The sequence below is a fragment of the Peromyscus eremicus genome, unplaced genomic scaffold (genome assembly GCF_949786415.1).
Source record: "Peromyscus eremicus unplaced genomic scaffold, PerEre_H2_v1 PerEre#2#unplaced_80, whole genome shotgun sequence".
In the NCBI taxonomy this organism is placed as follows: Eukaryota; Metazoa; Chordata; class Mammalia; order Rodentia; family Cricetidae; genus Peromyscus; species Peromyscus eremicus.
Genome location: NW_026734321.1, coordinates 550180 through 694358, shown reverse-complemented (window position 1 = coordinate 694358; position 144179 = coordinate 550180). Strand labels below are relative to the sequence as shown.

The 144179-nt window shown below is 40.4% G+C and overlaps 2 protein-coding genes and 1 pseudogene across 2 annotated transcripts; all 3 read right to left on the bottom strand.

Annotated features, from left to right (window-relative positions):
* Positions 1-67991: 67991 nt before the first annotated feature.
* Positions 67992-93592, bottom strand: LOC131901418 (zinc finger protein 431-like). The gene is made up of 7 exons (XM_059252580.1): positions 93506-93592; positions 77614-77740; positions 77382-77417; positions 71895-71903; positions 71562-71577; positions 69026-69908; positions 67992-68531 (listed from the first exon to the last, which is right to left on the bottom strand). Exons 1-7 carry the CDS (start codon positions 93590-93592, stop codon positions 67992-67994), a joined length of 1698 nt encoding a protein of 565 aa, XP_059108563.1.
* On the bottom strand, positions 68573-69014 carry LOC131901421 (small ribosomal subunit protein uS12-like; annotated as a pseudogene).
* Positions 93593-95737: 2145 nt separating the features above from the next.
* Positions 95738-112572, bottom strand: LOC131901423 (zinc finger protein 120-like). The gene is made up of 3 exons (XM_059252581.1): positions 112563-112572; positions 95998-96117; positions 95738-95802 (listed from the first exon to the last, which is right to left on the bottom strand). The coding sequence occupies exons 1-3, from the start codon at positions 112570-112572 to the stop codon at positions 95738-95740; spliced, it is 195 nt and encodes a 64-aa protein (XP_059108564.1).
* Between the last annotated feature and the right edge of the window lie 31607 nt (positions 112573-144179).

Here is a 144179-nt window from a genome sequence, read left to right as displayed (position 1 = left end):
TTGGACGCCATTTGTAGCTGGAGAATTTCTCTCCAGCTCCCACCACCAAGTCCCGCCAGTCTCAGAGCCCACTTATAAAATAAACACACAGACTCTTACATTATTTAAACTGCTTGGCCATTAGCTCAGGCCTGTCATTGTCTAGCTCTTACTCTTATATTTAGCCCATTTCTATTAATCTTTACTTTGCCACATGGCTCATGGCTTACTGGTACCTTACATCTTCCTTGTCCTGATGGCGGCTGGCAGTGTCTCTCCCTCGGCCTTCCACTTCCCAGAATTCTTTTCCTTGTCCCGCCTATACTTCCTGCCTAGCCAATGGCCAATCAGTGATTTATTTACTGACCAATCAGCAACACACTTGATATACAGACCATCCCACAGCAGGAGCCCCAGAGTGAAATTCAATCAGATGCTTTCTAAGGCAGGGACGGTCTTTGAGGTTTTCTCCTAACATCAAGAGGGGTTTTCTCAGCTGCTTGATGCTCTTGTTTGTAAAGAGGAACTATCCATTGTTTTCACTTGCTACCAGCACTATTGTGACTAATCTTCTCTTGATTGCTTGCCAGCAAGATCTACATTTTAATAGGTCCTTGCATTTGAGTCTTCTCATTCTTGCTTCAGAATAGTTAGTCCCCTTAGAAAGCATTATAGAGCTCTCTGTTCTAACAGCCTAACTCCCAGCATTGGCAGGCATTGTTTATTACTGCTCTATAGATGGAGGCAGAAGTCTATTATTCTCCCACCTGTACCTTTTAGTGTCAGGACAAAGTCATCCCTAGACTCCCTGGCTCCTCTTTACCTCTCAGTATGAAGTCTTTTTCTTATAAACCAGCTTAGGTAAGGTTTAGGAGGACCATCGTTCTTGGCCAGTTTATGGAGAAAGTTGCCCAGTTGCAAAGGGCCAAGCATCCCAACCATCAGCTCCCTTGGACCTCACATTCATTCTCTTCCTGCTCTCTGCAGTTCTTAGAGCCCCCTAACCTCATAGGCCTTCAAGTCCCACCACCATCCCTAAGCACCGCCTTGTGGTTTTTACACAGAAACTCTTCACCAAAATTCCCGTCAACCTTACATGGATCCTAGGAAACGATCTAACGTTCAACTTACACTTAAAATGTGAACTTTTAATGGATAACGATCTTGATCTTTGTATAAATATTTTCTGTATAAACAAAAACGAAAAGAATTTATACTAACTTATGGTGCTTTCTATCATTGGTAACAATTATTCTAAACAATGGAATTTGGGTTTACAAGTCAGGTTTAGCAGTTTTTCTCCTTTAAGAGATGATCAGCCACAATGAAAGTCACAATTATGGTACCCCTCCTCTCATTAAGTGACCTCAGTAACTATCATTCTATAACAATTAGATATCAGTACTTTAATACTGAGTACGTACATGAATCCCTGAAGAATGATGTTCAAATGTAAACTGCTGGGTAGGTCTGCAGTAGAGAATTCTAACTTGTTCCCAGGGGAAACTTTACTTAGAATAACACTGCATAAAAATTAATCTAAAGGAGACTTGATCCTTGACTGAAAATTGGAGTCTTTAGTTCCATTCGTCTACTACACCAAGGATGCTAAGTTATTTACCTTTGGGATGGACTTTTAAAATATTACAAAATTCAAAAATGATCCCTGACCTGTATGTCCCCTCTTGAAAACCCCTGACCCACACAAACCATAACACTGACAAAAATGAAGATACAGAAGGCAACAGAAAGCTTAGCAAGTAAAGGAGTTTGCTGTGCTAGCCCAACAACCATAGTGTAAGCGCCAAGTCCCAGGGTGGAAGGACAGAACTGACTCTTGAAAGTTGTCCTTGAACCTCTACATGAGGTCCTTCACACATGTGCGTGCACACACACAGATACACACACACATACAGACACAGACACAGACACAGACACAGACAGACAGACAGACAGACACACACACACACACACACACACACATACACACACAAATAGCACATTGCAGAAATCCAGCAGCAGTCTACAAGACTCCACCAACCAGGGTGAGCAGTACAGCTGCCAGGATGGCCTTAGGTCTGCTGACCCAAGCTTCCAGGTCAAGGCGGCGAGCAAAGAAGGGCCTCCCAGGTTGACCCCCGACATGCTAGAGCAGTGGGATGGTGGTGTCCCAGAACCAAGAGCACACGGGAAGTTGTGACACCAATGGAGACTATCGCCCAACTCAATGGGAACCTAGTCCCAGCACCGGGTTCCCACCTGGCAGAAGACTGCTCCCGGATGGACACAAGGGAAAGGGACAGGCAGCTGTGTACACTGATCAGGACTCCAGGGTGGGGGGCCAGAGCTTCCTGTCCCATGCTCCGATGGTCTAATATTGAGATGGGAGTGGAGAAGGGCTTCCTTCCAAATCCTTGGCCTCCTTGGTGAAGTGCATTCAAGTGGATGCTGCCCCACATCATCCAAAGCAGGGAACACTGGGGCCAGGGACATCCACAACCTCAACAAGCAGGCCATCCAGGTCCCTGAGGTGGAGACAAGGACACATCAAAAGAAGAAACATTGCACCCACCTGCCCTCTTGCCTACCAAAACTTGGGACCGGTCCCCACCTTAACCGTCTCCTAGGCAGCACCAGGCAACCATTCTGACCTACCTCCAGCTCTGTCACAATCTCTCTCCTCTGCACAGCCATCCACCTCCCACCCCTATGATCCCACCTCCTGACCCTACCCTACACCAACTACCAGGCACCACTCAGGAAACTTCTCTTCCTGTTCTGTAACTTCCCCAAAACCTGTCAGGCAAGGAACTCTCTGTATCCTCTGTGGACAACCACCTACCTGTGGCAGGGCCTAGGAAGACACAGGACTCAGCTCTCTCAAGAGATTCAAGTGGACTGAGGACAGGCAACATAGAAGCTGAGGGACAAGAAGCAATTCTCACTCTTAACACCAGGATGCCTGCAGCACACACCCATCCTGTCTGTACTTATGGACTTCCCACAACATTCCAGGTGTCCTCACACAAAATTCCCTCCAGGGGCACAGACCCATGGAACAGAAAAAATTGTTCATAGACAGAGTGGGTCTGCCCAACAGCCTGCACAAAAATAACACCAACAATCACGAAAACACCCAACACCCCACAAGCAGATTCTCATTTGCTCTCCCACCCTCTCTCGTTGTAGCCCCCCCATCTCATTTATCTAAACTCAACCACCTCCACCTCCACCTCTATATCTGTCTCCCTATATCCCTCGCTCCTATGTACAGTCCCATCCCTGGTATCCACGGTAGCTAGGCCATGTTCAGGTGGTGGAGTGGAGGCCCTGAGTTCCTAGACCTGCCTGGCAGGCCACTCCAAACGACAGTCCTGCCACCTTTCCGATGGTTCCTACACAGTGCACTCATCCACCATGCCCCGGCACGCCCCTGAGCCCCAAGCCACACATGATGAACCACTCCAAACCTTGTGCTCACCTGAACTGGAGCTGAAGGATGGAGCCCTAAAAGGCTCCCCTACATGCAAACCTGTCATTCCCCTACATCCCAGAGCTGACCACCATAACTCTTACATACTGTGCCTCTCAGGCACTGCTATGTCTTCTCTCAGGACTAGGCCACAATAATCCCAGGTACACACACACACACACACACACACACATACACACATACACACACACACACACACACACACACACACACACACACATACACACACAAAAGCGATCCTGCATGCTTAGCAGTTCTAGGACTCCAGAGAGTGCCCTCTGTTAATTTCAGAGCCTTCTCTAAGTATTCTTCCTGCTGAGATGATGTCTGGACATGAGAATGCAGGACAAGGGGCTTTTGGACCTTTGATGGTGGGAGTTCTTCCTGGGTTTAATGCAAATGAAGCTAGGCAGGAGAAGACAGGACTATGTGTGTCCTGAATGACACAGAGGAGGCTTTTCAGGGGAAGCACGGGCTGTGAAACCTGGCCACTATGGTACCTAAGTCCTGCCTGGCCTCTTTGTGAGCACCCCTGAGTCCAAACCCTGTTCTGGATGCTTCTACTGGAATTCACCTTGAGCCACCACACTGCCATTCTGGGTACGAACAATCAGGTTGGATAGGATGACGATTGGGGGGTTGAGGGTTCCAGATCCCTTACAGGGATCTGGGGATGTGGCTCTGGAGCTGGAACCTTTTCTAACAGGTCCCAGTGCCTAAATTCAACCTGTAGCACAACTCAAGAGAAAATCCAGTTGTAAAAGAAACAAAAGGCAAGCCAGAGAGAAGTCCATGCAGCCAGAGAGGAGAGGGGATGGCAGGAGGAGATAAATGGATGACAGACATTTGGCCAAGGTGGCTAGGAACCAGGCCTGAGACCCTGATCACCTCCCAGAGATGCAGGGCAGAGTTTGTGTAGTCTCTGGAAGTAAGCTGTGGATACTGCTAGGGAGGCTCAGACAAAAGCTAGGGGGTCCAGGGGTGGCCTTGTGCACCACCATAAGGACAGGCGGGCTGGCACAGAGGCAGGAAAAGTTCCACACAACCACCCCAATGCAGCCCAGGCTGCACAATGCCCTGCAGAGAGGTCCTCTCCTGCTCCCAGACATGGCGGCCACAGGACCCGGGAGGCTGTGCTTCCGTGAACCCAAAGCCAGCCACGTGTCGCCCGCCCGGAGCCGGTCACATGGACCCTGCTTCCTCCTCCACCTCTCCTGGGTCATGGAGCAGGCCAGAGAACCACTTTGGTCCTGGGGGACCCAGGCGGGAGCCCTTCCCTAGGTGGCATGCCTCCATTTCCTGCTGGCGGAATTGGCAAACTGAATCCACAGGATGGCAGCAGGGCACCGAGAATGCTAATGGCCAAGGGCGAAGGGTGCGATCTCTCTGCCCTTCACAAAGCAAAAAAAAAAAAAAAAAAAAAAAAGGCAAAGCTCCAAGATGGAGGAAAACCATCTAGGCTAGGACTGGACAGACATGCCACTCTAGGGCTGCTGCTAGGGATTCAGTGGTGTGCAGAAGGTGAGGGTGTGGTGTGTAGATGGGGGTAACAGACTTTAACTGGTTCCTCCATTGTAACCTCCATGCACTGCACTTCCCTGACACACTCGGCTTTGTGCCAGCCCCTCAAGGCCCTGCCTGAGGGTATGGTGGGGTGCAGGGAGAGAGGGCAGGTGGTGGAGGGTGTCATGGAGGGGGCCAAGTGGGGAGTGTGTGGATGTGGGGGCAGGCTCACTTGAGAGTCTGAGCCACACCCTAAGGAAGTCCTCCACAAACCACATCTGGACTATAGGGGAGGAGCCAAAGAAACATAATAATGGGGTTGGGGTTCAGGGGCAGAGCATTGCCCCCTAGCAGCCAAACCAGGGTATTCTAACAGCTGCATCCCTGCCCTAGCCCAGCCTTCACTTCAGACACACAGACACACACAGACACACACACACAGACACACACAGACACACACACACACACACAGACACACACACACACACACACACACACACACACACACACACACACAAACAGCAGCTTTCAGAGATCCATTGGCTGTCTACATGACTCCACCCACCAGGGTGACCAGTACAGCTTCCAGCATGGCCTTGGGTCTCCTGACCCAAGCTTCCAGGTCAAGGTGGCCCGGCAAGAGGGGCCTCAAAGGCTCTACCCGATTCTTCTAAGGCAGTGGGATGGAAGGTGTTACACCAAGGGAGACGACCACCCAACTCAATGGGACCCTAGACCCAGCTCGGGCTTCCCACCTTGCAGAAGGCCACTCCAGGATGGACACAAGGCAAAAGGGCAGGCAGCTGTGTATGCTTGTAAGGGATGCAGAGTCAGCGGCCTTAGTCCCGTGTCCCAAATCCGATGGTCTAATACTAAGATGGGAGAAGAAGGACTTCCTTCCAATACCTTGGCCTTGGTAGTGATGAGCGTTCAGATGGATGCTGCCCCACATCATGCGAAGCAGGGACCATAAGGCCCGGGACATCCACAACCTTGCCTCAACAGGCAGGGCGTCCAGGTCCCTGAGGTGAAGACAAGAACACCTCAAAAGAAGAAACATTGCACACACCTGCCCTCTTGCCCTACCAAACCCTGGGCCCAGGCCCCCACCTTAACCGTCTCCTAGAGCACCAGGCAACCATTCTGACCTACGTCCACCTCTGTCACAATCTCTCTCCTCTGCACAGCCCTCCACCTCCCACCCCTAACCTCCCACCTCCCGACCATATCCTACACCAAATACCAGGCACCACTCAGGAAACTTCTCTTTCTGTTCTCTAACTTCCCCAAGATCCTGTCAGGCATGGAACTCTCTGTATCCTCTGTGGACACCCACCTACCTGTGGCAGGGCCTAGGAACACACAGGACTCGGCTCTCTCAAGAGATTCCAAGTGGACCGAGGACAGGTAACATAGAATCTGAGGGACAAGAAGCAGTTCTCACTCTTAACACCAGGATGCCTACAGCACACACACACCCTGTGTGTCCTTATGGATTTCCCTAAACATTCCAGGTGTCCTCACACAATATTCTCTCCACGGGCCCAGACCCATGGAACAGAAAAAAGTGTCCACAAACAGAGTGGGTCTGCCCACCAGCCTGCATGGAAAAAAAAAAAAAAAAACACCAACAAACTAGAGAACACCCAACACCCCACAGGCAGATTTTCATTTGCTCTCGCCTTAATTTCTCTCTCTCTCATTTATCTATCCTCCTCTACCTCCACCTCCACCTCTATCTCTGTCTTTCTCTGTCCCTCGCTCCTATGTACAGTCCCATCCCTGGTATCCAGGTTAGCTAGGCCATGTTCAGTAGGGAAATGCTTTTCACTCCTCAACAGGAAGCCTTCCTTCAATGAGCACTGAAAGTCTCCAGAGGCTCTCCTCCACACTGCTGACATCTTCCATGATGAAGCCTAGAAGAAAATCACTCTCCCTGCCACTTGGAGACAAGCCTGTCTATGCTCTTCCAAATCTCCCTCTCTACAAAGCTTCCTGGAGACTTTTGCTGTGGCTAAAAAGGGAGCTTCCTGGGGATGGGGGTGGGTGTGGAAGACCTGACTTCATGGACCTGCCTGTCAGGCCACTTTAAAGGACGGTACTGCCACCTTCCCAATGGTTCCTACACAATGCTCTTACCAACCACGCTCTGGCATGCCCCTGAGCCCTAATCCACACACACGAAGCACCACTCCAAACCTTGTACTCACCTGAGCTGGATCTGAAGGATGGAGCCCTAAAAGGCTTCCCTACATGCAAACCTGTCCTTCCTCTACATCCCAGAGCTGACGACCATAACTCGTACATACTGTGCCTCTCAGGCACTGCTATGACTTCTCACAGTACTGGGCCACAATAATCCCAGGTATACACACACACACACACACACACACACACACACACACACACACACACACACATACACAAAAGCGCTCCTGCATGCTTAGCAGTTGTAGGACTCCAGATAGTGCCCTCTGTTAATTTCAGAGCCTTCTCTAAGTATTCTTCCTGCTGAGATGATGTCTGGACATGAGAATGCAGGACAAGGGGGTTTTGGACCTTTGATGGTGGGATTTCTTCCTGGGTTTAATGCAAATGAAGCTAGGCAGGAGAAGACAGGACTATGTGTGTCCTGAATGACACAGAGGAGGCTTTTCAGGGGAAGCACGGGCTGTGAAACCTGGCCACTATGGTACCTAAGTCCTGCCTGGCCTCTTTGTGAGCACCCCTGAGTCCAAACCCTGTTCTGGATGCTTCTACTGGAATTCACCTTGAGCCACCACACTGCCATTCTGGGTACGAACAATCAGGTTGGATAGGATGATGATTGGGGGGTTGAGGGTTACAGATCCCTTACAGGGATCTGGGGATGTGGCTCTGGAGCTGGAACCTTTTCTAACAGGTCCCAGTGCCTAAATTCAACCTGTAGCACAACTCAAGAGAAAATCCAGTTGTAAAAGAAACAAAAGGCAAGCCAGAGAGAAGTCCAGGCAGCCAGAGAGGAGAGGGGATGGCAGGAGGAGATAAATGGATGACAGACATTTGGCCAAGGTGGCTAGCAACCAGGCCTGAGACCCTGATCACCTCCCAGAGATGCAGGGCAGAGTTTGTGTAGTCTCTGGAAGTAAGCTGTGGATACTGCTAGGGAGGCTCAGACAAAAGCTAGGGGGTCCAGGGGTGGCCTTGTACACCACCATAAGGACAGGCGGGCTGGCACAGAGGCAGGAAAAGTTCCACACAACCACCCCAATGCAGCCCAGGCTGCACAATGCCCTGCGGAGAGGTCCTCTCCTGCTCCCAGACATGGCGGCCACAGGACCCGGGAGGCTGTGCTTCCGTGAACCCAAAGCCAGCCACGTGTCGCCCGCCCGGAGCCGGTCACATGGACCCTGCTTCCTCCTCCACCTCTCCTGGGTCATGGAGCAGGCCAGAGAACCACTTTGGTCCTGGGGCACCCAGGCGGGAGCCCTTCCCTAGGCGGCACGCCTCCATTTCCAGGGTAGCACAGGGACCTGCTGGCGGAATTGGCAAACTGAATCCGCGGGATGGCAGCAGGGCACCGAGAATGCCAAGGGCCAAGGGCGAAGGGTGCGATCTCTCTGCCCTTCACAAAGCAAAAAAAAAAAAAAAAAAAAAAAAAAAAAAAAAAAAAAGGCAAAGCTCCAAGATGGAGGACAACCATCTAGGCTAGGACTGGACAGACATGCCACTCTAGGGCTGCTGCTAGGGATTCAGTGGTGTGCAGAAGGTGAGGGTGTGGTGTGTAGATGGGGGTAACAGACTTTAACTGGTTCCTCCATTATAACCTCCATGCACTGCACTTCCCTGACACACTCGGCTTTGTTCCAGCCCCTCAAGGCCCTGCCTGAGGGTATGGTGGGGTGCAGGGAGAGAGGGCAGGTGGTGGATGGTGTCATGGAGGGGGCCAAGTGGGGAGTGTGTGGATGTGGGGGCAGGCTCACTTGAGAGTCTGAGCCACACCCTAAGGAAGTCCTCCACAAACCACATCTGGACTATAGGGGAGGAGCCAAAGGAACATAATAATGGGGTTGGGGTTAAGGGGCAGAGCATCGCCCCCTAGCTGCCAAACCAGGGTATTCTAACAGCTGCATCCCTGCCCTAGCCCAGCCTTCACTTCAGACACACAGACACACACAGACACACACACAGACACACAGACACACACACACACACACACACACACACACACAAACAGCAGCTTTCAGAGATCCAGTGGCTGTCTACATGACTCCACCCACCAGGGTGACCAGTACAGCTTCCAGCATGGCCTTGGGTCTGTTGACCCAAGCTTCCAGGTCAAGGTGGCCCGGCAAGAGGGGCCTCCAAGGCTGTACCCGATTCTTCTAAGGCAGTGGGATGGAAGGTGTTACACCAAGGGAGACGACCTCCCAACTCAATGGGACCCTAGACCCAGCTCGGGCTTCCCACCTTGCAGAAGGCCGCTCCAGGATGGACACAAGGCTAAAGGGCAGGCAGCTGTGTATGCTTGTAAGGGATGCAGAGTCAGCGGCCTTAGTCCCGTGTCCCAAATCCGATGGTCTAATACTAAGATGGGAGAAGAAGGACTTCCTTCCAATACCTTGGCCTTGGTAGTGATGAGCGTTCAGATGGATGCTGCCCCACATCATGCGAAGCAGGGACCATAAGGCCCGGGACATCCACAACCTTGCCTCAACAGGCAGGGCGTCCAGGTCCCTGAGGTGAAGACAAGAACACCTCAAAAGAAGAAACATTGCACCCACCTGCCCTCTTGCCCTACCAAACACTGGGCCCAGGCCCCCACCTTAACCGTCTCCTAGGCATCACCAGGCAACCATTTTGACCTACGTCCACCTCTGTCACAATCTCTCTCCTCTGCACAGCCCTCCACCTCCCACCCCTAACCTCCCACCTCCCGACCATACCCTACACCAAATACCAGGCACCACTCAGGAAACTTCTCTTTCTGTTCTCTAACTGCCCCAAGACCCTGTCAGGCATGGAACTCTCTGTATCCTCTGTGGACACCCGCCTACCTGTGGCAGGGCCTAGGAACACACAGGACTCGGCTCTCTCAAGAGATTCCAAGTGGACCGAGGACAGGTAACATAGAATCTGAGGGACAAGAAGCAGTTCTCACTCTTAACACCAGGATGCCTACAGCACACACCCACCCTGTGTGTCCTTATGGATTTCCCTAAACATTCCAGGTGTCCTCACACAATATTCTCTCCACGGGCCCAGACCCATGGAACAGAAAAAAGTGTCCACAAACAGAGTGGGTCTGCCCACCAGCCTGCATGGAAAAAAAAAAAAAAACACCAACAAACTAGAGAACACCCAACACCCCACAGGCAGATTTTCATTTGCTCTCGCCTTAATTTCTCTCTCTCTCATTTATCTATCCTCCTCTACCTCCACCTCCACCTCTATCTCTGTCTTTCTCTGTCCCTCGCTCCTATGTACAGTCCCATCCCTGGTATCCAGGTTAGCTAGGCCATGTTCAGTAGGGAAATGCTTTCCACTCCTCAACAGGAAGCCTTCCTTCAATGAGCACTGAAAGTCTCCAGAGGCTCTCCTCCACACTGCTGACATCTTCCATGATGAAGCCTAGAAGAAAATCACTCTCCCTGCCACCTGGAGACAAGCCTGTCTATGCTCTTCCAAATCTCCCTCTCTACAAAGCTTCCTGGAGACTTTTGCTGTGGCTAAAAAGGGAGCTTCCTGGGGATGGGGGTGGGTGTGGAAGACCTGACTTCATGGACCTGCCTGTCAGGCCACTTTAAAGGACGGTACTGCCACCTTCCCAATGGTTCCTACACAATGCTCTTACCAACCACGCTCTGGCATGCCCCTGAGCCCTAATCCACACACACGAAGCACCACTCCAAACCTTGTACTCACCTGAGCTGGATCTGAAGGATGGAGCCCTAAAAGGCTTCCCTACATGCAAACCTGTCCTTCCTCTACATCCCAGAGCTGACGACCATAACTCGTACATACTGTGCCTCTCAGGCACTGCTATGACTTCTCACAGTACTGGGCCACAATAATCCCAGGTATACACACACACACACACACACATACACAAAAGCGCTCCTGCATGCTTAGCAGTTGTAGGACTCCAGATAGTGCCCTCTGTTAATTTCAGAGCCTTCTCTAAGTATTCTTCCTGCTGAGATGATGTCTGGACATGAGAATGCAGGACAAGGGGGTTTTGGACCTTTGATGGTGGGATTTCTTCCTGGGTTTAATGCAAATGAAGCTAGGCAGGAGAAGACAGGACTATGTGTGTCCTGAATGACACAGAGGAGGCTTGTCAGGGGAAGCACGGGCTGTGAAACCCGGCCACTATGGTACTTAAGTCCTTCCTGGCCTCTTTGTGAGCATCCCTGAGTCCAAACCCTGTTCTGGATGCTTCTACTGGAATTCACCTTGAGCCACCACACTGCCATACTGGGTACGAACAATCAGGTTGGATAGGATGATGATTGGGGAGTTGAGGGTTCCAGATCCCTTACAGGGATCTGGGGATGTGGCTCTGGAGCTGGAACCTTTTCTAACAGGTCCCAGTGCCTAAATTCAACCTGTAGCACAACTCAAGAGAAAATCCAGTTGTAAAAGAAACAAAAGGCAAGCCAGAGAGAAGTCCAGGCAGCCAGAGAGGAGAGGGGATGGCAGGAGGAGATAAATGGATGACAGACATTTGGCCAAGGTGGCTAGCAACCAGGCCTGAGACCCTGAGCACCTCCCAGAGATGCAGGGCAGAGTTTGTGTGGTCTCCGGAAGTGAGCTGTGGATACAGCTAGGGAGGCTCAGACAAATGCTAGGGGGTCCCGGGGTGGCCTTGTGCACCAAGGTACGGGTAGGCGAGCTGGCACACAGGCAGGAAAAGTTCCACACAACCACCCCAATGCAGCCCAGGCTGCACAATCCCCTGTGGAGAGGTCCTTTTCTGCTCCCAGACATGGCTGGTCACCTGGACCCTACTTCCTCCTCTAGCTGTCCTGGGTCACGGAGCAGGCAAGAGAACCTCTTTGGTCCTAGGGGACCCAGGTTGGAGCCTTTCCATAGTCAGACAGCCTCCATTTCCAGGGAAGCTCAGGGACTTGCTGGGGGAATCGGCAAACTGAAAATTCGTGATGGCAGCAGTGCACCGAGAATGCCAAGGGCGTGCACCAAAGGGTGCTCTCCCTCCGCCCTACGGAAAGCAAAAAAAAGCCAAAGCTCCAAGATGGAAGCCATTTATCTCGGCTAGGACTGTCCAGACATTGTGCTCTAGGGCTGCTGCTAGTGATCTGAGGGTGTGCAGAATGTGAGGGTGTGGTGTGTAGATGGGGGTCACAGACCTTAACTGGTTCCTCCATTTTAACCTTTAAGCACTGCACTTTCCCTGACATACTTGGCTTTGTGCGAGCCCCTAAAGACCCTGCCTGTGGGTTTGATGGGGTGCGGGGAGAAGGGACTGTTGGTGTAGGTTGTCATGGAGGGGGCCAAGGGGAGAGTGTTTGGATGTGGGAGCAGGCGCATTTGAGAGCCTGAGCCAGACCCTAAGGGAGTCCTCCACAAACCACATCTGGATTCTAGGGGAGGAGCCTCACAAACATACTCATGGGGTTGGGGTTCAGGATCGTAGCCCCCTAGCAGCCAAACCAAGGTATTCTCACAGCTGCATCTCTGCCCTTTTCCAGCCATCACCCAAGAAACACACACACACACACACACACACACACACACACACACACACACACACATACACACACACACACACACAAACACAAACACATACACACACACACAGCTGCTTTTAGAGATTCAGCAGCTGTCTACATGACTCCACCCACCAGAGTGACCCTTACAACTCCTTGGGTCTACTGACCCAAGCTTCCAGGTCAAGGGTCCAGCAAAGAAGGGGCATCCCAGGCTGACCCCGGACTTTCTAGAGCAGTGGGGTGGTGGTGTCCCAGAACCAAGAGCACACGGGAAATTGTGTCACCAGGGGAGACTACCACCCAACTCAATGGGACCCTAGGCCCAGCACCAGGTTCCCACCTGGCAGAAAGCCGCTCCCGGATGGACACAAGGGAAAAGGGCAGGCAGCTGTGTACACTGGTCACGACTCCAGGGTGGGGGGCCTGAGCTTCGTGTCCCATGGTCCGATGGTCTAATATTGAGATAGGAGAGGAGAAGGGCTTCCTTCCAAAACCTTGGCCTCCAAGGTGTAGTGCATGCAGGTAGATGCTGCCCCACATCACCAGGAGCAGGGACCACTGGAGGTCGGGGACATCCACAACCTCGCTTCAACAGGCAGGCCAGCCAGGGCCCTGAGGTGGAGACAAGGACACATCAAAAGAAGAAACATTGCACCCACCTGCCCTCTTGCCTACCAAACCATGGGCTCAGGCCCCCACCTTAACTGTTTCCTGGGCAGCACCAGGCAACCATTCTGACCTACCTCCACCTCTGTCACAATCCCTCTCCTCTGCACAGCCCTCCACCTCCCACCCCTAACCTCCCACCTCCCGACCCTACCCTACACCAACTACCAGGCACCACTCAGGAAACTTCTCTTTCCGTTCTCTACCTTCCTCAAGACCCTGTCAGGCATGGAACTCTCTGTTTCCTCTGTGGACACCCACCCACACACAGGATTCAGCTCTCTCAAGAGATTCAACAGACCAAGGACAGGCAACATAAAAGCTGAGGGACAAGAAGCAATTCCCACTCTTAACACCAATATACCTGCAGCACCCACCCACCCTGTCTGTCCTTATGGATTTCCCTAAACATTCCAGGTGTCATCACCAAAATTCCCTCCAGGGGCCCAGACCCATGGAACAGAAAAAAGTGTTCATAGACAGAGTGGGTTTGCCCACCAGCCTGCATGAAAAAAAAACACCAACAATCATGAAAACACTCAACATCTCACAGGCAGATTCTCATTTGCTCTCGCCTTACTTTCCTTCTCTCATTTAGCTATCCTCCTCTACCTCCAACTCCACCTCTATCTCTGTCTTTCTCTGTCCCTCTCCTATGTACAGTCCCATCCCTGGTATCCAGGGTAGCTAGGCCATGTTCAGTTGGGAAATGCTTTGCACTCACAACAGGAAGTCTTCCTTCAATGAGCAGTGAAAGTCTCCAGAGGTCCTCCTCCAAACTGCTGACGTCTTCCATGATGGAGCCTAGAAGAAAATCACTCTCCCTGCCACCTGAAGACAAGCCTGTCTATGCTCTTCCAAATCTCCCTCTCCACAAAACCTCCTGGAGACATTTGATGAGGCTAAAAAGGGAGCTTCATACTGCTGGGGGTGGAGGCCCTGACTTCCTAGACCTGCCTGGCAGGCCACTCTAAAGGATGGTCCTGTCACCTTTCCGATGGTTCCTACACAATGCTCTCATCCACCATTCCCTGGCACGTCCATGAGACCCAAACAACAGACACGATGCACCAGTCTAAACCTTGTGCTCACCTGAGCTGGAGCTGAAGGATGGAGCCCTAAAAGGCTTCCCTACATGCCAACCTGTCCTTCACCTTCAACCCTGGCCTGACTATCATAACTCTTAAATACTGTGCCTGTCAGGCACTGCTTATGGACGCTCACAGGATTAGGCCACAACAAACGCAGGCACACACAAACAACCAATATACATACACACACACACACACACACACACACACACACACACACACACACACAGAGCAGTTCTAGGACTGCAGATAGTGTCCTCTGTTAAATTCAGAACCTTCTTTAAGTGTTCTTCCTGCTGAGATAATGTCTGGACAGGGCAGTGTAGGACAAGTGGCTTTGTTAACTTTATCCTGGGAGTTCTCCTTGGGTTTAAGGCAAAGGGAGCTAGGCAGGAGAACACAGGAAGGAGTATTTGGACTGCATGTGTCTTGCATCCCAGAAGGGAGGCTTGTCAGGGGAGGTAGGCGCTGTGAAACCTGGCCTCCATGGTACCTAAGTCCTGCCTGGCCTGTTTGTGAGCACCCCTGAGACCAAACCCTGCTCTGGATGCTTCTACTGGGATTCACCCTGAGCCACCACACTGCCTTGAGCTCTGGATCACTGGGTACACACAGCCAGCTTGCATACGATGATGATGGGGGGGTCCCAGACCAATTGTTGGATTCTGGGGATGTGGCTCTGGATCAGGAACCTTTTCTGACAGGTCCCAGTCCCTGAATTCCACCTGTAGCACACCTCAAGTGGAAGGCCATTTGTAAAAGGAACAAAAGGCAAGCCAGAGAGAAGGCCTGGCAGCCAGAGAGGAGAGGGGATGGCAGAAGGAGTTAAATGGATGACAGACGTTTGGCCACAGTGGCTACCAGCAACCAGGCCTGAGACCCTGAAAACCTCCCAAAGAGGCAGGGCAGAGTTTGTGTGGTCTCCGGAAGTGAGCTGTGGATACTGCTAGGGAGGCTAAAAAAAGTTAGGGGCTCCCTGGGTGACCTTGTGCACCAAGATAAGGGCAGGTGGGTTGGCACTCTGGGGCGAAATTTCCCCACAAGGACACCAATGCAGCCCAGGCTGCACAATCCCCTGCGGAGATGTCCTCTGCTGCTGCCACACATGGAGGCGGTAGGATCCGGGAGGCTGTGCTTCCCTGACCTGCAAGCCAAGCCTCGTGTCGCCTGCCTGGAGCTGGTCACCTGGACCCTGCTTCCTCCTCCAGCTCTCCTGGGTCATGGAGTGGGCCAGAGAACCGCTTTGGTCCTGGGAGACCCAGGCGGGAGCCCTTCTTTAGCCAGCCTGACTCCCATTTCCTGGGAGGCACAGGGACTTGCTGGCAGAATTGGCAAACTTAATCCGCGTGATGGCAGCAGTGCACCGAGAATGCCAAAGGCCAAGGGCGAAGGGTTTTCTCCCTCTGCCCTTCGCAAAGCAAAAAAAAATTAAAAAATTAAAAAAAAAAAGTCAGCATTCTCCTGCCAAGCTCCAAGATAGAGGCCAACCATGTAGATCAGGACTGGACAGACATGAGGCTCTAGGGCTGCTGCTAGGGATCCCAGGGTGTTCAGTGAGTGGGGGTGTGGTGGGCAATGGAGGTTACCGATCTTAACAGGTTCCTCCATGCCCTGCACTGCCCTGAGACATTGTGCTTTGGGCACATGGCAGCCCATGAAGGCCCCCCCTGAGGGTATCACGTGGTACCTGGAGAGGGGGCCGGTGGTGGACGGTGTGATGGAGGGGGCCAAGTGGGGAGTGTGTTGATGTGGGCATAGAAGCTCTTTAGAGCCGGCACCAGATCCTAAGGGAATCCTCCACAAACCACATGCCAATCTGGACTATAGGGGAGGAGCCTCAGAAACATACTCATGGATTTGGGGACCAAGGGCTGAACGTCGCCCCCTAGCTGCCAAACCAGGGTATTCTAACAGCTGCATCCCTGCCCTTCGCCCAGCCTTCACCCCAGACACATAGACACACACACACACAGACACAGACACACACACACACACACACACACACACACACACACACACACAGAAGCTTTCAGAGATCCAGTGGCTATGTACATGACTCCACCCACCAGGGTGACCAGTACAGCTGCCAGGATGGCCTTGGGTCTGCTGACCCAAGCTTCCAGGTCAAGGTGGCCCGGCAAGAGGGGCCTCCAAGGCTGTACCTGGTTCTTCTAGGGCAGTGGGATGAAAGGTGTTACACCAAGGGAGATGACCACCCAACTCAATGGGGCCCTAGACCCAGCTCGGGCTTCCCACCTGGCAGAAGGCCGCTCCAGGATGGACACAAGGCAAAAGGGCAGGCAGCTCTGTGCATTTGTGAGGGATGCAGAGTCAGCGGCCTGAGTCCCGTGTCCCAAGGTCCGATGGTCTAATACTGAGATGGGAGAGGAGAAGGGCTTCCTTCCAAAACCTTGAACTTGGTAATGATATGCGTTCAGATGGATGCTGCCCCACATCATCCGAAGCAGGGACCACAAGGCTTGGGGACATCCACAGTCTCTTCTGAACAGGCAGGGCGTCCAGGGCCCTGAGGTAGAGACAAGGACACATCAAAAGAAGAAACATTGCACCCACCTCCCCCCTTGCCTACCAAACCCTGGGCTCAGGCCCCCACCTTAACCGTCTCCTAGGCAGCACCAGGCAACCATTCTGACCTACCTCCACCTCTGTCACAATCTCTCTCCTCTGCACAGCCATCCACCTCCCACCCCTAACCTCCCACCTCCCGACCCTACCCTACACCAACTACCAGGCACTACTCAGGAAACTTCTCTTTCTGTTCTCTAACTTCCTCAAGACCCTGTCAGGCATGGAACTCTCTGTATCCTCTGTGGACACCCACCTACCTGTGGCAGGGCCTAGGCACACACAGGACTCAGCTCTCTCAAGAGATTCAAGTGGACCGAGGGCAGGCAACATAGAATCTGAGGGACAAGAAGCAATTCTCACTCTTAACACCAGGATGCGTGCAGCACACACCCACCCTGTGTGTCCTTATGGACTTCCCACAACATTCCAGGTGTCATCACACAAAATTCCCTCCAGGGGCACAGATCCATGGAACAGAAAAAAGTGTCCATAGACAGTGGGTCCTCCCAACAGCCTGCATGAAAAAAACACCAACAAACTAGAGAACACCTGTAGATGTAACCAACTGTCTTATTAAATAAGAAACACAGAGCCAATTCAGAGAAGAAAGCCAAGAGGTCAGAACTAAGAGCCTTACCCTTCCTGCTTCAGCTATCCTGCTTCAGCCAAGAGAGCTCTCCGAAAAAAGGGCCTCTTTCTGTGTATATGTCTTTATATAGTCTAGATGTTCTGCCTTCTCATTGGTTGTAAACTAAACACATGACTGCCTTGTCACTGCCTGTATGTACTGCCCTCCAGGTCCTTAAAGGCATGCGCCACCACTGCCATGCACTTGCTATGGCTCTAAAACTCTGACCCCCAGGCAACTTTATTTATTAACATACAATTAAAATCACATTTCAGTACAAGTAAAATACCACCACATTTCCCCTTTTCTATTTTAATAAAAAGGAAAAAAAAGAAAAAGGTTATAACTAACAAAAGAAAAACTATATACAAAAGTACAATAACTATATACAATATATACAAATAATAAATGTCTAAACAATGTCTAGTCCATTTGTATTTGGCAAATTCAGAGATAATAATTTCATTATCCTATTTTGTTAAGTCCAAAATGTATCTAATTCACTTTCTATCCTAATTAATCTTCAACTTTAACTAACTAACCTTCAACTATAACTAACTAATCTTCAACTCCCTCAGAGACCCAAGAAGGAAATAATATTAGCTAACAAAAATAAAAACAGAAAGTGCATGCAAGCAACTTCCAAAAAATTGTGAGTTGACAGAAACAGCCAACTGCCTGGACAGTCACCTGAGGTTTCTCCGCAATGCTGGGGCATCATCTTCAGCCTATATAGGCTTAGCATATCTGACAGACTCATTTGTGAAGTAGGATGTACACAAGGTCAACAGTTCAACCTCACATTGGGTGAGAGCAGTCCATGCACTAGAAACACCTGAATTCCACTAATGTCATGTCATGATTCAGGATTTTAAATTCTGGAAAATGTTGATGGTTTTTTAGTTCAGCTCTCCATTCTTCTTGGCTGTGTACATATGGCTTCATCTCAGCATCCCGTTCTTCTCCACATCTCTCTATCAAATGCCAGCCTACTATTGAGAGGCGTGAGCTTAGTTACTCTTCCAGAATAACTGTTTCAGCTGCTGTTCCATAGCACATCAGAAGCCATCGGCCCACTGCCTGTTCAGCTGCCTTCGAAGAAAAGGGCATTGTACCTTTTCCGAGTTGCGAAGGCCACGTCAGGGATGGTGCCATATTGTCCTGGCCTCAGAAGATGCCTTTTGATAAAGCCATAACCACGCTTGTTTAGGCAAGAATCAGTAGTCCTTTGTTTCATGTCCTGTCTGTCCATTTTGTCATCAGTTGATTCGAGGATACTTTGTTGTCCAGTGGCTAACTTTTGCCACAATGAAAGCTAACTCCATACGCAGTTTCTTCAATGCCCATATTTTCTCTGAAGTAGATTGGTACTGCCAGGAGCCGACATGTCTCATAGTCAATAACAAAAAAGAAAAATTTTCTAAGTTATTAAAACATTTTAAATGTCATATTCTGTAGATCTCTGAAGGGTTTGAAGATGACCTATCTAAAATATATCTGCTCAATTTTTAAAACATATCTAATATGACTACAAGTTCTATTGTAATGTCTAACTACTAACTATCATTTCTTTATATCCTAATGGTAATAATAACATTCAAGGATCAGAAAATTGCATTGTTAAATGAATGATATAAGTACAATTAGAAATATACATATAGCATTTTCTAACAATATCAATTTCAATATATATAATTTGTATACAATATAAAACAATCCAATCCAATGTAAAGTATTTAAAACTAGTAATTGTCTTTTTCTTCTTCTTTCTTTCTCTCTCTCTTTTTTTAAAAATAAGAACCTTAAATCTAATCTGTTTAGTCTTTTTCCTAACCCTTGACAACAACTTGTAACCAACCCCCCTAAACAATGAAAATTATCCCAGACCCAAAACCCATAAAAAGACCAAAAAACCACCCACCCCACACCACCTCTTTGGGAATGTGGGCGTCGTATTCTTAAAATTGCTTCCTGCTGGGTATGGGCGAAGTTATCTTTATCCTGAAAGAAAAATTTTAGATTAATTGTCAAATTCTAGGAAAGGTAACTATATCCTTCATTATCCAGTTTGTGTATAATGCCAAAGTTCAGGGTTTATCTCAAGTCCTTATTCAAGTAGTCTTTGAGACTGGATCATCTCATCTAGTCATCTCAAAATTGCTCTGAGCACCTTGTAGTTCAAAGCTGATCTGTAGATGATGTTTGTCAGCTTAGTGATGTTATTATTGTCCACGTGGAATTGTTGTTGTTGTGGGGCCCCAACTTCTTCCTGGAGACTTCAGTTGATGTTAGGCCTGGCCGTGAATTCCTGCAGAAAACTGATAAGAGACTCAAACACAAAGACATATATATGCAGCTAATTGAAGCCTTTTTTCTAGAATTAATTAGTACTCTATATGACCATTCATATCTTAACAAAGTTTAAAATGTACATATATATATATATATATATATATATATATATATATATATATATATTAATCTTGTAAGTTTTGATATAAAATTTATACTTTAAGAAAAGTTTAAAGAATCAGAATAGAATCAAAGAGTTGAGATTAGTAATAGAATAGTCCCTTAATTAATTTGGCTTTTCTCCTGTCTCATAGCAGAAGATGGCTCTTTTATTCTGGCATGATACAGGGAGTTTGCATTTTCCTTTTAACAACATGCTTGAGTTTAAAGAAGGAGAGAGCCATTCTCCAACTCCAAAGTCAGCTTTAAATTTTAATTGGACTGGGATTATTAGAAGACAAATAGTGTTAAATCTTTAGAGAAAAACAGAAACAAACATTTAGGAAGACATAAAATTTTTTAGATAATATATACCTATACGCCATTTCACTCTGCTTCCTGGGATAGATGATTTGTCCCTTTTCTTCAGTTGTCTTATTTGTCCAGTGTTCTTCAGATTCCTTAACCTTCATTCTCCTAAAAGACAAAAACAAAAGCCTTTCCCCAAGACTAATTTTGGGGATGTTCCTTTTTGGCAAGTTATTATCTGATTAAATGAAAAGACATGTGTTACTGGTATAAGTTAGTTTAAATTGGATGTTCATGTTGATTGATGAGCTATCACCTCCTCTAATTAAGAGGTTTCTCTTGTTCAAATCGAACCTTTATCAATTTTGATGGTACCCACAACATATCTTCTCCTGTAGAAACAAAAGCAAAACCTCGTCCCCAATGTAACTCATACCCTGGTTTCCATTCTGAGGTCAGCACATCCTTAAAGTATATAGGCTGATTTAATTCTGTAGTTTTTTCTATTATCCAATGTCTCTCTGCAGCTGTTGTTCCTTTCTCATTGGCATTAAGAAAATTCAAAGTTAATAGAGCATTATGCAGTCTATTTCTGGGGATTTTTGTTACCCCTTTCTGTTTATTTAGCATATCCTTCAGAGTTCTGTTTGATCTTTCTATAACTGCTTGACCTGCAGGATTATGTGGTATGCCTGTAATATGCTTTATATTGTAATAAGCAAAAAACTGTTTCATTTTAACAGAGACATATGACAGAGCATTGTCAGTTTTGACTTGTGCAGGTATACCCATGATGGCCATAACTTCTAGCAAATGAGTGATTACAGAATCAGCTTTTTCAGAACTCAAAGCAGTTGCCCACTGAAATCCTGAATACGTATCGATAGTGTGGTGTACATATTTCAGTTTTCCAAATTCTGCAAAGTGAAACACGTCCATCTGCCAGATTTCATTCCTCTGAGTACCCTTTGGGTTACATCCTGCTGGTAATGGCGTTTGATTGTAGAAGGAACAAGTAGGACATTTCTTTACTATTTCTTTGGCTTGTTGCCAGGTTATGGAAAAGTCCTTTTTTAAGCCTTTACTATTGACATGATGTTTTTTATGACATTCTAAGGCCTCCAGCACATTTCCTATTAATAACTTATCATTCTCATCATTGCCTTGTGCTAGAGGGCCTGGCAGACCAGTATGGGATCGAATGTGAGTTATATATAAAGGATGACTCCTTTTCCTGATTGTATCTTGTAATTGAATAAATAGTGAAGATAATTCTGAAGCATCAGGAATAAATTCTGCAGTCTCAATATGTAATACTACTCTTTCAGCATACTGAGAGTCAGTTACTATGTTGAGAGGTTCTGAAAAATCCATTAATACCAACAGAATAGCATACAATTCTGATTTTTGAACTGAATTATAAGGACTTTGAACCACTTTACTTAAATTTTCTAATTGTAACCTGCCTTTCCTTGTTTGTTGGCATCTGTATAAAATGTACAAACTCCAGATATGGGCTTTTCCCATACAATTTGAGGCAAGATCCAATCAGCTCTCTTTATAAGATCAATTCTATCACTTTTGGACTATTTGCTGTTAATTTCTCCCAAAAAATTACTGCAAGCTCTTTGCCAAGGTTCACTTTCTGTCCATAATTTTTCAATGTCCTCCTTAGTTAAAGGTACAACAATTTCTGCTGGGTCTATTCCTGCTAATTGACGAAGTCTCAATTTTCCTTTCCAAATCAAGTCAGAGATTTTTTCCACATAAGTTTTTAATTTTTTATTTGGTTTATTTGGTAAAAATATCCATTCTAATATAGTATCTTCCCTCTGCATTAATATTCCTGTAGGAGAATGCCTAGAAGGTAAAATAACCAAAATGCAATCCTGTAGATGTAACCAACCTTCTTATTAAATAAGAAACACAGAACCAATGCAAAGAAGAAAGCCAAGAGGTCAGAGCTAAGAGCTAAAACCTTACCCTTCCTCCTGCAGTGGTCCTACCTCTCCGAACTCACTACCCCTGTGTTAATGTCTTTATATAGTGTTCCTGTTCTGCCTTCTCATTGGTTGTAAACCCAACCACATGACCGCCTCGTCATGGCCTGTCTGTATAGGCCTCCAGGTTTTCCTTGCTTGGTATTGAGATTAAGGACATGTGTGTCCAATAATGGCTGTATCCCTGAACACACAGAGACTTACCCAGTTCTGCATACCAAGTGCTGGGATTACAAGTGTATGCCACCACTGCCCTGCTTTCCTATGGCTTGCTAATAGCTTTGACCCCCGGGCAACTTTATTTATTAACATACAAATAACATTTTAATACAAATAAAATATCACCATATTTCCCCTTTTCTATTTTAATAAAAAGGAAAAAGAAAAACCTTATAACTAACATAAGAAAAACTATATACAAAAGTACAATAACTATATACAATATATACAAGTAATAAATACCTAAACAATGTCTAGTTCATTTGTATTTGACAAATTCAGAGAAAATAATTCCATTATCTATTCTATTGTATCTAATTCACTTTCTATCCTAATTAATCGTCAACTATAACTAACTAATCTTCAACTCCCTCAGAGACCCAAGAAGGAAATAGTATTAGGTAACAAAAAAAATAAAAACAGGAAGTATATGCAAGCAACTTCCAAAAACTTGTGAGTTGACAGAAACAGCCAGCTGTCTGGACAATCATCTGAGGTTTCTCCGCAGTGTTGTGGCATCATCTTCAGCCTATAGGCTTAGCATATCTGACAGACTCATTTGTGAAGTAGAATGTACACAAGGTCAACAGTTCAACCTCACATTGGGTGAGAGCAGTCTATATACCAGAAATACCTGAATTCCACTAGTTTCATGTCATGATTCAGGATTTTAAATTCTGGAAATTGTTGATGTTTTTTGAATTCAGCTGTCCATTCTTCTTGGCTGTGTGTGTATGTGGCTTCATTTCAGCATCCCGTTCTTCTCCACATCCCTCTAATAAATGCCATTCTTCTTTCCCGGATTACGAAGGCCACTTCAGGGATGGTGCCATATTGTCCTGGCCTCAGAAGATGCCTTTTGATAAAGCCATAACCACACTTGTTTTGACAAGAATCAGTAGTCCTTTGTAGTGTCTTGTCTGTCCTGTTCATCAGCAGTTGATTCGAGGATACTTTTGCTACAATGAAAGTTAACTCCAATTACAGTTTTTTCAATGCCTATGTTTTCTCTGAAGTAGATTGGTACTGTCAGGAGCCGACATGTCTCATAGTCATAACAAAAAAGAAAAAATTTTCTAAGTTATTAAAACATTTTAAATGCCATATTCTGTAGATCTCTGAAGGTTTTGAAGATAACCTGTCTATCTTAAATATATCTACTCAATCTTGAAAACATACCTAATATAACTACAAGTTCTATTATAATGTCTAACTACTAACTTTCATTTCTTTATATACTAATAGTTGGTAATAACAACATTCAAGGATTAGAAAATTGCATTACATTGTTAAATGAACGGTACAATTAGAAATATACATATAGCATTTTCTAATAATATCAATTTCAATATATATAATTTGTATACAATATAAAACAATCCAATCCAATGTAAAGTATTTACATTTTTTTTCTTTCTTTCTTTCTCTTTTTTTTAAATAAGAACCTTAAATCTAATCTCCTTTGCTTAGCCCTTTTCCTCACCCTTTACAACAACTTGTAACCAACCCCCCTAATCAATGAAAATTATCCCAGACCCAAAACCCATTAAAAGACCTAAAAGACCAAAAAAAAACAACCACCCCACACCACCTCTTTAGGAATGTGGGAGTCGTATTCTTGAAATTGCTTCCTGCTGGGTATGGGCGAAGTTATCTTTATCCTGAAAGAAAAATTTTAGATTAATTGTCAAATTCTAGGAAAGGTAACTATATCCTTCATTATCCAGTCTGTGTATAATGCCAAAGTTCAGGGTTTATCTCAAATCCTTATTCAAGTAGTCTTTGAGACTGGATCATCTCAGCTAGCGCTCTCAAAATTGCTCTGAGCACTTTGTAGTTCAAAGCTGAGCTGTAGATGGTGTTTGTCAGCTTAGTGATGTTATTATTGTCCACGTGGAATTGTTGTTGCTGTGGGGCCCCATCTTCTTCCTGGAGACTTCAGTTGATGTTAGGCCTGACCGTGATTTCCTGCAAAAAACTGATAAGAGACTCGAACACAAAGACTATATATGCGGCTTTTTAGAATTAGTTAGTACTCTATATGACCATTTATATCTTAACAAAGTTTAAAATGTATATATATATATATATATATATATATATATATATATATATATATATATATATATATAATCTTGTAAATTTTGATATAAATTTCATACTTTAAGAAAAGTTTAAAGAATCAGAATAGAATCAAAGAGTTGAGATTAGTAATAGAATAGTCCCTTAATTAATTTGGCTTTTCTACTGTTCCATAGCAGAAGATGGCTCTTTTCCTCTGGCATGATACAGGGAGTCTGTATTTTCCTTTTAACACCATGCTTGAGTTTAAAGAAGGAGCGAGCCATTCTCCAACTCCAAAGTCAGCTTTAAATTTAATTGAACTGGGACTATTAGAAGTTAAATAGTGTTAAATCTTTAAAGAAAAGCAGAAACAAACATTTAGGAAGACATAAAATTTTTTAGATAACATACCCATACACCATTTCACTCTGTTTCTTAGGATAGATGATTTGTCCCTTTTCTTCAGTTGTCTCATTTGTCCAGTGTTCTTCAAATTCCTTAACCTTCATTCTCCTAAAAGACAAAAACAAAAACCTTTCCCCAAGGTTTTTTGGGGATGTTCCTTTTTGGCAAGTTACTATCTGATTAAATGAAAAGATATATGTTACTGGTGTAAGTTAGTTTAAATTGGATGTTCATGATAGTTGATGAACTATCACCTCCTCTAATTAAGAGGTCTCTCTTGTTCAAATCGAACCTTTATCAATTTTGATGGTACCCACAGCTTATCTTCTCCTGTAGAAATAAAAGCAAAACCTCGTCCCCAATGTAATACATATCCTCGTTTCCATTCTGAGGTCAGCACATCCTTAAAGTATATAGGTTGATTTAATTCTGTAGTTTTTTTCTATTATCCAATGTCTCTCTGCAGCTGTTGTTCCTTTCTCATTGGCATTGAGAAAATTCAAAGTTAATAGAGCATTATGTAGTCTATTTCTGGGGGTTTTTGTTACTCCTTTCTGTTTATTTAGCATATCCTTCAGAGTTCTGTTTGATCTTTCTATAACTGTTTGACCTGCAGGATTATGTGGTATACCTGTAATATGGTTTATATTATAATAAGCAAAAAATTGTTTCATTTTAACAGAGACATATGATGGAGCATTATCAGTTTTGATTTGTGCAGGTATACCCATAATGGCCATAACTTCTAGCAAATGAGTGATTACAGAATCAGCTTTTTCAGAACTCAAAGCAGTTGCCCACTGAAATCCTGAATAAGTATCAATAGTGTGGTGTACATATTTCAGTTTTCCAAATTCTGCAAAGTGAAACATGTCCATCTGCCAGATTTCATTCCTCTGAGTACCCTTTGGGTTACATCCTGCTGGTAATGGCGTTTGATTGTAGAAGGAACAAGTAGGACATTTCTTTACTATTTCTTTGGCTTGTTGCCAGGTTATGGAAAAAATCCTTTTTTAAGCCTTTACTATTGACATGATGTTTTTTATGAAATTCTGAGGCCTCCAGCACATTTCCTATCAGTAATTTATCAATCTCAACATTGCCTTGTGCTAGAGGGCCTGGCAGACCAGTATGGGATCGAATGTGAGTTATATATAAAGGATGACTCCTTTTTCTGATTGTATCTTGTAATTGAATAAATAGTGAAGTTAATTCTGAAGCATCAGGAATAAATTCTGCAGTCTCAATATGTAAAACTACTCTTTCAGAATACTGAGAGTCAGTTACTATGTTGAGAGGTTCTGAAAAATCCATTAATACCAACAGAATAGCATACAATTCTGATTTTTGAACTGAATTATAAGGACTTTGAACCACTTTACTTAAATTTTCTGATTTGTAACCTGCCTTTCCTTGTTTGTTGGCATCTGTATAAAATGTACGAACTCCAGATATGAGTTTTTCCCATACAATTTGAGGCAAGATCCAAAGATTCAATTATTATCTAACTAGCTTCTGAATCCGGGACCATTCTCTTTACTGCTGAAGCCAGTCTTTGTAAAAAATCTGTGAAAGATTCTTTTGGGCCTTGTATAACCTTTGTAAATGACTCAGTTTTTTTTCCTGGTTCCTCAACTCTGTCCCATGCATTCAAGGCTGCCGTTCGACATAAAATTAGGGTTTGGACATCATATAAACATTGTGTTTGTGCTGAAGCATATTGACCTTCTCCAATAAGCTGATCCTGGCAGACTTGTATTCCTTTATCCCTCCACTGCTTTTCTATGTTTTTAGCTTCGTCCTTGAACCAAGTTAGCCACTGAAGCCTTTGACTGGGTTCAAGAACAGCTTGTGCCAGCTCCGCCAGTCCTGTGGTACAATCCTATTATATGTTGACCAAGAGTTTAACATTTGCTTTACATATGGGGAATGCATGCCATAAGATACTATTGCCTCCTTAAACCTTTGTAAATCAACATTTCAATTGGAGCCCAAATATTTTGTGTAGTCATTTGATCAGGCAACTGCTGTACGGTTACTGGACAAATTAAGGGTGACTGTGTGAAAACATGCTTTCTTTCTGTAACCTTATGGTCTAATTTTGAAACAACTTCACTGTTAATTTCTTCTGTCTGAATTTTTACAGGTTTAACAAGTTTTTCTAGAGCTGTCACCCTGGCACTTAAATTGACTATCTTTTTAAATAGTAAAATGAAAATAAGCATAGTAATAAACTGCATAATTTGATCAACATTAATCTTCTCATATAGTTGTTCCATTGTCAGACTGCATAAAATTGCAAACAAAGCCCAATTTTCTTCCAATGTACACAGAAAACCCATTTTTTTAATGTGGAAAAAATTTCTCTTTAAAATACTTTCCTTTAAAATATCTGATATGTTAAGTGACTTACCAAGTCTGCGTAGAAAAGTACAAATCCGAGGGAATTTCAAAACAGCCACCTAGTGTCTTAGGTGTGAATCCAGAGAGAGAGAGAGAGAGAGAGAGAGAGAGAGAGAGAGAGAGAGAGAGAGAAAGCATAGCCACAAGTTCTGCCTAAGAGCTTGAATCCAGCCACGTGTTCCCACTTGTGCCTAGTCAAGCCTTGGCTCTAGCTTCCTTAAGCTCCAACCACGTGCGTTGGCTTTACAGGCAGGGGCCCTGTTTGGCAGGGCAGGCCTGAGTTGTCTGTAGCACCGGATTTAAGCAAGTAGCTCAAGGTTAGTCCAGCCTAAGGCCAAGCCGACCTGGGTCCGGGCTAGGGAGCCAGCCACCTAAGCGGGAAACCGGACCTGCTGTCAAGCCAAATTAAGCAGTTTTTAATAGATTCTTGTCACATTGGGCGCCAAATGTAGATGTAACCAACTGTCTTATTAAATAAGAAACACAGAGCCGATTCAGAGAAGAAAGCCAAGAGGTCAGAACTAAGAGCCTTACCCTTCCTGCTTCAGCCAAGAGAGCTCTAAGAAAGAAAGCTACTTCCTGTGTGTTTGTCTTTATAAAGACTTTCAGTTCTGCCTTCTCATTGGTTGTAAACCCATGCCTCACTGCCTGTCTGTAAAGACTTCCAGGTCTTCTACGGTTGGGATTGAAATTAAAGACGTGTGTCTCCAATGCTGGCTGTATCTTTTTACACACAGAGATCTACCTAGCTCTGTCTACCACGTGCTGGGATTAAAGGCATGTGCCACTACTGCCATGCTCTTGCTATGGCTCTAATAGCTCTGAACCCTGGGCAACTTTATTTATTAACATATAATTAAAATCACATTTCAGTACAAGTAAAATACCACCATAAGGGATGAGAAAGAGAAGAAAAGTATAAGGTAGAAAAGATAAGAGCTGGGGTGGAGAGGTCTTGCACAAGGTATGTCTTATGTCAACTATGCTTCTTAAGAAGAATAGCACCTTTATACTACTTCTAGGGACAAAATGAAAGGAAATGGGAAACTTCTAGGAAGTCAGTGGAAAGTATCATACAATTGGACAGACTCAGAGAGAAGGCTAATCAAACCATGCTGCACATGGGGAGGTATCTTAAGAATATTACTGACTAAGCCCACAGTGATCTGTGGATGAATAACCATAGATTATTACACATTTGGCAAAAGTGTTGGATTCTCAGGATCTGAAGCAACCCCACCACAAAGGCCCTGATTCAAGACCTTCACCAGCTCTTCAAAGCATATTCCTGGTTTTAGGAAAGGACCTCTGTTTTATTGTCAATACATTATGAATTTAGGGAAAGTGCCCAAGGCCTAGGCCCCAGGCTGTTACTAGCTCTCCCAAGAATTTTCCTAATCCCTGTCTGAGGGCCTAAAGGAAAGCCTTTTTGATCAGTCAAGTCTTTAATATAACAGTGTTCTACTTTTCTTCTACCTTTTTTCTTTTCTTTTCATTTCTTTTCCGGTGAGACAGGTTTTCACTGTGTAGCTTTGGAGCCTATCCTGGACACAACTCTGGAGACCAGGCTGGCCCCAAACTCACAGACATGAACCTGCCTCTCCCTCTTGAGTGAGTGCTCCACAAAGTTGTTTACCACCACTAAACTGCTAGTGTTTTACTTTTTAAATAGTTGTTACCTGGTATCTGTATGTCTGGCAGAACTAGGATTTTCTCAAGAAGAATACTGGAACTTTATGGCATGCCAGGACTTAAGGTTGGTTATGACCCTGTAATGCCTCAATGAGCAGCTTGTTAGAGTCCTATTCTTTGATATAGTGTTAGCCCTAGTGGCTTGTTTAAATCAGGGAAGCTCCTTTGTAATCGTTTGCACCCAAACATCTGGACAATCCTGGTGAACAAATGTGTATCCTACTGTCCTAATCCCTAACAGGCCTGGAAACAATACTCTTATCTTTGAGCATTTTGTTTTGTTTTGTTTTAAAGACAGGGTTTCTTTACGTAGTTTCAGTGCCTGTCCTAGACCTTGCTATGTAGACCAGGCTGGTCTAAAACTCATAGAGATCTGTCTAACTCTGCCTCCCAAGTCCTGGCAATTAAGGTGTGTGAAACCACTGCCTGGTAAGTTTTTTTTCAGGCAGTACTCCCTCAGTTAAATTCTATTTTGTGAGACTTACTATCTCCTAAGAATGAGTAAATCCTTTATATCACCATTTCAACTCTTCTCTCTCACACCTTAGTTGTGGAGTACTACTCAACACATGAGATGCCTTTTACAACCTCCACAAAATTAACTATAAATGGATCTTACACATGAAAGTTAAATACAAAGTTCTGAACATCTAGAAGGTACTGTACAAACTAGGCCTGCTTACAATGAGTGCAACAAAAGCATTTTGAAGTTCACTACAAAGATGTTTCTATACACATCTCCGTACTCCCAATTCTGAAAGCAGATTTGGCCAACAGAGCAAAGTTATCCAGAGGCCTGCCCTGGGATAGGCATTTCAAGGACCATTTGGGACCTCACAGGACAGGGATTCTGCCTGAAGTTTCCCACCCAGATCTGAGAAGGATCCACCACTCTGTATTCTGCACCTCACTCATCATGCTGTGGTTTTCCAGCTCACCCAGGCTCTCTGCTCAGCTCTCTGTACCAGCACATACAGCACAGCACACAACACAAAACTGCTGCTGCCAGTTTCTCTTCAAAGTCATGCTTGAAGCTAGCAGCTGGAAGAACCCTGCATCACTTCTGACTAGCAGGTCACCTGGAGGGCCTGATTGGCTAGTGAGGACTGAGTGACAAGAGCACCACCTATAGGGTTACACTGAGCTTAAAGTCACAGAGCACAATGGTTCCTGATCCTGCCTTCCACCACAGACCCTTCTTCATCCTGGACACAGTGTGGCTAGCATGTTCAGTCCACTATACTATGTGGGGTGGAGTAATTCCACATCACACAGGTGGAAGGTTGCCCAGAATATCATCAACTAAAGAGAGATTAAAAGACAAAAAAGGAAGCCGGGCGGTGGTGGCGCACGCCTTTAATCCCAGCACTCGGGAGGCAGAGCCAGGCGGATCTCTGTGAGTTCGAGGCCAGCCTGGGCTACCAAGTGAGTTCCAGGAAAAGGCGCAAAGCTACACAGAGAAACCCTGTCTCGAAAAACCAAAAAAAAAAAAAAAAAGACAAAAAAGGAGATGTTTGTTTTGTGACTTCACATAGAGATTAGTTGGACTGAACCCACTTTTTACTTAGTTGTCACAGGAATTTCACACAACCAGGAATGAAATGCAGGAAGTGGATCACAAACAAGATAATAGGCCTTTCTCCCATCAGAAATTGCTTCATTGCTTTAGGAGTTTTATTCCTGAAAATCAGAGCACACTGTTGACAAATGAATAATAATAAAGGGTAGGTTTCATGGAAAGTTGAATATTTAAAGCATAATGGAGCTAAGAAGAATATGTTTACAAGCACTGTTGTTAATCAGCATATCTTACTCCTAGGGCAGGTGAAAAAACAAAACAAAACAAAACAAAACACTGCATTACTCAAGCTTCTGTACATGAACATTATTATGAATGGGATAAAGAAGGCTCTGGCAGGTGGACAGCGAAGGTGCCCTGCCCCTGGTGACAGACAAAGACGACATGCAGACAGCACTCAGACAGCACTCAGGGATGAAGTCTATTTATTGGGGGAAGAGCAAAGGGAAAGAGAAAGAGGGTAAAAGTGGGAGGAAGAGATGGAGGAATCCAAGCATGCACACACTTCCTTGGAAAAAAGCAGGAGAGAGAGAGGGGGGGTAAATGGATGGAATATTCCCCTAAGAATAAGCTTTTATGTCAGGACAATGAGTGCCGCCAAGGGCCAGGATCAGAATATTAATAAACAGGACTGGTAGAATGAATCTCTCCATGTGTGTACAAAGTGGATTTATTAGAATGTCTCACAAGCTGTGGTAGAGCTAGTCTAACAATGGCTGTCCACCCTTGGAAATTTGAAAAGTCCAGTAGTTATTCAGTACACGAGGCTGGCCATCTCAGCTGGTCTTCAGTATACACCACAATTTTAAGGAAGTAGGCTCTAATGCTAGTAAACTAAAAAATCTTGGTAATCAGAGCTAGGGCAAGCAGGTGAAAAGAGAACTTCCATCTTTAATATCCTTTATATATGTAGGCTGACACCAAGAGTTGCTACCCAGATTAAAGTTGGATCTTATTCTTTGTTGATTGGTTTTTTGGTGATTTCAAGAAAAGTTTTATCGTTGTAGCCCTGAAATTCATTCTGTTGAGCAGGCTGGCCTCAAACTAAGAAAATCCAAATGCTTCTGCTTCCTGTGGTTAAAGGTGTACACTGCCACCAAGCAGCTAAAAATGGGTCTTGTCACCTAAAATGATCCATATTAAAGATGTGTCTTTAACTTTAAAACCATTAAGAAAAATCCCTCACAGGAGTACACAAATCTTTGGAGTTTTAATTAATAAAGAGGTAGTCGGCCTGCCTATTAAGAATAGCCATCACAACAGACAAGACAGATGAAATAAGAAAGATTTCTTAACTTCAGGAGGCAAGGTTAGCATGGAAATCATTTCCAAAACAATGCTTTTCTTAAACAAAGGAAGCATGTGGATTTAGTAAGGAGTCTGGACACATTCATGTAGCACTCTGCATATTCTTAAGTTTGCTAAGTAAACAAATCCACTTCTGATAATGATCACAATGTAAAATAGGGACATTTATGGATATTCTTAACTCAATGTTATGCACGAACCCATATAAATTATAAAAATGATGGAAAGAAATGTCTCTGGCATTTTTCATCTTGTACCACAAGGTCTTAGCTGAAAATCAAGGAAATGACCCTGTAAAAAGTAGATTGTGCTGGGTGGTGGTGGCTCACACCTTTAATCTCAGCACTCTGGAGGAGGCACAGCCACGCAGATCTCTGTGAGTTCTAGGTCAGCCTGTTCGATCCAGGACAGCCAGGACAGTTTCACAGAGAAACCCTGTCTTCAAGAAAAAAAAATAGATTGCTTTGGGGCCTATGTGTAGCGAGCACATACCCCGGTTATGGGAAAGGAATAATCACTCTTGATTCAGACTTGGTATAACACTCATTTATTCACACAGTAAGATTACAAGCAATATTCATCCTGTCTTCCAAAAGTGTACAGGTCATGACTAGCCACGTCTGTTCCTCTGGATCTTGGGTCAGCCTTCCTCAGGTCAGCCGCATCTGCATTGGGGACAGGATCTCATGTCTCTGGCAGAGGAGAGTTGTCTCGCACAAGGGCCTGAAGAGCTCTGTTGGTCGGGTATGAGCCTTCATCTTTTATATTCTTTCCTGGCTAGGTTTCTAGTATTATCCCTACTTCCACACATAGCTTATAGCTTATCACTACTCCATTTGTGGTTTACTTACATCATTCTATTGCTTATCATTCCTGACCACGGTTGTTCACCCTAGGCCTTACATGTGTTCCTTACATTCCATCTCCTGATGCCTGAAATGTCTTCAACATAAAAGGCATCACATGAGGTCACAGCCTGGGAATTTACAATATATTATCCTAATTTGTTAATCCTAGCAATCTTATCCTTCTCATTCTGGGTGGTTTATTTTTATGTTTTTTCTCTATATATGCATTATATAACTTTGACCAAGTGCTATAAGCTGCAAATTCTTTTTACACATCTATAACAAAATCTCTACACAATATTCTAGTACAAATGCTTTGTAAATACATTGGTTCTCCTGTTTCCCACTGTGGGTCATTCAGGAAATCTTTATCAATGCTTATTATTGCTTCATCAGGATTATGTTTTAGCCATGTTCTATAGGTTTTGTATATTCTGTGATTACTGTGGCCCACATATGCTGCAGCTAAGGCAGCGCTTATATGTAGGGCTGCATCTATGTTATTTCTGTGTATTTTATACATTCCATTCACTCTATATATACTAGATTGCATGGTTCCATAATATCTCATGTATCCATCTCCAATTAATCTCATATCATGTATACCTCTTTCTATTGGCAAGTGGAACGCTAAGTGCATCAAGAGCATTGGGAGGTTGTCTACCTCACCTGGTTTTGATAGGTAGAACATTGCATATTTATGGGTGCAGTATTTGCATCCCTGTATCGTTCCTGCCATAAATAATATACCTATTCTATAGAAAATAACAGACAATGTTTCCCTATATTTTTGGTATGTGGTATATAGTAAATTACACATTCCATTTTTACTAAGTAAATCGAAGCATCTGCCTGACAGATTCCAAAGTGGGTTTCCAGTTACTTGATTCCTGTAAGACATCTTAAGCTTGGAGTTATTATCAAGCATTTGATTTTTTTCAGACAAACATAAAGCAATACTTATCCATAAAATCACTGAAAACCAAAAGGTTGCTAACTTTATCCAGTGCCACCATGTGTAAATTGGTGTACATATTAGATCTAATCTGAATAATCTGCCTAAATAATCCCAAAAGCTGCATTTCTGCATCTGTTTCACCCAGTCCTTGTGTATGTATGTATTTGTTCTTAACAGATTCACTAGGTTGTGCATTTGTGCTTGTGATGTATGTATGGCTGCATCTTGTTCTTTAATTTTGTTATGTATGGATTCTAGTTTTTTCTGATTGAAATTTGCAATGTGTTGCAACTCCATTGCTTGTTTTACAAATGTTTGGTGATGTTCTAATTCTGTTGGGTCATTAAATAAGTGTGAGCCATCAAAATAATGTTTTTCTTCTAGTGTTAATGTGGTCACTCTTTGTTTGGTTATGTTTTTACCACCATAATTAGTGAAATTCATTTGTAGGATGCTACAGTTGTGTACCATATAGCATCCTGATTCTGTAATATTGAATGTTGTGATATCATCATTCATTGTGGTTTCATTAAGATTTATGCAGCTAACTAAAGTAGGTAAATATTTAGCACATATCAAGAAAGTGTAATCTCCTGTATCTTCTAGTGCCTGTGTGATAGAAGTTACTGCCAATTGACTAATTTCAAGTGTGCTTTCTGGTAGATGTGGATATATGGATGTATTTGCTCCTAATGATATGGAGACTTCTAATGGTATGTACACCAGTGTGTCATTCATATTGGTCCATAAGTAATGGTCTATGGGTACTAAGTATTGGTGGTTCCATTCTGACACTCCTGTTCTTTCATTATATAGCTGTGGTATTGCCTTGGAATGATATGCTGAAAATAAATTTGGTAAGAAGATCTGTACTAAATGTATATTGCATAATCCATCTGTGCATGAGCTTTCATATTCAGGGTTTAGTATACTTTGATATTCTCTTGTTCTTCTCCCTAACCCTGTGCTAAATAAACTATTTAATTCATTATTCATATTACAGACTTGAGTCTGATACATTTGACACATCATCATGTTATGGTTAGTATTAATAAGTTTTGCTTGATAGGAGAATTGTTCCTTATAAAGGTCTTGTGACATTTTTATCTCGCCTTGCATAGTTTGTATTAGTGTATGCATGCCATCTATAGATATAGCTGCTAAAGCTTCTGCTGTTTTCTTATTCACTTCTTGTATGTGGTATATTTCTGCCTTTATTGGTTTTATCATTGCTGCTGATACTCCTCCACCCATTATTCTACCTAAAATTGCTCCTGCCATAAAGGCTGCTACTGCCATTGGTTGTAGTCGTTTTCTTCCTACTCTTGTCGGTGATGAGTAGTCTAAATCAAATCTAAAATTCACATCACTACAATATTCTATAGGTGGTTTCAGTGCTGTCAAATCTATTGTAATTTCAATTTTTCTAATTTTAGGGTATAAAACTAATTTAGCTGGACTTTTTAGGTCTGGTATAATAGCTGGTGCCTTGACTACTCTTGGGGTTCCTTCTGGTGGTATTAGGTATCCTTTTGGAAAATGAGCTGTATATAATCCAATATTTTCTTTATTTGGTCTGGTCATATTTCCTCCAAATATAATTAATGGTATGTTGGAATGTTTGCTGAGAAAATCCTTACTTCTTGATATCGGGAGATAATATATTTTATCTCAATATTGTGTATGTGATTTCATTGATCCTCTAGGTTCGTGTGCTAACCATTCGGCCTTATTCTATTCTTTATATTGTGGATTTGGCATTAACATGTTGAAATAATATGGGAGATTATGGTGCTGTAATTCAATTACTCTATCCATTTCATAATCCAAAGTTTGCCAAAAACTACCTGATCTAGTTATCCCATTTTTATAATGTACCATTAGGTCATCTGGATCCATAACCTTATTGATTCTCATAGCCTTTGCCATTTGTACATACGGTGGGATATATTCTACCTCCCTTTTACCTGTGAAATTGTATGCCTTTTGTTCAATTGCCCTATTAAATATGAAAATATTTTTTGCTGCTACTTCATCTGTAGTAACATTGGCACTGACTTCCCAGGGTATGGGCATGTCCAGTAAGTCTTTAGATTCGTGAAACCAGCAAATTATATCTTACTGCCACCTAGCATGTTATGTATTTTATGTTTTGGTTCATGTATCATGCCTATGGTTAATATTGGTGTGCTGTCAAATTTTACTAGTGACATATGTTTGTTTAGTATGGTAATTTTACCATATATATTCAAATTTATTATTGTGGTTGCTTTATTTGTTGTACAGTTAGTCCATACCGCTGTATTATTTGTTTTGGTAAAGCATGATAATTGTTTCTCAAGCTTGTGGCACCTTGTGTTAATGATTTTGCTAAGGTTAGGTTAAAAAGTCCCAAATTACTTGCTTGCATAAAATATGTTGGATATGACTGTTGGTCATCATTAAATCTCATTATTGCCTGGACCCATTTAGTAGCTGTTATATTTGCAGTACTGTCTGCAAAAATTCCTAGCCATGGCATTTCCTGGCCTATTGTATCTGTGATTGCTATTAAATCTTGTACTGACCTTGATGTTCTCCCAGTAAATAAAGGTCCTACATGTAGGTACACTATGTTTTTTCTACTGTTGTTTTGTCTAATGTTTGTATTTGCTTTGGACATGTTTATACATGCATATGCAAAAGAGTGTTTTTCCCTATGTAATGTGGAATTTGCTGTAAGTATGCAGATGTGTGTTGTGGTGTCTGTGTTGCAATCATATTTAGGTTTCATTGTGTGTCTCATTGAAACCCAAGGTTGTTGTATAATATCTGTAAGTATGAGTGGAAATCTCCCATATTCTACTCCTAATTGCAATATTTTTGTCCAGTCATCCCATTTCCATTCCTTTCCTTTTACTGATGGGTTATCTGTGCTATGTAATACAGAGAAGTTACCATAGAATGGTAAATTGGGATAGTCTGCTATGCATAACCAGTTAGTATTATTTTATCCTGATACATCTAGCTTATGTTTTTTAATGTATCTCCATAAGTTATTGGGACATGTATTTCCCCAGGGTTTGGGTAATAGTATTATTCCAGATACTACTGGCCATGGTTTTACCATTTCACCATCATTGCATACTGTCCAATTCATAGGGTTGCATGGGTTTATAGGTGTTGTAGTTACTTTAGGTGTTGTTGAATATGTACTACTATGGTAATCACCATCATAATAATCATCATTGTAATTATACACTTGTTCTTCCCACCTTTCTGATGTCTTATTATACAGCCTACCTATCTCCTCCATTTGTTGTGCTATTACTGGTGCGAAATATTGTCTCACAAAGGAGCTATTCAAGCCTAGTTTGCAGTCAAATTCTGGTTCTGTCTCTATTCTCATTGTATTGGTCCTATAGTGTGAGTTTACTCTTAATGTGTTTGTTCTGATATGTGAATTCTTTGTCCAATACATGTTGTATATGGCTGCATGATTGGTAATGTTGGTTCATAATTCATTGTAATGGCATTTTAATGGGTTCTGCTCATGTATGTTGGTGTTAACATCATCCCCTGATTCTAACATATATTCTTTGTTTGGATGGTATATGCTAAGTTCCATTCTATATTGATCGCAACCCTTATACCAGGCATATGCTAAACATGCTGCATATTTTTGCCAAAAACTGTGGGGTTTTCCTATATAATGTGTAAATCTTCTTTCTGCTGACCAATATAGTGGTAATTTGCTTTCTAGATCATAAAGCATTGGTGTAGCAATGGTATTCTGTTTCCTAGTGCCCACTTGTATAACATGTGGTGTGATGGTGGGTCTGTTTGTTTTTGGTGTACTATCCAATAGGGATGGCATTGGTATGCTGTTATTGCCATCGCATCTGCTAACCTAAGACAGAAAAATGAGCACACAAAGGCCCCAATAGCGTATAGCTTGCTTGCCTTTAGTGTGTACATCACATTTGATATTCTTATTGCCTCCTGTGCAGATAGTGTATCCAGCATACCGTGAAGTTGGCTGCTCTGGATGCTGCAGAAGCATATCCAGGATTGGTATTGTTGACTATGTTGTGTGAGTAGCTTCTTTGGTAAGTGATGTTACAGAAATGAAAAACAAATTCTAAGACTGGCAGTACTATGTATACTGCAATGGCTATTAGCCAAATCGTCAGGAGGGTTGCCCTTATGAATATCACTTCCCTGAAACACATTTATGCTATATCCTCCAGCCTGGCTAATTTCAAGTCCTTTTTACCTTGAGTTATCCACATGTTGTTTCCTGTTCCTGGTGCTATTATTTCTGCTGGGGATAATTTGTTATTCTTCTGGTTCCTGTAAAGGCAATTAGGATTCCTTATTACTTCTCTATCTATAACTGTAGGATAATCTATTGTATGTTGTTTTTGTATAGCTTCTATTGGTGACTTCCTATCTATTCTGGGTCTGGTATTCAATTAATAAGTTGCTATTTTTATTGCATCTCTAGCTGTTTTTTAATCATTCCGTTCCATCTTTCTATTGCTGCGGCTGCTGTCGGTGTATAAGTTCTATGGAAGTCCCATTGAATGTTTAAGTTTCTAGCCATTCTTTTTGTTTTGGCTCCTGTGAAATGAGTTCCTTGGTCTGATTTTATTATATCAGGTGTTCCTTATGCTGCGCACCATCCCCAGACTGTAAGTATCGTTGTGTTTTGTTCTGGTTGTGTGCTTTCTCGGGCCATCCTGAGACCTGTCATTATGTCTACTAGGGTACAGCAATATTTTCCCTTGAAGCTGTTTAACGGTCCTATGAAGTCTATTTGTAGGATTCTATTAAAATCCATTCGGTGTCCTATTATCCCTTGGTAATTGTGTGTTAATCTTGTCATAGCCTTTGGGCAATTGTTGCAACTATTGATTGCTTTCCTTATTGTCTGCCATGTTATCTTAAGATTTCTTTTATCGAACCAACTTTTTAGTGCGTGTGTACCTATATGTCCTAACTGCTTACGGATTTTCAGTATCTCTTCTGTACTTATAGGTATGTCCTTAGTTGATGGTCTTACCTGTATCCATTCTCTCTGTATTTTACCTTTTCCTGTTTCTGGATCAATGTTTGCCTTCCATGTACCTTTTAATTTTATACTTAACATTGAAGCTAGTTTGTCTACTACTTCATTGTTTTTACTTGTCTCATCCTGTTTCATGTTATGTGCATCTACATGGTATACTATGATTTTGATTAGTCTGCTTGCTGTATCCAATTCCTGCCACGATGCCTTTGATCATATGTCTTTACCATTAATTTTCCATCCATTATTTCTCCATTTACCTGACCACACTGCTATGCCATTTGCCACACACCATGAATCGGTGTATAAATAAATTTGTTTATAATTGTCCTTTATAGTTTGTCTTATCGCCAATAGTGCGGCTATAACTTCTGCTTGTTGGGCTGATTTATCAGTGCCCTGGTCTGTAATGACCATTCCATCCCCAGGTCTATAAGCGGCTGCTTTCCATCTCACTTTGTTGTTCACTGTGGTTGCTGATCCATCGGTGAACTAGGCATTAACCAGAGAGGGATTGTACTCTCTAGTCCCCCAATGGCCCATTGGTACCTGTTACTGGGGAGGGGTTGAGGTTGGGAAAATGTATCCCTCTGGAGTCATGGGCCTGTCAGACTGAAGTATCAACTCTGATACCGCTGGTGCCAACCCCTTTGCTGACAGAGATGTTGATCAAAGAAACTCCAGAAGGTATCATTTCCATTGAAGTACCTTTCCTTCCATGGGTAGTCCAGCCCATGCCTCTCTTGGTGCTTTACCCAGTCCAAAATGAGTATATGTGATCGGAGAGTCACATGGTTCTCTTTGAGCAGTGAGTGGATTGTCCTGAATGCCTCGTAGGCTGTCCATATGGTTCTTTCAAACAGCGAATATTTGTTCTCTGACCATGGGAATTTCTTGTAGTAGAAGCCTATTGGCGTTTCCCTGTCTTTATTTTTTGGATATATATTCCAATTACCATAGCTCTGCATATAAAAGATGTCCACAAATACGTGATTACCGGGCTGTATATAATATAGGTGGCTGTATTGGTTTATATATTCCAGTACCAGTTTAATGACATTTTTGCAGTTTTGATCCCATTCAAAATCCTGTGCTTTCTTTGTTATTTTATATAAAGGCTGTAATATGATCTGTAGGTATGGGATATGTTGCCTCCAATATGCAAATAAGCCAATTAGATTTTGTACCTCAGTTTTATTCTGGGGTCGCTTAATTTGTTTTAATTTTTCTGTTACTGTTTCAGGTATTGTTGGTCCTTCTGTAGTCCAATGTACCCCTAAGCATTTTACTTCTGTTCCTGCTTTATTTACTTTTTCTAGGTTTATAGTCCATCCTTCATTTCTTAAATGTTGAATTAGTTTCTCTAATGTACTTTGTACTTTTTCAATGGCTTGTCCTACTATCATTATATCATCTACATAGGTATATATGTTACATTCTGATTCTGGTTCAAAGTTCTTTAATGTAGTTGTTAAGGTGTTGTGTGCAATAATAGGACTATTCAAATACCCTTGAGGGAGTCTCAAGAATTGATATTGCTGTCCTTGCCATGTAAATGTAGTAAGTTCCCTAGATGTTGGGTGTAATGGGATTCCAAAGAACATATCACTTAAGTCTATAGTTGCCATTGCCTTGGAGACGAATTTTTAATTCTAAGAAAGATGTCTTCCACATTGGGAAGTTGTCCTGGAAGTTTGGGTGTGTTTTCATTTATTCTCCTGATGTCAACTGTAAATCTCCATTTGCCATTAGGTTTCAACACCGGCCATACCAGGCTGTTATAATTGAATGATTGAGATTTCTCTATAATGCCTTCTTTTAGCAAAGTTTGTATAATCTCTGTTATTTCCTTAATACCTCCTTTCATAGGGTATGGTGCCGTGAAGGTCGGGGGTGTGTGTGTGGTAATTTAATAGGTTGTATTTTTACTTCTGCTAGATTACATCTGACCTTAGCTATTGTCTTATTATTTAGAAAGTCTGGGAATAATTTTCTTATTTCTTTAATGCCTAGGATATTACAGGGTGCATTGAAGCTAGCTGCTTCAATCTCATATTCCTTATTATATAATTTGAGTCTTAATTTTATTACTGGTACTTCTGTTTCTGCTGCTACTCCCTGTATTAAAATCCTTTTGCCAGTTTTAAAATGTTCTATAAATTCCGTTATTATACTAATTTCAGAACCTGTATCTATTAGCCATTTTACTATTCTCGGCCCTTTGTTAGTTATTATAGGTATAGCTACAAATGGTCTACCAGCCGGGTTGATCAGGTCCATCTTGGTATGTAGCATCTGGGGGGTCCTGTTCTTGGGGGCCTGTGGTTGTTCTGATTGAAAAATTTTGATTGGAAATTTGGTTTGAAATTTCGATTGCCTAAAAAAGGTTTTGGTTGGTATGTCTGTCTCCATGGGTTGCTCTGTGTCTCTCTCCAGGGGATATTTTTCCTTCCTGTCAACCTTCTAATCGGGTTCCATGGTTTGTTTGCATTCTGTCTTATGGGCACTTGATTAGGTTTCCCTAATGGTCTTATGTTCGAAAACCGTGGTGTAACTTTCTTCTTGTCCTGTTTCTTATTAACATTAAATGATACTATCTTGTCTATATCCATTTTCTTGTAAGATTTAAAGAATTCCATGGCATCTTAGATGGTTTGACATGCCTGCAGGGGTCCAGCTAGGCTCATTTTAAGGTGTGCTGGAGCTCCTTTAATAATGATCTTTTTTTTAAAGATTTATTTATTAATTATGTATACAGTGAGTGTTCAGCCTGCAGGCCAGAAGAGGGCACCAGATTTCATTGTAGATGGTTGTCAGCCACCATGTGGTTGCTGGGAATTGAACTCAGGACATCTAGAAGAAGAGCCAGTGCTCTTAACCTCTAAGCCATCTCTCCAGCCCCTAATAATGATCTTTTTAAATTGTGGTGTAAAAGGTGCAGCTTGAGGTGTGGGTACCTGGTTGTATATGAAATATAATATACGTAGTTTTCTACATTGTTTCATGGCTTGTGCATATGTTGTTCACTGTGCTGCTGATTCAAATTGAGTGAGGTCTAGTGTTGGAAATGCAAATCTCCAAGCTGCAGTAATCCAATCTAATAGTAGATGTGTATCACCTTTTGATGTCTCAATTACATGCTCCAGAGCTTCCGATACTGAGGGGTTCTCTACTATGTTTCTGATCTTTCCAATTTCTAGATCAGTTAACACGACTGTGTCAGCTCCCTTTTCCCACAGTCGGCACATATATTCTGCATCTTTCTGTCCATTTTGGGCATAATCTTTTCATAATTCTGAGATCTCCTGAGGAGTATATGGCCTGATTTCCTCAAACTTCGCTCCCATTTCAAATTTGGGATGATTACTACCTCCTCCAGTGCTGAAGGGGTTCAGAGCTGATATAGTACTTCTAATAGGAGTTCTCTTACTTTGGGTAGACAGGCAATGATGGTACAGTGGTATGTCCGTTCCATCTAGGAGTAGTGCTACGCTCCTGTTCCTTCCTCACTCTGTTTAAGGCTAGCCTTTTGCCCATTAATCTGTCCTTATCAATATCCTGCACCGGTTTCATAAGCAGTGCAGTAGTTTGTGTCTTGCTACATCCCTCTAATTCTTGTTCTACCACATCCAGATTTGTTAATGTGTTAGTCACATTTACTGATTTCATGCCGGCCTTATTTTTAACCTTGGAGGCTACTTTCGCCCACTGTTCTTCAACCTCATCTTGGTATTCTCTACCTGTCACCAGGGAGATGTTAGTATTCTTAAATTTCTTAATTAATCTATTCATTGTAAGTGGTATACCAAGCCATGCAAAAATTTAATTAATTTTTTCCTACGGTACCACTCTCAGTCACTAATTCGTTTAGACTGATTCAAGGAATCAGTTATCAATTTTTCAAATTTTAAATTCACAATCCTTTCTATCCTTTTGGCCAGCCAGCGCCTCATTTAGCTCTTTCCCAGCACCTTCCGCTCTTCCCCAGGGGTCTGGGTTGGCATCAAGGTGTCCGGTATTCTTTCGGTCCTCCGCACCCTTAGGGAGGGTGGTGTTTCCTGTCTGCTTCTGATACTCTCTCTCCTACCAGTTCTTCCTCCTTGGACCTTCAGATTTTCTTTAGGTCCTCAGAGTTGACTTCAAGGAGTTAATTTCTCAGGGTGGTTTTGAGGTCACTTGCTAGTTTATTTGGTTTCCTGTAATTTGTTACTTTACCAGAGTAATAGCCAATTCTTTTGTATTAAGCAAAATCTACTTATTTTACATTCCTTAGTGCTCAATGGTCAAGGAGGCTTTAAGCCCAAAATCCTGCCGACTACGCCAACTGTAGCGAGCACATATCCTGGTTATGGGGGAGGAATAATCACTCTTGATTCAGACTTGGTATAACATTCATTTATTCACACAGTAAGATTACAAGCAATATTCATCCTGTCTCCCAAATGGAAGCAGGAGTACCTCTCTAAGTGTACAGGTCAGGATTTGCCATATCTGTTCCTCTGGATCTTGGGTCAGCCTTCCTCAGTTCAGCCACATCTGCCCTGGGGCCAGGATCTCACGTCTCTGGCAGAGGAGAGTTGTCTCATGCGAGGGCCTGACGAGCTCTATTGGTCAGGTCTGAGGCTTCAACTTTTATATTCTTTCCTGGCTAGGTTTCTAGTCTTAACCCTACTTCCTCACATAGCTTATAGTTTATCACTACTCCATTTGTGGTTTACTTACATCATTCTATTGCTTATCACTGCTGACCAGGGTTGTTCACCCTAGGTCTTACATGTGTTCCTTACAGTTCCCATCAAATGTACCTTTCCTGCCTTAATGTCCACTGTCTTCCAATTGTGAGAAATTTTACTTTTCTTTATTATTAAGCTTGATATCTGATCAATGACTTGGGAAGAGTTCTGTCCTTATTCTGCAGATGGTGAAACCCAGGCTCACAGAGGTAAGTATTTTTTGAATATAGTGAAGTATAAATGTTCATGTAACTCATCCCATCATTCTAATGCCTCACTAAATGCATTTGAAGGAACCTAAGCCAGACATGGTGGCTCAGGCCTGTAATCATGGTACTTAGAATGGGGGGTAGGAATTTCAAGTTTTCAAATCAATGAAAATTAGAATGGTCAATGGGGTCTGGTGGGAGAACCACAAAACTAAAGGAAGACACTAATTGGCTTAGGAGGGTGTCCATAGTCTTCCCTGCAGCTCCAAAACATCAGCGTCATGGCATCAGCAATTGTTAGCTGAGGTATTTGCCACCAAAAGTTTACTATTCTGGATAATATTTTCTATTCTTTATAATGTTTCCAGTCCAAGGCACCTAAGTGATAAGACTCTTGTTGCTCATTAAATAGTGGAATTCTTCTGCACATGGGGAGAATTAGCCTCAGGCAGGGATGAGCTCCCCAAGTGCATATCCAATACAATGTGTTCATCCTAGCCCACATGTGTTGTTATACTTTCTCAAAGCAAAACCAACACTGACATTTAGTAGCCATACAAAAATATCTCAGCCAGGTATCGCAACATATATTTGAATTCCAGGGCTCTGGATTCAGAAGCAAACAACTCTCTGTTCTTGAAGTCAGCCTGCCCTACTCAGCAATGCTAGGCCCATCAAGGACACATATTGAGACTGTTACACAGAAGCTAAATAAAGACCAGACATGCTGGTGTAAACTTTCATTTCAAGCACTTAAGAATCAGAGACAGGAGGATCTGTCTGAGTTCAAGGTCAGCCTGACCGACAGGCAAGTTCCAGGACAGCCAGGCCTACATAGAAAGAATGTGTCAAAAAAACCCAAACAAGGTCTGTTTTTATTACACAAAACATTAAAGTTCTTTATTATAAGCCTAAATATTCTTTAAAATTTCAATATCTTCAACAGTTGCATCCTTATACAGTACTGAAAAAGATTTAAAATGATTTTTCTAAACCACAAATATTAAATGCAAAAATGTTTTATGCATCTTCTCCTCAGAGAATCCAAATTATTTCAAGTATCCAAATTTCCAAATATTTATTTTATGGCTACCAGTAAAGACTAGTTCTTTGAGGTCAGAATTTTCACAACATACTGTCATGTTAAACAAAATTGGTGAAGGCAAAACACATTCCAGAGAAACATCAATATAATTAGATGATAATAAAACTAAAAACATAGATTGGACCACTGAAAAGGAAATGAGACATGAAGACCTACCAACAAATATATATCATGGTTCATTAAACAAGAATGACAAGATTCTAATCAAAATCAACCATAAGAAATCACTGGCCATCACTCATCCAATATACTCATTCTCTCCTTTGCCAATAATAGAAAATGTGTTATGTGAGGAGCATCTTCCACTGAAATTGGAGAGATTCACTTGAAGCCCTCTGATATTTTAACTTTGTAGAAAACAATTTTGACTACTAAAAGGATCTCATTCTCTTATGATCAAGAAAAGGATATCTGTTAGGATCACTTAGGCAACATCTTGTTTCCTATGACTGATAATTGCCTGTAAGTCTGCACCAGAGTGAGGAAATGAAAACTTTTTAAAACAAAATTCAAGGTAAGAGATTTTTAAAGAATCAGTGTACACTTAAAGCACATTGGTATTCTGTAATTACATTATAAGTCACAAACACTTTTCAAAACAAATTTATTGCTATTTTAGCATATGTTTTTCATGAGAGAGTATGATTCCCATCTGTGTACAGGGTCTGTAAGAGTAGATGGTATGAGTCTCTCAATTGAGAATTGGTATCTGAATTCAGGCCATCTCCAAAATGAATAGGTACTGAGCCACCTTCTAAAACCTATAATATGCTTTATTCAATAAACAAAAATCTTTCACAGATTAACAACAAGAACAACAAAACCTAAATAAATAAAAAAAAAAATCTTTGAAAACATGATGCACCAAAATTAAGATGTTGCTTATGGCAAATCTACAGCATAAAATGAATACAATCCAACAACAATGCCCAACAATTTATAGGAAAGCTAATTACAGAGCTACTTTCACAGTGAAAACACTTAGAATGATCAATGGAATTATGAAAAATAATACACAGATTTACCTAATATTACTTCTATACTTACCACATGCCTACAATAATTGAGAATGTATAAAATATCTATGAATGAATAAAGGAGATAAAGACAAAAACCAAGAATAAAGGCAGGAAAATACAGTCAACTATTAATCAGAGAGCAAAGGAAACTTAACCAGAAAAGTGTGATCTTGATCACTATTACCCAGGCAACTATAATTCTATGTGTATAGAATATAAATAAGCACAGACTTCACAACTACCACAAAAAATTAACTCAAAGTGACTCTTGTATAATTGTTTCTGACCCTCAAGCTAATGGTAGTTTTCCAAAGACAAAAGCCCCATGATCTAGAGGTTTCACTGCAAAATGAGGTGATCTCTTGCTATGACTATGCAGCCCCTTATGCCTCCTTCTGGTTTCAGGTAAACCCAGCCCTACTCTTTCACAAAAGCAACATAGAATTACTTAATTCTACATTATGTTAATTCTGCTTCCTGTCCCATGGATTATAGCACAAGATGTCAATTTTGCCCTATCTACCTGCCAACACCATGCACACCTGAGAAACATCTGCAGCTCAGAAACGCCTTTTGTCCCTGGAAACTAAATTTCACTGAAACACACCATTGCAGCTGGTGATAGCAGAAAGTTAAGAGCATTGTAATCATGTATTTCACAAAAGGTGATCCACATCACCATCTTTCTAACAGTTTTTAAATGATTGGTAACATTTGTAGACAAACCTGAAAGTGAAATGCAATGCTCAGAACTTCTAGAAACAAGACACTCATTTTTCCAATCTGTCTTCACACTGCACACCAAAAGCATGCCTGTGTGGGCAAAATGAACTATGATATTACAAACATCATATCCTACCATTCTAGAGCTGCAGAGTATCCTACCTAGGAAATCCACATACAGAGAGGCACAGAGGACAAGGGTGACTGCCCAGGTCAGCACATGGACCAACAAAACCATACTCAGGCTAATGGTCCATCCAAATCCAAGCAGAAATAACAGCTCAACACACCTTCTCTGAATACCCTATACTCACCCTGGCATAGCTTGTGTTCTTCCCTACAGCTCATTACAAAAGAAGCAGAGGATAATCCCAAAAAGAATCTGCAAGCTACCTGCCACTCTTACTACTGATTGCAAAGCATTCTTAGAGTCCCTCATTGTCTAGGGACACCCAGCTGGGCCTCACAATACTAGCAGATCACCTATTAGGTGATCAGAGATCAAATGACTCAGAAAGCACAGTACTTACAGCTCTGCCCTTCTAGCCCAGCAGACAGGGACCTAGTCTAGAAAATTTCAATTTTTTAGTAGATATTCTTCTACTCTCCTAGAGTATATCCTGTTCCTCATCCAAAGCACAGTTTCCTATCTGTACCCATTCCATTATACATAGCTGGGAAATTGTGTAGTCAAACAAAGGTCACATTGACACACTAAGTGTTGTTACTGTATAACTGTTGTTAAAGAAAAGCAGGTCAAAAAAAAATCAGGCCATGAATTAAAAAACAATGAGTGGTCATGGTATGTCTTAGAGACAAGAAAGTGAATGTGGATATGACGCAGTTTTGATCTCCAAAAATTATTTTGTGAAGTTGACACAGACTTTATGGCCATGTGCTCTACAGTCTAGGGATTTGTATTAGAGCACATGAAAAATTTCTCAAACCTTTTATCTCTGGATGTATATCTAAAACCTGAAAAATAATCATTCCATTAGGCATGGCCACAACATTTTATCCACATCTATTATGAGTAAAGTACTGTAACTATAGCAATTTGGTTTCATGATAAGGTCAGTCTTTTATCCAGATTCTTGATTGCCTTGTCTGTGGACCCCAAGAAATGGACAATCAGAACATTTATGGAACATCTAAAATTGATTACTTAATTCCTCCTTGCTAATCTAAGGTATTGTTGAAGTAGGAAATCTCTCAACACACACCCTACCTTTCCCTTCTTGTGCTGTGACTCCACTAGCTTCAAAGGTGGTCAATGAATTCAATTCTAGCAGAGGTTCCTCTTCATTTATAAGTCTCCCATAAAAGACAGAGAGATTGGGGGTCACTCATTTACTGGTTTACTTTTCCTTATGACTGACCAGTCAAGGCCCAGAATGGAAGGAGTTGCAGGACTATTTTCCCAGCACTGGACAGCAGAGGAAAGATTAGGTGTTCAATGCAATTCTCAATTACATAGAATGAGGCAAGCCTAAACTAAAGGAGAAATTGCTCAACACAGAAATAATATCAATAATCAACATGACTTCACAGAAAAGCAATAAAGCTCTTGATTATGTACAGACATTGGAGAACAGAAACAAATAGAGATAAGAGCAGGAATGTACTAAAAGAAAGTATTAAAAATGATACCAATAAGTCATCTTTAAATATTATAAATAATGAATTTTTAAGATAAAAAAATTGGCAATATTGATTTTGAAAAAGAGTTGGTCTTTCCCTAGAAGTAATGTCATTAATATGAGATAGATTGATCTTGCTCATATGCATGTGTTGGCTGCTGAGATCCTTAACTTGAAACATCCAGTTACTGTTAGTGCTCTGTTTCTCAAACCATGAGCTGACATAACTATGTCAAGTGGGAATGGACATATCTGCATAGCAGAGTTTCCTAATTGCAAATTCAAAATCCATTGGCTCAAGATAACCTTCCCAAACTCTACACTCACACAATCTGGTCTGTGATCATTCATGTGACATGAATTAAATCATGATGGGAAATTATAAAATAACTCCTGCTACCATAATCAGGTCCTTCTTTATAACAGTGACTCCAGCTGCTAATTACCTACCCTGCTTCACCCTGCAGTGTGCACAATAAACTATTTCTGCTATTTATTTTGAAGTCAGAAGCAATGCTCCACATGTGAAACCTTTTCTGGTCACTGTATTGAATACTCAACTACATGACTCAAATGGATAATCTTAATACTCTGAGGTGCTACAGTCATTTAAATTAAGAATTTTGAAGGTATAGTAGAGAGAACAGTGAGATCATTGGCCTGGAGAGCAACAGAATGGAATGCTTGTGTGTTTTAGCTTCATGCTCCAGGTTGCACTTTGAAAAATTTAAACAAAGATAGACAACTTGTAGGTCTAGCCATTTGGGCAGTTGGGTGAATTAGACAGCAAAAATATTCCCAGAATTGTTTCTTAAATAGACAAGACACCTGAAACAGTAGGTCATTCTTTAGTGATATTGTGCTGTGGTGAAGATGACAGTGGGTAAGAATGATGGGAAAAGTGGAAGGTAGAAAAAATAAAAGCTGGTGTGAGGATATCTTGCACAATCTATATTACATGCCATGTAAGCTTCTTAAAAAGAATAGCACCTACTTCCAGGGAGGAAATGGAAGGAAATGAGGAACTTCTAGGAAGTCTGCAGAAACTACAGTACAGTGGGACAGAATCAGGAGGAGGCTAATCACACAATGCTGAAAAAGGGAACACAGGTTATCTCAAGATCTTTACTGAGTAAACCCATCAGTGGTCTTGGGACTGATATCCATAGCTCCTTGTGGGATCTGAAGCAACCCCACCATAAAAGCCGTGGATCCAGACCATTACCAGTTCCCCCAAACATATCCCTGATTCTATGTAACAAGCTCTGTTTTATTGTCAATAAATCAGGCACTTAGGGAAAGCTCCCAAGGCCTAGGCCTCAGGCTGTTAATTGCTCTCCCAAGAATGATCCTTTTGCTTGTCTGAAGGCCTAAATAAAAGCCTTGCTTGATCAGTCCAGTCTTTAATAAAACATTGTTTTACTTTTCAAATACTTGTCACCTGATGTCATATTGACCTTCTGGCAGAACCATGCTTTTCTGAAGAAGAAAACTGGAACTTTTTGGCACAACAGGCCTCAGGGTTGGCTCTGACATATAATGTCTCAATAAGCAGCTTGTTAGAATCTCATTCTTTGATATAAGTTTGGGCCTAGGTGCTTGTTGTAAATCAGCAGTTGTTCCTTTGTAGTGGTTTGGAAACAAATGTCTGGACAATCCCAGTGAACAAATTTGTATCCTACTCTCTTAATCTTTAAAAGGCCTGGCTAGAATACACTTATATTTGGGGATTTTTTTTGAGACAGTCCTCCCTCCTCTAAATTCTGTTTTGTAAGACTTACTATCTCCTAAGCATCAGTAAATCCTTTAAATCAACAATTCTACTCATCTACATCACATGCTAGTAGTGGAGTGCTACCCAATACATGAGGTGCCTTTTACAACTACCCACAAAATTAACTGTAAATGTGTTATGCCCAGATTGTGACCCCAAAGATAACCACCACAGACCTTAGGTTCAGAATGCAACAGCATGGTTTATTTCTGTTTGTTTACAAGCCATGGGCAGGGAAGCTTGATCCAAAGCACTCACTCGTAGTCATGAGGCCAGGAGGAACTTACTTTTTCTTTGTGTGGTTAGCTTTTTAAAGGCAAAATCCACAAGCCCTTCAGGGGGTTGGGGGAGTTTTGCATGGGTGCAACTCGGATTGGTTTATTTTTATCTCTGTTCTCTTTTAATTGGGTGAGGGTGTGTAACCTTTGAATTTACTGGATGGTGGTTACAATTTATTACTTTGGGGGCAGTCCAGCACAAGTCCCAGGCTTTGTCCTTTAGCCACCATGGGGGCTGGCTGGCCAAGCACATACTGCACATAACTCTAAGTTGGTGAGGGGCCCCAGAAAGTAAACATCTGGCTGAACTTTGAGCAGTCAGAGTACGTGCAGAAAGGGAGCTACTGCAAGGACTGTCTTTTGTTCGTGGCCCTCCCAGAAACTGCTTGCTCAAGTCTCAGGAAACTGAAATTGAGGCCTGATCTCTGAGAGAAGACTGAGCAGCCTGTTATGGCATCTGCTTGGTCCTTTCATTCCTCCCTTCAGTTGTACATCATCTCCAATCATGGAGATGTTGCTTTTTGGTAAAAAGTCTTTATCACTAGGGTAGTAGATCATATTGGAAACTAATTGGACCAGAACATAAGAGTTTTTCCATTATCAATGGCAAAGCGAGCTTTCCCTTATTCAGTTTTTGCCATCTTCAAGTGTGTCATGGGTTGAGAGGTGGATATTGGAATTCTAGCATCCTCAGTTTAGTGGTACCCAGACACGAATAAGACATCAGTGGTATAAGAGCCAACAATAATTAGCAGAAGCCCAAGGGCCAAAAGCCTTGTGATGGCTGACAGAGTTTCCTATCCTCAAGAAACTTGGAACTTTATCTCAGGTTCCCTATGACAAGAAATTCCCTTTTGATCTAACATTGGGGGGGGGGGGACAAGGGCGATGTTTTCTCTTCTGTAATTACTTCCTGCTGACATTGGGACGTTGTTGTCAGGGCCCTGGAAAGCCAGAATGTTAGTCAAAGACAAGAGGGAACGTTTTATTGACCAGCTGAAGAGATGGTATGCATATCGGCTGAATTAGTCCATATCAGCTTTCAGCAAGTTCAGGGCTCACTGTCATTTGCAGTAGGTTGTCACCAACAAATGATGCTTGGATGTATCTGTCAGCCAAGTAGAAACCTGTTGAGACAGATATAAACTAAGGACAGGAGTTAAAACTTACAAACTTATTTGGAACTTTTAGACCCATAGTCTTAGTAATTGTAGTATTATCAATTTGCCCTGAAATCCATAGTGTCTTTTCTATCTAGAGAGCCACATATAGATTGGACTGAAATTTCTTTGGCCCAATGAAAAGCATCTGTAAGTCTATATTTAGAACCTGTTTATCTTTTTTAAAGAGACTTGTAGCTAGAGTTTTCCTGCTTGGCCCACAGTCAGGACAAATCTCTCTCACCTGCTAGTCCCACAGCCGCTCAGACCCGACCAAGTAAACACAGAGACTTATATTCCTTAAAACTGTATGGCCATGGCAGGCTTCTTGCTAACTGTTCTTACAGCTCAAATTAATCCATTTCTATAAATCTATACCTTGCCACGTAGCTCGTGGCTTACCGGCATCTTCACATGCTGTTTGTCATCGTGGCGGCTGGCAGTGTCTCTCAGCCTTCCATTTCCCAGCTTTATTTCCTCCTTATTAGCTTTATTCTCTTTAATTAATTAATCCATTGACCAAACAATTACTAAATCAATGTTATCAAAGATCTGAGAAGGATAAACTCTACCTGAGTGCAGACTTTTAAATCTATTTAAAAACAACAGAGACTATCCATTACCCAGACTGCCATCATTCCAGGCTCCTATAATCTTCATAGTGTTGGCAGGACAGGTGTCAGGACAGCATCAGCCTTGGCTGCTGGGCCCATAATGTGAAATTCTCCCTGTGGAGGAGAAAGACTGATCTTATCTTGTCAGTGTCTCATTTGTCCATTCTTCTATGCCGGATCCCTGGCAGCAGGTGTAGAGTCAGAGCGTCTTGCCCAGTGGTCGGTGTTGTCCGCAATTCAGGTGGCATCTTCTTGTTGTTGTTCCATATCTTCTTTGGAGACCTTGGGAGTCATTGCTAGGAGCTGGGGAGCTGGGAGTCTCTGTTTGCTATAGTAAGCTTTTTATCAAATAATGTAAATGCCATATTCATTAGATCTTTGACAGGTTTGAGAACCATTATCTATTAAATGTATCTGAGCCAAACAAATCTAGGCTTAATCTTGAAAATATCTCTAAGTTTGGTAACAATAACCAGGCCAATTTGTTCTCCTATAGATATATTAGTCAAATATACCTCTTAGTTTTTTTTATTTAAATAGAACAGTTTATGCTTTAAACTAGTATCTGAATAGCTAGATGACTAGTATTAACTTGTATTAATACTTAACACAAAGGACATGCAAACTCAGACATTCAAAACCAAACATACATGTGGCCACATTTTTCATTCATACCTGTAGAGTAGACAGACATTTTTACAACTATGACCCTTTGGAGTCTCAATGTAACAGCAGAATAGCAAGGCAAAGAAATCTGAAACATGTTTCATTTTTTTTATATATCTCAAGTCATTTTTTTAATCATTATTTAAGCCTTTTTTATCCTCAGACCTTTATACCTTGCTTTTATGTATTCTAATAACTTGCATTTTACATTTTTTTTTTGGTTTTTCGAAACAGGGTTTCTCTGTGTAGCTTTGCGCCTTTCCTGGATCTCGCTCTGTAGACCAGGCTGGCCTTGAACTCATAGAGATCCGCCTGCCTCTGCCTCCCAATTGCTGGGATTAAAGGCATGTGTAACCACCGCCTGGCGCATTTTACATATTTTTTAAAACATTTTTTTATTTTTATATCTAAAACCTTTATATCTTATATCCTATATAAACTTTATTTAAATCTTATAATTTATTTAAACTTTAAAGTTAAACTTTAAAGTTCTATATTTTTATATCTCAAACTATTTATTTAGACCCAAAATATCATATATTTAAACCCTCATGACATGCTTAAGCCTTTAAATTTTTATATCTTAAACTGCTTTCTCAAACCAAAAAAATCATTTATTTAAACTTTTATCCTCATATCTCAAGCCTTCATATTTTTATAAAAACATTATATTTTATCTTAACCAACAATAATTTGAAACCAATTCTCTTAAATGATGGCAAGTATTTGTAAACCACTGAACTTAAATGACCAAAACCCATTGTTATGGCCAGATACCCCCAAAGAAGCCACCTGGAGACTTAGGTACAGAATGCAAAAAGCAAGGTTTATTCAGTTGAAGTCAAAGTTTACAAGCCCATGGCAGGGGGCTCATTCCAAATCTCTCACGCACAGCAGGGAGATTGGAAGGAGCACACCCTTTTTTTGTGAGGCTAGTTCTTAAAGGCATAAACCACATAATTCATCTCTCACAGCCTCCTCCCTTCTTTCTGATTCACATCAGTAATTTTTCATGTTATCTTTATTTCTTGTTTGTTAAACAACCGTGTCTAGGAGTTTTACGAGCTGTCTCCGGGGTTCGAGAAGTTTGGGATGTTTTATGACCACTTAGCCTCTGCCAGATGATAATATATTCTGACTCTGTGTTTTTCTAAGTTTCTGTAGCTGATAAAGCCACCTGGGAAAAAGGGGTCTAACTTCTTATCTACACTTAGGAATCCTGGTTTAGGCTCCTCTTTGTAGGGGATAGAGAAAGGGGGTTTATTGAGCATTCACACCATGTAAATTTTTATTTTTCCTGTGGAAACAAAAGCATAATTTTCCCAGTATCTTGAACTAGTAACTTAACATTTCTTTTCAAGCAATACCAGGACAGAGAAGGGTTAACAAGAGAAGCGGCTGGCTGGCAGAAGAGACCTTGAAGTTATCACAGTAAAGGGAGGGAGGGGGAGCAGTGGGCATAGAGCGTGTCCTTGGCTGCCATTGTTCCTAAAAAAAAGTTTTTGTTAACTCCTCTGACTAAAGTCAGATTTCTGCTCAGTGTTCACACAGTTTTTGTCAATTGCAGGCAGTCCCCATTGCCCTGTCCAAAGCTCCCATCTTTGCCTGCCTGTACCGAGAGCATGCACCCCCACCTTCCTGAGAGCAGCCAGCTGCCTGCAGTCCTGATAGCAAGAGAGCTACGAAGGGCAGGAGGTGGCCTTTGCTATGCCTCTCTCTCCTCCTCTTCCTCTAGGAAAATAAGGGAGGTTAGTAGACAGAAACAAATAACATTTACACAGACAATCCAAGTACCAGTATATCAGCACTGAGACGATGGTCTCATTCACAGCTAGTGAGCCCCTCTTGCAGTATGCAAGCCCCACCTGGCAGAAGCTACCTGTTTATCTCAGTTCAATCAGGGAGTGGTGGTGGGGTACCCAGTTCCCTCTATTGTGGCTCGCTCATCCTTTCAGTGGGCTAGGCAAAGGTATAGTGGAGAAGAAGGTAACTCTCCCATAGCGTCCATCACAGTCAAGTCAACAATGAGAACAATTAACACATTACACACAAGACCAAGCGCACACGAAAAAACTTTGCCCCAACGAGACAACCAACAAAGCTCCAAGAACAATGACAGCCTGATGTGCTCTGGGGGGAGTGACCCTCCAAGCTCAATCACATCAAAAACAATCCAGACTCGAGGATCTCTGTCCTTGATCAAACAGACATCAGATGCTTCCACATCCCTGTCAGACATGCACCTTTTTTTTTTCTTGGAAGAGAAGGAGAGAGTAAAGTAACAATGATCACAACAAAACATACAAAAAAAAACACACAAAATGGCTCTGACAAATTCCCGGGACAAAATACAAAGTGGCACTTCCTCCCACCACCATGGGGGAAGATACCCAAAGATGCTCCTAAACCAAATGGTCACCACTGAGGTGGCCTCAAATGGCTTGGGACCAAGAGGTCTCTTGCCCAAATCAGGGAATGAGAAGTCTCTCTTTCCCTCCTAGGATCACTGTCCGGACACGTCTGTCCCAGTGAGAGCCTGCAAAGTACAAATCGAGCCTGCAAAGTACAAATCCATCAACTGGTACAAAACAAAAGTAACATGACAGACACAGACAAGACAGAGAGCGCTCTTACCGGTAGATGTCAATAAACATCTGGACACTTGAGGGTCCTGGTGGGGTCTCTGGGGTTCCCGGCCAACGCACCAAATGTTATGCCCAGATTGAGACCCCAAAGATAACCACCACAGATCTTAGGTTCAGAATGCAACAGCATGGTTTATTTCTGTTTGTTTACAAGCCATGGGCAGGGAAGCTTGATCCAAAGCACTCACTCGTAGTCATGAGGCCAGGAGGAACTTACTTTTTCTTTGTGTGGCTAGCTTTTTAAAGGCAAAATCCACAAGCCCTTCAGGGGGTTGGGGGAGTTTTGCATGGGTGCAACTCGAATTGGTTTATTTTTATCTCTGTTCTCTTTTAATTGGGTGAGGGTATGTAACCTTTGAATTTACTGGTTGGTGGTTACAATTTATTACTTTGGGGGCAGTCCAGCACAAGTCCCAGGCTTTGTCCTTTAGCCACCATGGGGGCTGGCTGGCCAAGCACATACTGCACATAACTCTAAGTTGGTGAGGGGCCCCAGAAAGTAAACATCTGGCTGAACTTTGAGCAGTCAGAGTACATGCAGAAAGGGAGCTACTGCAAGGACTGTCTTTTGTTCGTGGCCCTCCCAGAAACTGCTTGCTCAAGTCTCAGGAAACTGAAATTGAGGCCTGATCTCTGAGAGAAGACTGAGCAGCCTGTTATGGCATCTGCTTGGTCCTTTCAAATGGATATTACACATAAAAATAAAATGCAAAATACTCATCCTCACTCAACAAGGTACTAAAAGGTACTCTCCAAGTTTGTCATCATGGTTTCCATGGGTGCACCAAAGCACATTTAAGTTCAAAGATGGCTTTAAGCACAACTTCATACTTTCAATTCTGTGAGCAGATTCAGCCAACAGAACAGGTATTCAGAAGCCTGCCCCTTGATCCAGGGAGTGTCAAGTACCACATGGGACTTCAGAGGACAGGGATTCTGCAGACAGGTTCCCACCCAGACCTGAGAAGCACCCACCATACTGGATCCTCCACCTCACCATCTGCTCCACCCCATCTAGAGACAGCAGCCCCTCATCCCTCACTCACCATGTCATGGTTTCCCAGCTCAGCCATGCTGTCTGCTCAGCTCCCTGCAGCAGCACGCACAGCACAGCACACCACACAAAACTGCTGGTGCCAGCTCCTCTTCAAAGAAAAGTCTGAAGCCTGGGGTGGCAGGAAGCAACCTGCACAACTTGACTGGCAGGTCACCTGGAGAATGTGATTGGCTAATGAGACCTGAGTGACAAGACCACATCCCAGAGGGTTACAATGTGCTTAAAAACACAGCACAATAGTTCCTGTCCCTCCTTTCCACTCCAGACAAAGACTTTTTCTAGATAAGCAGAAATATGCACATCAATAGCACTGGCTGCAAAAGTAAACCCTGTTCTCTTCCTGCTCTCCTTAGGCACTTCCCCTTCTTCCTTCTGGACACAATGTGGCTAGCTAGCTTTTACATACTAAAAAACCAAACCAACACCATTTCAAGCAAGCTTCTCACCCCATCTTGAAATAGACCTGAGTTTTAAAGTTCTCAGAGCTGCTGACATAGGTCTCAGGACAAAGTCAGGACCTTTGAAGAGCCGTCTGGTAACAACTGATTAACCATAGAATGCCCCAATGACAGAGATGGTCAAAAGTTCTAAGTCAGGATGTTTGAAGGACTATCTGGTAGCAACTGATTAACCACAGAATGCCCTAGTGCAAGAGGTAGTCTATAACGTTTGACAAACAACTGCTTAAAACTACAAAGTAAGATAACACAGAAATTCTGAAAAGCCCCTCAAACTTGAGCCAATCGAGATTTTACCCATACTAGCGCCCATAAATGATATAATCTTATGGCTTTTGCCTTTAAACCTGAGCTTGCAGAGGGGCGGGAACCTCCTCCAGCCTCTACTGTGTTGGATGGCTTGACAAGATCCCTAGATCAGAAACAAGATATTAGGCCTTTCTCCCATCAGAAAGCTGGATGATGGTTCAATTGCTTATGGAGTTTTATTCCTGAAATTCAGAGCAAACTGTTGGCAAATTAAATAAAATAAAGAGTAGTCTTCATGGAAAGTTGAATACTTAGAGAATAATGGAGCCAAGAAGAATGCATTTATAAGCACCATTGTTAGCCAGCACTTCTTCATCCAAGGGCATGTGAAAAAAAAAAAAGACAACTGTATTATTCAACTTTCTCACCATTATCAGGACTGGTAGAATAAATCTCTCCATGTATGTAGAAAGTTGATTTTATAGAATGTCTGAAAAGCATTTAGGATGGGAAGGAGATCATTTTAACCAGTCCTGCCTGCTGTCTATCTCAGGGCTGGGACACCATTGCAGAGAATTCCATTTTTAAGCTTTATTTTTTTTAAATGTATATGGGTGTTTGCCTCCAGGAATCTGTGAAGAGTTCTTGCAAAGGCTAGAAGAGAGTTACAGGAGATGGTTAGGTATAATAGAGCCGGTGTCCTATGTAACAACACCTGGTTCTGCTTTGAACTTTTAAGCTGTCTCTCTAGGCCATTTCTTTATTTAAAATTTATTTTCATATATTTTAATTAATATGTATTAAATCAATTTTCCCTTTTTGTTCTCTCTCCTTCCCTTCCCAAATTCTTCCCTTCCAATTTCTTCCTTGTTAAGCATGTGAGAATATGTATGCACAAATATATGAATAAAACCTGCTGAGTCCCTTTCTGTTGGTTTTGTTTATAGGGATTCAAGGATGAACACATTGTATTGAGCATGCAGTTGGTCAGCTCATCCCTGCCTTAGGCTAATTCTCCCACCTGCAGGAGAATTCCACTATTTAATGAGTACCAAGAGTCTAATCCCCAAGTAATCTAGGTGCTTTGGACAGGAAACATTATAAAGAATAGAAAATATTTTCAAGAATAGTAAACTTGAGGTGGTAAATACCTCAGCTAACAATTGCTGGTTCAATAGCCCTTAATTTCTGGAGTTGCAGGGAAGACTATGGGCATTGTCATGAGCCAATCAGTATCCCTTGGTTCAGTGGCCCTCGTCCCTTACCATAGTAACCATTCTTATTTTGCATGACTTTAAAATCCAGAAATTCCTACATCCAAATTTAAGTACCTTGATTTCTGGCCTGTGCCAGTATGCCTGGGTTAGGTGGCTTCAATTGCATTTAGTGAGGAATTAGAATCGTGGATGAATAACAAGAACAGTTACACTTAATTATACTCAAAAACTATTTATCCCTGTGAGCCTAGGTTTCACCATCTGCAGAATGAGAACAGAACTCTTCCCAGGTCATTGATGAGTTATAACACACTCAATAATAAAGAAAAATAAAATTTCTCATAGTGGAAGACAGTGGACTTTAAGGCAGGAAGACTATATTTCATGAGAACTTTCTTCTGTTACTGGAGATAGGACCAGAACCTGTGCCTTGGCTACGTTAACTAGGCAGGATCAGCCATTCATCCTCAGTAAGCCAATTTAATGAACAAAGTTATTCAGTGAGTGACATGCCCACCTATAATGCAGGCACTCTGCAGCTAAGGTGGACAGATCTGTCTGATGTCCTAGGACAGCCTAGTCTATAGTGTGAGTTCCAGGACAGCCAGGGAATCATAGTAATACTACTCTTTATAAAAAAAAAAAAAAAAAAAAAAAAACAAAACAGCAAAGGGGCCAGGCGGTGGTAGCACACACCTTTAATCCCAGCATTCATGAGTCAGAGGCAGTCAGATCTTTGTGAGTTCGAGACCAGCCTGGTCTACAGAGCGAGATCCAGGAAATGCGCAAGGCTACATACAGAAATCCTGTCTCAAAAAACGAAACAAACAAATATAACAAAGGGAACAAAGCAAATTATTAATGAAAATTTAAAACATGATAAAAAATTGAATAATTTGGAACAATAAAAAAAATAGAAGATGACTAATCCATCCTTGGGGTCCTAAGATGTTTAGACAGAAGGCAAAAGATATACAAAACTAAGTAATCTAATAAAGCCATGTAACTAATTTTTCCCATCATTAAAACCCTTCCACATTCTCTTCTGGAGGATTCAAGTGTTATCCCACAATGAGATCCCCAGTGAAATTAGAATTTCATATGATCCACTATTTCATTAGTTGTTAGCCAATGGGAGATATATAAATGTCTCTTTATGATAGCCTTATTTCTATCAGGAATGTTGGTTACAGGGATTGACAGGGTGGCGAGTGAGGAGCTTCAAGGCCCAAGTGTGAATCACAAAGTTGGGGCTGCAGGACGTTATCACTGACAGCTGCATGTACTTGTCAAAAACAGGAAAGAGTAGAAGACCTGGAGTGCACCAATTTACTACAACTCTGTGGATACAGAGAGCACAATAGAAGCCAGCTTGTCCTCAGGTACACCCCAAACATTCCTCTCTTGTCATTTGATCTTGGGCTTTCATGATTGAAGCTCCCTCCCAGACACTTCCTCAATACTCCATAGTTCTTTGAAAATGCCTGATTGTCCTACCTTCGAGTGACTTCTGTTTAAGTCTCAGGATCTCCTGACAAGCCAGGTGTCATCTGGAGTCACGACCATTCAGGGCTTCTAACAGAAAGTTTTAAAAGCATCAAAAAAGCAGAATATCATCCCATTCAGACAAGTTCATCTTCATGCCTGCTATTTCCTCTCCTCTCCTTACAGGATGTATAAACTCCAGCATGGGGACATCTGACAATTGTCCTTGTGCGCTCACATTCCTGCTCATTTTTTGAAATTGGAGATAAACTCAAGTCTTGTGGCTTTTCTTCCAGCAGTCAGATAATTTTTAAAACTTGTAATTTCAGCAGGCGGTGGTGGCACATGCCTTTAATCCTAGCAGTCGGGAGGCAGAGGCAGGTGGAACGTTGTGATTTTAAGGCCAGCTCGGTCTACAAAGTGAGTTCCAGGTCAGGCTCCAAAAGCTACACAGAGAAACACTGTCTCAAAAAAACCAAAAAAAAAAACAAAAAAAAAAACCAAAACCAAAACACAAAAAAAAATTTGTATTATAAATTATACTCCTGACTATTTTTTGTATTCTTCCCTCATTTTTTGGAGATTCGGGCTTGAAAACTTCTTTAAGAACCATGTCTAAGTGAGTTTTAGAAGCCATCAATCTTGTATTTCTTTTGGGTCATCAGAGCTGAGGTAAAGATGAAATCAGGGTCATCCATCACACTTCACTGTTATAATGACATGTTCATGGGGCTGAATAGATGGTTCAACACTTGAGAGCACTGGCTGCTCATTCACAGGGCCTGACTTTGATTCCCAGAATCCAGAAGACAGTTCACAACAATCTCTATCTACAGGCATTGGGGATCAGATCCTCTCTTATGAATCCCACTGGTACCTGGCAACTTCTTGATATACACACTGGCAAAACATATACATCTAAATTTAACTTCATTCTTTTTGAAAATAACATATATATGAAGAAAAAAATTTAAATATTAAATCACATATATATCTGTCTTTTCACTATTTGTATATCTAGTAACCTAGCGAGCCCAAAAAATGCACCAGATCTCCTGGACCTTGAAATACAGGTAGTTCTGATCCATCTTATGTGGGTGCAAGGAACCAAACTTGGGCAAGCAAGAGGAGCAGGACTATTCAGTAAACTCTCCAGCTTCCAAATATGACATTAAAATGTTGGTGAAGCTGCCAGATTACTCTTTCTGTCTCCTGTCACTTGGAGGTGATAAAAGTCCTTGTCAAAGGATTCAATGGCTTTCCAACCCTGTGAATGGATTCTCTACTTTGGTTCTTATTTCATTATTAACATAGTTCTCTGGGTGTGAGTACAGAAAACAAAAGATAACAAACCTGATTTGTTGAAACCCATCAGTGCCCAGTCATATTATATAGAAAAAGTTCTATAATTTGAGATATGTTTTTTTCTTTTTGGAATTTTTGAGACAGGAATCCTCCACATAGACTTGGCTGTCCTGGAACTCACTACTTAAAACAAGCTTACCTCAAATCTCAAAGTTTTTAAAAGAAACCATCAATGTTCTCATGAACACTAATACCCTCTGAAATTCTTTAATAATAATGTAAACTGCCAAATCACTTCATATATTCTGAATATCTAAGTTATTTATTATGTTAATTTCATCCATTTAAAACATTTGAACTATGTTTGTGTGGATATAACTGTACAATCAAGTATATATGGCAGTGAGAGGACAACTTACAGGTGTCTATTATCTACTTTTCCTATGTGAGTTCTAGAGATGAAACCCAGGGAGTCATTTAGTTGCAAGTGACCTCAATGACACATATGGGGTTTAAAAATTATTTATGTATGTTCCAGTCTGAGAGTGTACACATGCCTCAGCCAGAGTGTAGAAATAACTGAACATTTTATGGGCATAATTTGAGTCTTCCAGAGATTGAACTGAGGTCATTAGGCTTAGTAGCAACCAACTTTACCCACCTAAACAATTCTATGACATTAGATTATGGTTTTTAGAAAATGTTATGAACAAAAGTTTAATCCTCAAAATAAACTAACAAAATTCAAAGAAAAGTAAAAAGAATAAAAAAAGATAGCAGTATATTATTTGCATTTGCAAATAGGATTTATTATTCAAATCATCCTGTTTTCCTCTATCATTAGATGACAATATGTTTACAATCTGAAAAGAAGACAATATTTTACTGATGTAATATTTCAACTAATTTTATTTGAGGGCCAGTGAGACAACTAAGTGAGAAATGTCTGTGCAAGGCCGGGACCTGACCTCGATTACCATATGAAGAAAAACAAAAGTAGGTCCCACAAAGTTGCCTTCTGGTCTCCTCATATCTGTCATAGCCTAAAAATCCATAATCATATTACACACACACACACACACACACACACACACACACACACACACACAGAAATGTCTTTTGTTTGTGTATATTTTGTTTTGTATATTTTAATAAATCCCATTGCCATTATATGATTTGGCATCTCTGGATAATTCACTGGAAAGCAGTACTTCAAGATGAAGTGCCAAATGGGAAATTAATGCGGATATGAAGAAGTATGAGAACTTCAAATAATATGTACATATACATAGCACATTAAGCTACATTGTGAAATATTGGTGTGGAACACATGGTGTCATTGATGTGTGACAAATTTCCAGCATTTCAATAATACAGACTAATCACAATTTTCCAGCACCTTTTTACTTTTATTTTTAATGATTCTCACTATTAATGCCTTTTCCTTTGGGAAATGTTGGACAAGTTTTGGTAAAAGATAAAAATGTATGCAAAGGTAGACTTCCTTAACAAAAGAATGCTTTGGACAAAAATCCCTGCCACTGCAGAACCAGGAATTCCATTGTGTCCTTTTAATTACACCAAGAACAGAAAAGTTAGAGATTTACTAGACACACTTGATGCCAAGGGTGAAATGCCTACTGTTCAGATCCAGTGTCTGAGGCAATTAAGGTCAAGAGTTCAGTTAATATATATAGAGAAGTTAGAATGGTATGGTATAATGGGAAAAAAGAGTAAGATATCAGGACCTTCCATTTGGGGAGCATTATGAGAGGAACAGGTCCATTCAGCAACATTAAAATTTGTGGTATAGTGTCTACTTCCCAGAAGTCCTTTTACCAAGGTCAGGTATTTGGATAAGGATGTCCACTCCCTCACAGGCTTGAGGAAAGTTCCCAGTTGCTAAAGCACTCATTCTCCTAATCTTTGGCAGGAGGAACTTGTGGTCCTTTCATTAACATATGGCTGATGCCTATTGTCAAGGTCAGGCTAGTTTCCACAACCCATGATTTCAAGCCACACACAACCTCACAAGCCCTTTTCTCACCTGTTGAATCCTACATGCAACTATAGCATATAAAAGTGTCTTTTATTTTCAATTAAACACTGCTCGTAGCCATCCCTTTCACACTCACATCGTGTCAGTCCCCTCCTTCTCTCTGAACCCTGCTAATTCCACATATCATCTTTGATACCTGAACCCCATCCCCAAGCAGGTCTCCAGCAAAATAGACAGTTTGCTGGTTATCCTACAATATTACATCTCTACAAAACAGATGAAAATTATGCTTTGGATACAAACATGTGGTATTTAATGTTTTTTATATTTTCTTTTATTAGGCATTTTAATACAAACATTATTGAAACATGTTGACAAAACAGCACACATTAGGGGTATACCATATACCCTAGGAATTGTACTTATGAGACTGACACAATGGGATCATGAGTTCAAATGTATCCCTGACTAATTTTGATATCCAAACCAGGCTAAATAACAAATATCTCAGGGAATTTGTGAAATTATGAAAACACAAACCAGGAACAATCACTCACAGATATAGCAGTTTTTGGCTATTATGAATAAATATGCTATGAACATAGTTGACCAAGTGTTTTTGTGGCAGAATGGAGGAACATCTTTTGGGAATATGCCCAAGAGTGATATTACTTGGTTTTGAGATGCATCATTTCCCAATTTTCTGAGGAAGCACCATATTTATTTCAAAGCTATATAAAGTTGTACTCCCAGAAGCAATGGAGGAGTGTTTTACTTACTCTACATCCATGCCAGCATGATATGTTTCTTATGTTATTTATCTTAGTCATTATGACAGCTATAACATAAATATCAAAATAGTTTTTACTTGCACATCCTTGGTGGCTAAGGATGTTGACCATTTAAGTATTCCTCAGCCATTTTAGATTTCTCTTTTGAAAATTCTGTATTTAGGTTTACACCACATGTTTGGATTATTTGGTTTCTTCAGGTCTAGTTTCCTGAGTTCATTATTATCCTGAGTGTGGCAACTGAGAACCACATAGACACACATGATTATGTACTCACTTATAAGTGGATATTACCTTTTAAGTAAAGACTAATCACAGTACAATCCACAAACCCAGAGAGGCTAAGTAATAATTACAGCTGAAGGGAGGGATGCGCCGATTTCCCTAGAATGGGGAAATAGAATTGATTTTGTGGGTTGATGGGAACAGGACCAGGAATGATCAGGTGAGGAAGAGAAGAACAATGGGAGAGAATATAGGGAAAGCTGAGTAGAATAGGGATATTTTAGGGGGCAATGCATGTCCCATTAGGGGTGTTCTTCTTACCTAGCTTCTCTGGGATTGTGAATTGCTTATCCTTCACTTTAACTCTAATATCCACTTATGAGTGAGGACACACTGTGTTTGTCTCTTTTGATCTGGGTTACCTCACTAAGGATGACTTTTTTCTAGTTCCATCGATGTGCCTAAAACTTCATGATGTAACTGATTTTTACCACTGAGTAATATATATATATATATATATATATATATATATATATATATATATATATATATATATATATATTGTAATTCATTTTGAAATACATTCAAATACCAGCAGAAATGACAGCTCAACAGACCTGTTCTGAACATGCTGTACTCCCCATAGTATAGTCTGTGGTCTTCCTTACAACTCACTACAATAGAAGAAGAGGAGAATCCTGGAAAGAACCTGCAAGTTACCTGTCACTACTCCTGATTGCTAACCCTTCCCAGAGACCTTCATTGGCTAAGGGTCACCCAGGTTGACGTCACAATATCAGCAGCTACATTTGTGAAAGAGCAGAGATAAAATGATTCAGAAAGCACAGACCTTCCAGCTCTGCCTGCCCAGCCCAGTAGACAAAGCTCTAGTCAAGAAAGTTTGTACTTTAGTAGACATTCTTCCACTCTCCTATAGCACATCCTGTTCTTCATCCAAAGCACAGGGTTCTTTGTGTGCACATTGTATTACACACTTTTTATGCAGTGCAGCCAACACATTGCCTTATATCTGGGAGTCCTACAGCCAAACACAGTTCACAAAAACATAGTAACTGTTGTATAAGTTACTGTGTAACTGTTCTTAAAAAAACAGGCCATGAATTAAAAAACAATTAGGGGTTATGGAAGGACAGGAAAGAGAATGTGAATATGACATAGTTATAACTTCAAAAAATATTTTAAAAAGTTGAAACAGGCTTTATGTACATGTGCTTCAGACACTAGGGATTGATATTACAGCACATCAAATATTTCTCAAAACTTTCATCTCAGAGTATACTTCTAAAATGAGAAAAATAACGTACTGATAGGGAGAGCCACAACATTTTACACAGATCTATTTTGGTTGAACTATTGTAACTATAGCAACTTGATTTCAAGATAAGTTCAATGCTTTATTCAGGTTCTGGATTGCCCTGGTCTGTGGACTGAAAGAAATGGCCAATCAGGACATTTACAGAGCATCTAAAATTGATAACCTAATTCCACATTGCTAATCTCAACTATTGTTAAAGTAGGAAATCTCTCAAACTCTATCCTTCCTCTCCCTTTCTGCACTGTGACTCTACCAGCTTCAAAGTTGGTCAACAAACTCAACTCTTGCACAGGTCCTTCTTCAATTGTAAGTTTCCAGAAATGCCAGAGTTTGGAAGACACTCATTCATTGGTCTATTTTTCTTTCTCACTGACCAGTTAAGACCCAGACTAGAAGAAATGGCAGAACTATCTTCACAACCCTCAACAACACAGTCAGGATTAAAAGATCAAAGCAATTCTCAATTACATTGTGTGAGGAAAGTGTGAGCTAAAGAAGAAAGTGTTCTAAATAGAAAAAAATTATCAATACCTGAGAAAATGCAAAAAAAAACCCTTTATAACAAGGAAATACAATGTTTCTTAGAATACACATACGAAGTATTTAATTTATTTTATATTCTCTATTAAGTATGTTAACATTAACATTTTTAAAATGATTTGACAAGACAGAAAATGTTGGGCGTGCATCATCTACACTTAGAATTGTACTTAGCAGACCAAAACATGAGAATTATGAGTTCAAACATATCCTTGACTAATTACTGATGTCCCAGCCAGGCTGGATAACAAACAACATTTTAAGGTAATTTATGAAAAATATGAAAAACCCACCACCCTTTTACAGACACCCTTACTTGAAAATTATGGTCACATAGTGCCTGATATTTAAATACAAACAGACCACTTAGATGATGGACATTATTATATACATTGCAGCAGATAAATTACTCTCATTAAGTGAGAGCACACTAGAACATGAACAAAAGCCACAGAAGGAATATAAGGACCACAAAATAAACTTCGCTAAGTAGATTTACATTACCTATAGCCACTTTAATATATACCTCAAAAGTTGCAAAATAGAAGCCATAATGAGATCTTCACATCAGTCTTTAGTGAACATGTTGAATAATTTACTTAATTCAAGGAAATGAAAACAAGATGTTTCTAGTTTTTTTTTTCTTGAAAATAAAGACAACTGTGATTCTAAAGTTTTTACCAAATGTTTACATGAATACACTTTTTCTTTTGTATGAGATTTTCTTTATTTCTCGATATCAATAGTACATAAAAGAAAGCTCTAAAATATTTACAGGGCTAGAGACATGGCCAATCTCTTAATACAAGCTCATCCCCAGGACTAAATCAGGGTTTTGACAACTTAGAGTAATTCCCACTGCAAGAAGTTCCAAGGGTCTAAACTTCTGGAGAAGCAGACTGCACATGCACAAGTACAGACAGACATCACATAATTAAAATTAAATGAAATCTTCAAACTAATTTTTACTTAAGAATGTTTTTCTCTTATAATTCTAGCCATAAAGGTATTGAGGCATCTGAAGGCTTACAGAGTTACTCCCAATCATGTATTGATTCATTTAACTGAAAGCAAGCATGTAGGCTTGATTTCAGAAAAATCAATCATTCTAAGTCTGTGGTATTATTTGGGAAAATTAAGAAAAGGCTGCCCTGCTGGGGGTAGGCCTGAGAGTATAACATTTCGCATTTATACTTTAAGCTTTATGTTGCAGATTGAGAATGTGAATTTTTAGTTTTCTATTTTAGCTGATATGTCTGACACTTGTTTCCATGCCACTTTCATGCTGATCTTGTATTGCTTTGGAACCAAGGGCCAATTCAATACTTTCCTAGGTACACATTAACATGATGTTACATCAAAGCAAAGAAATGAATTAGTACACATTCATGAAGTTTTACACCTGGATTCATTATCTCATGTAATTGAAGTATGAAATCTAAAAGAGTTACCATATTGTTTAAATCCGTAGTCATTTTGATAATGTGAATTTGCAGGTATAAACCAAATAGAGGGATACCATAATTCTTGAAGAGAATTTTGACACCTGTGAGATATTTCTCTCCATAATAATCATGTGTAACTGAATATAAGTGTGTTTGCTAAAGATTTTATCAAATCCTTTATAGTCACATTTCTTTGGTATGAGTTTTTTATAGATGCTCAAGATGTAAAGTTATATTCACAGGCTTTTATACACCAATTACACACTAATAGTAATACTTTTCTAGGGTTTCTTTTTAGTATGTGTTCTTCTATGCAATAGAAGAATGTTGTGTTATGCAAAGGCTTTACAACACTCATTACAATCATAAGGTTACTCTCCAGTACGTGTTCTTCGATGCATTTGAAGATGACCATGCTGTACAAAAGCTTTACCACACTGATTACATTCATAGGGTTTCTCTCTAGTATGTGTTCTTGTATGCCTTTGAAGATTACTATGATGTCCAAAGGCTTTAGTACTTTGATCACATTCATATGGTTTCTCTCCAGTATATGTTCTTGTATGCCTTTGAAAATTACTATGAAGTCTAAAGGCTTTAGTACATTGATCACATTCATATGGTTTCTCTCCACTATGTGTTCTTTTATGCAGTTGAAGAACATTGTGGCAAGCAAAGGCTTTAACACACTGATTACATTCATAGGGTTTCTCTCCAGTATGTGTTCTTTTATGCATTTGAAGAACACTGTTTTGAGCAAAGGCTTTACCACACTGATTACATTCATATGGTTTCTCTCCAGTATGTGTTCTTGTGTGCCTTTGAAGATGATTGTAATGTACAAAGGCTTTACCACACTGATTACATTCATAGGGTTTCTCTTCAGTATGTGTTTTTCTTCTTTCTTTTTTCTTCTTTCAGAATATAAAAATTTATTATTATTGCATTTCCATTGTCAAAATTTAGGATCTTGGTCTTTCCTTCTTGCCTTTGTACAGGGCCAAAAGGGACACATTGGCTACTTTAACAACCTTATAGCGGACTCCAGGAATATCACCTACAGCATGACCTTTTCAACCGAATCCAGCAACCAGAACTTCATCGTTTTCCTCAGTGAAGTTCAAACAGCCATCGTTGGGCATGAAAGCTGTGATCTTCTTGCCATTTTTGAAGAGCTGCACCTTAACACACTAACTGATGGCAGAATTTGGCTGTTTGGCTTCAACCTCTACTTTTTCCAGCACAATTCCCTTGGCATGAGAGGCACCTCCAAACGGATTGGCCTTCAGGGCTGTGCCCAAGTGGCCTTTCTTGTATTGTTTATTGTGCCACTTCTGGTCTTGTCGGTGGCTGCGGAGCTTCCTGGCAGTATGGAGACCATGACACTTGCCCATTTTGCCGGCACCATGGGCCCGAGAGAAAGAGAGCCAGTATGTGTTTTTCTATGCATTTCAAGATTATTGTGAAGTACAAAGGCTTTACCACACTGATTACATTCATAGGGTTTCTCTCCAGTATGTGTTCTTGTATGCCTTTGAAGATTACTATGATGTCCAAAGGCTTTAGTACATTGATCACATTCATATGGTTTCTCTCCAGTATGTGTTCTTGTATGCCTTTGAAGACTGCTATGGTGTCTAAAGGCTTTAGTACATTGATCACATTCATATGGTTTCTCTCCACTATGTGTTCTTTTATGCAATTGAAGAACACTGTTTTGAGCAAAGGCTTTACCACACTGATTACATTCATAAGGTTTCTCTCCAGTATGTGTTCTTGTGTGCCTTTGAAGATGACTGTAATGTACAAAGGCTTTACCACACTGATTACATTCATAGGGTTTCTCACCAGTATGTGTTTTTCTATGCATTTCAAGATTATTGTGAAGTAAAAAGGCTTTACCACACTGATTACATTCATAGGGTTTCTCTCCAGTATGTGTTCTTGTATGCCTTTGAAGACTACTATGATGTCTAAAGGCTTTAGTACATTGATCACATTCATATGGTTTCTCTCCACTATGTGTTCTTTTATGCAATTGAAGAACACTGTTTTGAGCAAAGGCTTTACCAAACTGATTACATTCATAGGGTTTCTCTCCAGTGTGAGTTCTTTTATGCATTTGAAGAACACTGTTTTGAGCAAAAGCTTTATCACACTGATTACATTCATTGGGTTTCTCTCCAGTATGGGTTCTTGTGTGTCTTTGAAGATGAGCATGCTGTACAAAGGCTTTACCACACTGATTACATTCATAGGGTTTTTCTCCAGTATGTGTTTTCTGATGCCTTTTAAGATTACCATGTTGTGAGGATCCCCTTCTCCAAGACCCCTGGCAGACCCTGCAGTCTCCACGCCCTGCCCCCACGCCCATCCGCCTGAGCCCCAAGCCTCTTCCTGAGACTTACAGGCCGGCCCCCAGCTCCCATCTTGCCCCGGACTTCCCTTCTGAAGCACAGAGCTCCCATCCTGCCCCGGACTTCCAATTTGGACAAGAGAGCTCCCATCTGGACAAGAGAGAGAGACTTCCTGAATCTGTCAGCTCTGTCTGAACCAAGTGTGCGGATAAGGCCAAGAATAAACCAGAAGGAGATGGGCAGACGTCAAGGCAGAAACACACACAACAAAATGAATAGCAACACACCATTACCAGGCCCTAGCCCTCCTCCAACACCTAGACCTGAACATCAGAAATTGGAAGAAGCAGAAGAAAATAGCCTTATGAATGTCATCATGAAGAAGCTAGAGGCTCGTGTAGAGGAAAAGACAAAAAAATGTGAAGAACGCTGTAAACAACTAGAGGAAAGGGCAAACAAATTAGAAAAAATCAAAAAAGTCCTGGAAGAGAACAATAAAATACTGAAAGAAAATCAAGAAAAATCAATGAAACAAATGAAGGAAACAGTCCAAGACCTGAAAAGGGAAATAGAAAAAATGAAGAAGACACAAACAGAGGGAATGCTGGAAATAGAAAATCTGAGAAAACGATTGGGAACTTCAGATGCAAGTATAATCAACAGAATGCAAGAGATGGAAGAGAGAATCTCTAGCGTTGAAGATACAATAGAAGAAATAGACTCATCACTCAAAGAAAACACTAAAGTCAACAAAGTCATGAACCAAAATGTCCAAGAAATTTGGGACACCATGAAAAGACCAAACCTACGAATAATAGGGGTAGAAGAAGGAGAAGAATACCAACTCAAGGGCACAGAAAATATATTCAACAAGATCATAGAAGAAAACTTTCCCAACTTAAAGAAGGAAATGCCTATGAAGATACAGGAAGCCTATAGAACACCAAACAGACTAGACCCCAAAAAAAAGTCCCCTCGCCACATAATAATTAAACAATTAAACGTACAGAATAAAGAAAGAATATTAAGAGCAGCAAAGGAAAAAGGTCAAGTGACATATAAAGGCAAACCTATCAGAATAACACCCAATTTCTCAATGGAGACTTTGAAAGCCAGAAGGTCCTGGACAGATGTAATGCAGACACTAAGAGACCATGGATGTCAGCCTAGACTAATATACCCAGCAAAACTTTCAATCCTCATAGATGGAGTGAACAAGACATTCCATGACAAAGCCAGATTTAAACAATATTTATCCACAAACCCAGCCCTACAGAAAGCACTAGAAGGAAAATTCCAACCTAAGGAAGTCAGATACACCCTTGAAAACGCAGGCAATAGATAAAGCCACAGCAGTAAACCCCAACGAAGAAAAGTACACACACATCACCACCAAAAAATAACAGGAATGAACAATCACTGGACATTAATATCCCTCAATATCAATGGACTTAATTCACCTATAAAAAGACATAGGCTTACAGAATGGATACGAAAGCAGGACCCATCTTTCTGCTGCATACAAGAAACACATCTCAAATTCAAAGATAGACACTACCTAAAAATAAAAGGCTGGGAAAAGACTTTCCAATCAAACGGTCTTAAGAAACAAGCGGATGTAGCCATCCTGATATCCAGCAAAATAGACTTCAAACTAAAATCAATCAAAAGAGATCAAGGAGGGCATTAAATACTCATCACAGGAAAGATCCACCAAGATGAAGTCTCAATTCTGAACATTTATGCCCCAAACACAAGGGCACCCACATATGTAAAAGAAACATTATTAAAGCTTAAATCACATATAAAACCCCACACATTAATAGTGGGAGACCTCAACACCCCACTTTCACCACTGGACAGATCCCCCAAATCGAAACTTAACAGAGAAATAAAGGACTTAACTGATGTCATGACTCAAATGGACTTAATCGACATCAACAGAACATTCCATCCTAACAAAAAAGAATATACTTTCTTCTCAGCACCCCATGGAACCTTCTCTAAAATCGACCACATACTTGGTCACAAAACAAATCTAAACAGATACAAAACAATTGGAATAACCTCCTGTGTTCTATCAGGCCACCATGGTCTAAAGTTGGATTTCAACAACAACAAAAACTACAGAAAACCTACAATCTCATGGAAACTGAACAATACCCACCTGAATCACCAATGGGTTAAGGAAGAAATAAAGAAAGAAATTAAAGACTTCCTAGAGATCAACGAAAATGAAGACACCACATATCCAAACCTATGGGACACTATGAAAGCAGTACTAAGAGGGAAATTCATAGCACTAAAGGCCCACATAAATAAGCTGGAGAAATCTCACACTAGTGACTTAACAGCACACCTGAAAGTTCTAGAACAGGAAGAAGCAAAGTCTCCCAGGAAAAATAGATGCCAAGAAATTATCAAAGTGAGAGCTGAAATCAATAAAATAGAAACAAAGAGAACAATACAAAAAATTAATGAAACAAAGATTTGGTTCTTTGAGAAAATCAACAAGATGGACAAGCCCTTATCCAAACTAACCAAAAGACACAGAGAGAGCATCTAAATCAACAAAATTAGAAATGAAAAGGGGGACATAACAACAGACATTGAGGAAATCCAGAGAATCATCAGGTCATACTTCAAAAACCTCTATTCCACAAAACTGGAAAACCTAAAAGAAATGGATAACTTTCTGGGTAGGTACCACATACCTAAATTAAATCAAGACCAGATAAACTATTTAAATAGTCCAATAACCCCTAACGAAATAGAAACAGTCATTAAAAGTCTCCCAACCAAAAAAAGCCCAGGACCAGATGGTTTCAGTGCAGAATTCTACCAGATCTTCAAAGAAGAGTTAATACCAATACTCTCTAAATTGTTCCATACAATAGAAACAGAGGGAACATTACCAAACTCCTTCTATGAGGCTACAATTACCCTGATTCCCAAACCAAACAAGGATACAACAAAGAAAGAGAACTACAGACTGATCTCCCTCATGAACATTGAAGCAAAAATACTCAATAAAATACTGGCAAACAGACTCCAAGACCACATCAAAACAATTATCCACCATGATCAAGTAGGATTCATTCCAGGGATGCAAGGATGGTTCAACATACGAAAGTCTGTCAATGTGATACACCATATAAACAAACTCAAAGAAAAAAACCACATGATCATCTCACTAGATGCTGAAAAGGCATTTGACAAAATCCAACACCCCTTCATGATAAAGGTCTTGGAGCGATCAGGAACACAGGGAACATACCTAAACATAATAAAGGCAATTTACAGCAAGCCAACAGCCAACATCAAATTAAATGGAGAGAAACTCAAAGCAATTCCACTAAAATCAAGAACGAGGCAAGGCTGTCCGCTATCCCCATACTTATTCAATATAGTACTTGAAGTTCTAGCCAGAGCAATAAGACAACATAAGGAGATTAAGGGGATACAAATTGGAAAGGAAGAAGTCAAGCTTTCCCTATTTGCAGATGACATGATAGTATACTTGAGCAACCCCAAAGATTCCACCAAGGAACTGATACAGCTTATAAACACCTTCAGCAACATAGCAGGATACAAGATCAACTCAAAAAAATCAGTAGCCCTCCTATATACAATGGACAAAAAAGCGGAGAAGGAAATCAGAGATACATCACCCTTTACTATAGCCACAAATGACATAAAATACCTTGGGGTAACACTAACCAAGCAAGTGAAGGACCTATATGACAAGAACTTTAAGTCCCTGAAAAAAGAAATTGAAGAAGATGTCAGAAAATGGAAAGATCTCCCATGCTCATGGATAGGCAGAACTAACATAGTAAAAATGGCAATCTTACCAAAAGCAATCTACAGATTCAATGCAATCCCCATCAAAATACCAACACAATTCTTCACAGACCTGGAAAGAATAATACTCAACTTCATATGGAAAAACAAAAAACCCAGGATAGCCAAAAGAATCCTGTACAATAAAACAACCTCTGGAGGCATCACGATCCCTGACTTCAAGCTGTACTATAGAGCTACAGTAATAAAAACAGCTTGGTACTGGCATAAAAACCGACATGTGGACCAATGGAATCGAATTGAAAACCCTGACATTAATCCGCACACATATGAACAAATAATTTTTGACAAAGAAGCCAAAAGTGCACAATGGAAAAAAGAAAGCATCTTCAACAAATGGTGCTGGCAAAACTGGATATCAACATGTAGAAGGCTGCAAATAGATCCATATCTATCACCGTGCACAAAACTTAAGTCCAAGTGGATCAAGGACCTCAACATAAATCCAGCTACTCTGAACCTGCTAGAAGAGAAAGTAGGAAGTAGTCTTGAACGCATTGGCATAGGAGACCACTTTCTAAATAGAACACCAGTAGCACAGACACTGAGAAAAACAATCAATCAATAGGACCTCTTGAAACTGAGAAGCTTTTGTAGGGCAAAGGATACGGTCAACAAAGCAAAACGACAGCCTACAGAATGGGAAAAGATATTCACCAATCCCACATCTGACAGAGGACTGATATCCAGAATATATAAGGAACACAAGAAATTAGACATCAAAATGCCCAACAGTCCAATTAAGAAATGGGCTATAGAACTAAACAGAGAATTCTCAACAGAGGAAACTCAAATGGCTGAAAGACATTTAAGGAATTGCTCAACATCCCTAATCATCAGGGAAATGCAAATCAAAACAACTCTGAGATACCACCTTATGCCTGTCAGAAATGGCTAAGATCAAAAACACTGAAGACACCTTATGCTGGAGAGGATGTGGAGCTAGGGGAACTCTCCTCCACTGCTGGTGGGAATGCAAGCTTGTACAACCACTTTGGAAATCAATATGGCGATTTCTTAGAAAATTGGGAATCCATCTCCCCCAAGATCCAGCTATACCACTCTTGGGCATATACCCAAGGAATGCTCAACCACACCACAAGAGCACTTGTTCAGCTATGTTCATATCAGCATTGTTTGTAATAGCCAGAACATGGAAACAACCTAGATGCCCTTCAACTGAAGAATGGATAAACAAAATGTGGTACATATACACAATGGAATACTACTCAGCAGAGAAAAACAATGACATCATGAGGTTTGCAGACAAATGGATGGACCTAGAAAAAATTATCCTGAGTGAGGTATCCCAGACTCAGAAAGACAAACATGGTATGTACTCACTCATAACAGGATACTAGATATGGAACAAGGATGACTGGACTGCTACTCACATCACCAGGCAGGCTACCTGGAAAACAGGACCCCAAGAAAGACACAGGGACAGAGAAATGGAATGAGATCTACATGAACAGCCTGGACATGAGTGGGGGTAGTGAAGGGAGAGGGTCGAGGGAAAGAGAGCTTGGGTGAGTGGGAGATCCCAGCTGGATCAACAACAGAGGGAGAACAAGGAATAGGAGACCATGGTAAATGAAGACCACATGAGAATAGGAAGAAGCAAAGTACTAGAGAGGCCCACAGAAATCCGCAAAGATACCCCCACAACAGACTGCTGGCAATGGTCGAGAGACAGTCCGAATTGACCTACTCTGGTGATGGGATGGCCAAACACCCTAATTTTCATGCTAGAAACCTCATCCAACTACTGAGAGATCTGGATGCAGAGATCCATGACTAGGCCCCAGGTGGATCTCTGGGAGTCCAATTAGCGAGAATGAGGAGGGTTTATATAAGAGAGAATTGTTGAGACCAAGGTCGGATAAAGCACAGAGACAAATAGCCAAACAAATGGAAACACATGAAATATGAACCAATGGCTGAGAGGTCACCAACTGGATCAGGCCCTCTGAGTGGGTGAGACAGTTGATTGGCCTGATCTGTTTGGGAGGCATCCAGGCAGTGGCACCGGGTCCTGTGCTCATTGCATGAGTCGGCTGTTTGAAACCTGGGGCCTATGCAGGGTCCCTTGGCTCGGCCTGGGAGGAGTGGACTGGACCTACCTGGACTGAGTCCACCAGGTCGATCTCAGTCTGTGAGGAAGGCTTTGCCCTGGAGGAGATTGGAATGGGGGGCGGGCTGGGGGGAAGGTGAGGGGGGCGGGAGGGGGGAGAACAAGGGAATCTGTGCCTGTATGTAGAACTTAATTGCATTGCAAAATAAAAAAAAAAGATTACCATGTTGTGCAAAGGCTTTAGCACATTGATTGCATTCATATTGTTTCTCTCCCTTTTGCCTTCTTTCATGCCTACAAGGATAATTTAAAAATGTAAAACTTTAACACAATTATTACACTGTTACATCTTTATTTTTCTAAGAATTAATTTTTCAGTTTGTTGTACATGTAAAAAGGAATCAAATCTTAAGGTGTTATCACTTTGCTTAGACTCATGTTGTTGCTCTTCAATAAGGATTATTTTCCACATTTGGAGATGCCTGTTATGGTAAGAACCTTTATTACAGGACTCACATTTATGGCATATTTTTTCTCAAGGAGAATTTCTCATATATATGAAAAGAAATGGAAGAATTCAGACTTTCACCCCACTTATTTCATCAATATATTTTCCTATACTGTGAATCATACTATATTTGCAAAGTGAACCAGGGAAGACAGAAGAATTACATCTTCCCACTACTCATAGGGCTTCTCTTCAGTTTGATTGCTGAAGTATTCTTTTTTAAGCTGGGAAACCAATTACATGTAAAGTTGAATCACATTTAGCAAGTCTACTCAACATGGGACCACTACTCAACTTATAATTGTTTTGAGATGGACAAGGATACATTTCTTCTTTCCATATCCCTATGTTCATATGGCTTGTATCCAGAGTGACATATGATGTTCCTAGTAAATGAAGAATAATAAATACAAGGTTTCTACAATGCCTCCACACAATGTGATATTTTGTTCCTCATGGACATGTCCTATGGGTTTTAAGGATTCTCCACTATAATCCTCCCTTAACTCTTGAATCTAACAACCCATTTGATTAAACTTAGCAGAGTCAGAACAACTAGAGAGTAACACTAGCTTTACTATGGACTACTTGTTTATTAGAATGTTTTGGACACAGACTTATTATACATTCAATGTGTATACCTTTGGTAGTATGAGTAATATGAATCTAAAAGAATTGGCAATTCTACAGCACAGCTCTGATAGATCTATGATTCCAATGCTGATTCTGTTAAGGTATTGATTGCTTGTCTTTCTTCTAAAAAGAATGACCTGCCAACACAATTCACTTACCTGCCTTTCAGGTATATGGATTATGAACATCATGAATGTACTTTAAGCTGTGATTATTTACACTGCTGCATTTTTTTAAAACTTATAGAGACATTAAAATATATCCGGGGCACATTTGTATCAACTTTCACATGAAAATTATCTTTCATGTCATTCAGAACTTGCGCTATGTTCTTCAACTTCAAGATCTTCCCAATTGTATCCTAAAATATAGGATGAGAAAATGTATGAAATATTACAGTAATTTGTGCAAAATTTAACTTACTATCTTTAGTGATCCTTAGAACCATGCCTGATTTAGTCACCTCATTCATCCTCATTCTCAATCAGGATTACTAAAGAGCATCAATAACCGAGAAACAGTTGTTGCCTTAATTTAAAATGTGAAGGAAAATTTACCTATAGCAGTGAGGTTCATATATGTCTCCAGCATCACATCTTTATAGAGATTCTTCTGGGAAGGATTCAGCAATGCCCACTCCTCCTGAGTGAAGTTGACATGCACATCATGATAGGTCACAGCATCCTAAAATATGCCATACATAAGTATGCCATGCATAAGTATAAAACAAAAGCATGATACTGACAACATTGTAAATGTGTGCTTGTTTGACAATATGGTCATATAATTCTGGTGCTTCCCACACTTATTTTACAACCCAGACATTACAATATAATCAATTTATTTTAGAATTAAACAGAATAGGAGGTTTGCTTCTATTGTTTCTGAATGCTTTGAATGGGATATCACCTTGCAAGAAAAATGCCTATTAACAGACATAGAGAGACAAGCAAACACATCAGCAGTACTGAGTACACATCAGAGAAACTGTATGAATAATAACTAACTACAAAAAAAGATGAGCAAGCTTAGTGTATTGGCTCATGCCTTTAATTCCAGAACTCAGAAAGCAGAGGCAGGTATGTGTATATTAGTCTAGTCTATGCAATCAGTTCCAGGACAGCAAGGAGTAAATATTAAGAACCTGTCTGCACTGCAAACATCAATCAAATGTACAAAAAAGATAGGATAAACTCAGAGACGATTTTTAATGAAGTTGCTACAAAGAGGTGGCATTCACTCCAGTTCTGTATTCATCTTCCAGAAACCTGAATTGCTCTAGTTTAAACTGTAGTTTAAAAAAATCTTACTAAAAAGAACTGTTTATTGAAACAGTTACAAATAGACAGATGATAACATTAGCAATATCACCCTTGATTATAAATAATCAACACAGGGCAGGACAGATGACTCAGAAGTTAAGAGCTTTTGCTGTTCCTTCATATAAATGGGTTCAATTGCCAGGACTTAAATGGAGAAATCACACAACTGTTCATTATTTCAAGCTCATGGATTCTAAGACTCTCTTTTGACTACTGCTAGGGCCACACACATGTGTGTTGCATATCCATGTATACAGGCAAAAGAATCATAATTATTACAAAAATCAAAACAAACACAATGAGCAAGAGGAATGACACACATGTAATTTAAAGACTCAGAAGACCCAGGCACTATTACTGTCTTGAATATTGCCATCCTGGAAAGAGAATGATATCCTCTGCCAAATTTAAAAATTCAAGCTGGAGATAAAGCTCAGAAAAACAGCATAAGTTTGACATGTACAAAAATGTATACTCTAGGCCAATCACCCAATAATTTCTGTTAAAAAAACCTGGAATGTTGACCAACCTTTAATGTAACCATGTAGAAGAAAGAGTCAGGTAAATCTCAGAGTTTAAGGCCAGGCTGGTGTATAGAACTATGTTTAGGACAGTCAGGGTGACTCAGACAAAGTGTATCATCAGAAACAAATATAAAAACAGCAAAATTTAAAAAAAATCATGCTATAAAATGGCTTAGCATTGAATACTACTTTGTTTAATTGTATCTTATGTGATTTAGTAATACCATCTATAATGGTGGTAAAGTCATACAAGAAGGAATATGGTTGATTCATTTGAACCACAACATAATAGAAACCAGAAAAAAAATGAGTTAAGGCTATAGAGATACATATCATACCCCACCCCCAATGAGATATTTCATCCAGAGAGGTTCTTCCTACTTAAGGTTCTAAAAGCACCCTGAAGGAAGCTGCCAAGGAGAGACATATGTTCAAAAACCTCATCCTATCTGGGATCTTTTCATACAGTCGACTAGATTCTGACCCATGTCACTATAGGCTCAGGATTATCCATGATCATTTAGCCACCTCAATAATCCTCAGAGTCTTCCCCACCTCTACATTGTTCAAATGTTCAAAGTCTCTTTTGACACTCAAGACAAATTTTTGACTGTGTCATCTTATAAAATCAGAAAACAATTTAAATCTTTCCAACAAATAAATGGCAGAGAAAACCCATTCCCATTCCAAAGGAGAGGCACTGAGACATAATGAGGAAAGATTGGATAAAGAGAGGACTGAAACTCAGCAGGGCAACCATCAAATCTAGTAGTTCTGTGTCAGACACATGGAGCTTCATTTTCAAAGGGCTTAGATGGCTCTCAACCCACAACTTCCCATACATCTCTTTGGTTACTTACTCTGCATATATGCAGCTCTCCATGGAAGATATCTCATAGCTTAAGTATCTCAACATCTTATGGTCTCCAAATGCAATGCAGGCTGCATCCTCATAGTATCATGCAATGAACTTAGACAGTATCCTCACTGGAGCTCTTACCATACCAAACACTCATGTCTACAACAGTGTTGACCTGAAAACCCAGACTAACAATGTATGAACTTAAATTTTGTATCATTCTGGTTTCTAGAACCAATTCACAATCAATGATTCCCCCCAATTTGGCTTCTAAGTTCTTATGGCCCCTACCATGCTTGGATTAGAGTTGCAGCAGGGTTTGTATGAAGCTCCTTCCTGGGACTGGGAATCACTTTGCCTAATCCCTCCATTAACTGATGGCATAGAAGGATGGATTCTTACCCTTAGGACACCTTGCTAGACTTCCAATGTAGAGCAAAGGCCTACTTTATAATGGTTATAATCTTCATGAAATTCTTGTCTCTGTTCAGCATTTGACTGTCATCTGAAAATACATAGTCCTGTTTTTCTCTACAACCCATAGACTTTTCATATATTTATGATCTACTTCTTGAATTTTTTCACTGTAATCCTGAATGAATCATAAATAATAGGCATCCAAGAGAGTCATTATTCCATCTAAGATATCAGCCCCATTATTTTTTTAATGCTTCCTTACTCATTTTCTTGGGAACATGGCATAATAAGAAAGGTTAGATGCCAAAATATCATACAAATGACCTCTATCTTAATTCCCACTATAATCCTGTGTCCTCTACCGCAACTGTTTACAGTACCTTCAACAGTACTTTATTCTAAATATTATAAGAATGACCAGTTAAGCTCTGTGTACAGCTTTCTATGTCCTTTGCCATCTAAATTTTGTTATCTTTAACATTCCTCCAAAAGTCATCATTCCCAGGATCTTTGAATAATAAAATCACTTTTGGTTTATCACATTCTGTTATAACTTAAATTTTTCTTGCTCTGATTCAATTGTCTAAACAAAAGCACCCCAGGTAAAGGATGTGCCTATTTGGCTCATTCTGCCAGATCACATTCCATCATTGTGGTAGCTCAGGTTAGAAATTCAATCTAGCAACTGAAGGCAAAAACCATGAGGAATCTTCATTTCCTGGCTTTCTCTCTTACTTGGTCATTGTCTAATGCTTAGTTTACTGTCTTATCCAGTGCAGGCAAACTTTCTTAGGGATATTGCACACTCAGTGGAAGGGCCATAATCCAGCAATCATCAATCAACAAAATCTCTCAAAGACTTAGCAACCAGCCATTCTGATGGGAACATCCTCAACTGATGTTCCCAAAGGGGAATGTAGAATCTGAATTATTGACATTAATTAAGACAATAATATGTGAGAAGATTTTAAAAAATAAAAACCAATATATCAACTACACCGATAACTTAAGTAGCTAAAATGCAAATATTAATGATAATAACAACTAGAAACACAGATATGCTAAAAAATGAGGAAATACAAATTTCTAGGAGCAAGAAAAGGAAGCTTAATTTTTTTCTTCACAGAAAGTCGCCAAACCAATAAACTTAAGAAACTCCTGACATAATGTATCAGTTTTCCAGAAAATAAAAATAGGTGAAGGTTCATCATTTTCCAGAGAAACAAATATAACTAGATTATAGGCAGTGGGACTGAGTCCTATACTCAGTGCATGAGTTGGCTGTTTGAAACCTGGGCCTTATACAGGGACACTTGGCTCAGCCTGGGAGGAGGGGACTGGACCTGCCTGGACTGAATCTACCAGGTTGAACTCAATCCTCAGGGGAGTCTTTGCCCTGGAGAAGATGACAATGTGGGGTGGGCTGGGGAGAAGGCGGGGGGGGGGGGTGGAAAGGGGAAGAACAAGGGAATCAGTGACTGATATGTAAAATTAAATTAAATTATAAAATAAAATAAAAAAATAATCACACAACATAGATGGTACCATTGACAAAGAAGACAGAGAGGCAGACATACAAATATAACATTGTCACTTGAACAAGAAATATTACATTCTAATGAAAATTCAAATCAAAGAAAACACTGACTAACACTTACCTTGTGCACTTCAGTTCTCACCTTCACCAAGAATAGAAAATGGGGTCAGTGGTGGAAGACACCTATAATTCCAGCACTCGAGAGGCAGAGCCAGGAAGATCTCTATGAGTTCGAGGCCAGACTGGTCTACAGAGTGAGATCCAGGACATACACCAAAACTACATAGAAAAATCTTGTCTCAAAAGACGGAAAAAAAATGGGTTGGGTGAGAAGGACTCTTCCACCAAAATTGTATAGACTTCCTTGAATTCTAATATTTCTACATTGTATAAAATAGTTTTGGCTCTTAGAGCTATATCATTCTCTGTTGGTAATGAAAAGGATGTCTGTTAGATCATTTAGAAACGATTTTCTTTCCTATGATTGAAGATTGGATGTAAGTCTGCATGAGAGTGGGAAAATGGAAAATTTTCAAACAAAATGAAAAGTAAAAGCTTTTTAAATAAATATTGTGTGATTTCTATTCTATACCTAAAGCAAGCTGATTTCCTCTAATTGTTTTATAAGTCATAAGGGCCTTTGAAAACAAATCTAGCCATATTTTATGTATATATTTGTATGTGTAAAAGAGCATATTTTCCATGTGTACAGATGACACAACAAAGAGCATATCAGATCCCCTGGATCTGGGAATATCAAATAGTTATAAGCCTAAAACCTTGGGTGCTGGTATCTGAACTCCTCCAAGAAGAATACTTGCAGAGTGACATGCACAGTACTTTTTATCCAACAAACTGAAAGTCTTTCACAGATTAACCACAACAGAAACCTAAATAAGGAAATAAGGAAATGAATGATCCCTGGGAACCTGATGAATCGGTATTAAGACGTTGGGTATGGGATCATGTAGGCTTCCTACAGACTTTCCCACTCACTATTATCCAAGACCCAATACTCAGGCTTATCCCAAGGGCTGAAACAGAACTGCAGCTTCTCCTTTCCCTTTCCATGTCCCCTCTGGATTCCAAAAACCATCCCTACCTACCCTTCCCTGTGACATGCACAGTACTGACATACTTCATATCTCAGTCACATCACTCAAATGGGCAGACACTCCTGGCTCAATTATTTGCTACATCTTCCAGAATGCCAGTTAAAATGCCTGCAGATCTATGACACGGTCACTTACCCTGGACCTTATTCTAAAAGTTGCCCTTACCACTGGAGTAGAACACCAGAGGCATTTTCCCTCTGCCCTCTCCATGTCTTCTGTGGATCCCTAATATCAGCTCCACTGCATTTATTTTCCCTCAGCTTCCAACACCACCAAGACCTCTCCCTTGAACACAACATCCAAGAAGGCCAGGACAAAAGGCACTACTCACTCAACACATACTCTGAAACGACAAAAAACAAAGATAAACACAGAAACAAAACTCCAATCAAACCAAGATGATGTTAGAAACCAGCACCAAGACTTATAATCACCCCAAACCCAGATGCTGAGCATAAGAACTTAGTAACAGTCAGGGCAACGTGGAACCAATAGAGCTCAGCTATACTATCACAGCAGGCCCTCAATTTTCTTTTTTAAAAAGATTTATTTATTTTATATATACAGCATATATGACTGCATGCCAGAATAGGGCACCAGATCTCATTATAGATGGTTGTGAGCCACCATGTGGTTGCTGGGAATTGATCTCAGGACCTCTGGAAGAGCAGTCAGTGCTCTGAATCTCTGAGTCATCTCTCCAGCCCCCTAAATTTTCTAACATAGCAGAAATACAAGAAAAAGTCCTTAAAACAAACTATATGGAGATGATAGAGGTCCTTAAAAAGAAAATAAATAAATACCTTAAATAAACTCATGAAAGCACAAACAAACAGACAATTGGAGGAAATCAATAAATTCCTCCAAGAAAGCTAGTGTTTGTGTTATTACACAAACAATTGCAGTAAACCAATAAACAACTTAAATAAAGCCAAGATAAACCAACAAATAGTTGAAGGAAACAAAACTGTTTAAGACCTGAAAATGGAAATAGAAACAATAAAGAAAACAGAAACTGAAGAAATTCCAGAAATGAAAAATTTAGGACTACAAACAGTACAAAAAGTACAGAGGCAAGGTTCCACAATAGAATAGAGAGATGGAAGAGAGAATCTCAGGAACTGGGGATACAGTAGAATAAATGGATACATCGGTCAAAAAAATGTTAAATACAAAAATTACTTGATGGAAAAACAACCAAAAAATCTGTGACATTATGCAGAGACCAAACTTATGAATGACAGGAATAGAAGAAAGAGAAAAAATCCAGCTCAAATGTCCAGAAAATATTTTCAATAAAATTATATAATAAATGTTTCCTAAGTTAAAGGAGGTGCTGATGAAGGCACAAAGAAGCATGCAAAACACCACATAAATTGGGTCAGAAAAGAAAGATCCCTTGTCACATAATAAGCAAATCAAGAAACATACAGAACAGAGGAGAATATTAAAAGCTGCAAATGAAAAAAACCTAGTAACATATAAAGACAGACTTATGAAAATTACACCGGACTTATCAGTGGAGATTCTAAAATCCATAAGGGCTTGGACACATTGATGCAGGCTCTAAGTAACCACAGATGCCATGCCAAATTACTATATCCAGAAAATTTTCAATCGCCAGAAGTGAAGAAAATAAGATATTACAAGTTAAAGTCAAATTTAAGCAATATCTATGTATAAATCAAGCATTACAGAAGGTACTAGAAGAAAAAATCCAACCCAAGGAAGCTAGCTATTCACGTGGAAACACAGTAAAAAAATAATATCACATCAGCAAAAAACAAAAGAAGGAAAATGGAAACACACACACACACACACACACAAACATACTCTCATTCACATGCTATCATCACTACCAATAACAAGAACAAAATAACAAATATTAATAATCATAATTCCTGATATTTCTCAATATCAATTGTCTCAGTTCCTCAATGAAGACACAAATTAACAGTATGGACTCAAAAACAAAATCCATCCTTCTACTGCATACAAGAAACACACTTCAACATCAAGGATAGATATTTGTGAAAGGTGAAGGCTGGATAAAAAATTTCAATCACTTGGAACTAAGAAGCAGGCTTCTGTAGCCATTTTAGTATCTACCAAAATAAATGTCAACCAAAAATTAATCAAAAGAGTTGGGGAAAAATACTCCATATTCATCAAAGGACAATTCCACAAATGTGACATTTCAATTGTTAAAATCTATGCCCCAAACACAAGGTCACCCACTTTTGTAAAAGAAACACTTATACAGATCAAATGACACATTGACTCTCACACAGTGTTTGATAGTGGTAGACATCAATACACCACTCTCACCAATGGACATGTCATCCAGATGAAAACCAGAGAAATATTGGATCTCATGGATTTTATAAACCATATGAATCTAATAGATACTAGAGAATATTCTACCCAAAGAAAAAGAATATACCTTATTCTCAGCACAACATGGAATTCTCTCCAAAGTTGATGAAACACTTGGACACAATTCAAGTCTCAACATATACAAGAAGACTGAAACAACTACCTGCATTCTATCAGACCACTATGGATTACAGCTACATATTAAAACCAAGCAAGCAAAAAACAGAAAGCTTCCAAACTCATGGAAAATGAACCAATCTCCACTGAAGAAAATATGTCAAGACAAAAATAAAGAAGGAAATTAAAGACTTTCTAGAATTCACGGAAATAATACTCAATGTATGCAAACTCAGGGGACACAACAGAAGTGCTGATATGAGGAAACTTCATAGCACTAAGAGCCTATATAAAAAAGTTCAAAGAATGAAGAGATCTCATATTAGCAACTTAACAGCACATATGAAAATTCTAAAACAAAAATAAGTAGGCATACCTAAGAGGAGTAGACAGGAAGAAACTATCAAATTGAGCAAAAAAAAATCAACAAAATAGAAACAAAGAAAAATACAAGGAGTCAATGAAGCACAGATTTGGTTCTGTGAGAAAATCAACAAGACATACAAATCCTCATTCAAACTAAGAGACACAGAGAGAATATTCTAATTTACAAAATCAAAAACAAAACTGGCCCTTAAAAATCTGGAGATTGCAACAATCTGGAGGTAAACAGACTCTGGGGTTACAATTTCAGCTATTCAATGAGTCATAGCCTCACTGCTTGATATCCTTGAGATTATTAAACTAATTAAGCACAGACTTCCAGTGTTGTGGTAAATATAAAGTGAATTAAAGAACAATTGCTATCATGAACATAGAGAAACAATACCCAATAAAAGATTTGCAAACTGATTCCAAGAATACATCCAAAAGATCATCCAAACTGATGCAGTATGCTTCATCATAGAGAGGCAGTGATGACTCAATATATAAAAATCAGTAAATGCAATCCACCATAAAAATATACTGGAAAAAAAACTATATCATCCCATTAGACACTGAAAAAGCCTTTGACAAAATCATACATCATAAAAGTCTTGGAGAGATAAGGGATACAAGGTAAATACATAAGTGTAATAAAGGAAATTTACAGCAAGCCTATAGCTAACAACAAATTAAATGGAGAGAAATTCAAAGTAATTGTACTAAAATATGGAACAAGATAATGCTGTGAACTCTCTGTAGCTACTCAATATAGTACTTGAAGTTCTAGATAGACCAAAAAAAAAACTGAAGGACATAAAAGAGATATAATTTGGAAAGGAAAAAGTCAAAGTATTATTATTTGTAGATGATATGATCATATACTTAAGTGACAATAAAATTCCAACAAGGGGACTATAGCTGATTAACGCTTTCAGCAAAGTGGCTGGATATAAGAGTAACTCAAAAAAAATCAGTATCCCTCCTCTAAAAAGTGACAAACTGACTGAGAAAGAAATAAGGGAAAGACCCTTCACAATAGCCTCAAATATTATAAAACATGTTCAAGTAACTCTAACAAAGCAAGTGAAATACATGTGTGATCAAAACTTCAAAGTATTTGAAGACAGAAATTGGAGAAGATATCAGAAGATGGATAGATCCCCCATGCTCATGGATCAGTAGAATTAACACAGTAAAAAGGCCACCCTACCAACAGCAATGTAAAGATTCAGCACGATCTCCATCAAAATTCAAACACATTTGTTTGAACACCTTGAAAACACAGTTTGCAGATTCATATGAATAACCAAAAGAATGGGATAGCTAAAACAATCTTGAACAATAAAAGATCAACATGGCATTGTCAGTAAAAAAGACAAGTTGAAAAATGGAATCAAGTTTTTAAAACCCAGACATAAATCTATAAACATGTGGACACCTGCTTTCTGATAATGAAAATAAGAAATATGAAAAGGAAAAAAAGACAGCACTTCCATCAAGTGGTGCCTGTTAATCTGAATTTCTGCATGTAGAAGAATTCACATAGATCCACTTTCATCATGCTGAACAAAACTCAAGTCCAAGTGGGTCAAAAGCCCCAACATAAAACCAAACACACTGAAAAGGATACAAGACAAAATAGGGGAAAGCCTTGAATGCACTGGCTCAGGAGACAACTTTCTGAACAGAACACCAAGAGTGCAGGCACTGAGGTCAATAATTAATAAATGGGACCTCATGAAGCTGTAAACCTTCTATAAGGCAAAGGACACAGTTGATTAAAGACGCAGGTTAAGGAATGGGAAAAGATTTTTAACAATTCCATAACCAATAGAGGCCAAATCTCCAAAATATGCAAAGAACTCAAAAAAACAAGATATTGAATGCTACAGAATAACCCTTCTGTACATTGTGAGTATGTAGTACTCTCACAGGTTAATTACAAATTGTGTGGCCTATAGCTGGGTAGTAAGAGTTTGGAAGGGATAGTCAGACAAGGAGAATTCTGGGAAAAAGAGTCCAGAGACAGAGGAGTCACCAATCAGACAGAAAGGAATTAAGACACACCAGAAAGGTAAATGCCACAAGCCTCTGGGCTGCACATAGATGAATAGAAGTGGTTTAATTTATGTTATCAGAGCTATTTAGTCACAAGTTTGAGCTATAGGCCGAGCATTTGTAAATATAAGCCTCAGTGTATTTATTTGTGAGCTGCAACCAGGAAAAATACATGTACCTACCCTTGAAAATCTAACTAATTAAAAAAATGGAGTATGGATCTAAGCAGAGAATTCTCAACAGAGGAATGTCAAATACCAAAGAAACACTTGAAGAAATGTTTAACATCATTGGCCACTAGGGAAATTTGAATCAAAATTACTTTAAGATTCCATCTTAGACCTGTCAGAATGGCAAATATGAAAAAACCAAGTGACATGTCATGCTAGTGAGGAAGTGAAGCAAGGACAACACAACCCCACTGTGTGTAGGAGTGAAAACTAATACAGGCACCATGGAAATCAATACCATGGTTGCTCAGAAAACTGGGCATCTATCGACCTCAAGACTCAGCTATACCACTTTTGGGTATAGCTTTTGGGTATCATATACTCAAAGGATGTTCCATCCTATCCTAGGAACTCTTGCTCAACTACATTCATTTATGAGGATTTATTCATAATATCCAGGAACTAAAAAATAGTGAAGATATCCCTGAACTGAAGAATGTATAAAGAGGATGTGGTACATTTATATAATGTAATATTACTCAACTGTTAAAACAATGACATCATGAAAAAATTAATACCTCACTTCTCATTGTTAATATCAACTACTGTCAGAGTAGGAAAGGTGAAACTCCTTCTTGGCCCTCCCTTGCTGTACTGTGAATACACCTGGCTTTACTGTTCATCTGTGAACTCAATTCTTGCACAGAACCTCTTCATTTTAAGTTCCCAATAAAAGTCAGAGAGATTGGAGGAAACTCATTCACCCTTTTATTCCTTTTTTTCACATACCAGTCTAGGCCCTGCCTGGAGGAAGTTGCAAGACTGTCTTCCAAGACTAGGCAGCAGAGTCAGCATTAAATTTTTAAACAAGTTTCAATTATGTATTGTGAGAGAAACCTGAGCTACAGAAGACATTAATTTGACGAGTGGTTCTCAATCTCCCTAATTCTGTGACCATTTAATACAGTTCTTCACATTGTAGTGACCCCCATAACTATAAAATTCTTTTAACTACTACCCCATAACTATAATTTTGTTACTGTTATGAATCATAATGTAAACAACTGTGTTTTCTGATGGTCTTAAGCAACCCTTGTGATAGGGTTTTTTGACACCCCCAAAGGGAGTCGTAATTCCCAGATGGAGGACTACTATTTTAAGGTGATATTAATTAGTTAACTTAATTAATTAATTAAATTACACTTAATAAAAAATAGAATTGCCGGGCGGTGGTGGCGCACGCCTTTAATCCCAGCACTCGGGAGGCAGAGCCAGATGGATCTCTGTGAGTTCAAGGCCATCCTGGTCTACCAAGTGAGTCCCAGGAAAGGCGCAAAGCTACACAGAGAAACCCTGTCTCGAAAAACCAAAAAAAAAAAAAAATAAAAAATAGAATGAAATTTTTAGTGACTTAAAAAAAACATTAGGAAATAGAAACAAATATTCATTAGAGCAGTAATTCATTTAAAGAAAATGAAATTTTAAAATGATACCTATAACAGACTTTAAAATGATAAAAAGAATTGAAGGAATAATAGGCTATGCTGATGTTGAAAAAGAGTAGTCACTTTCCTGTTAAAGAAAATGCCTTTAGTAAGACTTTGTATGACTTCGTCTCATGTAAATTATTAGCTGCTGAGTGCTGTAAGCGGACACAGATTTACAGCCAATGGCCTGTGCCTCAAAACTCTAAGCCAACTTAACTGTGTCAACCAGGATTGCACACATCTTCATGGGAGAGTTTGCTGTTGGAAACTACATACTTAGTAGCTATCCTCCCAAAACTGTACACCCATCAATTCTGTCTGTCTTCATTCACCTGGAAAAAACTAATGCATGCAGGGAAATTACAGAGAAAGTCACTCACCATGCCACATCAATCCTTCAGTTTAATGGAGACCCCTGCAGCTCACTGCCTTCAACTTCAGTCTATGACCTAGCTATTGTCTACTCTGTTTCCCTACAGTGAACACAGTATACTGTTCCTCCTCTTCTGGCCTGAAGGGAGGAGCCATGCTCCACACACAAATCCTTTCCTTGTTCTGCAATGGACAGTCCACTATGTGACTCAGACAGGTAATTTTAGAACTCTGTAGTGCTGCAGATATATAAACCAAGATTTAGGATTAGTTAGTCAGGAAGATAGCAAAGGAAATGCCCTATGGTGCTACAGATAGGCTTCAAGTCCACCTCAATCAACACAGAAGGCCTTGCCTCAAAACTGACTTTCAAAAAGACTAGAGATGCCCCTGTTCTAAAATTAACATAGTTTTGTGCCACACGAGGACTAAATGTTGGCTATAACCTGGTAATTGTCACTGGAGAAGCATTTAGAGGCCAGGTTTTTAATGGAGGGAATGGGTCTTTCTGCTGGTTATAAATAAAGGTTGTCCCCTTTATTATGTGAATGTAGCTGGTTAATCCTGGGAAACAAACACTATCATCTTATTTTACTAATCTCTAACATGTATGGTTAGCATACTACTTATCTTTGGGATACTGGGATGCAGCCCTCCCTTTCCTAAATTCTACTTTGTGACTCGATGTCTCCTAAGTACTAGGAAGCCCTTATAATATCAAATCTATTACCATCAATTCTACTCTTCTACATCACAGGTTAGCAGTGGAGTGCTACTTGACACGGGAGATACTGTTTACAAGTTCCACAAAATTAACTCTGTTATGCCCAGATTGCAGGGACCCTTAAAGACCATCATAGAGACTAAATCCCATGTGTAAAATCAAAGAGCCTTTATTCAAGCTCTGGGGCTCAGTTCCTCTGTCTGTCAAAAGCAGGGGTGAGAGCAGAGAGCCCTGAACCAGGCAGGGTGGATTTTTTTTAATCAAAGCAGAGGTAGGGGTGAGGGGATTTCCTGGGTTTAAGATGCTGATTGGCTGACAAGTGTCTAGGGCTATCTGTAAAACAAAGATAGGTGTGTGCTACACTCAAGGATATCTGGCCAACTTATGGTAGGAATGTTAGGAATTTCCTCATCCCTGGGTGGATCCCTGGGTGGTATCTGCTAGAGGCTTTTCCTGCATCTGGATGTTGCCTGCCAGTAAGCCTGTCTCAGAAGCCATGTCTAGGCCCCTACACCTGTCGTGGCTGCTGTGTGGTCAAGCTATTTTGGGGCCCCTTCACAAACACCAGCTGTTTCCTAAACCTTAATGTTAAATTTCAAAGTGCAGAACTTTTAGGAGATGTGAGATGAACCAGGGGGTCCTGAGTTTGTCAAACCTGTGTTCTATAGCAGCAACATAAGCACTAAGGGCACCAGCATTTCACAGTGATGTCAACAAGGATATTTCAAAGCACAGTCCCACTCCTAATGCTCTACACAGATACTGCTGGTGAAGTGAAGATATGCAGAGGGTAATACCTGGCCACAGAAATTGCAAAGACCACATAGGACCACACTGAACCACACTGGAGCATGAAGGACAAGCAGGATCATGCTGGACCATGCAGGACCAGGCAAGAACATGACAAACTCTCATTTGGCCACATGCACCCAGCCAGCCAGGAGAGGACCCAACATACTGGTTCCCATGACTCACCTGACTGTTAGTCCCAGTCTGGGGATGGCAGCCCCTCACTCACCATGTTGTGATTTTCCAGCTCACCCACGCTCCCTTCTCAGCTCCCTGCAGCAGCATTCATAACACAGCACACAAAACCACTGGTGCCAGCTTCTCTTCAAAGCCAAGCTTGAAGCCTGTGGCAGGAAGGACCCAGCACAACTTCTGATGGACAATTTCCTGGAGTGCCTGATTGGCTGGTGAGGCCTGAGTGACAAGAGCACCTCCCTAAGGGTTACACTGTGCTTAAAGACACAGCACAATGGTTTCTGATCCTGCCTTCCACCCCAGACAAAGACATTTTCTAGATCAGCAGAGATATGAGTTTCAATACCACTTGCTCCTGGCTCCAAGAGCAGACCTTGCTGTCTTCCTGCTTTCCATAGATACTTCCTTGCACACCCCACTACCCTAAGTGTAGTGGAGTGACAGGAAGTCACTCCATATCTTATCATTTGGTAAGTTTTAGGAAATGTTGCCCTGCAGGAGGAAACATGCCACTCGGGGGAGGCTTTGAAAATTACATCCACACACCATTCACAGTTCCTACACTCTGCTTCAGGGTAAAGTTTAAGGATGTGAGTTCATGGCCTCCTGTTTTAGCTGTCATGTCTGACACTTGTTGCCATGCCACTTTCATGGTGAGCCTGTATCCCTCTGGAACCAAGGGCCAAATTAAAAAATTTTTAAGTTGACCTAGAAAATATATCACAACAGAAAAAGAACTAACAAAAATCCATAAAGTTTTACACCTGAATTAGATATTTATTGCAATTTAAGACAAGTACAAAATCTAAAAGGGTTTCATTATTTAAATTTATAGTGCAAGTTTTACAGCTCTAGAGCAAAAGGTAACCAGACTATCAGAAGTCAGGCTATACTTAGAGCTATGAAAGGAAGGTATCCTAGATACTTATAGCTCAGAAGAGAAAGGAACACTGACTATTGGATGTCAGGCTCTAACTTTAGCTGTGAAGGAAGATATCTTGGATACCTACTGCTGAGAGGCAAAAGGTACCCTGTCTATCATGAAGTCAGGACATACCTGAACCTGTGTTTCAGGGGGAATTGTCTCCCCACAGAATGTCATAATTTGGCTTCTCTCCAAAAGGGAGCCCTTACAACTGGGCTCTGCACCACTCTGCTAAGAGAGTTTACCAGGAGAGATGTCCATTGCTGCTCTGCTCCACTCCTTTGAGAGAGATTCTCAGCACAGCTATCACATGATTCTCTTTTCTCTACTAGGGTGTTTCCAGCAGAGATGTCCATTTCTCTCAGCTCCAGCCCTAATTCTTACTTCTTTGATTCACTCAAGTAAGGGGGAAATTGCAGAAGAAGTATAACAGAGTCCAATTAAAAGCTGTTATACTCTACTTCTCTAACGCAGTTTGCCAGCAGACGTGTCCATTTCTTCACTTATCCAATCCAATAGTGAGTTTCTTATTTCCTTCAATTAAAGGTCTCCACTTAAAACACATTCAAGAAATTTATTTAGGCGGAAGGAATCCAGGAAACTGGCTGCCTTTTCATGGGTGGAAAAAGGCAGCTGCCACCTGAACAGGCACAGGGTTTGAACAAACTAAAAAACTGGCTGGATTTTATGCTCAGGAATTGGTTAATTTGAAACTCAGTGATTGGTTGGCTTTGTACATAGTTGGTCAAGGGCAGAGTTTGTTTCTTTGGTTCTGGTTTTAGGTCTAACATGTGTTTCTTTCACTGGCCCCTTTTAACAATTTTATTTATTTATTTATTTATTAATTTACTTATATTTTATGTATGAGTGTTCTGCATGTATGCCTGCATGACTGAAGAGGGCATCAGATCCTCTTATAGATGGTTGTGAGCCACCATGTGGTTGTTGGGTATTGAACTCGTGTCCTCAGGTCCTCTGGAAAAGCTGCCAGTGCTCTTAACCATTGAGCCATCTGTCCAGCCACCCCCTTTTAACTCTTTTGGTCTGACTTCAGGGTCAGGGTGTTTCTATACCTGCTTCTGGATTCAGAAACAACCTGTGTTTCTTTGACTTTGGTTTCAGGGTTGGGGCATGCTTCTTCCTCTGGTTTCAGGGCCAAAAATGTGTCCTTGATGGGCTCCATTTTCAGGGTCAGAGTGTGTTTCCATGGCTGGCCCTTTTACCCTACACATAAGCTTTCAAAATTTATAAATTTGGTTTTCTTCATAAAGTTTGCTGGTGCAAACAATATAAAAATGGACAACATAATGTTTGAACAGTTTATTGACACTGTCAAATATTTACCTTCAGAATACATACTGTTCTGTAACTGAGTATAATTGTGTGGGCTGTATATCTTTCCAATTACTTTATAATAAGATGCCATGAGTATCTTTTTCTGATAGTCAAGGACGCTTGTAGTATAGAAAGGCTTTAATAGACTGATTGTACACCAAATATTTTACTCTTGTATAACTTTACCACACTGACTATACTTATAGGTTTCTCTGCAGAACTAGTTTTTTCTAATGATTTTGAAGATTACTGATACATACAAAGGCTTTACCACACTGATTACATTCATAGGTTTTTCTCTCCAGTATGTGTTCATTTATGCCTTTGAAGATTACTGTGATGTGAAAAGTCTTTACCACGCTGATTACATTCATAGGGGTTCACTCCAGTATGTGTTCTTTTATGCACTTGAAGATAACTGTTACATGCAAAAGCTTTACCACATTGATTACATTCAAAAGGTTTCTCTCCAGTATGTCTTCTTTTATGCACTTGAAGATAACTGGTACATGCAAAGGCTTTACCACATTGATTACATTCATAGGGTTTCTCTCCAGTATGTGTTGTTTTATGCATTTGAAGAGAACTATGATGTGCAAAGGCTTTACCACACTGATTACATTCATAGGGTTTTTCTCCAGTGTGAGTTCTTTTATGCACTTGAAGATTACTGATATATGCAAAGGCTTTACCACACTGATTACATTCATAGGGTTTCTCTCCAGTATGAGTTCTTTTATGCATTTGAAGATGACCATGTCGAGCAAAGGCTTTACCACATTGATTGCATTCATAGGGTTTCTCTCCAGTATGTGTTCTTTTATGTATTTGAAGATTACTATGATATGCAAAGGCTTTACCACATTTATTACATTCATAGAGTTTCTCTCCCATATGTGTTCTTTTATGCCTTTGAAGATGACTGTAATGGGCAAAGGCTTTAACACACTGATTACATTTAAAGGGTTTCTCTTCCATAGGTGCACTTTCATGCCTTTGAAGATGACTCTCATGTACAGCGGTTTTACCACATTCAGTATATATGAAAGGTTTCTTCTCTCCAGTTTGACTTTTTTCATGCCTGCAAGCACATGTAAAATCTTTACCATAATCACTACACTGTTGACTCTTTATATCTGTATAAATTAAATTTAAATTTGGTCTAATTGTAAAGATGAATCAGATCTTAAGACTTCTTCATTGTTTTTACACCCATGTTTTATTTATGCAGTCCTAGTACTCATTGAGCTTCTCTGTAGTGTGAATTTGTTAATGTATTAACTATGAAGCTAAAAAATCAATTACGTTTATACTAGAATCAAATTCAACATGTATACTCAATGTGGGGACTGCTACATATCTTCTCATTGTTATGAGAATGAGGTATATTATGACTTCCATATCCCTATGCTCATATGGCTTGTATCCAGAGTGACATATGATATACCTAGTAAAGGAAGAATAACAAATAAAAGATTTCCACATTGAATTTCAGTTGACTTTCGGTCCTCATAGATTTGTGGAATAGGGATTAAGGTTTCTCCTCAACAACATCCCATGATTTTTTACTCTAACAGCCCCACTCATTAAACAGCACAGTCACAACAAGTATATGAGTTACACTAGCTTTACCATGGACTATTTGCTCAATAGAAAGCTTTGACAATATACTTATCAGCTCTTCACTGTGTATAACTTTTGTAATATGAATTTTATGAAGTAAAAAGACAGACAGTTCTACAGCATAGTTCTCATGATGCTATAATTTTAATGGTGATAAATTTTAAGAAATTGTTTCATTGACCTTCATCTTAAAAGAATGCCTTGCAAATGCAAGTCACAAACATGAAATTGAGGTTTATGGTGTTGTGAGAATTTAATAATCATCTATGCACTTTAAGTCATACTTATTTACACTGCTGCTTTTGTTTCAAATTTCCAGGACACAATATAATTTCTTCACAGGCATTTTTTATCAGCTTGCACAAGAAAATTACCTTATATGTCTTCTAGAATTTTGGAAATGTTCCTCAATATTATGATTTTCCCAACTGTAACCTAAGATAGAGTACCAGAAAATTTATATTATTGAAAGCATTGTAAAATTTATGTTACTATTTTCAGTGATTCTTAGAAACACGCCTGATTTATTCAGCTTACTCTTCTTTCTCAATCAAATTACACAGGAACATCCAAAACCAAGAAATAGTTGTCCCCTTATTTTAAAATGTGAAGGAAAATACAATGTCTTACCTATAGTAGTGAGGTTCCTGTAGGTCTCAGTCATCACCTCTTTGTAGAGATTCTTCTGGGAAGGATCCAGCAAAGTCCACTCTTCCCAAGTGAAGTTGACATGCACATCATAATAGGTCACTGCATTCTAAAAGATCCCATACATATGTACAGCAGAAAGCATGATACTGAGAACATTATAAATATATACTTCTTTGACAGTATATTCATACAATTCTGGTGCTCATCATACTTATTTCCTTACATACATATTATAATGTAACCAGAAAGTCACTTTAGAAAGAAACTGAATGGGAGGGTAACATCTGTCATTTCTGTTCCCTTTGAATAGGATACCACCTTACAAGAGAAATGCCTATTAAGAAACATAGAGACAAGGAAATTGATGGACAGTACAGAGCACACATGAGAGAAAATACATTAACAATAATTAACTACAGAGAAGAAAATAAAATGGAAGAGCTGGGTGTATTTTCTTATGACTTTAACCCCAACACTCCAAGGTCAGCTGCAGGTATATATGCCTCTGAATTGAATGCCAGAATAGTCTATGCAATCAGGTCCAAGACAGCCAGAACCTAGTTGAGCAATTGTTCTTGTGATAAGATGGAGCAGTATCATTGGGTATATGCAAAAGAGAAGTAGAGTGGGATCTTGAGTTGGATTGACTCCCAATTTTCTAAGAATTGCATACTGATTTCCACAGTGCCTGTACAAATTTCAACTTGTGATAACAATGAATCCCCTTGCTCCATGTCCTTTCTAGCACTAGCTGTCACTTGGGTTATTGATCTTAATCATCCAGCCCATGAAACTTCCACAATACCCACATCTCCAAAGACACAGTCCCCCATCAACCCGAAGCTCCCACTCCCAAAGCCATGTCCTCAACCCCAAATCAAATGGATATCTTCTGCACAAATGCAGCTACACAATCCAGAAAAACAGGTAGACAAGTTGAGATAAAGACTCCCTGCTGTACCAGAGACCATGCCAGCCACCAGAAATCCCTGTAACCTGGTCACTATTGGACCTTACGCCTTCTTTCAATAAACCCCAACACTATCCTCAATCCCACTTCTCTCTTCATCTCTGTGTTGTAGCCTCCAACTTCTGTTGAATTTTTTCTCTAACCAAAGGACATACAATGTGCCAGATGTCATGTAGGCCACCTGCCCAATGAACTCTCTACTTTCTCAGTGCCCTCTCAACCCTATCCCCAAACTTTCTCCTCCCTTTCCTTTTGTCATCGACAAACTTGAGTAGATACTCATTGCTGGAACAAAAGCTATAGCTATTGCAAGATTTCAAGCCCACAACTTGGGATGCAAACCCCTGTTCAAACATAGGTCACACAGAATGGAAGCCCAGAGAGCAAATATAAACCAAGGAATAAAACACTCATCCAAAAAAAACCCTGAGATATCAGCACCTAGATCCACAATCACCTCAAATTCAGATACATGGACACCAGCATAAGAACATAATCAAAAACAGCTGGAGCAATATGTCACTTCCAGATTCCAGCTGTCCTACTACAGCAAGTCCTGGACATTTCATCATGTTTCAAAGACAATTAAGACAAACTTTATAAAGATGATAGAAGTTCTTAAACAGGAAATGAATGAATCCCTTTAAAAAAAGCAGAGAAAGGATAAATGTAATATTGGAAAAAAATTAACAAATCCTTTTAAGAAAGCTTCCAGTGCTGGTGGGAATGCAAGCTTGTACAACCACTTTGGAAATCAATATGGCGATTTCTTAGAAAATTGGGAATCCATCTCCCCCAAGATCCAGCTATACCACTCTTGGGCATATACCCAAGGAATGCTCAACCACACCACAAGAGCACTTTTTCAGCTGTGTTCATATCAGCACTGTCTGTAATAGCCAGAACATGGAAACAACCTAGATGCCCTTCAACTGAAGAATGGATAAACAAAATGTGGTACATATACACAATGGAATACTACTCAGCAGAGAAAAACAATGACATCATGAGGTTTGCAGACAAATGGATGAGTCTAGAAAAAATCATCCTGAGTGAGGTATCCCAGACTCAGAAAGACAAACATGGTATGTACTCACTCATAGCAGGATACTAGATGTGGAACAAGGATGACTGGACTGCTACTCACATCACCAGGGAGGCTACCTGGAAAACAGGACTCCAAGAAAGACGGGGGATCACCCAATGACAGAGAAATGGATGAGATCTACATGAACAGCCTGGACATGAGTGGGGGTAGTAAAGGGCGAGGATCGAGGCAAAGAGAGCTTGGGTGAGTGGGAGATCCCAGCTGGATCAACAACAGAGAGGGAGAACAAGGAATAGGAGACCATGGTAAATGAAGACCACATGAGAATAGGAGGAAGCAAAGTGCTAGAGAGGCCCTCAGAAATCCACAAAGATACCCCCACAACAGACTGCTGGCAATGGTCGAGAGACAGTCCGAACTGACCTACTCTGGTGATGGGATGGCCAAACACCCTATTTGTCGTGCTAGAAACCTCATCCAACTACTGAGGGATCTGGATGCAGAGATCCATGACTAAGCCCCGGGTGGATCTCTGGGAGTCCAATTAGCAAGAATGAGGAGGGTTTATATGAGCAAGAATTGTTGAGACCAAGGTTGGATAAAGCACAGAGACAAATAGCCAAACGAACGGAAACACATGAAATATGAACCAATGGCTGAGGGGTCACCAACTGGATCAGGCCCTATGAGTGGGTGAGACAGTTGATTGGCCTGATCTGTTTGGGAGGCATCCAGGCAGTGGCACCGGGTCCTGTGCTCATTGCATGAGTTGGCTGTTTGAAACCTGGGGCCTATGCAGGGTCCCTTGGCTCGGCCTGGGAGGAGGGGACTGGACCTACCTGGACTGAGTCTACCAGGTTGATCTCAGTCTGTGGGGAAGGCTTTGCCCTGGAGGAGATTGGAATGGGGGGCGGGCTGGGGGGAAGGTGAGGGGGGCAGGAGTGGGGAGAAAAAGGGAATCTGTGGCTGATATGTAGAACTGAATTGTATTGCAAAATAAAAATAAAAAAAAATTTCATCATGTTTGAAAGACAATGAAGACAAACTTTGTAAAGATGATAGGAGTTCTTAAAGAGGAACTGAATGAATCCCTTTAAAGAAAGCAGAGAAGGGATAAATGTAATATTAGAAAAAATTAACAAATCCTTTTAAGAAAGCCAAAGGCAAACAAACACCTAATGGAAGCGAATGAAGCATTTCAAGACCTGATAATGGAAATAGAAACATTTAAAAAATGCAAACTGAAGGAATTCTAGAAATGAAAATCTAGATATTCAAATAATACCTTCAGAGGCAAGCTTCACCAAAAGAACACAAGACAAGGAATAGAGGAATTCAGGCTTTGAAGATATGATAGAAGAGATGGATATATCAATGAAAGAAAACGTTAAATCTAAAGATTTCCTGAAACATAAGATCCAGGAAATATGGAACATTATTAAAAGACCAAACCTAAGACTAATAGCAGTAGAAGGAGGAAAAGCTCAGCTCAAAAGCCCAGAATGGATTTTGAAAAAAAAATTTTTTTCTACCTAAAAAGACAGAAGAGAACTCAACCCAGAGAATCTACTGAGCAGGCTCATAGCGGCTCACAAAGACTGAAACAGCAATCATGGCCTGCATGTGTCCACACCAGTTTCTCTGCATATTTGTTATCATTTATAGCTTGGTGTTTTTGAGTAACTCCTAACAGTGGAAATGGAGGTGTGTCTCTGATTCTTTTGCCTGCTCTTGAATCCTTTATCTCCTATTAGCTTGCTTTGTCCAGCCTTGATAGGAAGGTTCCCGCCTAGTCTTGTTGTCACTTGTTATGGAGGGGTTGGTTGAAAACCCTGGGACAGCTGCTCTACTCTGAAGGGAAATGGAGGAGGAGTGGATCTGGTGAAGAGAGGAGCAATGAAGAGGACTTGGAGGAGTGGAAGGAGGGGAAATTGTAGTTGATATGTATTGTATGACAGAAGAAAAATAAAGATAAAAAACGAAATATTGAAATGTGGACACAGTGAGGGAAGACAACAAATCCTGTAGCTCTGTTTCAGACAGGTGAGCTTTTTTCCCAAAGGGCTTACATAGCTCTATCCATGACATGTTTCTGTCATGTCTTTGGCTTGCTACTTCTACTCTTGTGGTATCAAAGAAAAGGAGACAGGAAGAGAGACAGAAAGACAAAGACACAAAGAGACAGAGAAAAGAGAGACACACAAACAAAGAGAGAGGAGCTCCCTAAGAACTCACTGAAATGGAACTTACAGAGTCACCAAAACTGTAACAAGGCTCTGTATTAATTCTTAAGAACAGCTCTTATCACAAGATGACACTTTCCAAAAGTCCCTCTTCCTACCAATATCTGTATAAAATTTATAATAAAAATCTTTTTATGCATGTTTCATCACTTAAGGCAGAAACTGGTGGCTCTCTTCAAGTTCCAGTTCTACCCAATCTACAACTTAGTGAGTTCAAGGCGAGACAGGATTAGAATGGGAGACTGTGTTTCAAAACAGATGTACTAAAAAATCACTACTTAATAAACTTCAAGGTTGTGAAAAAGGTTTAACAAATAAAGTACTCACCTTGTACCTATCCCTTTACTTCTGTCTTATAAAAACTGTTGCCACAATGCATGCTTTTAATCCAGTAATTTTAAGGCACCATAAAAGGCAGACAGAAGAAATCTTGCAAGTTTATTTACATGTGATAGTAAACTAGGGACCCTGTCTCAAACATGCTGAAGGGAAAGGACCAACACCCAAAATGTTCTCTGACTAGTATACCTAAACCACAACACACATGCATGCCTTTCCACACATAAATGAGGACATAGATACAAACAGTTATAAGCAAATAAATAATAGAGTTTTAATTAGATGATGTAGCACACAACTTTTATTCCAATACTTGGGCAGCAGAGGCAGGAAAAGATAAGGGAGTTTGGGACCAAACTTACCTAAATTCTAAGTTCAAGGAAAGCTAGAGATACATGGATAAATCCTGTCTCAAAGTAAAATTCCAACTCTGATTTGTATTGTCTCATTCTGAAATCCTTTTCCAAAATGCACTAAAGTGTCCCAGCTTAACCTCAGCAGAGGTCTCATGGTTCAGGACAATATCTCTTAAAATCATTTCAAGTGTCAGCCACTGGTCCCTGTCAAATCATTCTCAGAAATAAATATAGCTTAGTATGTTAGCAGAGCCAAGAAGTTCTCCTTAAATTCAAACCAGTTTGGTTTTTCAAAGGAATATGATAGTAAGACATTCCTCAAAAACACACAGAACAGATACACACACACACACACACACACACACACACACACATACACACACACACACACACATAGTTAAATATACTTTGCTTTGTTGTTTGAGATAAGATCTCATTAGAAAGGTCCAACTAGCATAATCCTCACACTGTATAGTTTAATGGATAATATATATTGAATATTTTAAAACAAATCCCAGAAAACATTTCATTCTATACCATTGGCTCATTATTCAAAGCATGACATTTTTCTGAACAAGAGGGACCTTTCAAACAATGGTCTTTATATTCCCTTAAACTTCAGTAGATTTGGAAGTGGGAGAAAATTTATACTGTTTACGTTCCTAGGTTGTTTCCCCTCTATCCAATCCATACACGAATTAATATCCATGTTTCCTTAAACTTCTTCTAATTTAGAAACATTTTAACTAATTTATTTGTAAATTGAGCTATTTATGGATTTTGTTTTAATGCTAAGGCTCTAACTGTGGAAACTCAAACAATACCTATAAAAGTAAACATTCCAGCTACCAGTAACCCAATGAATTTTTAAGAATATTTTTCTAAAATAGTTGAAAATTTTCCAACTATTGTATTGAAATTTTTGGAATATCAATCTATTTTTAATTTTACTGGAATCAAAATAAAAGAAGATTGTTGATAAACAATTTTACTGTTATTTATTGTACTATCAACACTTTTGAGTTATATACCTGTGGTTCTTTGTTACATGAAATAAAAAATAATTGTAGTAGATTACTAGAATTTATATTAATAAAACATGAAGAGAAACTAATGCCTATAGATAACATGATTCTATCAAAACTAAAATTACAGTGTTTCTCATAGTATTTCCTCTCTAAAGAGTAATGAATCGTGTACTGCCTAAGTTAAGGTTTCTATTGTGGCGAAGAGACACCATGAACATGGTAACTCTTAAAAAGGAAAAATATTTAATTTGGGTGGCTTACATTTTCAGAGGTTTAGTCCATTATCATCATGGTGAACATTGCAGCGTATAGGCAGACATGGTGCTGGAGAAGGTGCTAGGCATTTACACCATGATCTACAATTAATCTGGGACACTGGACATGGTTTAAACATACATGAGACCAAAAATCCCACCTCCACAGTGACACACTCCCTTCAACAAAGCCACACCTTCTAATAGTGCCAATCCCTATGACTTTACGGGGGAAAATTCCATCCAGACTACAACAGGTACTAAGTATTAATGTTCACAAAGAAGTATGATATGTCCTGTGTGAGAAAACAATGAACCCATTCTGTTGAGAAAGAATAAAAGTATAAGTTTGTTTCTATACCATAATTTATTAGACTGTGAAATTTTTAGTAGGGCCACCTAATGTCTTATGATAGATTCAGTGAAATATTCAGCTTACATTAAACCCAATGTGGAAATAATGACAAGGTTGCTCCTTGTCATCGAAGTGAACAGGGAGTCTAGTTGTGTACTTCTTCAACATCAATTATGTTTTTGAGATGACTGTTTTAATAACTTTCCTGCCAATAACTTTTATATGTTAAACTTTTATTTTTCCCAATTTTAGGTACATAATGAAGAGCTATACCATTATTAATTCCAAGGAATCCTGGTATATTATTTGTTATTCAGGGTCAAATGTATATGTGAATCAGAAGCCTAATTGGAATGAGCATCGTAAGAAAGATCTTTTAGACAATTAAAAATAGCTTAGTCAATAACTTCACTACACCCAAAGCTGTACCTGATAAGTAGAACCCAGTGACATCACTCATTAATTACAAGCAGACACAGGCCCAGATCCCCATTACACACACTTGACAGTATATAAGCAGAAATCAAGAGCAATGCTCTGGTCTATACATCTCGAGAGACACCACCGTGATATACCCTACGTGTGAAAAGTCTCCCCCAGAATACCAACCATCAAAACAGATGTCTGTTAGACACTAGATCTGAACTTCGGCAAACATACTTAGAACAGGTGAGCAGCCTTGAGGAAGGAGTCTTAGGACCTTAGTTAGAAATTAGGAGTGTGAACTTTGTGTGATGACAATCAGCATCATAAAATATAATTTTTGTCACCCTAACTACACATATCTTTCTTGCTCATGACATTACTCTTTTCCCCAGTTCTTCTCCAGCCTTTGTTGTCAGTTGTTTGGCAGGTTTTGCCATTCTTAATGTAATTACCACAACTTTTTCCAACAGACCAAAACCACAATCTATAAAAACAGCAATAATTTATAATATCAACAAGCTCCATATTCTCATAATAGCCAACATAGCAAGAGTTTTAAATACAAAACAGCAAATGCCTCAAAACAGAAATGAAATTATTTGCCTTATAACAATTCTAGTTTTACCAAGGAGCTCACCTACGAGGATCTCCCATGCTTTTTCAGGAACATCCAAGAATGTAGCAATATCTGAAGTCTCAGAGGCAATGGGGGCTCCTGGAAAGCTAAGTATGGCAGCTGGTCAACCAAGAAGTATTTGGAAGGCATATGGACTCAAACAAGTGTCTGGAGATTGGCTTATACACTAAAGAATCAGAAGACAACCTGGTGGAAGGAAAATCCTTTAAAAAGGTAGGTGGATTTCTGTCTCACTTTTCCTGCATCAGGTTCTCACCTCTATGACCATGACAAGCTGTTCTTGCATTGTTGCCAGCACCCAGCTACTCCTAGCAACTACAACAGCACAATTGGGAACTTCACATCTCTGGGTTTTATCATCAGCCTTGGTTGACTCCTTGTCCAGCTAGATCCAGGTCCAGGGGTTTCCAGGGACTAGTTCCAGGGCTACAAATGATCAGGCCAGGTGACACTCCATGAACACCTCCTTCAGCTCCAGAGATATTTGAGATAGGCAAGAGAAGAGCAGTGTTGGAGCACAAGGCCTGTGAACTTTTGCAGCCCTGCATTCCTACTTCCCTGGGCTAAGCCCACAAATCACCTACTAAACATATCTTATCCCTGAGACAATCTCAACAGAAATTCCTCCTGCCCTCTTCTCACTGCAATATCCATATGCATCCCCCAGGCCAGTCCCTCACAGACACACCCACAGAACATGCTCACAGACATTCCTCCTCCCCTGCAAATAACCTTCCAGACATTATTTTTAGCCTGACTCAGAGGATATGGGAATCCTGTGGTGACATCCCTTTTTTGGTAAGTTGCAAAATGAGGAGGGCTTGGCAGCTAAACTGGAGAGCTGCTCTAAGATCAAGGCCAGAGGAGACTGCAGGGCAGCTCATCCACTACAACCACAGGGTTCTGGAAGAGGAGACCTTCTCAATAGCTGCATTCATACAGGAGCTGGGAACCCAAAGGCATAGCTGACAAAGTAGACAGACCCTGACTCCTGTAAGAAGATCTCATGTGGAAGAGAAAACATGGCCAGTAGACATAGTAACATAGAAGGTTTGAAGGGATCTAATGAACCCTCTCCCTATACCAAGAACTACTGGAAACTAATGACTATTGAGAGGCAGAATTGTATTTCCCAGGGATGTGCCTTCTAGTTGGTTATCCAAAACGAAGTGGACTGCACTGAAATCATATAAATAGAAAAAATGAAAAATGGACTCAGCAGCTCATATTTATTTATGTTCATATACATATAAATATACATGCAATAGTAATATCTAAAGAGAAAACCACTTTGAGACAGAGTGAGTGGGGGTATGTAGCAGGCTTTCATTTAGGACACCAACCAGATCTCAAATCATGACACAAAAACTTGTTAGTTATGAATGCTTCCTGTCACATGAATTGTGGCATAAGATGTGGTTTCTGCCTTATCCACCCATACAACACAATGCACACCTGAGAAATTTCTGCAGATCAGAAACTGCCTTTGTCCCCTGGAAATAAACTTCACCAAATCATACCATTGTTGTTGGTTGTAGCAAAGTGAGAGGCATTTTAATCATATATTGCTGAAACACAATCTATATCACCACATTTTTACCAGTTTCTAAACTATTTGTAATATTTATAACACAATATTTATAAAACCTGAGGTGGAGTGCAATATACAGCATGCCTAGACACCAGACCTTCATTTTTTATCTGTCTTCCCACCACTGTAGGGCCCTGTCCCCAGGTTCGAGTAGCTGTTGCCTTGCTTGCTTACCTTGACTTTGATGTCCTCCCTATGCTAATTCCCTGCAGGTTTCCATGCTCCTGAATGCTTAAGGGAAGTTCCTTGTTTGTGTAACCTGAATATTGGGCATGAACAGCTTAGATGCAAGATTGTAAACATCAGTAGTGAACTTCTGCTCTCTGCGGGTCTCCCATTGTGCTGTAAACCTGTATTTAAGGTTTCTTTCCTCCTTCCATAAATAGCATTTGGCATTCTGCTGAGGCGAATGACTTGCTGTCTCTTGTGTCTGTTTTTCAATCCACAGCCCCTTGCACAGACATGGTGAACAAGTGGTGCTAGCGTGGGCGTTATCGATACACATCACACACTAAAAACTGGGCCATGGGTGTACACTGAACAGTGATGTTATAAGCATCCTATCTTCCCATTCCAGGGCTGCAGAGTCTCCACATTCCCAGGAAATACATACACATGAAGGCTCAGAGGACAAGGACTAGTGCCCAGGTCACCACATGGACCAACAAAACCACAGTCTGGATCATGGTTCATCCTAGTCCCAGCCGAAAAGACAGCTCAACAGACCTTCTCTGAACATGCTATACCCACCATGGCATGGCTTTTGGACTTCCTTACAGCTAGCTAAAGCAGAACAAGAGGAGAATCCTGGAAAGAACCTGTAAGCTACCTCCTGCTGGTGCTCCTGATTGCTAACACTCCCCAGAATCCCTCATCAGGTAAGACCACCTGGCTGGACTTCAGGATATTAGCAGCTTCCCTACTGGGTGAGCACAGTTCAAAGGACTCAGAGAGAAATAACCCTCCCAGGTGGGTCCTTCCACACTATGATTGGATAGGTCACAAACCAGAAGATTAGGTAGTTTAGTAAAATTCTCTAATCTCTAGAGCACTTCCCATTTTTCTTCCAAGGCACATGCTCATATTGGTGCACAGTTTGTTACATACACAAAGTCCAGTGCAACCAAACTGTTGCTTCAAAACTGGGAAAACCTGCAACCAAATCCAGGTCACATTCAAACAGTAACTGTTGTTAAACAAAAAGAAGTCATAGATTAAAACACAATGAAGGGTCTATGGGAGGGTATGAAAGCAGGAAAGACATAGTGATCATAATGTAAATATAATCCCAAATAGTTTTGTTAAAAAGTTCAAACAGGCTTTATGGCTATGTGCTCCAGAGACGAGGCATTTGTATTAGAGGACACCAAGTAATGCTCACACCATTTTTCTTCAGGTATACATCTTAAACCTGGAAAACACAGTCACGTTTTCTATCCACTTCTACTGTTTAGGTTCAAATGATGTAACTACTCTAATTTGGTTTCATGAAATTTCAGTTCTTTATCCAGATTCTTGATTGCCTGGTCTGTGGACCCAAGAAATGGCCAGTGAGAACATTTATTGATCTTGTAACATTGATTATCTCACTACGCATTGCTAACATCAACTAATACCACAGCAGGATAGTTTTTACCCTCTTTCTTCCTCATCCCTCTTTCTGCTGTGACGATTCCTGCTTTATAGTTGGTCAGTGAACTCAATTCTTACACAACTTCCACTTCATTTGTAAATTCACAATAAAATCTAGAGAACTTGGAGGATACTTATTCACTGGTCTATTTTTCTTTCCCACAGACCAATCAAGGCACAGCCTGGAAGGAGTTGCAGGACTATCTTTCCAGCACTGGAAAGCAGAAGCAGGATTAGGTGTTCAAAGCACTTCTCAATTATATAATGAAGGCAAGCCTGGGTTACAAGAGATATTGACCTGAACATTCACAACCTTCCTAATGCTGTGACTCTTTAATACAGTTTCTCATGATGTGGTGACACCCCAACTAAAAAATTATTTTCACTCCTATTTCATAACTATATTTTTGTTCCTGTTAGAATTTTAATATAAATATCTGCACTTTCTGAAAGTCTTAGGCCTATCCTGTGATAGGTTTATTTGAGCTCCCAAAGGGAGCTATGACCTCTAAGATTGAGAAGCACTGTTACAAACTGACATAAATAAATACATAAACAAACACCAGTTAAGAAAAAATGGAATAAAATTCTTAAACTGGGAAATATAGAAAAAAAACTATCAATAATGCATTAAAAGAAAATGAATATTAAAAATGATACCAATAATTGATGTTTTAAAGTGACAAAAATAATTGACAGCACATGTAGCTATACTGACTTTAAATAAGAGTAGGCACCTCCATGGTAGAGTGAATACCATTAATAAGAGACTGTATGACTTTGTCCCACATAAAATGATAGCAACTGAATGTCATAAGCTAACATTTGGAGTTATAGCCAGTGGACTGTATCTCAAATCTCTCAGCTGACTTCACTGTATCAATAAAGATTGCACATATCTCCATAGAAGAGTTCGCATATTTGGAAACTGAATACTTAGTAGTTCAAGCTATCCTCCATAAACTGTACATCACCCAATAGTGACAGTCTTCATTCACGTGGGAGAAATCAATACATGCAGGGAAATGACAGAGAAAGTCACTCACCCTGCCCCATCAGCCTTTCTTTGTAATGGAGACCCCTGCAGCTCACTGCACTCAACTTCAGTCTGTGATCAAGCTATAGCCTAGTCTAATGCACCCTGCAGTGTACACAGTGGCCTGTGCCCCTGTCTGCAGGCCCCAGCCCTGTCTGCATGTCAATTCCACTCTTCCTCCTCATGTGGTCTGAAGGAAGAAGCCATTTTCCATACACATTTCCTTTCCCTGTTGTGCAATGGACAGTCCACTATGTGGCACAAACTGGTAATTTTAGAACTCTTTGAGGTGCAGACATGTAATACAGAATTTAGGGTGATTAGTTGGGGAAAATAAAGGAAATTCTTTGTGGGAATACAGACAGGGTTCAAGTCCACCTCAACCAATTTAGGAGGCCTTGACTTAAAACTGCTTTTCAAAAAGACTGGAAACTTCCTGTTCAAGAATTAATAAACCGCCGGGCGTGGTGGCGCACACCTTTAATTCCAGCACTTTGGAGGGAGAAGCAGGCAGATCTCTGTGAGTTCAAGGTCAGCCTGGTCTCCAAAGTGAGTTCCAGGAAAGGCACAAAGCTACACAGAGAAACCCTGTCTCGAAAAAAAAAAAAAAAAAAAAAAGAATTAATAAAAATCCATGGCATACCAGGAATTAATGTTAGTTGTGACCCTGTAACGGTCTCTTGAGCAGCATGTTAGAGGCCAGGATTATAGTGGAAGGATGGGCCTTTCTACTGGTTGTAAATCAAGGTTGTCTCAATTGTAACGGAATGTTAATCCTGGGGAACAAACTTTTACATCTTATCATAGTAATTTTACATCTTATCATAGTAATTTCCAACCAGAATGGTTAGCATACTGCTAATCTTTGGGGTATTTTAGATGCAGCCTTCTCTTACCTAAATTCTACTTTGTGAACTAATGTCTCCTAGAACTGGAAAGACCATGTACCATTAATTCTATTACCATCAATTCTACTGTTCTAAATCACAGTTTAGCATTGGAGTGCAACTTTACAGAGGAAATACTGTTTACAAACTCCTAAAATTAATTCCAGTTAGATTTTAAATCTAAATGTTAAATGTTGAAATTGTAGAACTTCTGGAAGATAAGAGAGGGACCAGGCCTCTTTAAGTTGGGAAATCTGTGTTCCATAGAAACAACACACACATGGTGCTGGCATTTCACAGTGATGTCAACAAGGACATTTCAAAGCACAGTCCTGCTCCCAATGTCTGCACAGGTGCAGCCAACAGAGTGAAGTTATTCAGAGGCTGCCAGCAGGCCCCAACAATTGCCGAGATTATGCAGGACCACATACTGGAGCATGCAGGATGAGCAGGACCATGCTGGACAATGCAGGACAAGGAAAGAACAAGCAGAACTCTACATCTGACCACTTCCTCCCACCCAGCAAGGGGAGAACACAACACACTGACTCTCATGACTCAACTGAGCACTCCTCCCAGTCTGGGGACAGCAGCCCCACACTCACCATATTGTAGTTTTCCAGCTCCGCCATGCTCTTTGCTCAGCTCACAGCAACAACAGCAGCAACACTCACAGCATAGCACACAAAAGGACAGGGACAGATTTTTGTCTTAGCCAATTCTGAGTCAGGAGGCCAGAAAGACCCTGTAGAACTTCTGATTGGCAGGCTGCCTGGAGTGCCTGATTGGCTAGTGAGGCCTGAGTGACAGGAGCAGCTCCCATAGAGTTACACTGGGCTTAAAGACACAGCACAATGATTCCTGATCCTGCTTTCCATCATAGACCAAGAACTTGTCTGAACCAGCAAAGATTTGCAATTCAATAGCACTTGCCCCTGGCTCTAGTAGCAGACAATGTCATCTTCCTGCTCTCAATAAGCACTCCCCTTCTTCCTCCTGGACACAATGTGGCTAACTAGCTTGTACAACCCAATATACTATGTGGGGTGGAGATTCCCTGTCACACAGGTGAAAGAATACCCAGAATATTAACAACTAAAAGAGATTTAAGAGACAAAAGAAATGTTTTTTAGGTGGCTTCACAGGGAGGTTAGGTGAAGTCAATGTACTTTTTACCTGCTTGTTACAGGGACTTCAGACAACCAGGAAAAAAGCAGGGACTAGATCACTAAAAGGATAAAAAGGTCTTTCACCATCAGAAAGCTGGATCATGGCTCTATTGCTTAGGAGTTTTATTCCTGAAATTCAGGGCAAAGTGTTTGCAAATTATATAATATTAAAGAGTAGTCTTCATGCAAAGTTGAATACTTAGAGAATAATGGAGCTAGGAAGAATGCCTTTATGTTCACCATTGTTAGACAGCCCATCTTCCTCAGTGGGGAGATGAAAAAAAATCTGTATTATTGAATCTCTCCATGTATGTAGAAAGTTGATTTCTTAGAATGTCTTTCAAGCTGTGGTCCAAGTAGTCCAACAATGGCTGCCTACCAATGGAAACTTGAAGAAGCCAGTAGTTGTTCATTCCATGAGGCTGCATGTCTCAGCTGGTCTTCAGTATACAGCAAAATACCAAGGAAGAAGGATCTAATGCTGGGAAAGTAATTTACTTGGTAGCCAGTGCTAGGGCAAAAAAGCAAAGAGAGAGAGCTTCCTCCTTCAACATGCTTCATATATGCAGGCTGCCGCAGAGATGCAATCCAGATTAAAGGTGGATCTTAAACTTCATTTGATTTTTACTTTTTCTGGTGTTTTTGAGACAGGGTTGATCTGTGTAGCCTGGGAACTCCTTCTGTAGGCCAGGCCAGCCTCAAACTTGGGTAAATCCAATTGTTTCTACCTCTTGAGTGCTTTGGTTAAAGTGTACATAGACACCAAGCAGCTGAAGGTGGATTTCACCTCAAATGATCCAGAAGAAAAATCGTTCTTTTTTCAAAACATTCAAATATTCCATCACAGGTATACCCAACTCTTAGGGTTTTAGTTAATTTCACAAGGAGTAGGTGTGACTACCAAGAATAGCCCTCACAACAGCCAAGAAAGAAGAAATGAGAAAAGTCCTTACCTGCAGGAGGCAGGGAAAGTATGTTTTTCATAAACAAAGGAAGTATTTGGATTTTACTTAGGAAGGCTGGAAATATTCATGTAGAATTCTCCCTATTCCTAAGTAGGCAAGTAAACAAATCCACTTCTGAACATGATAACAATGTAAAAGCAAAGACATTTAGGGGTATTCTTACTCTAATGTCCTGCAGAAATGTATGTAAATTATAAAAATGATTGGAAAAAAATTGTCTCTGGCATGCTGAAAATCAATAAATCACACAGTAAAATAAATATTGCTTCGAAGTTCATACAACCTGTCAATCTTGATGTTCGATCTAGAAGATAACTGTACCAATGCTATTCTCACCAATAGAAAAGATAGAGAACACAAATAAAGGAAACTTCAAGAAAAAGACACCTAACAGCACTGTATACTCTGCTCTTAGATGAATGGTTATGATGAACTATATTAACCTCAGAATGAAGCTGCTTTTGCCTCTGAGCAGGCTGGATCAATGGAAGGCCGCAGCTCCTTCCTTGCAAGACCTTAGGAAAGTCATTTAACTAGCCCTGGCTGCTGCCTGTCTCAGGGCTGTGACATCCTGGTAGAAAATTCCATTGTTCACTTTTTGTAACTTTTAAAAAAATGAAATTTTATGAGTGTTGTCCATTCATGTGTCAGTGCACACTACTTAGAGAGGTCAGAAGAAGGCAGCAGATGCCTGGGACTAGAGTTACAACAAATTGTTAGCTACCATGTGGGTTCTAGAAATGAAACCTGAGTTCTCTGTAATGACAGCTAGTGCTCTTAATTACTGAGCCATGTCTTTAGCCTCTCTTTTCATTTAGAATTTATTTCCATAAATTGTTTCTAAGAAAATTGGCAGTCAAAAACCTCAGGACCCAGCTATACCACTCTTGGGAATATAACCAAGGAATGCTCAATCTTGCCACAAGGACAAATGCTCAACTATGCTCATAACAGTGTTATTTATAATAGCCAGAACCTAGAAACAACCTAGATGACTCTCAACTGAAGAAAATATGGCACATATACACAATGGAGAACTACTCAGTAGTTAAAAAAAAACAAGGATATTGTGAAATTAGCTGGCAAATGGATGGAACTAGCAACTATCATCCTGAGTGAGGTAACCCAGACTTAGAAGGACAAACATGGTATGCACTTACTCATAAGTGGATACTAGATGTAAAGCAAAGGATAACCAGAGTGCAACCCATAGTTCCAGGGAGGCTAGCTAACAAGGACGACCATAAGAGGGACACACAGATAGCCCAAAAAAGGAAAAATAGATGAGCTCTACATGATCAAACTGGGAGTAAAGGTCATTGGTGCAGGGCAAAGAATGGGAGATGAGCATATAGGGAAAGAAGAGGTTTGAGCTGGAAAGGGACAGAGTGGGAGTGCAAGTAAAGAGATACCATGATAAAGACATCATGGGAATAGGAAAAAACAGGGTGCTAGGAAAGTTCTCAGGTACCCATAAGGATGACCCCACCTTAGACTACTAGCAACAATGAAGAGGGTGCCTGATCTGGCCTATTCCAGTGATCAGATGACTCAGTACCCAAACTGTAATCATAGAACCCTCATGAAGTGGCTGATGGAAGCAGATACAGAGATCCATGGCAGGGTGCCAGGCTGATCACTCGGAATCCAATCGATGAGAGAGAGGAAGGATTCTGTCAGCAGGGGACATTAAGATCATGATGAGAAAACACATAGAGATGACCAACGACACTATTGGAAACCCACGAACTTAATGCCAATAACTGTGGAGCACCCATAGGACTGGACTGGACCCTCTGGATATGTGAGACAGTTGTTTAGCTTAAACCATTTGTGGGGCCCACATACAGGGGGATTGCAATCCATCCCTGGTACATGGGTGGGCTTTTTGAAGCCCAGTGCCTAGGGTGTGACACCTTTGCAGTCTTGGTGTAGTGGGCTGGCCTTGGACCTGCATCAGCTGAGTGGGCTAGCATCTACTGACTCCCCATGGGAGATATTGACTTGGAGGAGGTGGGAATGCAGGGTATGTTGGGGAGGAATGGTAGGGGGCAGGAAGAGGGAGGGTCTGTAGCTGGTATGTAAAATGAATAGAAACTTTCTTAGTAATAAAAAAAGAAGAAAATTGTTAATTAAATGACATTACATTCTGTGGTGGTATTGTGTCCCCCAAAATATTGTGTACCTTAATAAACTTATCTGGGGTCAGAGAACAGACAGCCAATAGATACAGAGGCTAGAAATGGTGGCACTCATGCCTTTAATCCTAGCATTCCAGAAACAAAAAACCCTCTGGATCTCTGTGAGTTCAAGGCTGCATTGGAAACAGCAAGGCGTGGTGACTCATGCCTTTAATCTCAGAAAGCAGCCTTTAATCCCAGGGAGTGGTGGTAGAAAGCAGAAATGTTTATAAGGTGTTTGGACCAGAAACTAGAGGCATTTGCCTGGTTAAGCATTTAGCTGGTTAAGCATTCAGGCTTCTAGCAGCAGTTCAGCTGAGAGCCATTGGGATGAGGACACACAAGCTTCCAGTCTGAGGAAACAGGACCAGCTGAGAAGTTGGCCAGGTGAGGTTAGCTGTGGCTTGTTCTGGTACTCTGACCTTCCAGTGTTCACCCCAATAACTGGCCTCAGGTTTGATCTTATTAATAAGAACTGTTAAGATTCATGCTACAACATTTCTTTTCCCTTTTATCTTTTCATTCACTTCCTTCCAAAATCCCTTCCTTTTTAAGTGTGAGTGAACAATTGTGCGGTGGTGGCGTACACCTTTAATCCCAGCACTTGGGAGGCAGAGCCAGGTGGATCTCTGTGAGTTTGAGGCCAGCCTGGGCTACCAAGTGAGTTCCAGGAAAAGGCGCAAAGCTACACAGAGAAACCCTGTCTCGGAAAAAAAAAAAAAAAAGGTTAAAAAAAGAAAAAACTAAAAGAGTGGAATTCTCTACAGTAATGTCACAGGCCTAAGATAGACAGCAGCCAGGGACAGTCAAAATGAACTCCTCCTTGTCCTGCATGGAAGAAGCTATAGCCATCTTCTGAGTCAGTCTGTACAGAGGCAAAAACAGCTTTGTTCTGAGCTGAAAGTAGTCTAGCAGAGCCATTGAACTAAGAGCAGTGACCACAGTGCTGACAGGTGACTTTTCCTTGATGTTTTCTGTATTTGTGTTCTCTGTCCTTTGGGTTTTTTTTTTTTTTTGAGAATTTTGTCATTGAAACATCTATATTTTAGATGAAATATCATAATTGACAGGTATCATAAGCTCCAAAGCAATCTAATTTCACAGTGCCTTTGATTTCCAGTTAAGACCTTGTAGAATATGATGAACATGCCAGATGCATTTCTTTTCATCGTTTTGGTAATTTAATTTATATACATTCCTGCATGAGTTTGAGGTGATAAGGTCCCTAAATGTCTCTGCTTTTATATTGTCATCATGTTCTGGAGTACATGTGTTAAGTGAGCATGCTTAGGAAGAGGGAGGACACTACATGAATGTGTCCAGACTCCCTAAGTAAAATCCACATGCTTCCTGTGTTTAGGAAAACATTGGTTTGGAAATAACTTCCATGCTTTCCTTGCCTCCTGCAGGCAAGAAATTTTTCTCTTTTCTTTCATCTTGGCTATTATGATGGCTATTCTTGGTAATAAAACAGACTACCTCTGGAATTAACTAACACATAAGGAACTGAGTATACCTGGGAAGGATTTTATTTAACTAAATTTTTGAAATGGGAAATCTTATCACTAACCTGATCATCTGAGATAAAAAGATCCACCTTTAATCTGAGTCAGACCTTCTGATGGCAGCCTACATATGTAAAGCATATTAAAGAAGGAAGCTCTTTCTTTTTTGCTGATTATCCTGGCTGTGGCTGCGAAAGTCATTCCTTTATCCTCTTTAGAGCCACATTCTTAGGAATTCTGGTATATACTGTAGACACTCAGACATCCAGCCTCATGGATTGAAAGTTGAGCTCTTCAACTTTCCATTGGTAGATAGCCAATGTTGAACTAGCTGGACCACAGCCTGTGAGACATTCTAATAAATTCACTTTCTAAATACATACAGAGATTTATTCTATTAGTTCTGTTCAAGCAGAGAATCTCGACTAATACTGCTGTGTAGCTGTGTGGTCAGTACACGAGTGTGTGGGTTCACGAGGATCAGGGGAATGAAGACACAGAGGCATCTTAAGAATGAATTTAGCCTATCATGGCTGCAGGGGGGTCCAGCCTAGAAGGACTGAAGCACTGTTCCCTTCGCCTAGGGCATATTTATTTACTCCTTTTTACAGTTTAGATAGTTAATTTCCATACCTTCAAAGCAACCCAAAAGGAGCCCCCAGAGACCAAATGCCAGGTGCAAATTACTTGATGTCTCAGGTACCTCGATTTTCTGGGTTTCCTGGACCAAGTTTTGCATAGGCCTTTGATCCTTGGTGGATTCTCTGATCCTTGACTCTCAAATAAGATTCACATAGGGTGATAAGAGAAACAAAAAGTAAGAGGAACAAAAGGTGTGATTAAACAAAGGAAGGATTAGAGCTAGGTGCAGCTCTTTGGAGCCAAGCCAGGAGCTCAGCAGGAATGCCACTACACTGCTGAGATTTTTTTAAAGATGCCCACTGAGTAAGATGTGTTAGCTAACATAAAGGCATTCTTCCTTGCTCCATTTCTAAGTATTCAACTTATTGAGAAGACTTCACTTTTTACTATTGTTAGGTGGTTAAGAGATTGAAATGGATTTCAGGAGAAAATTCCTAAAACAATGGAGCCACCATCCAGCCTTTTGATGAGAGAAAGAGCTATTGTCTTGTTTGTGATCTGGTTTCTTCTTCTGTCCCTGTCGTCCGAAGTCCCTGTGACAGTCATATAAAAGGTATCTTCAGTTCACTTAGCCTTAGCATGTAGCCACAGAACAAACATCTCTGTTTTTGTCCTAAAATCTCTCTTAATTGTTAATATTTGGGGCACCCTTCCACCTGGAGAAGAGGGGAATCATGGTATTCCACATTGTGTAATGGGCTGTGCAAGCCTGCCACATTGTGTCCAGAAAGAAGAATGGGAAGTACGTATGGAGGGCAGGAAGATAGCAGGGTCTTCTGTTGGATCCAAGGCAAGTGCTATTGAAATGCTTATCTCTGCAGATCTGAGAAGTCTGGGTCTGAAGTGAGAGTTAGGGCCAGGAACCACTGTGCTGTGTCTTTAAGCACAATGTAACCCTAAGAGAGGTTCTCTTGTCACTCAGGCCTCACTAGCCAATCATGGCCTCCAGTCTGACCTGCCAGTCAGAAGTGGTGCTAGGCTCTTGCTAGGGCCACGGCACAGAATTGGCTTTGTAGGAGAGGGGGCTTCATTGGTTTTGTGTGCTGTTCTGTGAGTGCCGCTGCAGGGAGCTGAATGGGGTTTATGGGCAATATAGAATGCCATGACAAGTTAGGTGAGGGGTTGTTGTCCAAATGGAGAGAAGTGGATGGTAATCCTCTGGAGCTGAGATGGTAGGAGTCTCTGGGTTTGGGTGGGAGCCTAAATCAAGATTTTGTCTCTTTTGAGGTTCCATGTGGTTCTTGAAATACTCAGGACCCAGGTTCCTGCTTCTGGATAACTTCCTTTCATGAACTGCCTCTGTGCACAGCATTGAGAACAGGGAGCTGTGTGCTGATACTGTCATGTCCAAGTCTCAGAATTCCCCAGAGACCCTCAAAGAGACTGAATTTACATGCAGGAGCAAAAAGCCTTTATTCAATCTAGTGCTTGAACCCTCCATCAGCCCAACACAGCAATTGAGATCAGAGAGCCTCAAGCCTTTGGGGTAGGGTTGTTTTTTTTTTTTTTTTTTTTTTTATCATAGCACTGGTTCAGGTAAACGCATTTCCAAAGTTTAGGACCCCTGTTTGGCTGACATTTGTTTAAGGGTGTCTTGGTGAAAGGGGATATGAGTGTGCTGGGGTAAGGGACATCTGGTGAAATCTATAAGAGTTGGAATGTCAGTTATTTCCCTTGGGATCTTAGGTATTTTCTCTCTGGATGCTGATTGGCCCATTCCTGGGTGGTGCCAGTTTATGGCTTTTCCTGGGACTGGGTGTTGCCTGCCAGTAATCCAAAACATTAGGTCTACTTTCTAGCTGGTTTCTATTGAGCCTATCATGGCAGTAGTGTAGCCTAGCTGCCCTGGGCCCCACAGAAGCATGTTTGCAGTCTAGATCAGCATGCTTCTGGTACATCCATGGAAGCAGGTCACCAAATTTGGAGAGGCTTAGTTTCTATACAATCTTCTAGATGTTTTTCACATCCCATTTAATATTTTGATGAAAGATCCGTTTGGATTTAATTTTGTGAAAGTTGTAAGTGGCATCTTTTATGTTGGGTAGCACTTTACTTCCTGTGATATAGAAGAATAGAATTGGTGATATAAAGAACTTCCCAATGCTTAGGAGATAATAAGTCACAGAAAGTAGAATTCAGCTAAAGGAGGGCTGCCTCTAAAATACCCCAATGATAAATGTATGCTGATGATGCCTGTTGGAGATTCAGATACTATTTGTGTTGTGCCCAGATGGTGACCCCCAGAGAGACCACCAAAGACGAGCATGCCAGAATGCAACAGCAAGATTTAATTCTGGATATACAAAAGCAATACAAGCCTAGGCAGGGACTTTGTCCAATACATCCAACACAGTGGAGGCTGGAGGAAGCCCACCTGTCTGCAAGCTCAGTTTTTAAAGGGAAAACTCACAAGGTTACATCATTTATGGGTGCTAGTATGGGTACAATTCTGATTGGCTCACTACTAGGGACTTCAAGAGATTACTTCTAAGGGAGTGGTTGCCTGCCACCATTTCTCATTGGCTGCACTCAGGTGGGAGCATTTCTGTGGTCAGTTACCCTGGAAACCAGGGAGAGGACATTCCATAGTCCGGCAGGCATTACCTCGTGACTATCTTGTGACTCTGTACTTTTACACTTCCTGGTTTCTGGAATCTGAACTGACTGGTTTTAGTAACTAATGGTCTATTCCTAAAAGAAGAAATCTTAGGCCTTAATTTTAGGGTGAAAGCATTTTGATCTTATTTCTAAGATGGCTCATTTTGGTCTCACATTTCCCCCTTCTCATGTGCCTAATGGAACCCAATCATGGGTTTTGGACAGTTAGCTCATAAGTATCCCTCTCTAATAATGGTCATGTATAGTTAGCCATCTTGTCTCTATGCCAGGGAGTTTCATTTTGATCCAGCATTTTAGCCTTTTCTGAACAGGGAACATGGGTGATGTATTCTCTTCTGAAACTCCTTTGAGCTGGCATTAGGGCGCCATTGTCAGGGGCCCCTAAGAGGATGAAAAGCTAGTCAAAGACTGGGCAAGGAGTCATTTGTCAGAAGCATGTAGCTGCCTGACCCCATAGGGACAGGGAGAACCATGTTAGCTAGGCTGGTCCACATCAGCTTTTAGCAAGTCCAGAGCTCACAGTCTTCTGGAGCAGTGGAGTCAGCGACTAAAACTTGGAGGTGACTGCCAGTCAAGTGGAAATCTGTTGAGACAAATTTAAACTAGCAACAGAAGTTAAAATTTATGAACTTATTTGGAAGGTCCATACCCTCAGAAATGGGAAAAGCACTAGTCCCAAGACCAGGAGAGAGGAAAAATAGGAATACTTATCTTGGGTCCTTTCAACCTCTGTGAAGTGGGTCTAGGTTTTTATGACTCTTTTGATCCTTTGAGGCCTACTTACAAAATGACATAAAAATTTTAGATACATTAGTATTACCAATCTGTACTGAAATCCATATTGTAGACAGAGCAGATAATGGGTATCTGTAAAACAGCAGAAGTGGACTCATACCTTTGAGTCCCAACAAGAACTACAAATTTGGGTTAAAAGCTTGTGCATTTTTCTTCTGTCCAGAAAGCCAGGTATAAATTGGACAGAGATTTTTGGCCTGATGAGAAGCACTTTTAGGTTTACATTTAAATATATTTAGATGACATCTAAAAAAATCCAAAATATTGAGCTTGTGACTGAACAGTAAGTAGTCATTGCTCTATTAGCTCATCAGGACTCCTAAATGTTAAACTCTGAACCATAGAACAGAATAATCTGAAACTTATCTCATTTTAGACTCATATCTGAACCTTTATAACTTATTTAAACTTTTATATCTTAGAACATTTTCCTAAAAGTGAGCTAACAAGCTAGCTATAGCCTTGTAGAAGGATCTGGTTGTCTGATGCTGCCACGCTGACAAAGTTAGAGCCAGCCTAGCCATCGGTACTATCAGAAATCTAAGAAGGATAAACTATATTTGAGTGCAGACCAAGAAGCTTCCAATCCTATAAATTACAGGGACCAATCCCTACCCAGGTCTCCATAACGTTGGAGGCACCAGTCAGAACAGCATCAATCTTCTTCTTCAATAAGGTCCATAAGGCAGAGTATTTTTCCTGTGGAATAGGGACATGGAAGAATGACTTTGACCAGGCAAAAGGGTGCAATCAATTCCAGTGTCCTACTGCTTGTCCACAGTCTAAGCTGGGTCCTGGCAGCAGGCGTTGCATTGGGGCATCTTGCCCTTTGGTCAGCGTTGTCATATTTTAGGCAGAGACGTTGTGGTGCCTCATACAGAATGTTCTTTGGAGACCTTGGGTCACTGCTAAGATCTGGAAGCCTGTCTGATATAATAAGCTTTTAGATCAACATTTAAATGCCATATTCTGCAGATCTCTGAAGTATGAGGGCTGTCCAGGTATATCTGAATAGACAAACTTTGTTTCTAGTTACTTGTTTCAAGCTCAACCCTGAAAACATATGCAAGGGACTGAGTAAATGAGTAAACTTACACCAGTACTTACTTACCCTGACTACAATTAAAAAACTTGATTACTTATGGCTGACTATGTTCTCTAACAGTCTACAATAAGTAGCCTAAAAACAATGCTTTTAAGTTGAAGCTCTTCTAGCACCAAATACAGCTTCAGTAAAGAAACCAAAACAAAATATCAATATACAACATTCTTAAGCCTGAACGTACCTTGGTTAAGGAGAAACATATTTTAAGTCATTGGTTTTTAACTATAAAAACTGTTCTTAAATGATTAAGATCTCTCAAATGTCTTCTGTAATATCAACAATAAAGTATCTTCTTTTACTTTAAGGGGGAGAAAACATGGCATCATAGCTGCCAGAGCAAGGTATATTCCTAAGTATAAAAGCATTGGTGTGTAGCTTTAATATTAATCAAATACCTTATTTATTAAACATATGTTGCCATTTATTTATTTTCTCTAGAAACTTGCTGTTATACACTTGGTAAAGACATAAATATTAGGTGTTAATCCGAGTAAATCTTTATAACCTTAGTAAAAGATGGCTTCCAGCCACATGGCTGCCCATGAGGTCACCAGCCAAGATGGAGAAAGCCACATGGTTGCTGTTTAAAGCTCATTTTTCTAAACAATAATTACTTGCACACATATAAACAGTTGGATCCAAGTTATACACATACATACATACAGTTAAAGCTTGCTTACATTTCCAAGTCACATACCTGTCCACATACATACACACATAAGCAGTTTGCAGAATCATTAGCCATTCTTAAAATGAAAACCAACCAGAGTTAACTTTTAAATTCAGTATTTGCAGGTATAAAAAACCATAACAGTTTACATCACATGCCCTCTGACCTTCTACAACCTTCCATGTACCCTAAGTCCATTCATTTTATCCCTCAGACATTTACTCTAGATAAATTCTACTTTTTCTTTTCTTTTAAAACAGAAACTCTTACCAAAGTTTTTCTTGTGATTTCCCACAGTAATCTAGAATGAACAGAAATACATGCATATACCATAACAAGAATAACTCTCAATTTGCATCAGCACTGTACCACAGACAAGAAACAGTTGGTTAGTCTCACATAGGTAGTGACATTCCATTCTTGGAGCCAGACCTTGATCAGGTTTTAGCCCCAGGGCAGGTCTTGGGAGCCCCACCCAACAGCATGAAAGAGGAAGAGGACAGGGAAAGCAAGCACCATGGGGACAAAAAGATTGCCGTTAACCTCAGATTTTCAAGAACACGAGAATGGCAGACTGAAAGTGACTCCATGCCCTGGCTGGGCCCACAGACTTGTAGGCCACTCCACAGCTGTGACCCTGAAGGGGCAGTTAGTTCTCCACCAGCCCCCACACTGAGCTCCTTGAGGCTCCTGCTGGCTCCCGCCAGCTCTGCCCCATGTCCACACAGGAGCCCAGCCAGAACCTGCCGGCCATATCTGGGCCTCACAGTGCTCATAGCCTGCCCTAGCACACAGCCATGCCTAGTTCCCATGTGGCCTCTGGGCCAATCTGGCCGCCACCTCATTGTGCTGTAAAGTCTCTACTCAAAAGCTCTCTGAGCGAGCTGGGGCCCTGGACCCACCACATCTAGGCTCCAGTGATGCTAACAGGCCGCCTAGCTCTCTCAGCGGTACGCTGGGTCCCCGAAGTTCTGCTGCCTGCGCTCTGGTCAGAGAGAGCAAGGAAGCAATGTTAGGTTACTCTGTGCCAGTTCAACCACCAAAGGGGTCTCCATCCCTTCGGCTGGCAATCCGGCCCACAAGTCCCAACACATACACAAGCTCAGGCATAAAACACTCACACATGTGGGCACAGTTCTCATACATTTATACATTTATATAGGTATAGCAAATCACACTGACAAACAAGACAGGCAGAAAAAAAAGGCAGAACAAGGGCCCTACAGATGGTCCAGGCAGACGAGCGTCCAGAGAGGGAGCCTCAATTATGCCAAAGACAGTACGGATGGGACAGGGACAACTCAACAGAGTCTCCCGATCCCCAGACGGACCCCTCACGGGCGTCCAGACAGACCCCTCATGGGCGTCCTAACAGACGGACCCCTCTCGGGCGTCCTATGACGGGGGGACCTGTGGGGACCCCTGCATCCTGATGAGGGCTTGGAATGTCTCCCAACTCCTCCAGGGTCACCTTACAGGCACGTCTGCCAAGGTGAGAGCCTGTCAGATTCAACCACCGGCTTCGGATAAGAAAATTAAACTAAAAGGAAAGCAAAGACAAGAAAATGGAGCACTCTTACCGATCGGTGCAGATGGACCTCTGGAGCTCTTAGGGAATCCCAGCGGGGGTGGTCTCTGGGGATCCCGGAGAGCCCCCAAATGTTGTGCCCAGATCGTGACCCCCAGAGAGACCGCCAAAGACGAGCATGCCAGAATGCAAAAGCAAGGTTTAATTCTGTATATCCAAAGGCAATACAAGCCTAGGCAGGGACTTTGTCCAATACATCCAACACAGTGGAGGCTGGAGGAAGTGTCCACCTATCTGCAAGCTCAGCTTTAAAAGGGAAAAGTCACAAGGTTACGTCGTTTAGGGGTGCTAGTAAGGGTACAATTCTGATTGGCTCGCTTCTAGGGGCTTTCTAGAAATCATGGCTTAATCTTACTTCTAAGGGAGTGGTTGCCCGCCACCATTTCTCATTGGCTGCCCTCAGGTGGGGGCATTTTTATGGTCAGTTACCCTGGAAACCAGGGAGAGGACATTCCATAGTCTGGCAGGCATTACCTCGTGACTACCTTGTGACTCTGTACTTTTACACTTCCTGGTGTCTGGAATCTGAACTGACTTGTTTTAGTAACTCATGGCCTGTACCTAAAAGGAGATTTCTCAGGCCTTAGTTTTAGGGTGAAAGCATTTTGGTCTTATTTCTAAGATGGCTCATTTTGGTCTCACAACAAGACATATCATACTTCATTTTGAACATTAATACTTAGTACCTGTGGTAGTCTGGATGGAATTTTCCCCCATAAGCTCATAGGGATTGGCACTATTAGAAGGTGTGACTTTGTGGTGTGAGACCAAAATGAGCCATCTTAGAAATAAGACCAAAATGCTTTCACCCTAAAATTAAGGCCTAAGATTTTTCCTTTTGGGAATAGGCCATTAGTTACTGAAACCAGTCAGTTCAGATTCCAGAAACCAGGAAGAGTAAAAGTACAGAGTCACAAGATAGTCACGAGGTAATGCTTGCCAGACTATGGAATGTCCTCTCCCTGGTTTCCAGGGTAACTGACCATAAAAATGCCCCCATCTGAGGGCAGCCAATGAGAAATGGTGGCGGGCAACCACTCCCTTAGAAGTAATTTCTAGAAGCCCCTAGAAGCGAGCCAATCAAAATTGTACCCGTACTAGCACCCCTAAATGATGTAACCTTGTGACTTTTCCCTTTAAAAGCTGAGCTTGCAGATAGGTGGGCGCTTCCTCCAGCTTCCACTGCGTTGGATGTATTGGACGAAGTCCCTGCCTAGGCTTGTATTGGATATCCAGAATTAAACCATGCTTTTGCACTCCGGTTTGCTCGTCTTTGGTGGTCTCTCTGGGGGTCACGATCTGGGCACAACAGTTGGAAGAAGTGTGTCACTGTGGAGGTGGGCTTTTTGATCTCATATATGTATAAACCATGTCCAGTGTCCCAGACTACCTCTAGATCATGGTGTAAATGCCCAGTTCCTTCTCCAGCACCATGGCTGCCTATACACTGCTATATTGTATTATGATGATAATGGACTAAACCCCTGAAAATGTAAGCCACCCCAATTAAATGGTTTTTCTTTGTAAGAGTTACCATGTTCATGTTGTCTCTTCACAACAATAGAAACTCTAACTTTGGCAGTACATGATTCATTATTCTTTAGGGAGGAAATACTACAAGAAACACTGCTAATTTTACTTTTGATAGAATTGTATTGTCTGAAGGCTTATATAGTTGTTCTTTATGTGTTACTATTAGAAATCCTAGTAATCCACTATAGTCATGCTTTATTTCATTTTGCATACAACAACAGCTATTTAACTCAAAGTGTTGATAGCCTACTAAATAATAGTAAAATTGTTTATCAACAATCTCCTTCTATTTTGATTCCAGTAAAATTAAAAATAGAGGAATATTCCAAAAATTTCAATACAATACTTGGAAAAATTCCAACCATTTTAGAAAAATATTCTTAAAAATTTATTGGGTAACTGGTAGCTACAATGTTTACTTTTATAGGCATCATTTCATCTTCCACAGTTGGAGTCTTACCATTAAAACATAATCTGGAAATACCTCAATTTACAAATAAATTAGTTAAAATATTTCTAAACTAGAAGAAGTTCAAGAAAAGATGGATATTAATTTCATAGAATGATTGGATGGAGGAGAAACAACCTAGGAATGAAACAGTATAAATTTTCTCCCACTTCCAGATCTACTGAAGTTTAAGGAAATATAGACTATTGTTTGAAAGTTCCCTCCTGTTCAGAAAACTGTCATTCTTTGAATAATGAGCCAATGGTATAGAATGAAGTGTTTTCTGGGGTTTGTTTTAAAATATTCAATATATGTTATCCATTAAACTATACAGTGTGAGGATTATGCTTCTTTTTCTTTTTGGTTTTTCAAGACAGGGTTTCTCTATGTAGCTTTGCGCCTTTCCTGGAATTCGCTATGGAGACCAGGCTGGCCTTGAACTCACAGAGATCTGCCTGCCTCTGCCTCCCGAGTACTGGGATTAAAGGCATGCGCCACTACCGCCCGGCGGATTATGCTTATTGAGATCTTGTCTCAAACAACAAAGCAAAGTATTTTCAGCAATATTTGTGTGTGTGTGGGTGTGTCATTGTGTGTGTCTGTTTCTGTGTGTTATTGATGAATGTCTTACTTTCTTATTCCCTTCATAGACCAAAATGTCTTGAATTCAAGGAGAACTGCTTGGCTCTGCTACCATACTAAGCTATATTTATTTCTAAGAATGATTTGACAGGGACCAGTGGATGATACTTGAAATTACTTTAAGATATATTGTCCTGAACCATGAGACCTCTCCTGAGATGAAAGTGGGACACTTCAATTCATTTTGGAAAATGATTTCAGGATGAGAAAATACAAATGAGAGTTGAAATTTTATTTTGAGACAGGGTTTCTCTGTATGTCTCTAGCTGTCCTTGAACTCAGACTGCAGATAAGGTTGGCCCCAAACTCCCAAAACTTTGCCGATATCTGCTGCCCAATTATTGGAATAAAAGTTATGTGCCACATCATCCAATTGTAATTTTATTATTTATTTGCTTATGACAGATTTTATCTGTGTGCTAATTTATGTGTGGATAGGCATGCATGTGTTTTGTGGTTTAGTTATAATAGTCAGAGAACATTTTGCTTGTTGGTCTTTTCCCTTCAGCATGTTTGAGACAGGGTCCTTAGTTTACTACCACATGTAAATAAACTTGCAAGATTTCTTCTGTCTGCCTTTTATCTTGCCTTAAAATTACTGAATTAGAAGCATGTATGTGGCAACTATTTTATAAGACAGAAGTAAAGTGATAGTTGCAAGGTGAGTACTTTATTTGTCAAACCTTTTTAACAGCCCTGAATTTTATTGAGTAGAGATTTTTGAGTGCATCTGTTTTGAGACTCAGTCTCACATTCTAACCCTGTCTTGCCTTGAACTCACTAAGTAGTAGATAGGCTAGGCCTGGAACTTGAAGAGACCCACCAGCTTCTGCTTCATGTGACCAGATGTGGATTAAAAAGAGACTTTTATTATGGATTTAACACAGATATTGGTAGGTAATAGGGACTTTGGGAAAGTGTCATTTTGTGAGGGAGAGCTACACTTAATTAATACAGAGCCTTGTTACAGTTTGGGGGACATTGTGAGTTCCAGTTCAGTGAGTTTTTTCGGGAAGCTCCTCTCTCTTTCCCTGTTTCTCTCTCTTCTCTGTGGCTCTCTGCCTCTTTGTCTCTGTCTCTCCTTTTTTGATACAAAAAGGAGTAGAAGTACCAAGCCAGAGACACGTAAAAAACATTTCATGGATAGAGCTATGTAAGCCCTTTGAGAATGAAGCTGCACCTGTCTGAAACAGAGCTACAGGATTTGTTGTCTTTCCACACTGTGTCCACATTTCAATCTTTCTTTTTTATTTTTATTTATTCTTCTGTCATACAATACATCCCAACCGCAGTTTTCCCTCCCACCACTTCTCCAAGTCCTCTCCATTGTTCTCCTCTTCACCACATCCACACTTCCTCCATTTCCTTTCAGAATAGAGCAGCTTTCCAGGGTTATCAACCAAACCCTGCATAACAAGTGAAAATAAGAGTAGGGAGGAACCCTCATATCAAGGCTGGATGAAGCAAGCTAGTACAAGTCACAGAATGTCAAGAGCAGGCAAAGAAGTCAGAGACACACCACCCACTTCTACTGTTAGGAGTTGGACAAAAACACCAAGCTATACAATGGTAACACATATGCAGGGGAACAGGTGTGGACACATGCAGGTAGTAAATGCATTTTCCGTTTCTGTGAGCCTCTGTGAACTCTGCTTAGTAGATTCTCTGGGCTATGTTCTCTTCTGTCCTTTTAGTTAGAAAAATTTGTTTGTTAACCCTTCTAGGGATTTGAGCTGAGAGTTTCCTCCTTCTATTCCTGTTATTCTAAGGTTTGGTCTTTTAATAGTGTTTCACATTTCCTGGATCTTATGTTTCAGGAAATCTTTAGATATAACATTTTCTTTCATCAATATAGCCATATTTTCTATCATATCTTTAAAGCCTGAAAAAGACATTTAAAGACATTCCATGTCTTGTATTTAGTGAAGCTTGCCTCTGTAGTTCCTACTTGAATACCTAGATTTTCATTTCTAGAATTTCTTCAGTTTGCATTTTTTAATTGCTTCTATTTCCATTATCAGGTCTTGAAGAAGTCATTCATTACCATAAACTGTTTTTTTTCCTTTGGCTTTCTTTAAGGGATTTGTTAATTTTTTCCTATATTACATTTATCCTTTCTCTATTTTCTTTATAGGAATTCAATTCACTTCCTCTTTAAGAACTCCCATCATCTTTATAATGTTTTTCTTAATTGTCCTTTACCTGTGATGCAATGTCCAGGGCTTGTTGTAGTAGGATAGCAGGAATCTGGTAGTGACAAATTGCTCCAGCTGTTGTTGATTATGTTCTTATTCTGGTGTCTAGGTACCTGGATTTGAGGTGATTGTGGCTCTGAGTGCTGGTTTCTCGGTTTGTCTTTTTTGGATCAGTGTTTTATTCATTGTTTTCTCTTTGCTCTTTGTTCTTCTCTTTTTGTGGTCCATGATTGAACAGGGGTTTTCATCCCAAGTTGGGGCCTTGAAATCTTGCAGTGTTACCTTTGTTCCAGAAGAGAGTATCTGCCCAAGTTTGGGGATGACAAAAGGGAATAGAGGAGGGAGTTTGGGGATAAGGTTGAGCGGGCACTGAGAAAGTAAGGGAGGTCTTTGGGCAGGTGGCCTACATAGAAATTTGGCAGATTGTGTGTCCTTTGTTAGAGAAAGGATTCAACCCAATTTTGAGGCAACAACACAGAGATAAAGAGAGAAGTGGGATTGAGGATAGTGTTGGGGGTTTATTGAAAGACTGCAGGATGTCCAATGTGAGCACCATTTTGGATTTCTGGTGGCTGGCATGGCCTCCGGTCCAGCAGGGCATCTTTACCTCAGGTTGCCTACCTGTTCTGGCTGGTGTGGCCTGCATTTGAGCAGTGGATATCCATCCAATTTGGGGTTGGGGATATGGATTTGGGAGTGGCAGCTGTAGGATTGGTGGAGGATTGTGTCTGTGGGAATGTGGGAATGGTGGAAGTTTCATGGGCCGGTGTCGTGGTTTCCTTATCTTCTGGCTGGTGTGACATACATATGACCAGGGGATGTCTGCTTGTGTTGGCACCTGGAGCACAGCCTTTTCCCTCTTTTTCTACATGAGAGCGTATACTGTGCCATTGTATATTGGAAATCCTTTATTTGATTCTTGATTTGTACTAGATGTGACAGTCAAGAGATTGTGTAGATTGTCAATGCTAGAAGAGACTTTGGGCATTTGAGCTGTTTGAGGCTGTAACAGATTATGAGGATAATTGAACTTAGGTTAAATACATTTTCATTTTTCCTTTTCTCTTGGTATTTATTCTTCTCTCATACTATTTATCCTTACTGCAGCTTCCACTTCCTCCACTCCTTCTACTCACCCCCCTGAAATCCTCATTCCTCCAAATCCACTGCTACTCTTTTTTCCTTCATAAAATAGTAGGACTCCAGGGATATCAACCAAACACATTATAACAAGGTGCAATAAAGCTAGGCACAAATCTTCATATGAAGGCTGGACAAGGTAAACCAACAGGAGTAAAGGGGCCCCAAGAGAAAATGAAAGAGCCAGACACCAAGATTCCTACATTTAATAGTCCCACAAACACCCCAAGGAAAACAACCATCACATGTATTCAGAGGATCTGGCACAGAGCAATGCAGGCTTCACGATTGCAACTTCAGTTTCTCTGAACCCCTATTTACCCTGCTTTGTTGATTCTGTGGACCAGGTTGTCCTTGTTTCGTCAATCTCCCTGGATCTTACAATATTCATTCCCTCCTTCCACAGGATTTCTAAAGCTCCCCATCATGTTTGGGTAAGGGTCTCTGCATGTGTTCTCATCATCTACTGAAAGAAACCTCTCTAATGACTATTATACTAGGCACCAATATTTTATTATAACAGAATATAGTTATAAACCATCTTACTGTTTTACCTTGGTCAGTTGTATTTGGTTCTTTCCTTGTTCACTGAGCCATCCAATTCCAGTTCCTATCCATCTAGGCAGTGTCAGGCATGGAATTCACTCATAGCTTGGGCATCAATTTTGACTAGTCATTGGTTAGACAGTACAGAAGCTCTGAGCCACCATTGCTCCAGCATATCTTTCAGGCAGGACAAGTGTCAAGTGTCAGCTGAATGTTTTGTGTCTGGCTTGGTGTCCCATTGCCACCACTGGGAGTCTTGTGTGGTTATGGAAGATCATTGGTTCAGACTCTATATTCTTTTTTTTTTTTTTTGGTTTTTCAATACAGGGTTGCTCTGTGTAGTGTTTGAAGCCTGTCCTGGAAATCAGTTTGTAGAGAAAGTTGGTCTCAGATTCACAATGAAATGACTGCCTCTGCCTCCCGAGTGCTGGTATTAAAGCTACATGCCACCACTGCCAAGCCAGCCTCTGTGTTTTTTATTACTAGAAGTCCTCACTGGAGTCACCCTGATAGGTTCTATGAAGTTTGCACTGCACTATTTCCACGTCCCCTGCTAAAATCTTCTCTATCATTCCTCCCTGTCTTTTCACCATCTGTCCCTTCCTTACTCACCTGACACTTACTGTTCCTAACCCCAGCTGCCTCCAGTGCACCCACAAAATCTGTTCTATTTCCTTCTCCCAACAAGATTAATGCATATACCCTAGAGCTGCTCTTGTTACTTAGCCTCTATGCATCTATGGGTTGTATGGTGATTAACTATTTTTACTGTGATTGTACTTTACTTAAGAGCTAATTTTCACATATAAGTGAGTACAACATGTTTGTCTATGTGCTTCTGGGTTTTCTCACAAAAGATAATAAAGAACTCAAGAAACTAAACAACAAACCAAATAATGCAATTATAATGGGGTATACCTCTAAACAGAATTCTCAGTAGAAGAATCTAAAGTGCCTGAGAAACACTTGAAGAAATGTTCAACATTCTTAGCCATCAGGGAAATGATTATGGAAACTACTTTGATCTTTCATCTTATACTTGTTAGAATGGTTAAGATCAATAACACAAGTGACAGCTAATGTTGCAAAGACATGAAGCAAGGGAATTCATTGCTGTCACAAGTTCAAATTTATACAGGCACTGTGGAAATCAACATGATATCCAAAGAAAATTTGGGGTCAATCTACTTCCAGATGCAGTTATAAAAATTTTGTGCGTATACCCAAGATGCTCCTCCATCTTACCACAAGGACAATTGCTCATCTAAATTCTCTGTCTTGGACTTAATTACATAGACTATTCTTGCATTCACCTCAGAGGCAGATATACTTGCACCTGGCTTTCTAGTGTTTGGGTTAAAATAGTGAGCTAATACATCCAGCTTGTCCATTTATTTATTCTTTGTAGTTCATACAATTTCTCTCATGTATACTCTGTACTGTTGATTTGTTTACTTGTCTGTGTATGTTTATTAATTGGCATTTCTCTTGCAAGATGATACCCCGTTCAAAGGGTACAGAATTGACAGAGGTGAACACCCTATTCAGTTTTCCTCTAAAGTGACTTGGTGATTACATTATAACAACTATGTAATGGAGTAAGATAGTGAGCACCAGAATTGTATGAATATACTGTCAAAGAATTACACATTTACAATGTTGTCAGTATCATGCTTTCTGTTGTATACATGTATGGATTGTTTTAGAATGCAGTGACCTATTATGATGTGCATGTCAACTTCACTTGGGAAGAGTGGACTTTGCTGAATCCTTCCCAAAAGAATCTCTACAAAGAGGTGATGATTGAGACCTACAGGAAACTCACTATTATAGGTAAGATAGTGTATTTTCCTTCACGTTTTAAAATAAGAGGACAACTGTTTCTTGGTCTTTGGATGTTCCTGTGTAATTTGATTGAGAAAGAAGAGTGAGTTGAATAAATCAGTCATGTTTTTAAGATTCACTGAAGATAGTAACATAAATTTTACAATGTTTTCAATAATATAAGTTTTCTGGCATTATATCTTATGATAAAGTTGGGAAAATCATAATATTGAAGAACATTTTCAAAATTCTAGAAGACATGTAAGGTAATTTTCTTGTGCAAGCTGATAAAAATATGCCTGTGAAGAAATTATATTGTGTCCTGGAAATTTTAAACAAAAGCAACAATGTAAATAAGAACCGCTTAAAGCACATTGATGATTAATAATTTCTCACAACACCATAAACCTCAATTTCAGGTTGATGAATTGCATTTGCAAGGCATTCTTTTAAGAAAAATGTCAGGGGCTGGAGAGATGGTTCAGAGGTTAAGAGCACTGGCTGCGCTTCCAGAGGTCCTGAGTTCAATTCCCAGCAACCACATGGTGGCTCACAACCATCTATGAGATCTGGCCCCCTCTTCAGGCATGCAGCAACATGCAGGCAGAACATCTTGACATAATAAATAAATAAATCTTAAAAAAACTTTAATAAAAAAAACAATGTCAAAGAAACAATTCCTCAAAAGATATCACCATTAAAATCATAGCATCATGAGAGCTATGCTGTAAAACTGTCAGTCTTTTTATTTCATAACATTCATATTACAAAAGTTACAGTGAAGAGGTAATAAGTATATTGTCAAAGCTTTCTATTAAGCAAATAGTCCATAGTAAAGCTAGTGTAACTCATATACTTTTGACTGTGCTGTTTACTGAATGGGACAGTTAGAGTCAAAAGTCAAGGGATGTTGTCGAGGAGAAACCATAATCCCTATACCACAAGTCTATGAGGACAGAAAGTCAAACAGAATTTAATGTGGAAATCTATTATCTGTTATTCTTCCTTTACTAGTTATACCATATGTCATTCTGGAGACAAGCCATATGAGCATAAGGATATGGAAGACATAACATACCTGATTCTCATAACAATTAGAAGATATGTAGCAGTCTCCACATTGAGTATATTTTTGAATTTGATTCAAGTATACAAGTAATTGGTATTCTAGCTTCATTGTTAATATATTAACCAACTCACACTACAGAGAAGCCCTATGAGTACTAGGACTGCATAAATAAAACATGGGTGTAAAAACAATGATGAAATTAAGATCTGATTCTTCTTCAAAATTTAAACAAATTGTAAATTTAATTCATACAGATATAAAGAGTCAGCAGTGTAAATATTACAGTAAAGATTTTACATGTGCTTGCAGGCATGAAAGAAGTCAAACTGGAGAGAAGAAACCTTTCATATATACTGAATGTGGTAAAAGCCATTGTATATGAGAGTCATCTTCAAAAGCATGAAAGTGCACCTATGGGAAAGAAACCCTTTCAATGTAATCAGTGTGTTAAAGCCTTTGCACATCACAATAATCTTCAAAGGCATAAAAGAACACATACTGGAGAGAAACTGTATGAATGTAATCAATGTGGTAAAGCCTTTGCACGACATGATAATCTTCAAAATCATAAAAGAACACATACTGGAGAGAAACCCTATGAATGTAATCAGTGTGCTAAAGCCTTTGCACAACACAGTACTCTTCAAAAGCATAAAAGAACACATACTGGTGCAAAACACTATGAATGCAATCACTGTTATAAAGCGTTTGCAAAACACAGTACTCTTCAAATACATAAAAGAAGGCACCGGGCGGTGGTGGCACACGTCTTTAATCCCAGCACTCGGGAGGCAGAGCCAGGCGGATCTCCGTGACTTCGAGGCCAGCCTGGGCTACCAAGTGAGTTCCAGGAAAGGCGCAAAGCTACACAGAGAAACCCTGTCTCAAAAAAAAAAAACCAAAAAAAAAAAGAAGGCATACTGGAGAGAAACCTTATGAATGTAATCAATGTGGTAAAGCCTTTGCATATCACCAAACTCTTCAAATGCATGAAAGAACACATACTGGAAATAAACCCTAGAATGTAATCAATGTGGTAAAGCCTTTGTACATCACATTCATCTTCAAATACATAAAAGAAGTCACACTGGAGACAAACCCCATGAATGTAATCAGTGTGTTAAAGCCTTTGCACAACACGGTCTTCTTCAAGGACATAAAAGAAGACATACAGGAGAGAAACCCTATAAAAGCAATCAATGTGGTAAAGCCTTTGCACATCACCAAACTCTTCAAATGCATAAGAGAACACATACTGGAGATAAACTCTATGAATAATCAACGTGTTAAGGCCTATGCTCATCACAGTACTCTTCAAATATATAAAAGAAGACATGCTGGAGCAAATGTCTGTGACTATAATTAACATGGTAAAGCTTTTCGTTATCACAGTCATCTTCAAATGCATGAAAGATCATATACTAGAGAGAAACCCCATGAATTTAATCAATGTGGTGAGGTCTTTTCACACACAATATTCTTCAAATACATGAAACAACACCTGCTGGAGAAAAACCCTATGAATGTAATCAGTGTGATAAAACTTTTGTATGTATCAGTAGTCTATGAAATTATTAGAAAAAGTCAAACTGCAAAGAAACCCTACAAATATAGTCAGTGTCAAACGGTTTTGCTCTTTCTACATGAATAAACTTTTTTCTGTGCAGTCAGTCTCTTAAAGCCTTTGCATATAACAATAGTCTTTGAGTACCTGCAAAAAGTACTGAGGGCTTATCATTATAAAGTATTTGACAAGATTCTTATCCAAAACACTTTCATTCATTTACCCAATGGTGTTCATTCTGTAAAGAACAATTGGACAAGGTCAGCAATGTGTTCATGCATCATGATGTCCATTTTTACAATGTTTGACCTTGCAAAACCTTGGAATAAATGAATTTAGTAGTTTATAAAGCCCTCTGTGTAGGGTAAAATGTCAGCCAAGGAAATACACCTGTGTGGTGGTATTTTACTTGTACTGAAATGTGATTTTAATTGTATGTTAATAAATAAAGTTGCCTGGGGGTCAGAGTTTTAGAGCCATAGCAAGTGCGTGGCGGTGGTGGCGCACGCCTTTAAGGACCTGGAGGGCGGTACATACAGGCAATGACAAGGCAGTCACGTGTTTAGTTTACAACCAATGAGAAGGCAGAACATCTAGACTATTTAAAGACATACACACAGGAAGTAGGCCCCTTTTTCGGAGAGCTCTCTTGGCTGAAGCAGGATAGCTGAAGCAGGAAGGGTAAGGCTCTTAGTTCTGACCTCTTGGCTTTCTTCTCTGAATCAGCTCTGTGTTTCTTATTTAATAAGACGGTTGGTTACTTCAACACACCTGGAAACTAAAACCAGAGGCAGTGAAAAAACATTCAATTTGGCACTAAAACCAGAGCCAAAGAAATACACTCTACCTCTGACCAACTGAGCACAAAAACAACCAATCCATGAGCAGAAAAACCAACCAATTCCTGAGCACAAAACCAACCAATCACTGTGCATGGAAGCCTCCCAGTCTCTGAGCTTGAGTTTGAAATCCAACCAATACCTATCCTCAAAATCTTTTCCCTGGAAATCTCCACCACTATGAAGCCCCGTAGAAGCCCTGTGTCTGTTCAGCTGGCAGCTTGCCCTTTTCACACTGACACAGGAAGCCACTATTCTCGATTCCTCTCCCCTATATAAATCTCTTGAATTAGATTTGGGTGAAGATCTTTTGACAGAGCATAGAAGAGTCTCTGCTGGGAATCTCCCTAATGGAGTCAAGCAGAGAAGCAAAGGACATCTCTGCAGGGAAACTTGCTAGTGGAGTGGAACAGAGAAATAATGGACACCTCTCCTTGGAAATTCTCTTAGTGGAGTGGAGCAGAGCATCAAAGGACATCTTTGTTAGAAATCTCTCTTAGCTGAGTGTAGCACAGCTAAGCTGTAATGGCTCTTTTTTGGAGAGGAGCAAGTTTGCCACATCCTTCAATAAACCTTCCCACACTGGCACAAATGTTCAGGACTAACCTAACTTTCTAACAGTCAGTATTTCTATCTCCTCACAGCTTTAGGTATCCAGCTTCCTTTCACAGGTTTTTTTTTTTTTTGAGAGCAGTAGGTATCCTGGAAACCTTTCCTCCACAGCTTCAGGTATTGCCTGAAACCCAAACAGCCAGGATATTTTTCTCCTCTCAATTGTATATATCCAGGATACCTTCCACTCCTAACTATAGGTGTAGCCTAACTTTTGATACTCAGGGAACTTTTCCTTCCAGAGCTAAACACTTCCACTATGAATTTAAATAATAATGTAGTATTTTTAGATTTAAAACTCCTCTTTAATTAAATGAAATAACTAATTCAGGTGTAAAACTTTATGGATTTGTATTAGTTCCTTTTCTATTCTTTTTATGTAATGTCTATGTCAACTCATAATGGGTTTTATTTGGCCTCAGGATCAACATGTAAGCGGCATGGCATCAAGTGTCAGACATGGCAGCTAAATTGAGAGCTCACATCCTTAACTTGCATCATGAAGCAGAGAGTGGGAACTGAAAATGATGAGTGGATGTAAATTATCAAATCCTACCCCCAGTGACATATTTTCTCAGCAGAACAGCATTTCCTAAACCTTCACATATACCACCAACTGAAAGAGATTTCTTCGACTTCAAGTGTACATGCTTGCTTTCTGTTATATGAACCAATTCACAGTGAAGAAAATCTCTGTAAACCTTTCAATGTCTCAATACCTGTGTTACAGCAATGCATGCTTACAAATGAAAAAGTTTCATCAATGAAAAATTGTTTTTTTAAAAGAGTTGTTTTAATTTTAATTATGTAGTGTCAGTACATGTTTTTTGGGGAGTATGTGAATTTGCATGCTAGTTTCTGAAAATGTTAGGCTCTTGGATCTTCTTGTAGCAAGAACTAAAGGAAGTTGTCAAAATCAAGTCTTATTCCTGGGAATGAACTTTCCTTAACTGCCCAACTAAGTCTCTAGCCATGAAAATATTTTAAAGCCTATTTATGTCATGTTAAAGTCAGGAAATAGGGAAAAACTCATACAAGAGAACAAATTTATTCACATAAGCAACTTGGTACAGATTTTATATATCACAGTTGTCTTCAACTTAAAGAAAAAAATCTTACTTCATTTTCTTTGCATCTTAGCCTTGAAACAAATAAATTAGTTACTGTGTTTAGTCAAGACTGATGGGGGAGATCAATGTATTTTCATTTCTATTTTGAAACATTTGAGGTAGATACCAAAGTGTGCTTTATGTGTGGCAAATTCATTTAGTTAAATTAATCTTTGAGGTCTTTATATTCCTTCTGTGTTTTTTTTTCATCTTCCATTGTGTTTTTACTTAGTGATATGTATTTTTCTGCTGTTATAAATAGAATGGAAAACCCATCATCTTACAAGTCTATTGTTTATTTAAATATCAAGCAGTGTATGATCATACTTTCTGAGTAAGAGTGTCTGTGAAAAGGGTGGTGGGTTGTGGTGTCTGGTTTTGATTTCATGTTTTCACAAATTCCCTTGAGATTTTGTTGTTCATATTAAGCCTGGCATGGATTTCAGTAATGCTTCAAGGATACATTTGAACTCGTGATCCTCATGCGTCTACCTCCAGAGTACAAGTCCAAGAGTAGATAATCTGTGAACAATGTATACTGTTTTGTCAACACAACAATATTAATTTTGAAATGCTTAATAGAAAAGAATATAAAAAAAACATGAAATACTTAATGTGTGTATTCAGAGATAGTTTCATGTGTCTGGTAGAAATGTAATAAAGTAGGATAATGAGCAATCAATTTTGTGTCTTATATAGTAGCTTGATTATTTCCTTCTGTATATATAATTTGAAGTTCCATGCATCTTCCTTTCCCCATCAGTTATCCTTTTGGTGCTTCACATTGAAGTATTGCCCTGTAAGGGAATTATCCTGAGATGTCAGATAATGTAATGACACTAAGTTTTTTTTTCTTTTTATTAAGGTATTTTCTCTTCATTTTACATACCAACCACAAATTCTCATGTCCATCCTTCTCCCACCTCCCAGCCTTCAACCCAACCCAACCCCATTCCCACCTCCACCAAGGCAAGTTCTCCCAAGGGGAGTCAGCAGAAGTTGGTATATTCAGTTTAATCAGGTCCAAGCCCCTCCTCCCTGCATCATGGCTTCACAAAATGTGTCATCATAGGAACTAGGCTCCAAAAAGCTGGCTAATGCACTAGGGATAAGTCCTGATGCCACTGCCTGGCGGCCCCATAAACAATTCAAGCTAAACAACTGTCTCACCTATCCAGAGTGCCTAGTCCAGTACCATGGGGTCTCCTATGCTCTTGGTCCACAGTTCATCCATTTCCACTAGTTTGGGTAGTTGTCTCTGTACTTTTTTCCATCATGGTCTCAATGCTCCTTGCTCAGAGAATTCCTCTTCTCTCTCATCAATTGGATACCTGGAACTTGGCCTGGCACCTGGCTGTGGATCTGTGCATCTGCTTCCATGAGCCACTGGATGAAGGTTCTGGGTATTTAATCATCCAATCACTGAGTAGGCCAGCTCAGGCACCCTCTCTACTATTGCCATACTCTAAGTTGGGGTCATCCTTGTGGGTTCCTGAGAAATTTCCTAGCACCCTGTTTCTCCATATTCTCATGATGTCTTCATTTATCATAGTATCTATTTCGTTGCTCTGCCACTCTGTCCCTTTCCAGCTTGACCATTCCATTCCCCTGTGTTCTCATTCCTCATTCTTTGCCCTCCATTTCCTCCCTCACTGCTAGTTTGCTCATGTAGATCTCATCTATTTCTTCTTTGAAGGACTATCTATGTGTCTCTGTTAGCGTCCTCCTTGTTAGCTTGCTTCTCTGGAGCTGTGGGTTGTAGTCTGGTTATCCTTTGCTTTACATCATGACTGAAGACATGAGATCCTCCCTATTTACAAACTAGGTCTAAGAATCCCTTTTGTTGCTGTCAAATCTTCTTTATTCATGAGGGCAAGCAGTAAGGTATAAAAAGCAGCTTGTTATGTAATTCAAATCTCTAAGAATCTGATTTTGACATTTTGAGCCAACAGTTTTACCTCTTCTCAAAATAATAAAAAATAAACCTGAGAACGGTAGATATGTCTCTTCTCATCACTGGACTATAACCTGCTGTAACTTCATCTACTCTTGAACAATGTGGTTTTATGTGGCTGTCATCAAAAACCCCAATTTTGTTCCTATTTTAAACTTGGATAATGCTAACAGTAGATATGACATCCTATACCTACTACATACAAGAATCAATCTGGTGTCTACTGAATCTTTTGAAGATTGGCTTCATCTCTAGAGTATATAGAATGTTTTCCTCTTTGCCATTTCATAGGCTCTCTGAGTTCAAACCAATCTTAGATTATATGTAGGCCTTAAGCTCCCCATTATTGCACCTGTGAACATAAAATATTTTAATAGACAGTATCTCTATGTATGGAAGAGCTTGGATGGAAGACTTTTTAAATTCTGACCTTGAAAGACTTGTGTGGGATTTTTAGCATGTTGATGTATAATGCCATCAAAGTTAAAAAGAATCAATCATTTCAAGGTGCATCTTTGCTGGTAAGCCACAAAGGCAATGGAAAGTAGACAAAAGAAGCTCTTCTTATTTCACTGGTTTGAAACAACATTCCATTATAGCATAGACGTCTCCTAATAATGTTCACCTAGAGAAAAGACACTGCTTTCTGCTCATTGATACTCCAAATCCACTAGCAAAACCAGATCCCTGCAAGCAAAGCCAGCTACAATTTTTCCACCAACTTCTATTAATAATGTGTATGAGGTTCACTTGTAGTAATTTTTTCTGACATGAGGTTGGTCTGTGAACTAAATCTTCAGCTCTTGTAAAGAAGGACATTTCATAGAAGAAAAATGAAAGAAAGGAATAAAAGAGAGAAGGAAAAATGAACGAATGAAGGGAGGAAGAAGGAACTAAAGTAAAAAGAAAAAATTATGAAAAGGAAAATAAAATGAATATGAGTATAGTGAGTAATAATAAAAGATAAAGGATGAAAAGTGGATGAGGCAAAGTAGGTAGGAAAGAAGAATCAAGGAAGGGAAAGGAAAGGAAGCTAGAACAGATAACTGAGAAGATAATATTTATATTAGAAATGTATGTGTTTATAAATGATTTAGATTTTGTAAAAAAAAATTATTGAAAAAAGAAGCCTTGAATGTGTAAACAAAGGAATATATGTGTTATTGTTTACACATAGGATGGGGATTTTAATATAGTATAATGCAACCTAAAAAAAAAAACTATATCAGGTAACATATTGTCCTATTCCATTAGGAAGACAATTTCTCCCATGCCCAACATCCGTTGAGTTTCTGCTAGATTGTTATGTAGGTTTCCGGCCTCCTGGGTTTTTTCTCATGCAAACTGGCAGAGCAATTGTTGGATTATTTAGCACCTGTTTGGGTACTCATATTGTTAAAATTTTATCAAATGGATAGAACATAAAACATAAATGGGATGTTTGTGAGTCCACAAATCTAGGGGAAATAATATAATCCTATTATAATCTCAGTGGCCAAAACAAAAACAAACACTAGGAGGAATACCAGTATTACTTCAAATTCATGGGAAGAGAGAACAACTTGGATATGATGGGTTCTCTGGAAATGTGGAATGGTTTATTTTAAAGAACCAAAGAACAGCTAGGGACACTGAGTGTGGCTCTGTAGAATTTGTATCTCCGTTTTCTATCAAGTGTGAAGGAAAAAAGCCCAGGTTACGCCGGGCGGTGGTGGCGCAAGCCTTTAATCTCAGCACTTGGGAGGCAGAGCCAGGCAGATCTCTGTGAGTTCGAGGCCAGCCTGGGCTACCAAGTGAATTCCAGGAAAGGCACAAAGCTACACAGAGAAACCCTGTCTCAAAAAACAAAAAAACAAAAACAAAAACAAAAAAAAAAGCCCAGGTTACTTCTCTTCTTACCTAAGCACCATGTGTAGACTCCTGGGGTGATGACTTTTGTTTTCCTGCTAAAAACAACAACTATTGTAACTGTAAGACTGTTTTTCTCTTTCTGTTTGGTCAAGAATTCAAGAGCCCTGCATGCATTGGGAATGTACACTGTCCACCAGGTCCACAGATCTTAAATCACCTTGGATGTCCTGGAGAATGCAGACTCCATTACAATCTCCCATGTGAAAGGAAAAGAAAAAAAAAAACTAAGTGTATTACTAAGACAATTCGGTTTCAGCATAGAATTTCCATAGAATGTACATAGGTTTACTCACTTGATTCCAAGACCAGAGTCACTCTTCTAGTATCAATGGCACCTCCACAATTTACATTAACTATAAATATTGAGAAATTAATATATCCCCATTATTAGCAGTAAGAGGGTCCAGAAGCATCAGAATAAATATTATCAACATTGGCCTAGAGCCAGAGACTGAGACTTCTCTATAAGTAACAATAACATCCTAGTTTCAATAACATCCTATTAACATCCTAGTAACAATAACATCCTGTGAGATAACAGATAGAACTCAACATCATTTGGGTGATTGTAATACATGATTATCCTCAATAAGTAAGTCAAGATTGTTACTCAATAAGTAACAATAACATCCTAGTTTCAATAACATCCTAATAACATCCTAGTAACAATAACATCCTATGAGATAACAGATAGAACTCAACATCATTTTGGGTGATTTTAATACATGATTATATCAGTTATCAAAACAAAAGCCAAGCAATGAACAACCAATATACAAATAAATGGACTGATTTAACATTTACAGAACTTTCCATGGAACAGGAGCAGAATTTTTTATCAGCAGCCTGAGCAATTACTTTTCAAAACAGTTTTATGTCAAACAAAGCTTCTCAAAAACAGGGTAATTGAAATAACTTTTATTTTTATAAGATCACAGTATAAAAAATACAAAATAAAACAAAAATAAACTATAGACAATATATAAACACATGGAGGCTAGAAAATAAAAAACACTGAACAATCAGTGAGATGCTAAAGAAATTGGGAGTGGATTCCAAAATTCTTAGACACAAATGATGGTAGGAATAGAGCATAACATTCTTGAAATGTATGAAAATAACAGAGCATTGGATTCTACAAAAAATTTGATTCAAGAGGGAAGTTGAATGTATTGGTATAAAGGTAAACATTTAAAATTTTAGGGACCAATAGATGGTTCAGCAAGTAAAGGTACATGCCAACAAGTCTGAATTCAACTCCTGGGAAACATGGTATAGCAAAGGCATTAAACTCTAGTAAACTATTCCCATCCACCATACACATGTGAGTTACATTGTGTGCACAGCTGAGTGAATGCTATGTCTGTGAGTTCATACACAAATAACCATGTGTTGAAAACATAAAAATGACATGTCATTAGTCAGCAAGAAACAACAAAGATCAGAACTCATGTAAATTAGTTCTGAATCTTAACTCATACTGTACAAGAAAATACTGAGCCAATACTAATAAAATCAAACCTGAACAAACCATATAAAAGAGCCAATGAAACACTCAGTTCTATAAAATGATCACCATGTATGACACACTCCTCTAGTAAGAATGACACCACTTCAAGTTAAGAGAACATACAAGTGGAAGGATTACAGAACCTCACTGTTAGCTGGGACAGGATCCAGAAGCTTCAAAAACAAAAATCACTGATTCTGGGTCAGGGGCAGAGCTCAAGACCTCTCAGCATGGCACAGCTAGATACTGACATGGAGAGTAGTACAATCCCTCAGCTATGACATGGGCATCACGTTCAAAAGTGACAATACATTCTGTCTTTTCCTAGTTTTATTGACACTGTGGTTCCAACACTTTGAAGAGTATCAGGTAGGGAAGTTGGTCAACAACAATGGGAGAGGACAAAAGAAAAGAGAACAGAACACACAGTAAACTCTTTTGCCCAACTCCCACTGAGGTCTCTATAAGTGTGAACCAACAGCTTGTCAAAGTGAAGAGACCACCTTGGCATGCAGAGAATGGGAGGAAGAAGGCCACATGCCATCCAATTAGGAGACAAAGAGAATGACTCACTTGACCTTTGCAGGGGGCTCTTCTACTTGCAAGCTGCTATCCCCACTGTGATCGTACATAAACCCTGAAAAGCAAATGTGCAAAAAGCAAATGGTGCTGGACTTTGAACTTACTCCCTCAAGGTTGTTCATAGTACCTCTCTCCTCATAATGACATGAAGGTGTGTGATGTGTGACTCATCCATCTCCATCATTGGACTTCAGCTTCAGGCAGAGAAGCAGGGATTGCTTGCCAAATGATTCTCACAAAAGACTCACTTCCCAGAACTACTGGTGCATGGACAAAAAAATAAACAGTTGGCTGTCATGAAAGTGGTAATGGGGTTGAATATGTGTGTGTGTGTGTGAGTATGTGTGTGTGTGTGTGTGTGTGTGTGTTTGTGTGTGATGTGTATGAGTAAAGTGATGCAGTAAACACAAGTGGGTTGAATGTTAAACAGACTAATGTTACAGGAGGAAATGCTGCTGGACTTAACCTTGACCCAGCTGCTTGTTCTTACCCGCTCTTTCTGTGTCTAGGGGTCTCTGACGTTTTCCTCTTGGCCAATGGTAGAGGAAAAGGAATTCCAGAAAGAATTATACTATTTCTGAAAACTCCAACCACAAAAAAAATCCAAGAACCTATAGTAAGAAAACAGATTCCCCATTTGCCCTTCTCTGACCATGGAAATGGGGAAACATTAGCAAGCAGAGGACAAATCCTGTCTAAGTGAGGGTAGGAGACACGAGTGCTGTAGCAGTCCTATTGCAATAGACCCATGCACAAAACCATACATGATATCCATCTCGTGTTGCAAACTGGACTTCTAAGCATCGTGACTCATTTGGTGATGGAATTACTCTTTCAAAGTGGAGGTATCTCAGATACTCTGCATAACAGATATTTACATTATGATTGATAACAGTAGTGATTACAGTTATGACATAGCAAGAAAAATAATTTTATGGTGAAATGTCAAAACATGAGGAGTTGTACTTCAATGGTCATGCCATTAGGAAGGTTAAAAATAGTAGTTCTGGAGGCTATTAAGGATGGCAATATGGTGTTGGGAGTAGCTAAAAGTCCCTTTCACTATTGGCAATGCTGAGAACAAGAAGTGTAAGACAAAGCACTACTTGCTAAGGAAGCTTGCTAAGTGCCAGAAAGGCTGGAGCCAGAGCTTCAGACTCTGCAGTACAGCAACAAGGAAAGCCAGAGATGGCCATTGCACAATGTTGTGGTCCCCTGAACAACAGGCACTTAACAATGTAAGACTGACTCCTCGGCCAGACCATTTAATTTCTCTGAGGCCTTGGTGATCTCATTCTTTAAGCTCTGTGTGTGTGACATGACGTGCTGATGCCCCATCTTGAGCTTTTCATAGAAAGGATTTGGCTGATAGTAGGACCTGGACCTAGAGGTAATGAACTCCATGAACATAGTCCTCAAGTATCACAGGAACTCAGGGTGTGTTCTAGACTACTGGATGTCATGGGATGCCACATCCTGTCTCCTAAGTGCTGGGAACTTCTGGTATATATTAAACTTGCTATTGTAGGGACAAGGGGCTGGCTAAAGAAACCCATCCAGACCCTGGATCCCAGAACTATGTAGGAAAGACTCAGATCAGGGCAGAAAGAAACACACTGTTTGGCTTAGTCAGATCAGAGCCATCTCTGCCCCTGCCCAACTGACTTGTGAAATCAACCAATCACAGAGCAGAACAGTAGAACCCTGGGCCTCAAGTCAACCTGAGGTTGACTGCACCTCCAAAACATCCAGAATAAACCACCCTGCCTGGTCAGTTTAAAAAAAAAAAGGCTGTTCTGTCCACCCTGTTAGAGGCAGCTACTCTCCTGGACTCCTCCTTCCGAAATAAATATCTTTCTCAAAAGAATTTTTGGTATGATGATCTTCATTCACTGGCATAGAGAAGATCCTTGTTGAGATGTCCCCAGTGGACAGAGCAAGAGGGAGCTGAAAGAGCAGAGCAAGGAGGAGCTGAACAGAAGATCTTTGCTGAGATGTCCCTCAGTGGACAGAGCCATAAAGAGCTAAAAAGTAACACTTTTCTCCAGAGCTAGAGTACATTGCTACATTTATGCAGGGGTTTTTCCCTTTTTGCAGAGTGAAGCAAAAGAAAGCCACAGCATAGGCAAGAGAAGCAGAGCTCTGCTAGGAAGCCCCCTTAAGAGGGGACTGAGCAAACCTCAGCTGTAGCAGCTCTCCAGGAGAAGAGCAGGATTTTTGTATCCTGCAGGGAGATCATCAGTTCCAGGCCTGAATTTCCCAAGAAGTCAAAAAATTGTCCCGTCTAAGGTTGGGCTGCTTCTTTGCAGTTCCAGCTGTCAGAGCTCTGCACAACAGCTCCAGGTCTCTGGGACACCTTCAGGGCAGAGCTATTGTGAGCAGCTTGAGGTGTCCAGGATACTTCACCCTCCAGGGCTGAACTGTCCCTTGCAGTTTCAGCCATCAGAGCTGTGCTAAACAACTTCAGGTGTCCAGGACATTTTCAGGGCAGAGCTGCTGTTCTGAGCAGCTCAAGGTGTGTGGGATACCTCGTCTTCCAGGGCTAAACTGTCTCCTTGCTGTTCCAGTGAACAGAGCTGTCCTAAGCAGATCAAGGTGTTGCCTGACTCCGCAGGTAGTCAGGACACCTTTCCCCAGAGTTGT

What these genes read in the sequence shown, in the direction of transcription:
- LOC131901418 (XM_059252580.1), bottom strand. Translation starts at nt 93,592, where the DNA reads ATGGAGCCCATCAAGGACACATTTTTGGCCCTGAAACCAGAGGAAGAA. An exon ending in CCAAAGTCAAAGAAACACAG is followed by an intron (nt 77,741 to 93,505) that starts GTTGTTTCTGAA and finishes GGCATATTTTAG; the next exon opens with GATGCTGTGACCTATCATGA. An exon ending in CTCTTTCTCTCGGGCCCATG is followed by an intron (nt 68,532 to 69,025) that starts GTGCCGGCAAAA and finishes TTCTGAAAGAAG; the next exon opens with AAAAAAGAAAGAAGAAAAAC.
- LOC131901423 (XM_059252581.1), bottom strand. An exon ending in CAGGAACCTCACTACTATAG is followed by an intron (nt 95,803 to 95,997) that starts GTAAGACATTGT and finishes ACTCTATCTTAG; the next exon opens with GTTACAGTTGGGAAAATCAT.